This window comes from Macaca fascicularis, chromosome 19 (assembly GCF_037993035.2).
Source record: "Macaca fascicularis isolate 582-1 chromosome 19, T2T-MFA8v1.1".
Classification (NCBI taxonomy): Eukaryota; Metazoa; Chordata; class Mammalia; order Primates; family Cercopithecidae; genus Macaca; species Macaca fascicularis.
In genome coordinates, this window is record NC_088393.1 from 18,826,417 (window position 1) to 18,966,904 (window position 140,488).

The 140,488-nt window shown below is 54.6% G+C and overlaps 4 protein-coding genes across 21 annotated transcripts in view; 2 read left to right on the plus strand and 2 right to left on the minus strand.

Annotated features, from left to right (window-relative positions):
* Positions 1-3,947: 3,947 nt before the first annotated feature.
* Positions 3,948-91,488, minus strand: ELL (elongation factor for RNA polymerase II). Of its 6 annotated transcripts, none has more exons than XM_005588462.4 (12): positions 91,340-91,488; positions 41,426-41,473; positions 27,451-27,572; positions 27,066-27,229; positions 22,479-22,753; positions 18,797-18,921; positions 12,782-12,878; positions 11,708-12,206; positions 7,996-8,062; positions 7,556-7,727; positions 6,478-6,522; positions 3,948-6,120 (listed from the first exon to the last, which is right to left on the minus strand). In XM_005588462.4, exons 1-12 carry the CDS (start codon positions 91,472-91,474, stop codon positions 6,004-6,006), a joined length of 1,866 nt encoding a protein of 621 aa, XP_005588519.2. In that variant the 5' UTR covers positions 91,475-91,488; the 3' UTR covers positions 3,948-6,003. The 6 variants fall into 6 exon arrangements, with proteins under 6 accessions (XP_005588519.2, XP_045235172.2, XP_073882513.1 ...); XM_045379237.3 differs by having other exon boundaries at positions 12,782-12,911; XM_074026412.1 differs by lacking the exon at positions 41,426-41,473.
* A 9,347-nt stretch (positions 91,489-100,835) lies between these two features.
* Positions 100,836-111,795, minus strand: FKBP8 (FKBP prolyl isomerase 8). Of its 3 annotated transcripts, none has more exons than XM_015440319.3 (9): positions 111,708-111,795; positions 109,904-110,220; positions 106,764-106,933; positions 106,584-106,672; positions 105,749-105,966; positions 105,134-105,306; positions 102,343-102,420; positions 101,738-101,869; positions 100,836-101,329 (listed from the first exon to the last, which is right to left on the minus strand). In XM_015440319.3, the coding sequence occupies exons 2-9, from the start codon at positions 110,193-110,195 to the stop codon at positions 101,243-101,245; spliced, it is 1,239 nt and encodes a 412-aa protein (XP_015295805.2). In that variant the 5' UTR covers positions 110,196-110,220; positions 111,708-111,795; the 3' UTR covers positions 100,836-101,242. The 3 variants fall into 3 exon arrangements, with proteins under 3 accessions (XP_015295805.2, XP_005588522.3, XP_005588520.1); XM_005588465.4 differs by having other exon boundaries at positions 105,749-105,969; XM_005588463.4 differs by lacking the exon at positions 111,708-111,795 and adding an exon at positions 111,112-111,296 and having other exon boundaries at positions 105,749-105,969.
* Positions 111,796-126,359: 14,564 nt separating this feature from the next.
* KXD1 (KxDL motif containing 1) lies at positions 126,360-135,999 on the plus strand. 7 transcript variants are annotated; one of them, XR_010583252.2, is made up of 6 exons: positions 126,360-126,439; positions 130,127-130,248; positions 131,429-131,581; positions 133,840-133,886; positions 135,033-135,319; positions 135,459-135,999. XR_010583252.2 is itself a non-coding variant. In XM_074026421.1 (6 exons), exons 2-5 carry the CDS (start codon positions 130,148-130,150, stop codon positions 135,260-135,262), a joined length of 531 nt encoding a protein of 176 aa, XP_073882522.1. In that variant the 5' UTR covers positions 126,360-126,843; positions 130,127-130,147; the 3' UTR covers positions 135,263-135,309; positions 135,459-135,999. The 7 variants fall into 7 exon arrangements, 5 of the variants coding, with proteins under 5 accessions (XP_073882522.1, XP_045235176.1, XP_005588523.1 ...); XR_012428568.1 differs by having other exon boundaries at positions 126,360-126,404; XM_074026421.1 differs by having other exon boundaries at positions 126,360-126,843; positions 135,033-135,309.
* A 2,311-nt stretch (positions 136,000-138,310) lies between these two features.
* UBA52 (ubiquitin A-52 residue ribosomal protein fusion product 1) overlaps positions 138,311-140,488 on the plus strand; it is a 3,400-nt gene continuing 1,222 nt past the window's right edge. Inside the window, exons 1-3 of one of the 5 annotated variants that reach the window (XM_065535253.2) lie at positions 138,311-138,632; positions 139,739-139,852; positions 140,117-140,203. In XM_065535253.2, coding sequence (XP_065391325.1) covers positions 139,750-139,852; positions 140,117-140,203 — 190 coding nt within the window. In that variant the 5' untranslated portion in view covers positions 138,311-138,632; positions 139,739-139,749. The remainder of the gene's footprint in view (positions 138,633-139,738; positions 139,853-140,116; positions 140,204-140,488) is intronic. The other 4 variants (XM_045379243.3, XM_005588472.5, XM_065535251.2 and 1 more) reach the window with 4 other exon arrangements.

The following is a 140,488-nucleotide window of genomic DNA, read 5'->3' on the forward strand; positions in this document are numbered from 1 at the left end:
TTTGGCCCCTCCAGTCAGGCCTGGCTGTGCTGAAGTGGGTGGTGAGATGCACTGCCATCCCCCAGCAAACTGGGCTCCCTGAAGGCAGGGATGAGGCTCTCTCAGTCACTGCTGTGTTGCAGAGCCCAGGTGGAGCTTGGTACAGGAGGGGGCTGCAGGAACAGGGGTGCCAGTGGAAAGAGGACAATTGGGGCCCCTGGCAGGTGGCAGGAGAGGGGTTAGCAGGCCTGAGCCCCTCTCCACCATGATGCCCAGGTCATGAGGGTTGGAAGGCTCTCCTGGATACCCGGGGCACTAGACTGATGGCATCCATGGCTGAGGAAGATCAAGAGACTGACTGTGGCCTCTGTGGGCTGTGGGGGTGATGGCCAGAGTATTGCTGGGCTGTTGGCTCAGGGCTGGTGCTGAAGGGCCAGGGGAGGCAGGACCGTGGGCTGGAGGAGGTTGATGTTGGCCCTGGGATGTGGGGACAGAGATGTTATCCTGGGAGAACAGCATGGCCAGGCTATGCTGGGAGCAGGGTACATGCTGCCCCGCTGGGTTGCATGACTTCCCCTCCCGTGCCCCTCAGACTCCTGGGTGGCCTTAGAACATAGGCCAAGGCCGCGGACCGGCAGGGAGACCAGGCCCCACAGCTGCAGGCCCAGGACCTTTGCCCATGGTCCTATTCTTCCGTGTTATCTCTTTTTTTTTTTTTTTTTTTGAGACGGAGTCTCGCTCTGTCGCCCAGGCTGGAGTGCAGTGGCCGGATCTCAGCTCACAACAAGCTCCGCCTCCCGGGTTCACGCTATTCTCCCGCCTCAGCCTCCCGAGTAACTGGGACTACAGGCGCCCGCCACCTCGCCCGGCTAGTTTTTTGTATTTTTTAGTAGAGACGGGGTTTCACCGTGTTAGCCAGGATGGTCTCGATCTCCTGACCTCGTGATCCACCCGTCTCAGCCTCCCAAAGTGCTGGGATTACAGGCTTGAGCCACCGCGCCCGGCCTGTGTTATCTCTTATTAAATGCACCCCCTCTTGCCCTTGGCCGGCAGGATGAGCATTATGTTCTCCATGCACCGCCGCCGCTCCCACCAGGTCTTTTTTTTTTTTTTTGAGAGGGAGTCTCGCTCTGTAGCCCAGGCTGGAGTGCAGTGGCCGGATCTCAGCTCACTGCAAGCTCCGCCTCCTGGGTTCACGCCATTCTCCGGCCTCAGCCTCCCGAGTAGCTGGGACTACAGGCGCTGCCACCTCGCCCGGCTATTTTTTTTTGTATTTCTTAGTAGAGACGGGGTTTCACCGTGTTAGCCAGGATGGTCTCGATCTCCTGACCTCGTGATCCGCCCATCTCGGCCTCCCAAAGTGCTGGGATTACAGGCTTGAGCCACCGCGCCCGGCCCCCACCAGGTCTTATACCCATCCCCACTAGTGGCACAGGGGATGCCCCTGCCCCAGTGTGGAAAGAACAGGTAATAAAATATTACCGTTACCTGCTGCTGTTTTCATCAAAGGAAGACAGTCACATGTGGTTTCCCCCATCCCCAGCCCCTCTCCTGTAGCCTTTGATGCCACAGGGGGCCAAGGAATCCCAATGCTGGGTTAAGCCCACCCTACCAGAGGGTACTGCTCTGCTCATACACCCGCTATGGCTGCTCCCCCCCATCACCTACAGGGCCCTCTGATTTGGTCCTTTCTCGGGCAACGGCTCAGGTAGGCTGCAAACTTTGCCTTCTCATCTGGTCCCAGCCAGAGCCCCTGAACAACCCCTCCTCACTATGGCGGCTCCAGGCCACATCACCTCCCAATGCCAGCCCACCCCCAACCACTGGCCAGGGACAGCCACCACAGAAACCAGGCTGTGATGCAACCGCACACCACACACACACCCCAACACACACCACACCCCAACACACACCCCCAACACACACCACACCCTCACACCACACACACACCTACACACCCCAACACACACCACACCCTCACACCACACCCCCACACACACCCAACACACACCACATACCCAACACACACCACACACACCACACCCTCACACCACACCCTCACACCACACCCTCACACCACACCCACACACATCCAACACACACCACATACCCAACACATACCACACCCCGACACCACACCCCACCACACCCCCAACACATACCACACCCCCACACACTGCCAACACACACCACACCCACACCACACCCCCAACACACACCACACACCCAACACACCAACACCACACACCCAAAACACATGCCTTCACACCACGCACACACCTACACACCCCAACACACACCACACCCTCACACCACACACACACCCCAACACACCCAACACACACCACACACCCACACCAACACATACCACACCCACCAAACCCACACCAACACACACCACACACCCACACACACCACCACACACACCACCCCACACTGCACACCCCAACATCACACCCACTCTCACACCACACCCTCAACACACCACACCCACTCACAGCACACACCCACACCACACATCCCCAACACACACCACACATCCCCAACACACACCACACCCACATCCCAACACACACCCACCACACCCACACCATATACCACACCCCCACACCGCACACCCACACCCAATACACACACCCCACCTTCCACACACATCACACACCCACACACACCACACATCCCAATACACACCATACACCACCCCAACACACACCCCAACACACCACACACACATACCCCCACACCCAGATACACACCTATATCAACACGCCGCACACCCCAACACACACATCCCCACACCACACACATCCCTAGCACACACCACACACATCCCTAGCACACACCACACACCCACACGCACATACCAACATGCACACACCAACACGCACACCACACCCCTACACTCACCACACCCACAGCCCAACACACCACACACCGCCCCAACACACACCACACACCTACACACCTTACACACCTACACACCCCAACACACACCACATACCCAACACACACCACACACCGCACACCCCAACACACACCACACATCCACACCCTCATACCACACACTGATACATCACACCCATACACCAACACACCACACCCCCACCACACACCACATACACCACACACTCACACCCCAGCACACACCACACACTGCCCCAACACACACCACATACACCACACACTCACACCCCAGCACACACCACACACCGCCCCAACACACACATCCCCAACACACCACCCACACCACACCCCCACACCACAGCCTCATACCACACACACAGATACACCACACACCATACCCCAACACACCCACACCCCAACACACCACACCCTCACACACCACACACACATCCCCAACACACCCAACACCACACCCACACCATACACACCACATACCTCCACCACATACCACACTCCACACCACATCCAACACACACCACACACACCAACACCCTAGCACACACCACATACATCACACACCCACACCCTTACACCACACACCCACACCACACCCCAACACCCCCACACCCTCACACCCCACATACACGACACCCACACACCCACACCCTAACACACACGTCCAGATACACCACACCCTAACACCATGCACCCAGATACACTACACCCACACCCACACACCCACACAACACCCACAAACACCCACACCCTAACATCCCCAGATAAACCACACACACCAACACAGAACCCACACCCTAACACACCCACATACCCTCACAGATACCCCACAACCCAACACACCCACACAACACACACATCCAACACACACCCTAACCACACACTACACACCCACACATCACACCCAACACACACCGACACAGATATACTACACATCCACACACACCACACACACACACCATACACCACAAACACAGATACACCAGCACCCACACACCACACACACCACACACCACACACACACCAGCCAGGCAGAATGGGCTGCCGGGTTCAGTTCAGTGAAATTTATTGGAGAATGAAAAAAGTCAGCATTCACCTGTTTAGTGTACAAAAAGGACACTAGATCTTTTAAGAAAATATTAGGAAACTGAAGACGCAGATGCCTTTCAATTGTAACATTTTGGCAAAAGTGGAAAGTTCTTGTAAACACCAACCCCATGGCTCAAAATAGTTTTTCTCCACAGTACAACATTAAAAGAAAAAAAATAGTATCAATAAGTTAGACCATATTTAATCAGCTAGAACTTTGTCCACCAACCCCCAAAACACAAAACTTTTCTTAGCTTCATAATTCCTTAAAAGGAGAACAAATAAACAACAAAAACAACAACAACAAAAAGGCAAATTCAACTGACAGCCCCTTGGACTGGTTCCCAGGGCAGAGGGGCGGGCAGTCCCAGGCTGGGACCTCCTGAAATTATCCCACCTCACTCATGTCTGCAGGGCTGGCTGCGGGCAACACAGCGGGGTCCAGCTGACCCTGGAGGCCCCCTGGAGCCTGCTCGGCCCTTCCCTGGCCGGCGCAGAAGAGAAAAACAACAACAGCTATTGAAACATGAAGGATCAGTTTCCTCGGAGCTCTGGGAACCCGGGGATCCCAAAGGAGAGAGACTCTTGGGCAGGGGTGGGATGCACTGTGGGCCCTCCATGGTCAGCTTTTTGGAAGCTATCAGGAGGCACCCCTCCACCCCCCAGTTTAGAAAAATAGACACATCTGTATTTTTGCATTTCTGCTCTCCCTGCCTGACTGCTGATGGCAGCAGTGACCCCCATGTGATCCCTGGGCCCTGAGTCACAGCCACCCCCACCACCACCTTCCCAAGTCATGGCTTCATTCAGCCCTAAATGGGAACACACGCCTCAGACCCCACCATGCCCTGGGGGGTCCCCACACACGCACACACACGCACACTTGCGTGGCCCCCCGATGCTTTGGGGGACGCTAGAGTAGGCACAGCAACAAAGCAGCAATTGGGGTGTCTGCACAGCCTGCACCCCCAGAGCAGGCGGACCCATCCTCCTGGCTCCCCAGCTCTGCCCACGGGTCCCTGGGGCCTCCCTGACCCCAAGGCACCCAGCCCTCCATCAGCCCCTCCCTGAGTGCAAACCTTGGCGGTGGCTCTGCTAAAACGACCCCAGGACCCACAAGTGGACAGAGGGAGGCCAGCAGCATCGAGACTACAAGGTCTCAACAGTGTGGAATGAGCAGCAGCAGCAAATGGGAAACCGAGGACATCGCAAAGTAAAATCTGACACCGCTGCAGCCGAGTCTCAACTTGGAGCACAGAAACACAGTGGCCCCCGACAGCTGAGGGCCTCAAATAACAGGGCAGGCCTGGGGGCGCCAAAAGCCCTCTGCCCCCTTGGCTCTGAGCAGCTGCCTGGGGACACCAGCTGGAGTTCTCAAAATAGCCACCCAGGCCACCCCATTTGCTTGCTGGAGCAGAGACCCTGCCCGAGGAGGAGAGGCTGGGGACGGGGGTGCCTAAACATAGAGCCAGAGACTAGCAGAGGCCACGTGCCCAGTCCCCACGCCCTCAGAACGCGGCTGCACCTTTCGACGGCCTCTGTAATACTGCAGGCAGGACCCAGGGCAGCGGCTAGACCCTGGGTGTCCGAGGAGAGGGAGGCACAGGTTTAGAAAAAAGATTTTGCTTCTCTTTTGTACAAAAATAGACTCAAGTCTCATTAGCAGTAGCTAAAAGTGGCTGTCTTTGTATAAAACTAGAAAAGGCAGGCGCGCCGCCCTGAGGGCCTAGGAGTCTTCTGGCGAGAGAGGAGGCTGAACCCGGGGGCTGCAGCCAGGGAGGAGGCAGTGGGCTTCTGGGGAGCCCGTCATAGGCAGGGACTGCTCAGGAGGCGCAGGGAGGGCCGAGGTGGGCTTGCAGCCACCCGCCAGGGCGAGATGTCTGCAGGGGCTGCCCTGAAAGCCGGCGGTGCTGGCTCAGATGAGCATCTTCCTTGGGTTTATTTTTTTAAATAAATCCTCTCTCCCGGCTTTTTGCTCCCCCCACCCTCCCAGATCCCCGCCATCGGGGCGGGCAGCTAGGGCCAAGCCTGCAGCTGCCGCTGGTCGTACTCGGCGATGAGTCTCTTGATGTGGGCCAGCTTGCTGTGCAGGTACTCGCAGCGGTGCTTCTCCTGGCTGTAGTTGGTATTGGTCTGCGGGACAGCACAGTCATGCTCAGGACAGAGTCTCCCTGGGTGCTGCTCCCCGCTGTGAGCAGGCCAGTGCCCACCCCCCCCACCAAAAACCTGGGCTTGGTGCCCAGCAAGGAGGGTTGTGGTCCAAGGGCAGAGTGGGAGTTGGTTCCCCGCACCTCCTCAGCTTGTGTGGCTGGGCCGGGATGCCACGGCTAAAGACTTGGCTGGGGGAGGCGGGGCAACTTTGGCCTCAGACCCAAAGGCTCTTCCCCCACACCTTAGAAGTAGCAGGCAGGGAGGTTGCCCCGGGCCCACCCTCCTCCCTCCGGCTCCCACGGCTCACTTGGAGCCCATCCCAACACAAGAGACACTCACCTTTTTGATTTTTCTATATTCCTGCAAAATCTGCCCTCGAGTAGTCTAGAAGAAAAACAAAATTTTGAGATGACAGAATGCATCCCCGCTTGCAGGAAACTCAAATTGAGTGGTCCCAGGTGCTCTGAGAAGGGTGAGGGGTGGGAAGGTGGAGCAGCCTCAAGTACAGGGGCAAGTCACACCCCATGGGTCTGCAGCGGCTATAGCTCCAGAGTGGATGGGGCATGAGGGAAAGGCTGCCGGGTCCCTTGGAGGCAAGAGCAGGTGGCGCACCGCTGTCATGGGGGTGTGATACAAGGAAGTATCCATGTCGTGGCGGGGCTGGGATGGGGGCTGGGCAGGGCATGCAGCAAAGAGGGAGGGGAGGGAGAGATGCCCCAAGAAGCCGTGGCTTGCAGCCCCTAGAACCCTATCATGAGTCGTCTTCTTCGGAAGCCAAAGGGGCTTTGGCCGGGAGATACCCCGGCATCTGCTTAATCGGGGCCCAGCCCTGCAGTCAGGTCACCAGTTTCAAAAGGTGGCAGGTGGAGAGGCTGTGTCCAAGGCTGTGGCTGAGGGTGGAGACTCTGTCTACACAGGGCAGCTGAAGGAGCTGTGAGCTCAAGCCAGGGGACCACAAACACAGGGACCTGTCACCTCCCCCTGCTACAGTTGTGGCAGCATGGATGGGCTCCAGGGTGCTGGACAGGGCTCAGTTGCGGAGTCTCCCGAAGGTGTGGCACAGGTACCAAGAGCCCTGCGTCCTGGGCTGTGAGAGGACCCCCGGTGCTCAAACGTGTGGGGATCCATGTACCCTGGATTGCCCCCACCCAAGGAGGTGGGTCACAGCTGTCCCCACTGCAAAGGAGGCTGACAAGCTGGGCTGCCTTCAAGGACTCCCACAACAGGGCCCCAGGGCCAGGCCAGAACCATGGAATTGCCGCATGGAGTGCACCAGGGGGAGAAGTGCTGCCTGGGGAAGGGCCAGACTCTGGGGCCACCAAGCAGGCCAGTAGGCTCGTGGTGGCAATGGTACGCGCCCAAATGGGCCCTGGCTCCTGCCAGAGCCGGGGCACAGCAGACAGCAGGGAGGCTCTACCTCATACTCCTCGGAGCCCTGGGAGAGCTGCCGGAGCTGGGCGTCGAGCTGCGTGAACCGCCGCGTGATGCGCTCAATGCGGGCGTGCAGGTCGCGGTACTCGCTGTACTCGGCGTTGAAGTCATTCTTGTAGCTCTGGCGCTGCTCCGAAGAGGAGATGGCTGCGTACTTCCTGAGATAGGAGAGAGGGGCCACTAAGTGGAGGCTGGAAGGACCCAGCTCCACCCAGGCAGCGGCTATCCTGGCTCTGCCGGCGGCCTGGCCTCTCGGGTGATCACCTGGCTTATGAGGGGGCCTGGCCCAGAAAAGGCTGCTATGTTTGGAATTCACATACTCAGACTTGCAGTGGCTTTCTGCCTCTGATAACCTGCAGTGCTGGGGGAGGGGGTCTGAACCCAGAAAAGGGAGGACTGGCCTGCAGGGCCCGGACAAACACTCACAGCAAGTAGTCGGGCGTCTCCGACGTGGATGTGGGAACACTGGAAATGCTGCAGCTTCCATTTACACCTACGAGAACAAACACATACCTCCTGAGTCTGCACCCATGGCACCGGTCTGCAGGAAGCACGCCAGGATGGGGACATGCGTCAAAAGTGCACGCTTTGCTGCTGGAGGGACATGGAGGGACGGCAGAGGGGATGACTGTGTGGCAGGTGCAAGGGCTGAGCACCTGGCACCTGGCAACTGTGGGCTGCTGGACCTGGACATGCCCTCCAGGTGTCGAGCAGAGTTCAACGTGCACCTGCGTGTCCAGGGCAAAGCCCTGCAGGACACAGAGCGCCCAGGCATCACCACAGTCACATTCTTGGCAAACAGCAGACAGGTCAGGGAACTGCAGGGCCAAAGCCTGCACAACCGGTCAGAGCTTCCCCCAGGCCAGGTCTTTACTGCCTCTACTGACTGCATGTCAAAGGTCACTAAGCTGAAAACAAATGACCCCTGGCCTGACCTGAGTCTCTGGGGCATCCCAGTCTCTGGCCAGGCAGGACAAAGACAAGATGGCCAGCAGGGCCTGCATCTCTTGCTGCTGACAAAGTTCCAGGCCCTTGGTCTGCACCCCACCCAGATCGTCCCGTCCTTTCCACTAGACACTGAATTGCAGGCTCCACAAGGCAGCTCCAGGACAGGGCCAGCCAGAGGAGCCCATGGGCCACCCCAATCGGCCATCCGTGAGCAAAGCGTCCATGATGATGCTCAGCCCTTCAGCCCTTCAGGGGCCTGCCCAAAGCTGCACAGCTGATGGCTAGATGGGACCCCAGGCAGCTGTCCTGCTCCTCAGCCATGTGGTGGGGTGCCCTGGCCACATATGACAACACCCCTGAGGGTTTGGCAATCAGGGAGGAAGGGCAGGAGGACTGAAGTGCCCGTCACCTAGGACCACAGTCGCCTCATCCCCTCAGATCACAACTACAATTTAGTGCGTTTCCTAGGCCTTCTTGCAGTGACTTTCTTTCCAGTACAGAAATGATTTTACCAATTTCAGATGTATCCTCAGTACTTTTTTTTTTTTTTTTTTTTTAAGAGACAGGGTCTTGCTCTGCCACCCAGGTTGGAGTTGCAATGGTGCGATCATGGCTTACTACAACCTTGAACTCCTGGGCTCAAGTGATCCTCTTGCCTCAGCCTCCCAAATAGGTGGGACTATAGGCATATGCCACCATGCCCAGCTAATTAAAAACATTTTTTGTAGAGATGGGGTCCAACTGTGTTGCCCAGGCTGGTCTCAAACTCCTGACCTCAAGCAGTCCTCCTGAATTGGCCTTCCAAAGCACTGGGATTATAGGTGTGAACCACCACAGCTGGTGAATTTTTTTTTTTTTACTTTTTAGTAGAGATGAAGAGGCTCTCCTATATTGCCCAGGCTGGTCTTGAACTCCTGGACTTAAGTGATCCTCTTGACTTGGCCTCTCAACATGCTGGGATTACAGGCAGAGCCACTGTGCCTGGCCCTCGTGCACATTTTCAGGGGCCCTCTGCACTATCCCCTGAAAGAGCAGGAGTCTGCGATCTCCAGTTTGATGAGCCCTCTCTCTCAGTGTAACACCTGGGCTGACCACAGCAGCTTCTCTGCTGCCAAATTCCCAGAAGTGGACAAAGCTCACTCCCCACAAAGTTTTTAACAGTCCCAACTCTGGGTCAGGCACTGCCTTCAATATCGCCACCACCCCCACCTGGGTTGTCTTTAAAAGGCTGTGGCCTTCCCAGGGCTGCAACCCACTGGGCATGTATTGAATGAATCTGACCCTGGTCCAGGCCAGAAGGAAGTGACAGGCAAGGCACAGCTGGGAAAGCCAAGCCCATGCTCCCGTCAAGAGTGGCCTCTGTGGGTATTCTAGGACAGGTAACTGCCATGTGTCAGGCTGGTCAACATCACCGCATTTGACAGGCCCCAAGATCTTCACCAGCTAGGATGACAAATGGGGAAATCAAGGCTCAGGGTCAGCTCAACCTGGTACCAGTGGGCCCTTCAAAGTCCAGCCCTTGGCAAACCTCAGTGGCCCCCACTCCCGCTCAGCTCTGGCTGTGTGGGGCCAGCCAAGCTGGTCCCTGCTTTGGGGCCCCAGGGAACACCCCCACGGCAGCTCCTCTCCCTATCTGTCCCTTCACAGCCCACATCTCTCTACTTGCTTGTCCCGGGCAGGGGCACAGGCACATGTACCACCTTTGGGACCCTGGGTAACATGGACCACCAGCACCAGGCTCAGCTTCTGGTGACTCTACTGTCCTTTTCTTGGTGCTTGGGACATCTACCCCTGGTTTGCACTTTCTCACCTGTGGTAGAGATGACAGCACCTAGGCCAGGGATGAGCTGCCTAGGGGCCGACATGCACCAGGCCAGACAGGAAACCACCTTGAGTCCCCAGGCCTGTCTTGGCACCTAGGCACTGGGTATCCAAGGAAGGGACACAGCCCAGAGTGGTCTGTGGACCCTGGACCTGGGCCATTTGAGACAGATCCTGGCCCAGGTCTGGCTGTGGGGTGTGGGTGTGTCCTGGGAATCAGGAGTCCTGCCCTAAGCATGGCCCTGGTCAGAGAGCCTGCCCAGGGAGTGAGGCCACCTTCTCCCCTTCGGCCTCCACATGCAGTCCCATGGGAGGTGGGAAGCCCAGCACGAGGCAGGGCTGACCCAACCCCAAAAGTCGTCCTTCCTATCCAGTAAGACCCAGCCACAGTTGTGAGGACCTGCTCTCCAGCCACAGCGGGGGACGGGGCATGGCCCTCTGAGCAATGCAAAACTATAATGGAAGAAGGGCTCCCATCCTCATCCCAGGAATGCCCCTGACTCAGCCTCCTCCCCAGAGACACAACCCAAAAACACAACAGGTGACACCACCTGGGCTGCCCTGGGCCAGCCGGCGCTGAGAGTGAGGTGGCTATCTGCAACTGGCCGCCATCACCACATGGGACCACTGCAGCCCCCGCCACACATGGCGGTAGAACAGCCACTGCACGCTGGCCGCTGCTTCTGCTGGTTCCTGTAAACAAACAGCTGCACAGGCTCATGGCCATGGTGCTGGGCGGGTGCTACTGCTGCTCGGTTCAGGTGCCTGGGCTGTGGGCTCGGAGCTGCCCAGGTCTCCTGGCTCCCCAACTCCAGCCTGCCAGGCCCTGTCCCCACAGCAGAAACCTACACTCTACAACAGTCGTACGGGGGGGGCCTACGGAGGTCCAGGTGCTATCCCTCTCCCACCAGGATCTGCCTATACGCACCTGCACTGCTTCTCCCTGAATAGGGCTGGCTTGCCTGGGCCCCTACTGCCTTCCCTGAACCCCAGCAGACCTCAGCATGTCCCTGGTTCCTGGGGCTTCCCTGCAGTCAGAGCTGGGGCCTGGGCCCCATTCCTCTCCGCATGTTAGCCCCTTCCGTGGCCTCAGTTCCCCACAAGGCTCTGGGCCTCCGGCCCCCAGTGTTGGCCTGGCACAGTGACTGCAAGTGACACCGGGCACTCCAGATGGGCAGGGAGAGGACCAGATGCAGGAACATAGGGTGCCAGGTGCCGGGCACACAGGGCGAATCTGACAGGGCCTGGGGCAACAGGGCTCCCTCTCCCAGCTTCTACAGCGTGAGCCCCCTTGACACCCCATGAAGGTGAGGCAGGTGTGGGGCCAGTACTTGCAGTCCCAGCAGCGCCCTCCTGCCTGGGCACCTACCTGGGGCATCTGCTGGGGCTCCGAGGGTGGCATGGGTGGCAGGTGCACAGTCTGGAGGCTGGGCCCGGGGCCTGTCCTCAGACGCCCTCTCCTTGTCTTTGTGCTTCTTGGACTTCTTCTTGGGCTTGCTGCGCGAGGGGCTGCTGTGGGGCCTGCTGGGCTGGGCACAGTCCATCAGCAGGGGCAGGCCGAGGCGCACAGTAGGGGCTGGGGCAGCCACCTCTCCGTGCTCACAGTCCCGGCCGCTGTGGCCCAGGTCATTGCTGACATCGGCCAGGGGGTCATGGACCCTTGGGGGCTCCAGCTGCGGGGGCAGGTGAGTGCTGGAGCTGAGGGTGTCCGTGCTGGCTGGTGGGCCCGGGGTGGGCAGCAGGGCCTCACGGCCATCGGGCATGCCCAGCTTCCCATTGATGGCAGGTTGAGCTCTCTGAGTGAAGTGCGATATCCGGGGTTTCTTGTTGGCTAGGGGGTCGATGAAATCAGGAGGCTGTGGCCGTTTCTGGAGAGGAACAGAGACCATTTTAGAGGGGAGCACAGAGCGGCTGGGCAGCAACAGGCAATCCCCTGGCCCAGCCAGAAAACCCAGTGCCGCCTGCAAGGCCCACACTGGCCACACGGGGGCGCCCGGGCACCAAGTCAGGTCCCAGGTACTGCTCAGGGTGGCCTCAGCTGGGGCCCATCAGCCTGCTGGGATAGATGCAGGGGGAGGGCAGGGCCCAGCGTGTGAGTGGGCCACCCCTGGGGACTGGTCTAAAGCGTTGCTGTGCTCAGCATGCTTCCCCAGCGATAGCTGTGACACAGGAGCAGGAGGTCCAGGGGCAACCCCACATCAGGGAGCTGCCCCCGTCCCAGGTTCTGCACTGTGACACTGGGGTGCTGCAGCCACAATGGCAGGAATCTGCCCCCAACCCCAACCCGACAGCTTTCCCCTTGGTCCCTGGGCGGAGGGAGACGGCTCAACTCGGAGCAGCTCATGCTCCAAGGAGCTGGTGAGGAAGGTGACAAAGGTTACTGACACAACACAGGGTGCCCTGCAGGTGCTCGGGACAGCCACCCCAGGCCTGCCCCATTTACCTGTGGGGGTGAAGCCGAGCGCCCACGCTCGCCTGGGGGGCTGGAGGCAGCAGGGTCTCCAAGGAGGCTGCCGGTGCTCTGTGGCTGGCACAGCTTCCTGCGAAGGAGAGGCAGGACTCCAGGCCTGTATCTACATAGGGGCCCGGTGGAGATGCCTCAAGGAAGGGACCCCCCTGCTCCCAAATCCAGAGCAGAGCCAAGGGGTCACAGGAGCCTGGGCCTGAGCCCATCCTGCCCCCAGCTTCACCCAAAGGAGGACTTCCCCACTCTCCCCCTGAGCCCAGAGGAGGGTCACTTTGTGCAGGTGCCTGCTACCAGAGAGACCAGGGACACACACTAGGGTGCTGGACCCTGCTTTTAAAGATAGCTGTTCATCCTGTTCAGAACGCTCACTGCAGAAACTGTCCAAAATGCAGAAAAGAATGGAGGGCCCTGGCCTAGGATGAGACAGCCTTCCTGGAAGCCAGGTCACAGCAGGATCTGGAGGGCGGCAGAGCAGCCACCAGCATGACCAGGTGATGCAGCTGGGGAAGAAGGGAAGAAACACCCCGGTGCATGCTCCTTCTCCCACTCCATGTGATTTGGGCAAGTGGAACCCCCCACCCCCGCCAGCCACCCTGCAGCTTACGGGTATCCTCTCTGACCCAACTGTTCAACTCCCAGGGGTTGTGCATCTCAGGGGAGCCTAGTGCCGCTCCAGGCCCTGCAGGGAGACTGAAGTCCAGGGCCATGGCCATTCTGTCAGCCAGTGACACCTAGAGCCCATCTCCCTAACCAATGGGCTCAGCTGCAGACCACTGCAGGTGTCACTTCCCTGGTGGCCTGAGAGGAGAACCATGTGGATATAAACAGAACTGCCAGTTAAAGACAGAAAACTGAGGACAGGCATTTGCGTCCACTGAACAGGCAAGGCAGAGACAAAAGGAGGAGTGAAGACACCGGAAAGCATAGCAGAAGCATGAGTGGTGACTGTTGCAGGATCCAGAGAATCCAGGGCCCAGAGCAAGAGGTACCACGACCTCAGGGGACAACAGGTTGCTGCGGGGCCATCCCCCACAGCTCTACTCCAGGTCCTCATTATTGCTGGTGGGGCTGCAGGGCAGTGAGCCCAGGGCTGTCAGGCAGCAGAGGCTCGGGCCACTCCTCCAGGCAGTTGGGAAGCTACCTGGGCCACAGCTAGATAACAGGATGATGGCCAGATGTGTGGCCTCAGGAGAAGAAGAAACAGGGCCCAGGACTAGGGCACAACGGGATTCAGAGGCCCCAAGCTGTGCAGAGTGTCCCCAAGGGCTGTACTGCAGCTTCCAGGCAACAAATGTCAGACCTCAAAACAGAGGAACAGGAAAATACATTTGAAAAGAGACTCCTGGCCGGGCGCGGTGGCTCAAGCCTGTAATCCCAGCACTTTGGGAGGCCGAGACGGGCGGATCACGAGGTCAGGAGATCAAGACCATCCTGGCTAACACGGTGAAACCCCATCTCTACTAAAAAAATACAAAAAAACTAGCCGGGCGAGGTGGCCGGCGCCTGTAGTCCCAGCTACTCGGGAGGCTGAGGCAGGAGAATGGCGTGAACCCGGGAGGCGGAGCTTGCAGTGAGCTGAGATCCGGCCACTGCACTCCAGCCTGGGCGACAGAGCGAGACTCCGTCTCAAAAAAAAAAAAAAAAAAAAAAAAGAGACTCCACAGGGAGATGAAAACGTTAAAAAATAAATCAACAGGCTGGGCGCCATGGCTCACGCCTGTAATCCCAGCATTAGATCCGCCAAGGCGGGCGGATCACCTGAGTTTGGGACCAGTCTGGCCAACATGGTGAAACCCCGTCTCTCCTAAACATACAAAAAAATTAGCTGGGTGTGGTGGTGGGCACTTGTAACTTCAACTACTCAGGAGGCTGAGGCAGGAGAATCACTTGAACCCGGGAGGCGGAGGTTGCAGTGAGCAGAGATCATGCCATTGCACTCCAGCCTGGGCAATAAGACTGAGACTCCATCTCAAAAACAAAATAAATACATAAAACACAAAAAATAGGCCGGGCGCAGTGGCTCAAGCCTGTAATCCCAGCACTTTGGGAGGCTGAGACAGGCGGATCACGAGGTCAGGAGATCAAGACCATCCTGGCTAACACAGTGAAATCCCGTCTCTACTAAAAAAATACAAAAAAACTAGCCGGGTGACGTGGCGGACGCCTGCAGTCCCAGCTACTCAGGAGGCTGAGGCAGGAGAATGGCGTAAACCTGGGAGGCGGAGCTTGCAGCGATCGGAGATCGTGCCACTGCACTCCAGCCTGGGCGACAGAGCAAGACTCCATCTCAAAAAAAAAAAAAAAAAAAAATCCTTAGAGTAGGTTACAAATGACACCCTGGGCTGGGCACGGTGGCTCACGCCTGTAATCCCAGCACTTTGAGAGGCTGAGATGGGCAGATTACCTGAGGTTGGGAGTTCCAGACCAGCCTGGCTAGCATGGTGAGACCCTGTCTCTACTTAGAAATACAAAATTAGTGGTGGCAGGCGCCTGTAATCCCAGCTACTCGGGAAGCTGAGGCAGGCAAAACACTTGAACCTGGGAGGTGGATGTTGCAGTGAGCAAAGATTGCGCCATTGCACTCCAGCCTGGGCAACAGAGACTCAAAAAACAAAATAAAACAAAAAAGACATCCTGGCTGGGCACAGTAGCTCACGCCTGTAAACCCAGTACTTTGGAAGGCTGAGGCCCTTGAGGTCAGGAGTTCGAGACTAGCCTAGACGACATGGTGAAACCCCACCTCTACTAAAAATACAAAAAATTAGCCAGACATGGTGGCACGCGCTTGTAATCCCAGCTACTCAGGAGGCTGAGGCAGGAGAATTGCTTGAACTGGGGAGGCAGAGGTTGCAGTGAGCCAAGATTGGGCCATTGCACTCCAGGTTGCGATAGAGTGAGACTTCTAAAAAAAAAAAGGAGGGAGGGGAGGGGAGGGGAGAGGAGGGGAAAAGGGACATCCTTTCCATGAAATAAGAACATGATGAGTTAGGCCAGGCACGGTGGATCACACCTGTAATCCCAGCACTTTGGGAGGCCGAGGTGGGTGGATCATGAGGTCAGGAGTTCAAGACCAGCCTGGCCAAGATGGTGAAACCCCGTCTCTACTAAAAATACAAAAATTAGCCAGGCATGGCGGCGGGCACCTGTAATCCCAGCTACTCAGGAGGCTGAGGCACCAAGTTGTTTGAACCCAGGAGGCAGAGGTTGCAGTGAGCCGAGATCATGCCATTGTACTCCAGCCTGGGCAACAGAGCAAGACTCTGTCTCAGTTAAAAAAGGAAAAAAAAAGAACACGATGCTATGAAAACGCAGTAGGGAAGCCTCTCAGAAACTAGAAATAATAGGCCTTGCATGGTGGCTCATGCATGTAATCTCAGTGCTTTGGGAGGCTGAGGCAGGCGGATCACTTGAGGTCAGAAGTTCAAGACCAGCCTGGACAACATGGTAAAACCTCGTCTCTATGCCTAGGCAACAGAGCAACACTCTGTCTCAAGAAAAACAAAGAAAATAGAAATACTAGTAAATTAAGAGACGGGATGAGAAATGTCAAAGAAGTCTCCCAAAAGGAGAATAAAGCCAGGCGCGGTGGCTCACGCCTGTAATCCCAGCACTTTTTGGGAGGCCAAGGCAGGCGGATCACAAGGTCAGGATATCGAGACCATCCTGGCTAACACGGTGAAACCCCATCTCTACTAAAAATACAAAAAATCAGCCGGGCGTGGTGGCGGGCGCCTGTAGTCCCAGCTACTCTGGAGGCTGAGGCAGGAGAATGGCGTGAACCCGGGAGGCGGAGCTTGCAGTGAGCCGAGATCACACCACTGCACTCCAGCCTGGGCTACAGAGCAAGACTCCGTTTCAAAAAAAGGAAAAAAAAAAAGGAGAATAAAAAAGAGCAAGAGATGAAAACCAGGAAGAGGAGGGCAGACTCTAGCAGCCTGCCAAAGGCAGTTTGAGGTGGTGTGCAGTAGGATAGGCCTTTCCACTACCACACACAGGATAGAAGGACGGATGGACGGATAAGGCAAGTTTTCAGCCTGCAGGGGCAGTGGTGCCCACCATCCCAGAGTAGGTGCCTGGCCAGCCCCTGGCTGTGTGGACCAGCACAGGTTTGGGGTGGGAAGCCTCTGACCTTCAACATGGAGGGAAAGCACTTTGGACTCTACAAGTCTAGACGTGATCAACCGCCGGCTCAGCAGGACCATCGTCTGGGCATGAAGATGTGGTCAGCAGTCCTCCCAGAGCCCTGTCCTCAGAGAGGTGCTCCAGGAACTGTGCCCCCTTGGCACGAGGGAGGAGCACAAGCAGGAGTGTAGACTCTGGCATGGGGCTCACATAAGAGGGGAGTGGCTCAGGTTGGAGGTGAGGGCACCAGGCAGTGTGTGGCTTAGGCAGAGGAACCAGGAACTCTTGGGGGGACCTGTAGGACCCCTGACCCACGGACAGTGATGAGAGGAGATCTGGATGCCAGGGACAGCTCAGGGTTGGACGTGATGAACAAAGAGAACATGAGTGAAGAAACCACCCCCAGAGCCACATGTGGTGCCGGCTCAGCTGAGGATGCTCCTGCAGTGACTTGGACCCCCACATCCCATCTGTCTCATGGCCTGCACTGGGCTAACGGCCTGCCCTGGGCTAGGCCGGCTGGTAACAAATACCCCAAGGCCCTGCTTTGATATACATGAGGCTATGGTGTCAAAAACTGCTATAAATGGGGCTTTCTTGGGGGGGGGGTGCTAAATAGGAAAAAAATAAAAAAAAAGAAACAGTTGTGCAGGGGGCACTGCAGGTCACCTTCTATGTGGTTATGGCCCAGGGACATTAACCCTACCCCCTGCACGCTAGTGGAAGCTTGTGAAGGCAGTGCTGATCCCCATGCCGGCCCAGAGTAAAAGCGGAGTGCCAAGGGGCTGGCACGAGCCCAGCAGCTCACTCAGCACATGGAACATGAGCCTCGAATCACGCGAGCTGGAGGCAGCTCTGGAGCCTGCACCCTGGGGAAGCTCCCCAACGCCCTGGAGATGCAGCCCAGGCTTCTCCACCTCACTCCACTAGCTCTGGGCAGTTCTCCTTCCAGTGCCCTAAGGGTCTGAGGAACCCAGGGAGCCAAGGGAGAGGACACAGGGTGTGAGGATGGGGGGGGTCTTCTGCCAAGACTGTGCCCTCTGCCAGCCTGCCGCCAGCCAGGGCAGTGCCCCACAGGCCCCTGACCTGCACACCCAGGGTGGACAGGCAGGCACTACCCTCTCAGGGGAGCAGAGTGGACCCCCAACTTCACTCTGCTTTCCAGAGGCAATTACTGCTTTAAACAGCTGAACTTCCAAAAAACAACTACAAACTCATAAATACCTCCGAGTCCCTGAGAAATCACTTACGGACTAATTAGTAGATTGGCCTGCTTCACAGCCCAAGCTCCACAGAGGTCCCTAACTGGCAGCCGTGGAGAAGAAAATCATTAGCCGCCTGCCTCCGTAACCACTGTTCCCCTGCGCTGTTGCCACTCCTGACCCTGGGTCCCAATTAGCCTGAGGGGATGCATTTAATTAACTCTGCTTAATGACACCTGCCGGGAGTGTTGTTTGGCCTTATTTCTCTCTACTTCAGGTTCTTGAGAGGCTCTTTTCAAAAAGCCAGTGAACTTCTGAGGCCCTGTGGGGATGCCCAGGTTGTGGAGGGAAGCATGAGGGGAAGTTGGGGACAGCTGAGGAGGGTCCCGGCAGACTGAAGCCTTTTGTCTGAAGATTCCGAGGTTGGGGCCAGTGACTCACACCTCCATCCCACTCTGTGGGCGTGGCCTTCCCTCACCATGGGAGGCCCTGGAGCACCACGTGGGCAGTAGGGAGGATGGCCAGAGAGGCCTGTTTGGACCCTTCCATCCTGCTCCCAAGCCCTGCAGCCTTCAGGACCACACAAGACCACCCCAACATCCTCTGGGTAAGCTCTGGCTGCCTTCATGGGGGTAGGGACATGCTGGGGCACGGAAGGCGGCATTACCGGACGAGCACCCGCTTCAGCAGCTGCTGGTCTCCCTCCGAGTAGCCAGGCCAGTCCTTCTGCACGTCCTTGTACATGCAGTCCTGCAGCGTACACGTGCCATCCTTAGCACTCATGTTGGCCACCTGCAAGACAGAGCCAGCCATCACTTTGTGGGAAGCCTGAGAGAGTTGGGGGACTAGAGAAAAAAGATCTTATGGCGAGGTTGGGAGGGTGTGCAGAGACAGTAGGAGACAGACAGACGGAGACAGAGGAGAGGAAAGAGGATGGCCCACTACCGATCCGTGCTGCCTCCCACCCCTAGTTCCCCTGCACACAATCCTCAGGGTGCAGAAGGGACAATGAGGTTCATGAAGCCAGGTCCAGACTCAACTGTCTTACAGGTGCTGGGCCAGGCTGGCTCCAAAACGGGGAGGGCTACCACCTGCAGTCCGGAGACCCTGTCACCTGTCCCCTGGCCCCCCTAGCCTATTTCTCTTTTTCTTTTCTTTTTTTTTTGAGACGGAGTCTCGCTCTGTCGCCCAGGCTGGAGTGCAGTGGCCAGATCTCAGCTCACTGCAAGCTCCGCCTCCTGGGTTCACGCCATTCTCCTGCCCCAGCCTCCCGAGTAGCTGGGACTACAGACGCCCGCCACCTCGCCCGGCTAGTTTTTTTTGTATTTTTTAGTAGAGACGGGGTTTCACCGTGTTAGCCAGCATGGTCTCGATCTCCTGACCTCGTGATCCGCCCGTCTCGGCCTCCCAAAGTGCTGGGATTACAGGCTTGAGCCATCGCGCCCGGCTTTTGCTTTTTTTGATACAAGATCTTGGCTCACTACAGCCTAGACCTCCTGTGCTCAAGCGATCCTCCCACCTCAGCCTCCCAGGTAGGTGGGGCCACAGGTGTGCACCACTATACTCCAGCTAATTTTGTTGTTGTTGTTAGAGATGGGATCTCGCTATGTTGTCCAGGCTTGTTTTGAACCCCTGGGCTCAAGCGATCCTCTGACCTCAGCCTCCCAATGTGCTGGGATTCCAGCCACCACACCCAGCTCCTATTTCTTCCAGGCTGGAGTGCAGTGGTGTGATCAAGGCTCACTGTAGCTGCAACCTCCTGGGCTCAAGCAATCCTCTTGCCTCAGTCTCCCAAGCAGGTGGGCTACAAGCATGCACTATCATACCCAGCAAATTTTATTTTTTTGTAGAGATAGGGTCTCAGTATTTTGCCTAGGCTAGTCTTGAGCTCCTGGCCTCAAGGATCCTCCCACCTCAGCCTCCCAAAGTGCTGGAAACAGGCGTGAGCCACCATACTAGGCTCCACCCTGTTTCTGATCACAACTCCCAGGGCAGAGTCAGCCACAGCTGGGGATGCTGGGTGAGGGGTACCTCCGGGGCCAGGTGTGAGCCCACCTTCCCTACAACCAGCATGCCTTGCTGTTGCTGGCTGACAAAAGCTGAGTTCGTCCCCCAGACTGCTAACAAAGATGGATTCAGAACATCTGCCTTAGAGGGACGTGAGGAAGCTCCAGGTCACTGCCCTGAGTGGGCACTGTGTGCTGGCCTGCAGGGCGCTCTGGTCTCCATCTTGCTGCAGGCACAGTAGCCACTGTTTTCTGCTGCATCTGACATGGCTCTGCGTCACAGTGTATTCCATGGGGAGCATTTTTGTTTTTGTTTTTGTTTTTTGTTTTTTTAGGAGGGGGGACGGAGTCTCGCTCTGTTACCCAGGCTGGAGTGCAGAGGCGCAATCACGGCTCACTGCAAGCTCCGCCTCCTGGGTTCACGCCATTCTCCTGCCACAGCCTCCCGAGTAGCTGGGACTACTGGCGCCCGCCAGCACACTCGGCTAATTTTTTGTATTTTTAGTAGAGACGGGGTTTCACCGTGTTAGCCAGGGTGGTCTCGATCTTCTGACCTCGTGATCCTCCCGCCTCGGCCTCCCAAAGTGCTGGGATTACAGGCGTGAGCCACTGCGCCCGGCCCATGGGGAGCATTTTTAACAGCTGAGTAATATTCCACCCTCAAACTGCTGCCGGTTTCTCTGTAGCATAAACAGACATTACTGTGTGCAGTTTTTTTCAGGTTGGCAACAGTTTCCTTCAACAGGATTCCCAGAAGCCAGATTAGTAGGTCAAAGGCTGAATATTTTTATGGCTGTCAACGGGCTTTGCTAAACATTACTTAGCCGTCAACACCCCTCCCCTTGAAGGATAGGCCTGCGGGTTTCCCTGGGGCCTAGCCAGTCCTAGAGGTGGTCACCTTCCATCTCTACTCTAGATTTTTCCACAGGGAGGGCCAAGCACCTTTGAGGGGTGCAATTTTGTCGCTGCTGTTCCTCAGCGTGTCCGCGGGCCTTTGAGGGGCTGAAAATGACCAGTGTGGGTGAGGCACATCCCCCTCCTCTTCTGCAAGCCAACAGTGTTCTGCTGACCCCCATAGCTGCTTGGGGGGAAGCAGCTGCATAATGAATATAGAAGCAAGAAGAAGACAAGCTGTCCAGGGGAAGTCACAGTGGCACGGGAAGGGACACTCTGCCTGCAGACGCTGGCCGGGCCTGCTCCCAGGAGGTGCTGAACCAAAGTTACCTGGAGAAGCCAGGCCCCAGCACAGGCACCTCCTGGCCAGGTCAATGAAGGTTCCACACCTGGTAACTCCATCAAGCTCCCTTCAGCAACTCCTGCTGGCACCATGCCAGCCCTGCCTCAGGAGCAGGATGTGGGTGGATGAGGGCTGGGTTGACATCCTCCCAAGGAATGTGCAGCACAGTCCCACCAGGCGCGCACCCGAGCGGGACGCCTACGAGGAGCTCCATAAACATGGAAGAACGTCCTTTACACAGCTGCTATCCCAGCATGCCACAGTGTATGCTTTCTGCTGCAGGCATCACCTGTGTTCCTGAGGTGCTGGATGTGACCCCAAACATCCCACTTCCATCATCCTAAGAGGTGCAAGAGGCTCAGCAGTGCCTCCCCCTCAACCACAGCCGCAATCCGAGGAGACCCATCCTCAGCTCACCTCAGGGCTGTGTCTGCACAGCCTGGCTGATGTTCTGAAGCCAGTGTGAGTCACTCCCCTTCCCAGGGACCCCAGGAAGCCAGGGTGGAGCCTCAGGAACCTCCATGGGTGATGGGGCGGAAGGCACACCTGCTCCAATGCCCGGGGTGTTTCTCAACAGCAGGCTCCACTCGCCAGCACCACGTTCCAGATGGCCTAGCCTCCAACCCCAGGGAGGGGCACTGCAGGTCACAGACGGAAGCCTTATGGTCCGAGATGTGAAGCCCTCGCCTGGAGGTGCAGGTGGAGGGCAGCGGGCAGCTGATTCACACTGAGGCCCGCCAGGCTGTGCCAGGCACATGTAGGTTCCTTCCCCAGGCCTTGAGTCCACAAATCGTCTGCAGCCGAAGCCTGGATCCACTGTGCCAGGCCCCAGGGCCCGCGTGTCAGCAGACAGTGAAGGAGGGCCTGGGCTCCATGCTGAGCCCACCTCTCAACCCTGGACAGTCAGGACCATGCCCAGAGATGCACCCATGGCCCCCTAAGCTTATTCTAATCCAGGAGGTCCCAGCTCTCAGGCAGGTTCTGAACCCAGAAAGGGCTCTTCCCTGCCAGCCCCAATCCCAGTCTCCATGCTCTGGCCCATTCCACCCGCATAAGACCATCTGCGGAGACCACTGGTAAAGACATGACATCAGGGCGGCACGCACCTGCTGGAGGAGGCCATCTAGCGCGTCCTTATCCGCCTGTGTCAGGCCGTCCTTCTGCAGCCGCAACAGCAGCTCGGCCTTGCGGTAGGGCCTTAGCGCAAGGAGGTGTAGCACTCGGTCACGGAAGGGCCTCTGGGATACCCCGCTGCCCCCGCTCATGCCACTGGCACCGCTCTTCCTGATGGCACTCGCCAAGTTGATGGGGGTTGCCCGCTTGCGGGAGGGCACTGCGTCTGTCGCACCTGGGGCCGGTTTCCGAAACTGAACCTTCTTGCCTGCAACAAGAATCCAAGTGTTAGGGAACAGAGAGGGCACTGCCGTGTCCTAAGCCAGTGCTGCTGAGCGGGTGCCCAAAGGTTTGAGACTATAGAGAGTGCTGGAGGCAGGCACCACACCAACCACAGCAAAGGCCAGCTTGCTCCTTGGAGACCCTGGGTGGCCAAGAGCGCCACCTGCTGCCCACGGCTGGCACCTGCAGGGCACACAGCCTTAGAAGTGGGAGGTGCAGGCAGCAGAACTGTTAAGAGCCTTAACTGACTTTATCACAGGCGACCTAAATCCTGGACAGCAAAATCACCTGATAACTCTGGTAGGCAGTGTGTTTGTGCGGGAAGATCGGGGAGAGGTGGGGAGGATTGTTTCTTGAGACAGGATCGCGCTCTGTCACTCAGGCTGGAGTGTAGTAGCACAATCATGGCTCACTGTAGCTCCAAACTCCTGGGCTCAAGCAATCCTCCCACCTCAGCCTCTGGAGTAGCTGGGACCACAGCTACTGGGACCTCCGCACCACCATGCCTGGCTAATTTTTTTTTATTATTTGTAGACGTGGGGTCTCACTATGCTGCCCAGGCTGGTCTCAAACTCATGGGCCCAAAGGACCCTCCCACCTCAGCTTCCCAAAGTGCTGGGATTATAGGCCAGAGCCACCCTGCCCAGCCTGAGGTGGGGACTGTTTATAAACCCTTCTGATGTTAAACTGGGGGTCCCTGAACTGCAAGAGGCAGTCACTCCCAAGTCTGCTCTTCAGAGTCCTATGCTGGCCCCACGCGGGCTGCCATTTTTGTTTTTCTAAAGCCAATAAAGATGTCAGAGCCACTTTCGGCAGCTGCTGTGAAGACCCTGGTGCAAGTGGCACCCCAGCCTTAGGCCTGGTCAAGCTCTCCTCTGGCAGGCGTGGCTGTGCCCACAGCCCTGGGGAGAGCAGGCTCCCCTCTATTCCTGATGCAGAGATGTGGGCAGGGTCTAGCATGCTGCTCCCTGCATTGTCCTGAACAATGATGCCCTGGCATCCTTGGGAACACGGTCAGCCGAGCAAGCTCAACAGTGCCTCAAATCCTTCCCCCAAAAGTGCTTCATAACAACATCACTCTGATCTTCTCTCTCAAAATCTGATCTGTCAAATTAACCCAGAAAGCCGTGCTTTCAGAATACCCAGGGCCAGCACTCACACCTCTGGGGTCTGTTCAGTGGAGTCCTGACAGCAGGGCTGCACTCACCCGTATAGGGCCAGGTTGGTCAACAGGGAGGAGGAGCAGCCTATGGGGGGCACTGTGAGACAGAGGGACACGCACATTCACAACATTTTTTTTTTTTTGAGACAGTCTCGCTCTGTTGCCCAGGCTGGAGTGCAGTGGTGCAATCTCAACTCACTGCAACCTCCGCCTTCCAGGTTCAGGAGATTCTGCTGCCTCAGCCTCCCAAGTAGCTGGGACTACAGGCGCATGCCACCATACCCAGCTAATTTTTGTATTTTTAGTAGAGACAGGGGTTCACCATATTGGCCAGGCTGGTCTCGAACTACTGACCTTGTGATCTCTCCGCCTCGGCCTCTCAAAGTGCTGGGATTACAGGTGTGAGCCACCGCGTCCAGCCACAGTCACATCTTAACAGACAGTGTCCCCTACCAGAACATAAACTGTTTCAAAAACCCTCACTGGGCCGGGCACGGTGGCTCACGCCTGTAATCCCAGGACTTTGGGAGGCCAAGGCGGTGGATCACGAGGTCAGGAGATCGAGACCGTCCTGGATAACACAGTAAAACCCCGTCTCTACTAAAAATACAAAAAAAAAAAAAAGTCAGGCGTGGTGGTGGGCACCTGTACTCCCAGCTACTCTGGAGGCTGAGGCAAGAGTATGGCATGAACCCGGGAGGCGGAGGTTGCAGTGAGCCGAGATTGCGCCACTACACTCCAGCCTGGGCAACAGAGTGAGACTCTGTCTCAAAAAAAAAAAAAAAAAGGAGGGGGGAGGGGCCGGGCGCAGTGGCTCACGCATGTAATCCCAGCACTTTGGGAGGCCGAGGTGGGTGGATCACGAGGTCAGGAGATCCAGACCATCCTGGCCAACATGGTGAAACCCCGTCTCTACTAAAACTACAAAAAATTAGCCTGGCGTGGTGGCGGGTGCCTGTAGTCCCAGCTACTCGGGAGGCTGAGGCAGGAGAATGGTGTGAACCTGGGAGGCAGAGCTTGCAGTGAGCCGAGATAGTGCCACTGTACTCCAGCCTGGGCGACAGAGGGAGACTCCGTCTCAAAAAAAAAAAAAAAAAAAAAGGCTGGGCGCGGGTGGTTCAGGCCTGTAATCCCAGCGCTCTGGGAGGCCGAGGTGGGCGGATCATGAGGTCAGGAGATCGAGACCATCCTGGCTAACACGGTGAAACCCTGTCTCTACTAAAAAATAATAAAAAATTAGCCGGGCATAGTGGCGGGCGCCTATAGTCCCAGTTTCTCAGGAGGCTGAGGCAGGAGAATGGCATGAACCTGGGAGGCGGAGCTTGCAGTGAGCCAAGATCACGCCACTGTACTCCAGCCTGGGTGACAAAGCGAGACTCCGTCTCAAAAAAAAAAAAAAAGCCCTCACTGTACCCAAAGTGGTGTGCTAAGATACATTTCTGATCAAGTGTTTGGCTGAAGGACCCACAGATTTATTTATTTATTTTTTATTTATTTTTTTATTTTTTTTTTTGAGACGGAGTCTCGCTGTGTCTCCCAGGCTGGAGTGCAGTGGCGTGATCTCGGCTCACTGCAAGCTCCGCCTCCCGGGTTCACGCCATTCTCCCGCCTCAGCCTCCCAAGTAGCTGAGACTACAGGCGCCCGCCACCACGCCCGGCTAGTTTTTTGTATTTTTAGTAGAGACGGGGTTTCACCATGTTAGCCAGGATAGTCTCGATCTCCTGACCTCGTGATCCACCCGCCTCGGCCTCCCAAAGTGCTGGGATTACAGGCTTGAGCCACCGCGCCCGGCCCCACAGATTTATTAATATGTGTATGAGGCCATGTGCACTGACTCATGCCTGTAATCCCAGCACCGTGGGAGGCCCAGGCGAAAAGATCATTTGAGTCCAAGAGTCAGAGACCAACCTGAGCAACATAGCGAGGCTCTGTCTCTACAAAAAATCTAAAAGTTAGCCATGTGTGCTGGCACACACCTGTGGTCCCAGCTACTCTGGAGGCTGAGGTAGGATCACTTGAGCCCAGGAGTTTGAGGCTGCAGTGAGCTATGATTGTGCCACAGCACTCCAGCCTGAGTGACAGAGAAAGGTCCCGTCTTTAAAAAAACAAAAAACAAAAAACAAAACACGTGTACAGCTGTCTCTTCAACTGTTCTGCCCACAGCAGCCCTGTGCTTGGGGCTTACAGCCCAGGGCCTCAACATCATGGACAGCCCAGGCTCCCTAGCCATACAACACGTCCACCTGGGCTGTGTTGACCAGGAGGAGCAACCCCTGCACCCACATCTGGGGTTTCATTCAGAGGGAACCCGTCTGCTCAGCAAAGGGAAATCACGTACTTTCTTCAGAAGGAGGAGAGAGAGGAATTGAAATGCCCCCCACTTTTTTTAAAGAGAAAACTCAAAAAGCCATCAAGGCTGTCGTCTGCTCTGAGCCCTCTTGAAGCCCGGCACCCTACTCCCGCCATAATGAGTTCCCATGACTCCTGGCGCTCTGCCTGGACTAAGAGGCGGGGTGCTGCAGCTCTGTAAACAAACAGCACTTTCCTTCCCACTGTCAAGGCCTGTTGGCTTCTCAACTGCTGAAACCGTTTCCAAGTCGATGCTGAGTGGCTACAGTTTTCCCGCAGTGCTGGGTCGCTGGCAACAGGGCCTGTGAGGCTCATTTCCTGCCTGTTGCCGACTGTGGTGGCCTTGGGGAGGAGCTGGCTGGTCAGGTGAGGGTGGGGGCAGCCTCCAGAGACAGACATGGGCCTTGCCCTAGGCTGCATGCCCATCTTCGGGGGGCCTGTTGGCCTCCCTGACAGGTGAAGGTCCCCAAGGCTGCAGCCTGAAAGCAGGGACCACCAACTCACAGCTCCTGGAGTTCTCAGGCCGCTTTGTCCACCTTGGGCTTCACAAGGCAGCAGCTGCTGCAGCCCAACCCCCAACCCCTCATGTGGCCCCCAGGCCCATGTGGCCAGACTTCTCTTCCCAACCCAGACTCTGGTCCAGGCACATCCTGCTCAGGGACTCCTCAGTTGGCTCATCATTTCTGTGCAGGGCACAGCCAGTGCCCAGCCTGGACGGGCCCCAAATGCCTCCCGACACTGGCAGTTGCCTGGCCACCCTGCAGCCCTGCCAAACTCGCTGCTCACCCAGGTAGCGGCCTCCAGCCTTGATGACAATGGCACTGCGGCTCCGCGTCTCCTCCTCTGCCTGGGCCATGCTCTGCCGTGCCTTCTGGTAGGAGTCGTCGGTGGCGCACACCGTGATCTTGTCCTGTATGCTACCCAGGCAGTCCAGGTGGATGTCCCCATGACTGCAAGACAAGGCCAGGAGCTGGGGTCAGCAGCTGGGACAATGGAGGGAGTATCTGTTCAGGACCCAAGCCCCCAGTCCACCACCTGGTCTGGAAAACAGGCTCTGTCAGCACCGTCTCAGGCAACACGGTTTCAATGGGGCACATCTTAACCCTGGTCCAGAGGTGGCAGGGTGACCTTGAGAGTCAGTGGGGTGCTCTGGGTTGGGGCGGCGCCTCACCTGGAGACATACTGCTGGATGCAGTCAAAGCTGCCCTGGGGGTTGTCACGGCCGATGTTGGAGAGGTAGAAGGAGAACGTCCGCGCCTCCGCGGGGCAGTCGGGCTGGGGGATGGAGATGTGCTGCATGGAGGGGGAGGGGGTGTCACTGGGAGGTCCTCAGCAGGACGGGCCCCCAGCCTGCATCTCCTGCACGAGTCCCCACAATGCAACCCTCACAACAGGAATGTGCTGGCCCCTTTCCCTAAAACACACCCCTGCTCTTCTGCCAGTGACGGGACGGGTGGCCCATCCTCAGCAACACACACTGCATAGAGAGGGGACTCAGGCACCTACACGGGTGGGCATGGGGCCAAGGGCCGTTTTCAGCAGCAACAGCACTGCTGTCTGAGGACAGTGCTCAGCACCTGCCCAGACGCAGGGCCCCCACCCCAATCGTGTGACCCCTGGAAAGTGGCTTGTCTGGACCACGACTCACTTTCCCCACCACCAAACGGACAGACCTTGGCCTGGGACATCCTATGAGGTAAAATGCGACAAGAGGGGCTTGGGCAGTCACCTGCAACTCTGGCGCCCCTCCTTGGCAATCCCCTGTCAGCATCCCCCCACAAAGGACATTGACTCCATGTGAGTCTCCATTTGCTGCAGCTGTGAATGAGGTAGGCTTGTGTCCTGTGGGCTCACAGATCAGAATTACTGGCCCCCGACAAGCCTGTCACGGGTCACAGCAGCCTGACTTTGGCTGTGCCCCTGCAGCCCTGCCTGGAAGGACAGACAGTCAGGGACAGGCAGGCAGATGGATGGACTGTGCTGGTCCCGGCCAGGGTCAGTGCAGGGCAGCATCATATCTGAGGCCACTGCATTCCAGGCTGACCCCAGACCCTCTGTCAACAGAGGTGGCCCTTCCTAAATTAATGCCTGGGCTTTGGCACGAGCTCCTCACAGTTAGACTGACACATGAGGGGCGTTCAAACAGTCAACAAGGAGGGACAACATGGAGGGAGCCCTCGGGTCTTGTCCCCTGGCTGCAGCACCCCCTTGGCACCCAAGCCCCATCTCCTCCTCTGTGACACCATGAGCGCAGGAGAGACTGCAGCTGAATCTCCTGCCCCCTCGCCCCTGCCGAGCTGCCTCATACGCCCATGGGAGGCTTTGCCTGCCTGTGCCTCACCTGTGAGACAGAGGACGGGGCTTCTGCCACCAGGAACGTGGAAGAGCACCACTCCCCCGCCCTGCTGTGTGGCCTTGGCCGGGACTTGTCCCCTGGGGCAGTGTTTGGACACACAAGGGAAGCCATGGCTGCACCCAGCCCAGTGCCAGGCCCTGCTCCCAAGGTAAGAACAGTTCCTGGGTTCGGCCACTCTGGGCAGGAAGTCTGGTCTGGGCTTGCAGGCAGTCCCTGCACCAGCCACTCCCTGTGCCCAGCCTGCAGACCCTTCTCCAGAGGCCCATCCTGCCCCTCCTCGAGGCTGAACACTGCCCCAGGAGAAAAGCTGTCCCATCTGCTGGGGTCTGCCCAGCATCCCCTCTCAGCCTCAAACGTGTCCCCCTAGGGCAGGCGCCCTTGTCCCTGTCATGCTGATACAGAAATGCAAGCTGAGGGGTCAGGGCCCAACCAGTGTACTGGTGGAGAGTGAGGCCAAAGCCCATCGTGGGCCCACCATGCCAGGCCACACCTGAACACAAACACCCATCTCTATCAGGGTCAGAGAAGGCAGAAACAGCCTGCACCCAGCATCAGAGAAATCACACACACACAGCCTCTGATGATCCACCCTATGGCAGGGAAACCTTCCCCCACCACACACACACACACACACACACACACAAACACAACCCCTCCACACACAATCTCCCTAAACACAACCCCCACAACCACACAATCCCCCACACACAACCACACAAACACAACCCCTCCACACACAATCTCCCTAAACACAACCCCCACAACCACACAATCCCCCCCACACCACACACACAAACACAACCCCTCCACACACAATCTCCCTACATACAACCCCCACAACCACACAATCCCCCACACACAACCACACACATACACAAACACAATCCCTCCACACACAATCTCCCTAAACACAACCCCCACAACCACACAATCCCCCACACACAACCACACAAACACAACCCCTCCACACACAATCTCCCTACATACAACCCCCACAACCACACAATCACCCACACACAAACACAACCCCTCCACAACAATCTCCCTAAACACAACTCCCACAACCACACAATCCCCCACACACAACCACACACAAACAACCCCTCCACACACAATCTCCCTACATACAACCCCCACAACCACACAATCCCCCACACACAACCACACACATACACAAACACAATCCCTCCACAATCTCCCTAAACACAACCCCCACAACCACACAATCCCCCACACACAACCACACACACACAAACACAATCCCTCCACACACAATCTCCCTACATACAACCCCCACAACCACACAATCCCCCACACACAACCACACACACAAACACAATCCCTCCACACACAATCTCCCTAAACACAAACCCCACAACCAATCCCCCACACACAACCACACACACAAACACAACCCCTCCACAATCTCCCTACATACAACCCCAACAACACAATCCCCCCCACACAACCACACACAAACACAACCCCTCCACAATCTCTTTACACACAACCCCAACCACACAATTCCCCCACACACCACACAAACACAACCCCTCCACACACAATCTCCCTACACACAACCCGCACAACCACACAATCCCCCCCACACACACAAACAACCCCTCCACAAGCTCCTTACACACAATCCCAACCACACAATTCCCCCACACACCGCACACACACAAACACAACCCCTCCACATACAATCTCCCTACATACAACCCCAACACAATCCCCCCCACACACAAACAACCCCTCCACAAGCTCCCTACACACAACCCCAACCACACAATTCCCCCACACACCACACACACACACAAACACAACTCCTCCACACACAGTCTCCCTACATACAACCCCCACAACCACATAATCCCCCCCACACACAACCCCTCCACAATCTCTCTACACACAACCACAACCACACAACTCCCCCACACACCACACACACACACACAATCCCTCCACACACAATCTCCTTATATACAACCCCCACAACCACACAATCCCCCTACACACAACCACACACAAACACAACCCCTGCACACACAATCTCCCTATATACAACCCCCACAACCACACAACCCCCCCCACACAACCACACACAAACACAAACACAACCCCTCCACAATCTCCCTACACACAAGCCGCACAACCACACAATCCCCCACACACAACCACACACACAACCCCTCCACAAGCTCCCTACACACAACCCCAACCACACAATTCCCCCACACACCACACACCACACACACACAAACACAACCCCTCCACACACAATCTCCCTATATACAACCCCCACAACCACATAATCCCCCCCCCACACAACCACACACAAACACAACCCCTCCACACACAATCTCCCTAAACACAACCCCCACAACCACACAATCACCCACACACAACCACACACACACAAACACAACCCCTCCACAATCTCCCTACACACAAGCCACACAACCACACAATCCCCCACACACAACCACACACACAACCCCTCCACAAGCTCTCTACACACAACCCCAACCACACAATTCCCCCACACACCACACACACACAAACACAACCCCTCCACACACAATCTCCCTATATACAACCCCCACAACCACATAATCCCCCACACACAACCACACACATACACAAACACAATCCCTCCACACACAATCTCCCTAAACACAACCCCCACAACCACACAATCCCCCACACACAACCACACAAACACAACCCCTCCACACACAATCTCCCTACATACAACCCCCACAACCACACAATCACCCACACACAAACACAACCCCTCCACAACAATCTCCCTAAACACAACTCCCACAACCACACAATCCCCCACACACAACCACACACACAAACAACCCCTCCACACACAATCTCCCTACATACAACCCCCACAACCACACAATCCCCCACACACAACCACACACATACACAAACACAATCCCTCCACAATCTCCCTAAACACAACCCCCACAACCACACAATCCCCCACACACAACCACACACACACAAACACAATCCCTCCACACACAATCTCCCTACATACAACCCCCACAACCACACAATCCCCCACACACAACCACACACACAAACACAATCCCTCCACACACAATCTCCCTAAACACAAACCCCACAACCAATCCCCCACACACAACCACACACACAAACACAACCCCTCCACAATCTCCCTACATACAACCCCAACAACACAATCCCCCCCACACAACCACACACAAACACAACCCCTCCACAATCTCTTTACACACAACCCCAACCACACAATTCCCCCACACACCACACAAACACAACCCCTCCACACACAATCTCCCTACACACAACCCGCACAACCACACAATCCCCCCCACACACACAAACAACCCCTCCACAAGCTCCTTACACACAATCCCAACCACACAATTCCCCCACACACCGCACACACACAAACACAACCCCTCCACATACAATCTCCCTACATACAACCCCAACACAATCCCCCCCACACACAAACAACCCCTCCACAAGCTCCCTACACACAACCCCAACCACACAATTCCCCCACACACCACACACACACACAAACACAACTCCTCCACACACAGTCTCCCTACATACAACCCCCACAACCACATAATCCCCCCCACACACAACCCCTCCACAATCTCTCTACACACAACCACAACCACACAACTCCCCCACACACCACACACACACACACAATCCCTCCACACACAATCTCCTTATATACAACCCCCACAACCACACAATCCCCCTACACACAACCACACACAAACACAACCCCTGCACACACAATCTCCCTATATACAACCCCCACAACCACACAACCCCCCCCACACAACCACACACAAACACAAACACAACCCCTCCACAATCTCCCTACACACAAGCCGCACAACCACACAATCCCCCACACACAACCACACACACAACCCCTCCACAAGCTCCCTACACACAACCCCAACCACACAATTCCCCCACACACCACACACCACACACACACAAACACAACCCCTCCACACACAATCTCCCTATATACAACCCCCACAACCACATAATCCCCCCCACACACAACCACACACAAACACAACCCCTCCACACACAATCTCCCTAAACACAACCCCCACAACCACACAATCACCCACACACAACCACACACACACAAACACAACCCCTCCACAATCTCCCTACACACAAGCCACACAACCACACAATCCCCCACACACAACCACACACACAACCCCTCCACAAGCTCTCTACACACAACCCCAACCACACAATTCCCCCACACACCACACACACACAAACACAACCCCTCCACACACAATCTCCCTATATACAACCCCCACAACCACATAATCCCCCACACACAACCACACACACACAAACACAACCCCTCCACACACAATCTCCCTAAACACAACCCCCACAACCACACAATCACCCACACACAACCACACACACACAAATACAACCCCTCCACAATCTCCCTACACACAAGCCGCACAACCACACAATCCCCCACACACAACCCCTCCACAAGCTCCCTACACACAACCCAACCACACAATTCCCCCACACACCACACACACACAAACACAATCCCTCCACACACAATCTCCCTACATACAACCCCCACAACCACATAATCCCCCACACACAACCACACACACACAAACACAACCCCTCCACATACAATCTCCCTACATACAACCCCAACACCACAATCCCCCACACACACAACCACACACAAACACAACCCCTTCACAATCTCTCTACACACAACTCCAACACCACAATCCCCCCCACACAACCACACACAACCACAACGCCTCCACAATCTCTCTACACACAACCCCAACCACACAATTCCCCCACACAACACACACACACAAATACAACCCCTCCACACACAATCTCCCTACATACAACCCCCACAACCACATAATCCCCCCCACACACAACCACACACACAAACACAACCCCTCCACACAACCCCAACCACACAATTCCCACACACCACACAACCACAAACACAATCCCTCCACACACAATCTCCCTACATACAACCCCCACAACCACACAATCCCCCACACACAACCACACACAAATACAACCAACCCCTCCACACACAATCTCCCTACACACAATCCCAACCACACAATTCCCCCACACACCACACAAACACAACCACTCCAGTCTCCCTACACACCCCCACTACACAATTCCCCCACACACAACCACACACACAATCCCCCCAACCACACAATCATACATACAATACCCCCCACACAGCGCCACACACACAACCTCCCCCACACACAACCCCTCTGCACACAAACACAATCCCCCAAGCACAACCCCCCCACATACACCCCTCTACACACAAACCCCTCACACAACCACACAAACACAACGCACACACAACCACACACAACCCCCAGCCACATAAACACAACCTGCACACAACCACAACCCACACAACCACGAACCCCCTACACTAAACACAACCCCCCCGCCACACACACAAACACAACCACACACACCCTGAAGCCTCTGCCAGAGCCATGTGGGTGACCCTGGCCATCTAGACCTGTCCTGCTCCGATGCCACTGAGGGGTTTTTTCACCCAACACACACAGGTGCCACCCTGCCCTGCCTGCACTTCCCTTCCCAGATATGACTTTTATTCTCATTCATACAAGTAACTGGAAACACGCTGCTGGGATGAGGGAAGCTCAGGTTTCCGAGAGGCTCTGTGGTGGCCAGGTGCACAGGTGACGCAGTGACCCAGAATGAGCCAGCCAGGGAAGTCGGGGACTACACGTCCAGGAAAACCAAAAGGAGTGGCTGTGGGAACCTAAGCCCGGCCTGGGTGGCTCTCCCGCCCTCCTCTGTCGTCTCTTTAACCCCCACTGCCCCTGTGGTCCTGGCCTGAAGCCCAAGTCGCCAGTGGCTCCTGCCCCACAGTGACTGAGGGCTGGGCAGCCTCACGTGCAGTCCTTTCCCAAGAAAACCCCAGCTCCACCCAGGCTGGCAGGATTCATCCTGTCACCCTGGCTTCAGAGGAGATGCCATTCAGCAGAGCTGGCAATGAGACCAGGCCATAGCCAACTGGAGAGGTGAGGAGTCTGACACAGCAAAGCCCACCCCCTTTGCCACCACAGGAGGGTCTGGGCACCGACTGTGGCCGGGGGCAGCTGCACACCCAGTCAGCACTGACAGTGCCCCTCCTGGGCCTGCCCAGAGACCTTGCTTCTCCGTGGGCAGGGGCTTCACAGTGGCCCTTCACCCTGCTTGGCTCTTTTCCACACAGGCGTAGACGTCTGCCGCCCAAACTCCATCCTAGAAGCCGGGGTCAGGTGCAGAACCCAGGGCCAGGTGTGCAGCTGTGGCAGGGTGTAGGGGATGCATGAAGGGGGGTGACACAGGCCTCAAAGCTGATGCTTGGGAGAGTGTTGTGCCGCTGGTGACAAGGGGAAGACATATAGAGGGCACGGTGGTTGACGTCCTTCAGGATGTGGGGGTGAGGAGATGGGGAGAGTGTTCTCACAGCCCTGCCTCCCGTGGCACACGCAGCACCATGGAGCCCTCCAATTAACGGGCTGTTTTGCTGCGGGTTAATGGTCACCAGCCCGGAACAGTGGGGAAGCCAGCGGGATGGGAGCAGCCCAGGAATGCGGGCACTTTCTCTGCACTAGCCAAGAGCTTGCCCGGGTTCTGGGACAAGGTTTGAAACGCAGCCCCTGCTTGGCCTTCTGAACGGGGTCTTGGTTGCTCCTTGGGGGCTGCTCATGGGCCCAGTGACCCGTGTACCAGTGGGCTGCCACGGGGCCCTCAGATGGCCCACGCACAGCAGGTCTGGGTACGTATGAAATCAGCCCTGGTTCCAGGTTATGGGGGTTGGGGAGGAGTTGCCATAAACCTAAGCATTTGTCCATGCTCACAGACACAGAGTCCAGGCCACACACAGGCTCACCCCGGGTGCTTCCGTAGGTCCCTAAGGCCTGCTGCCTTTCCCGCTGACCTGACCATGGCCACCAGAGGGCGCTGCTTCCACCACCGCTCAAGTCCCTGCTAGAGTCCATTCATCTCTTCCCTTTGAAATCCATCCCAAACTGGGGCCTGCTGCACCCCGCTACCCGACCCCCTAAAATCTGCACAGCCTCTTTTACAGTACAGGTGGGGAGGTGGAGGGTTCTGAAGAAATATATTAAGTTGGGATAGGGGGTGCAGAGCAAAAATGGTTGAAAAAAACGAGGAAAAATGCTCGCTATTCTGGGCAGTTAAAAATAAAAAGATAAGGATGGGGGGCGCAGGGGTTCATGCCCGGAATCCCAACATTTTGGAAGGCCAAGGTAGGCAGACCACTTGGGCCCAGAAGTTCAAGACCAGCCTGGGCAACACAGTGAGACCCTGTCTCTACAAAAAATAAAAAAATTTAACCAGGCGTGGTGGCTCACGCCTGTAAACCCAGCTACTCAGGAGGCTTGAGCCCGGGAGGTCATGGCTGCAGTAAGCCGTGATTGTACCACAGCACTCCAGCCTGAGTGACAGAGGATCTCTAAAACAAAAACAGAAATAAGAACATGAGGTAGGTGGCCCCACGTGCTATCCATACAACACACACAGGAGCCCAAATAACGGACTGACCAGGTTCTCTCTGGCCTGGGAGGTTTTCAGGCCAGAAATGTTTTCTACATTTTTTTTTTATTTCCCACAGAACTCTCAGAATAAAATATGTTGTTATTTGTAAAGAGAGTCATGACCCAGTGGCTGAATACAACCTCTAGGAGGGAGGCAGCCCCTTTGGCCTAGTGGGAGCCTCACCTCCTCAGACCCAAGCCAAGGGCACTTTCTAAGTACCTGCTTCCACTCCAGGAGTCAGGCACACCATGGCCAGCCGGAGAAGAGCCATGTGCTGTGCCCAACTAGGATCCCTGACTGCTCAGCCTCAGCACATGGATGGCTCCCAATTTAGGTATTTTTAGATTGTTTCTAAATTGTCTGTGTCACAAACAACACAGCAACATGCACTCCGTGTGGCTAAATCTTTGCACGCATTACACTGATTACTCCTAAGGAATCGATTCCTAGCTGCCAAGACACTGCTGTGTCGCTGCTTGGCAGAGACAAACCCTGCCAAACCTCCTTCTAGAAACTGCCATACAGGTCCTGCCTCAGCGCACAGAAGTCTTGACACCTGGAACATCCCTGGACACCAATTGCTCCTTTCCTTTTTCTTTTTTTTTTAGATGGAGTCTCACTCTGTTGCCCAGGCTGGTGTGCAGTGGCACGATCTAAGCTCACAGCAACCTCTGCCTCCTCCCGGGTTCAAGCGATTCTCTTGCCTCAGGCTCCCAAGTAGCTGGGATTACAGGTGCGCGCCACCACGCCTGGCTAAATTTTTTGTATTTTTAGTAGAGATGGGAGTTCACCATGTTGGCCAGGTTGGTCTTGAACTCCTAACCTCAGGTGATTCACCCGCCTCGGCCTCCCAAAGTGCTAGGATTACAGGCTAGAGCCACCGTGCCCGGCCCTAATTTTTGTATTTTTAGTGGAGACAGGGTTTCACCATGTTATCCAGGCCGGTCTTGAACTCCTGTGACCTCAGATGATCTGCCCACCTCGGCCTCCCAAAGTACTGGGATCACAGTTGTGAGCCACCATGCCCAGCTCCCCTAGCCTTTTTTTTTTTGTTTTTTTTTTTTTTAATCACCTGGGACTTTGCTGGAGTTCACGGCTGGGGTCAACAAAGTGCAGGTTTCTTTTCCCCTCTGGAGTCTACTGGCCTGTCTAGGGTTAAATCCTAGGAGGAATCCCCAGACAGCTGAGATCCATGTCAGCCCCACTCGGGGTCTGGGAAAGGGCAGAGGCTCTAGACACAAGTGTGGACAAAGGAAATGCCATCGAGCCAAGCACGCTACCCGGGGGCAGGACACACCACAGCAGGCTCGGCTTTCCCGGTGAATCAGCAAATGCCATAAAGCGACTCTGACGAATCTCCCTGCGCAGGGGAAAGGAGAGGTGCACCTGGCCATCATGAGGGCACCTGTTGCACAGGCCGGGAGGTGGCTGGGCGAGATCAGACCTCCACCCCAGAAGCACGCAGGCCGAGCCCCTATGCTGGCCATGGTGCACCCACGTAAGAGGAGAGGCACATGAAAGGCTGAGCTTGTTCTGTGCTGCAGGAAGGACACTGGTTCTCCTGACCTCAAGTTCAACCTGCAGATGCCCTCGAGGTGGACAAGGAAGGTGATGAACAGAGGGAGAAGCATGGCCAAGGTCCCTAAGTCACAAAGTCTCCAGCTCGAGTCCAGTGGGCCCATGGGGAATGGGTCCCTGAATCCTACACAGGACCCTGAACATCAAATCAGCACGTATACCTGATGACAACCTAAGAGTAGTCCCTCCAGCCCCAAGACCCAGACAGTGAACCGCAGGAGCTTGGGTGATGCTGGCTGACTGGATCCACGAAGGAACACACCTCCAGGGGGTGCTCCGACAACAATGAGCCCAGTGCAGGCTCTGGTGGCAGGCTGCTGGCAGCATGGCCCAGGACCAAGAGACCCGAAGCTAACAGCTCACTAAAGTGAAGCTGCTGGCCACACGCGGTGGCTTCCACCTATAATCCCAGCACTTTGGGAGGCCAAGGTGGATGGGTCACCTGAGGTCAGGAGTTCGAGACCAACCTGACCAACGTGGCAAAACCCTGTCTCTAGAAGGAGGTTATCCCTGTAGCCACCCCAGGTCTCTCTCAGTGACATGAGCCCCCACTACACATGTGCTTAGGCTCCAGGTCAAGACACATGGCACGCTGCATGCAAGGGCACCACTGTGTGCTTCGGCCATGGCCAGGCTGCAGTGTATCATCTGACAGGCTCGCTGAGATGGGGGTTGGGGATGAGGGGTCCCTCACTGCCCAGGTTGGGGTGGAGGGGCATGGGTGCTCAGTGGCAGCAGAAGGCACAGAGTGACTGCTGTAAGACACCAGAGGGCACTGTGGGGCTGCTCTGGCAGCAAGCCCCGGCCAGCCCGCCCCTGCCCCCAACCTCTGACCCCTGAGAGAATGTCCTGGGGAAGGTAAAAAGGAGGTGGCCAAAGGGTGACCACAGACCCAACTGGGGCTGATGGAGGTGTGGGGTTGTGTCAACTGGCTAGGCTGCAGCCCCTGGGGATTCATTATTCCACGACATCCCACCTAGGGGTGCCCTGGAGGTACTCTGTGGACATAGTTACCATCCACAACCCAGATACTGTAAGCAAGTAAAGGAGATGATCCTTGATGGTCTGGGTGGCCCCACTGAATCAGCTCAAGGCCTTAAGAGGTAAATCGGGGTTTGGCAGGAGGAGGAAGAAACTGCCTGAGGACTGCTCCATCAGCTCCTACTGGGGTTGCCTGAGGACTGCTCCATCAGCTCCTACTGGGTGTCTGCAGTCAGCCCTGAGGGTTACAGACTCCCCAGCCCACAGTCGTCTGAGCCCACTGCTTGCAATGCATCTTTTTATTTTTTTTTTGAGACGGAGTCTCGCTCTGTAGCCCGGGCTGGAGTGCAATGCCTGGATCTCAGCTCACTGCAAGCTCCGCCTCCCGGGTTTACGCCATTCTCCTGCCTCAGCCTCCCGAGCAGCTGGGACTACAGGCACCCGCCACCTCGCCCGGCTAGTTTTTTGTGTTTTTAGTAGAGACGGGATTTCACTGTGTTAGCCAGGATGGTCTCGATCTCCTGACCTCATGATCCGCCCGTCTCGGCCTCCCAAAGTGCTGGGATTACAGGCTTGAGCCACCGTGCCCGGCCGCAATGCATCTTTTTATCAGCACACACAGACACGCGTCTCCTGGAGGCTCCATGTCTCTGCGGAACCCTGGGCTGCACCTGGAAGCCCACGGATCATCATGTCCACATCCCCACACCCAGCTGTGCAGAGCTCTCGGGCTGTAGATAGAAACTGATTTAGGTACAACATGGTAACTCTAAAAGAAAAAAAAAAAAGTTGGGTGCAGTGGCTCACACCTGTAATTCTAGCACTTTGGGAAGCCAAGGTGGGAGGATCATTTGAGCCCAGAAGTTCAAGGCCAGCCTGGGCAACATGAGACTCCGTCTACAGAAAAATAAAAATAAAATTTGTCTAGCATGATGGTGTACACCAGTAGTCCCAACTACTTGGGAGGTTGAGGTGGGAGGATCCCTTGAGCCCAAGAGCTCAAAGCTAAAGTAAGCTATGATCGTGCCACTACACTCCAGCCTCAGCAACAGAGACTTATCTCTTAAAAAACAAAACAAGGCCGGACATGGTGGCTCACCTATAATCCCAGCACTTTGGGAGGCTGCAGCAGGTGGATCACCTGAGGTCAGGAGTTTGAGACCAGCCTGGCCAACATGGTGAAACCCTGTTTCTACTAAAAGTACAAAAATTAGCCAGGCACGGTGGCAGGCGCCTATAATCTCAGCTACTTGGGAGGCTGAGGCACGAGAATTGCTTGAACTCGGGAGGCCGAGGTTGCAGTAAGCCGAGATTACGCCACTGCACTCCAGCCTGGATGACAGAGCAAGACTGTCTCGGGGGTGGGTAGTGGTGGAACCAGCAATAAAGGCTAGAAGAAAAATCAAACCATTCTAAGGCATATTGGGTGGGCTGGGGGAGATGCAGAGTCCTAAGACGGGGGGTCAAGGAAGGTAGACAACTCACCCTATCTCTCATTCCCTGATTTTTCCATAAGATGGTCATTTAGAAGGAAACATATTTCAAAAAAAATGAGGGTGCTGAGTTTCTATGAACCTCTCTCCCAACCAAAATCCAGACAAATGTCCGTGGTCCTTGTGTCCCCTAACGCAGCAGTCCCCTACCTTGTTGGCACCAGGGACTAGTTTCGTGGAAGACAATTTTTCTTTTTTCTTTTTTTTTTGAGACGGAGTTTCGCTCTTGTTTCCCAGGCTGTAGGGCAATGGCGCGATCTTGGCTCACTGCAACCTCCGCCTCCCAGGTTCAAGCAATTCTCCTGCCTCAGTCTCTTGAGTAACTAAGATTATAGGCACGAGCCACCACGCCCGGCTAATTTTGTATTTTTAGTAGAGACAGGGTTTCTCTATGTTGGTCAGGCTGGTCTCAAACTCCAGACCTCTCAAGTGATCCGCCCGCCTCGGCCTCCCAAAGTCCTGGAATTACAGGCGTGAGCCACCGTACCCGGCCAGAAGACAATTTTTCTATAGATGGTGGAAGGGGGACGGGGAGCCATAGGGGAGGATGGTTTCGGGCTGAAACTGATCCACCTCAGATCAGGCATTAGATTCTCATAAGGAGCACACAACCTAGATCCCTGGCATGCACAGTTCACAATAGGGTTCGCACTCCTGTAAGAATCTAATAACACGCTCAGATGACAGGAGGCAGAGCTCAGGTGGTCATGTTCGCTCACCCACAGCTCACCTCCTGCTGTGTGAGCAGTTCCTAACTGGTCCAGGGCTGGGGGCTGGGGCCCTTACCCTATCAGACTGGAAGCCAGGTGCACATCGCTGCACAAAGGGGGCCACTGGGAGAGGAGAGTTGCCCATCACCCAGGCAGCCTGTGACAGGCACCAGACACGTCCTGGTGTGGCCCCAGCCAAGCGGCTATCCTGGGGGTCTAGAACCCAGCCTTGCGTGGAGGCAGACAGGGCCCAAACACTGCCATGAGCTGCTGCTGTACCCAGTGAGCAAGGACAGAACTGAGACTATACCAGTCCCAAGATTCCAAATATGAATGATTAAAACAGAAACTCACCCCTTGGCTTCCTTGAAATCGGATAGACGGCCTCAGTGAAACAGAATCCTACAAAAAAAAAAAGCGTGAGGGGAACGTCAGTAAAGACACTGGGAAACCCAAAGACTCCCTCCCCAGGTACAGAAGGAGCAGGGTGAAGATGGTGTTCTCAAGAGAGGGGAAAGGAAATGCACACACTCTGAAAATTACAGGCAAAGCCACCGGAGCAGGGTTTTGGAAGGATCAGTAGGAGTTCCTCAGATGGACAGAGGGCTGGGGCCACATGACAGGTAAGAATGGGGCCTCCAGACACAGGCAACAGGCTGGCGGCAGGCCCAGGATGCAGGGGTGGGGAGTGTGCCATCCTTGGAATCCACCACCAGCCTGTGAATTCACCGGGAAAGAAGGGCAAGGCTCAAGGTGCTCACAGCCCTGCCAGGAAAAAGCAAGGTCAGGTCAAGGTTGACCCTGGATCGTGACTCTCCCAAGGTCCCATATAGGCAAAAGCAGCCCCCTCCACTCTCAGCCCCAGCTGATCCCCTGAAACCACCAACCAGGCTAGGTCCTGTCTCACAAACACTGGCTTTTAACAACCAGGTGGGTGAGCACTGTCTGTCAAAGCAGGTGCAGTGGGGCCACCTTGGAGCCTGGGGTGGGAGCCCAAGGCCTGCAGAGCTCCGCTGCATGGCCTTGGGGCAGCCACATGGCTTTAGGGCAGCTGGTCACTGAGCTTGGAGCAGTGGAATTTCCAAGGAAAAAATATACAAAAGAGCTCAAAATAAATACTGACGCTTCAGCTATTCAGAGACCAGCCTTCTGGCAGTGTCTGAGAAAGAACTGGGATCCAGAGGAGAACTGCACCTCTGTATCTTCTTCCCTCTTCCCAACCTGGGGCCCTAAGCATGGATCTCAGTGTCCCAGATGCTACCCCACAGCGTAGCCCTGGCTGGTCACCATGATCCTCGGTCTCCAAATCCACCCACCCCTGCACCACCTGGCCCCACTGTCCCACTCAGGTCCAGCTCACTGAGATGCCCTCCCACCCAGGCCTTGCTCCTGTCCTCATAGTACCCTGTTCTGGGCTCCGTCTCCACTGCTCAGGTCTCACTCCTTCCCACTCTGGTCTGCCCATAGCTCTCCCCAGAGGACAAAGCACTACTTGAGTCTGGAGAGACCTGTTGGAAGACCCGGGGTAAGCCGAGCAGTTCTACACCTGGGACAGTATCAGAGACAACACCTACCCCATGGGTCTGCCCAGGGTCCGCCCCCTGGAGCCACTCAGCGCCATTTCAGGACTCCAGCTTGAGGTGGCACAGGGCCCTGACCTTTGGAAGGGGTGGGCTCTCCAACTGCCCGCATCCAGTGCCCATCAGCTGGGCATGACAGGAGCTGCTAGGAGCAGGGCAAGCCGCCTGGGACGTGAGAGATGGTTGGCCTCTCAGCACCTGCTCCACGGTGACTCTGAGTCATGGGTCTGCTTGGCCAGTTTAGACCATGCAACTGTATACATATGACATGCATAGGGCCCAGAGTGGGAGGCACCGAGCGCCTCACTTTGGTCTACGAGGAGCCCCCTTCTTTGCCAAGGCTCTCCAAGGATTTTGCCAAGACTCCCCAAGGATTCTGCTGTTCAGGGGAGAACAGAGGGATGGTGTCCCTGCACGCTACCACCACCCAGGCTGTGATGCCCCAGAAACTGCCCCATGCTTCTCAAGCACGCAACCCCTCAACAGGCACACAGGCCCACTCCACAGTGAGCACGATTCACGGAGCAAGCAAGCCACCACTGTCCACGGTGCAACACATCCACGGCCCACTCCCTTGTCCTGCTCCAGGACCAGGAAACAGCTGCTACAGTCACAAGGGCCACTGTGCTGCAGCGACAAGGGGGTCTCGTCTAGCGCAGCTCAGGAAGGGCTGGCCCTGTACCCTAAAACACGACCCAACCACCAGCCTGTGCTGCTACTGCAGAGAACAGGGGACCTCGGCCTGGCTGGGACCTTGGGGAAGCAGCTCCTGAGTGACCTTTGCTTAGAATTTGGTTAAACAGGCCAGGCACGGTGGCTCAAGCCTGTAATCCCAGCATTTTGGGAGGCTGAGGTGGGCGGATAACTTGACATCAGGAGTTCGAGACCAGCCTGGCCAACATGGTGAAACCCCGTCTCTACTAAAAATACAAAAATTAGCTGGGCGTGGCAGCGGGTGCCTGTAACCCCAACTACTTGGGAGGCTGAGGCAGAAGAATCACTTCAACCCAGGAAGTGGAGCTTGCAGTGAGCTGAGATTGCACCACTGTACTCCAGCCTGGGCAACAGAGTGAGATCCTGTCTCAACAACAACGAAAAAGAATTTGGTTAAACACAGACATGAAAAAGAGACCTACAGGGACCAATGAAGGTGTGAAAGACACCGGATGCCATTACTCATCAAGGAAAGGCAAACTGTAACCACAGTGACCTAGATTGACAGCCATAAAAATAAAAAATAAAAAATAAAAAAACATAAAAAAAATAACCACAGAGATAGCACTGTACCCATCAGAGCAGCTAATCTAAAAGAGGCTGACAAGAACAAGTGTTGGCGAGGACCCAGAACCTCTGCCATCATGGGCAGGAATGGACAAGGCTCAGCCACTGTGGAAGCCGCCTGGCAGTTTTCTAAAAGGTTAAACAAAGGGTTAAACACACCCAGCAATTCCACTCCCGGGTATACACCCAGAAAAACACACTTCCGTACAAAAACTTACACCTGAACATTTATAGCAGAATTATTTAGAGTATCCAAAAAGCGGCAGTAACCCAAATGGCCGTCAACTGGCGGAGAGAGAATCAAATGACAGAATACGGAGAACCATGCCAAGTGAAAGAAGGCAGCACATCATGCCACAGGCTGTATGACTCCATTTCTATAAATCCCCAGGAAAGGCAAAACCAAAGACACAGAAAGCCAACTAGTGGGTATCCAGGGCTGGAGGTGGGAGTGGGGAGTGGCCACAGCCGGGTAAGGGTAGAGGGTCAAAACTCACTGACTATGCACAAGATGGGGACGTTTTATAGGATGTTCGCTACACCTTCCCAACTGCCCTCGAGCTCACAGGGGTCGTCTTTGTTGACTCGGGGCACAGGAGCAACATTCTCTGACACACACACGGAGAGTTCTGGAACAGGCAGAGGAGAGTCCTGTCCGTTAACCATTTTCAATGCATGAGTGAAAGGGAACTGGCATAAGACACAAGAACCACACAGAGCAAAGGAAGCACCAAGGCAGAATGGCCTGGCCCACCCCACTCAGGGAGCCCCCAAACTCACAGCATCAGTCCTCACAGGCCCAGGGAGCACACAACCAAGGCCAGGTGGGAAGGGTGTTCTGGAGCAGGGAGCAGCAGGGGACTGGAGCAGGGACTCAGTGCAGCGGCTGCAGAGAGCAGGTGGGGCCCGTCTCTCACAGTGCAAACCTCTGCAGAGGGGTCAGCCCGGGGCTAACACGAACACCCTGTCTACTATCCATGCAAGGCCTCTGCATGTGCAGCCGTGAGCCAGGGATGAGGGCTGAGAAAACAGTGATGATGTCGAAGCCCATTAGGGTGACAAGGGACGGGAACCAGTTAGGGTGCACAATCCCCCAAGAACTGTGCCAGGGCAGCCCCAGCTGTGCAAGGCTGAGGGTGACAGGCCTTGAACACACTGGCCCTCCCACCCACCCCGTGGCTCCACACTCCCTGTGGGCCACGCCATCCAGTGAGGCATTTAAACATGTTCTGGTAGCTGACTGTCAAGCGGGTCACCTGCAAGACTCCTTTCTTGCCAAGTTGCTTATCCCCCAAAGGTATGGAGAACAAGACTTCAAGCCTCAGAGGAGAAGGGTTGAGGGGCCACAGAGCCAGCCTTTCTCCATGATGCCAGGAGGGCTGACCTCAAGTGCCTGTCCCCACGAAAGTTGGCCGTCATGATGGCCAGGCTCCTAGCCACTCGGGCTCACACTGTATCCCCACCCTCCAGCAGGAGACCAGGCCCTTGTTAACAATAGAGCAATTCACTCCTAACATCACACACGCATGAGGATGACAGTCCACATAGGACGCATCAAGCCATTAACAGACATGGGCACCAAGGCTAACTCTCGTCTAAATCATGGCCAGCCCTGTGTGGAGCACCGGGCAGGGACCCACCTCATAAGAATGCCAGGCGGCATCTACAAGCAGAACCCTACAGACATGTGAAGCAGCGGGAAAACGAGACCCCTAAGCCAGGGGGAAAATGACTCAGCACAAAGAAGTGGGAAGCACAGAGATACCCACTGAACAGACAGGGGCTTCGGGACGGCTACTGTGAACTCGGAATGCTCCACACCTAAAGGAAAACAGCTGAAGAGGAAGACGTAAGGGTATCGTGAGAGAGCCACGAGGGGCTTCTGGAGCTGAAACATGGAGCATCAGAATGAAACAGCCACTAGGTGGAAGTCACAGCAGGCACCACAGAAGAAAAGGGCAGCGAACTTGAAGACAAAGCCACAGGAGCCACCTAGACGAATCCCAGAGAAAGAAGCCTACAGGAAACGAACACCACTTCAGTGACCTGCGGACGACAGCAGGGGATCCCACACACAAGTAACTGGAGTCCTGAGGGTGGGCAGGGGATCTGAGAAAAGAGTGGCCAGAGATCCCCAAATGTAACAAATGCTATAAATCCACAGACCCAAAAAGCCTTGTCAGCCCCCAGCGGGAAAACTACCAGGTTGTGGCGCCTCACGAGCAAATCAGCACAGTCACAACAGTCGCCCCAAGTGCCGAGGTGCCAACACTGCATGCCAGGAGCCATCCCCAAGACTGGAAGGGCATCTTCAAAGTGCTGAGGGAGAAACACCGCCAGACCACAATTCCATGCCCAGTGAAAAGAGAAAGGGAAATAAAGATTCGCTCAGACAAACGCTGAGAGAATCTTCTGTCAGCAGCTGGTCTGCACTGTGAGGAAGGTTCTAGAAGTTCTTCAGAAGGAGGGAGAGTGACCCTAGATGGATTTGCAGAGGATGACGCGGGCACAGTGAATGTGCATGAATGGAAAAGGCTTTTTTTCTCATGATGTTTCTGCAAAAGATCACTCAAGGCATAAATAACGGCCAGGCGTGGTGGCTCACGCCTGTAATTCCAGCACTTTGGGAGGCCAAGGCGGGCAGATCATGAGGTCAGGAGATCAAGACCATCCTTGCTAACATGGTGAAACCCCATCTCTACAGAAAATACAAAAAATTAGCCGGGCGTGGTGGTGGGTGCCTGTAGTCCCAGCTACTCGGGATGCTGAGGCAGGAGAATGGCGTGAACCTGGGAGGCAGAGCTTGCAGAGCGAGACTCCGTCTCAAAAAGAAAAAAAAAAGGCATAAATAACAGTAGCGAGGCTGGGGTTTTGAAAGAGGGGTGCTAAACAGATGGTGATGCGAACACAAGGACAGGGAGTGGGGGGATGAGAAAAAACACAGAAAGCAGCTGGGCTGCAGTGCCCTGACAAGCCAATCGAGGGCCCCAGGGAGGTGAGTGTCAGCTGCAGACAGGCAGAGCCAGCTAGGTCCCTTCATGGTGGGACCAGCTGTCGCCCTCTGTGCTCACCAGCCTGGCCCAGTGGGGACTCCTGACAGCGTGTGGCCCACCACACCCTCTTCTGGATGCTCCCTCCAGAGCCGACATACATGGTGTCATGGCCGAACCCTTGTCAGGGGGCCCAGCACCCCGTTACCTCATCTGTGCAGCAGGACAGAGGGGCAGGAACAGCCTGTGGCACAGGTGATTTCCCTGTTGCCTTAGAAGCTTTGGGGTTGGCCTCAGGCCACACTAATTAACAGGGTAACTCAGTAGCACATGACATCTGCAGGGTGTTGCCCATCTCACACCCAAGAACACCTGGCAGGGGAGAGCCATGCCTCAGGCCACCGCTTGCCCAGTCTCTGCAGAGTCTCTGTAGACCCTCTGAGGGGTCCTATCATCCCCACTGCAGGGTCAGAGGTGACAACCTTCCTTGGGCCCCACACTGGTAGACAAGTCCTCTCAGGCCCTCGAGTGGCAGAAATCCATCTTTCTTTTTTTTTTTTCTTTTTTTTTTTTTTGAGACGGAGTCTCGCTCTGTCACCCAGGCTGGAGTGCAGTGCCCGGATCTCAGCTCACTGCAAGCTCCGCCTCCCGGGTTCACGCCATTCTCCTGCCTCAGCCTCCCGAGTAGCTGGGACTACAGGCGCCCGCCTCCTCGCCCGGCTAGTTTTTTTGTATTTTTTAGTAGAGACGGGGTTTCACCGTGTTAGCCAGGATGGTCTCGATCTCCTGACCTCGTGATCCGCCCGTCTTGGCCAGAAATCCATCTTTCATTACCCAGCATGAGGTATGGAACTGGGAGCTCCTGTGAGAGAAAGTCACCCCTTCTGCTGTACTTCGGGCCAGGGCCCCAGGTGGGAGTTGGGGAGCCTGGTAGGGTTGCCACAGCTGGCCTGATAAAGTCAGCAGGTCAGCTGGGTCTTCAAGGCTGGGCAGGCAGGCACTGAGCTGTGCTGAGGCTGGCATTCCCCAGACCCAACTGGACTTCATACCCTGACTCGGAGAACAGACCTCAACACAGCAGGGCAGTGATGCCCGCGCCCTGCAGTCGCTTGGCCTGGGTGCTCACTGGGGCTGCTGAACACAGACTGGGAGACTCCTGCAGGCAGCTCTCCCTCAATGAGGACACTCCCGTAAAGACAGCGACGCCTTCGGGAGAAAGGTTGAGGGTGCAGGGCGTGGGAGGCAGCGAGAGCCCTCAATGCTGAGACAGGGGAAAGGGTGAGGAGGAACGTCTCCAGGGCCAGAATCCCCTGATCCTCTCCTCTCCGGCAAAGAACACTTCAAGGGATGAAGCAACAGGAAGTGGCTTACGAAATCCACCTCCAGGTCGAGTGACCAGTTTACAGGAAGTGTGGTGAGTGAATCTTCCCCAGGGCACGAGGCAACTTCTGGAGCCTTCTGGTCCTCACCACTGGGGGCTGAGACAGTCCCCAGCATCTGGCTCGGGGGAGGCCAGGGATGATGCTCAGCGAACACTGTAGGCAACACAGAACCTCCTGCCCCAAATGTCAAGCAGTGCAGGGGCCGAGAAGCCTTGGGCTGACCCTGCCACGGGAAGCGACCATCAGAGCAGAAAGCAGAAAAATCTATGGGAAAAAAGACCTGCTCCCTTCAACAAATACAAATGGCATGAGGGGGAAAGGACGGAGGGTATAAATTGCTAATGGCTGGAAAAGTTACGGGAATAAGAAGATCTCTAGGATTGCTGGCCGGGCACGGTGGCTCACGCCTGTAAACCCAGCATTTTGGGAGGCTGAGGCAGGTGGACTGCTTGAGGTCAGGAGTTCAAGACCAGCCTGGTCAACATGGTGAAACCTTGTCTCTACTAAAAATACAAAAATTAGCCGGGCATGGTGGCATATGCCTATAATCCCAGCTACTCGGGAGCCTGAAGCAGGAGAATTGCTTGAACCCGGGAGGCGGAGGTTGCAGTGAGCCGAGATCACACCACTGCACTCCAGCCTGGGCAACAGAGTGAGACTCTATTTCAAAAAAAAAAATCTAGGATTGTTTTAAAAACACTCTAGCAGTTGGCCGAGCACAGTGGCTCATGCCTGTAATCCCAGCATTTTGGGAGGCCGAGGCGGGCAAATCACGAGGTCAGGAGATCGAGACCATCCTGGCTAACATGGTGAAAACCCGTCTCTACCAAAAAAACAAAAAATTAGCCAGGCGTGGAGGCAGGTGCCTGTAGTGCCAGCTACTAGGGAGGCTGAGGCAGGAGAATGGCGTGAACCTGGGAGGCAGAACTTGCAGTGAGCCCAGACGGCACCACTGCACTCCAGCCTGGGCAACAGAGTGAGACTAAGTGGTAAAAATCAAACAACAAACAAACAAAAAAACAAAAAACGCTCCACAAAGACAAAAACTAGGGAGAAGGCACAACGAAGAGAAGAGACACACAGATGGATGGACGGGGCCCAATCTGGCCAAGTCCCAGGATACCTGCTACCGGCCTGGGGGACAATGAGGCCCAAGGCAGCGGGTGCCAAGGCTGCCCCAAGGACACACAATCCTTCCCACCACCCTCCAGAAGCACCCACTCAGAAGTGCCCACTCTCCCCAGGCAGCACGTTCTCCCTACTGTCTACTGGGCAAAGCCTGCTACCCCACCCCCGACGCAGGAAATGACAGAAAGGAAGGCATCTGTTTCTTCTTCACAAGTCCATCTTGCTGACTCTCCCAAGCACCAGCGTCAGCACACATGTCCTGATCTTACAGGCTGGGTCACCCTGCCAAGCCACGGCGTGTGGTCCAGCAAAGGGAAGGTGAAGTCCTGGGAGGAGCCCTGGCCGATGACCTCCCCACAACAGGCCCCCCCTTTCCAGTAAAGCACACATGATTGGGAAACACTATTCAGGAATCCTCCCTGAGACTTCCTGGCAGAACTGGAGCAGGACACTGAGGCCACAGAGAGTTTAGACAGTGACTGAGTGGGGCTGTCTCCATGAACTACAAAACAAAGGAAGACCTGCCCAATGGGCTTGGCTGGCTCAGGGACAGGCTTGGCTGGCTCACGAACAAGCTAGGGAACTTGGACAGACACACTGTGGACCTCACTGGTTCCAGCCGAAGCAGCCAGGCGGCCACGGTCAGGGCAGAGCAGCGGGCAGGACCCATGGCAGCTCCTCTGCCAGCCTGGGAGGACAGTGGTGTGTTCAGCAGGCTGGGTGGGACTGCAAGAGCAAGAAAGGGACTCCAACTGGCTACAAGCCAAGTGTAATTCAGTGGCTGGCACAGCAAGTATTTTTTTCTTTCTTTCTTTCTTTTTGGAGACAGGCTCTCACTCTGTCACCCAGGCTGGAGAGCAGTGGTGTGAATACAGCTTACTGAGGCCTCGACCTTCTAGGCTTAGGTGATCCTCCCGCCTCAGCTCCTGAGTAGCTGGGACCACAGGTGCACACCACCACACCTGGCTAATTTTTCTATTTTCTGTAGAGACAGGGTTTTGCCATGTTGCCCAGGCTGGACTTGAATGCCTAGGTTCAAGCAACTCAACAGACTCAGCCTCCCAAAGTGCCAGGATTACAGGTGCGAGCCACTGCACTCAGCCCACAGCAGATATTTCTATCTACATTCACAAAGGTGCACAGAAAGCTTATGGGAAACGTTTTTTCAGAAACCTTGTAGACAAAAATATGCAGATTGCCCAAAACTGTGGCCTCCACACACTCCACGCATCTTGCTTGCTTTTCCCAGGTGAGCGTGTTGAGCAGGCCACCTTCCTTTCTGCCCAGTTTCCCCACGTCCCCACTCGGAGCCTGACCCTTCCCGCCACACCCTCAGCAATCCTGGATCTGTTTTCTGTCCCTATGGTTTTGCCTTTCCAGAAAGTCTTATCGATGGAATCACACAAGATGAGTTTCCTGTGGTCCTTGCAACAATGAGCACAAACTTGCGGCTTAAAACAACCGAAATTGGTTTCTCTCATGGATTGCGGGTCAGAAGTCTGAAATCCAAGTGTCAGCAGGCTCCCTCCTTTTGAGGGCTCTAGGGGAGGACCTTTCCTGGCCTCTTCACCTGCTGCAGGCTCAGGCACTCCCTGGCTTGTGGCTGCATCACCCTAATCTCTGCCCCTGCAGTCATGCGGCCTTCAAGTCCTCTTCTGTGGGCATCAAATCTGTCCCTCTCTTACCAGGACACTTGTGATGACAAACAGTGCCCACCCAGATAATGCAGGGTAACCTCCCCATCTCAAGAGCCTTAACTTAATCTCATCTGCAAAGTCTCTTTTTCCACAGAGGGTTATACTCACAGGTTCCTGGAATCTGCTATGGCCATGATTCAGTCAACCACCTACTCAGCATGACGCTTTTGAGATCTATCTTGTGCACTGCCCCGCTGTATAAATATGCCACCTTCCCATGCATCCATTTGCTGGATGAAGGGCACAGGTTGTTTCCAGTCTGGAGAATTAATGAATCAAGCAGCTATAAATACTCACGGACAGGTTTTTCTGTGGACATGTTTTCATTTCACTTGGTGAACACCCAGGAGCCTGACTGCTGGGTTAGAGAGGTATATATTTAATTTAATATGAAACTGCCAGGCTGGCTCCCAAAGTGGCTGTTCCATTTTGTACTGCCGCTGGCAATGAATGAAGAGTTCCTGTTGCTCCCGTCCACATTAACATTTAGTGTTGTCGGCTTCTTTAAAATGTCAGTCATTCTGATAGGTGTGTGGTGCAGTGACAGCTCATGGAGGTTCATGTTTGGGTTTCCCTGTTGATTAAGCATGTTGCGCACCTTTTTACAGGCTAATGTACCATTCTTCTAGCTTCAGTGGTGAAGCTGTCCAAATCTTTATACCATTTTTAAAAACTGGGTCATTTTCTTACTGAGTTTTCAGGGATTTTTATATATGAGAGCTTTATCAGATAAATTTTACATTTTTCTCCTACTCCATGGCTTGTCTTTCCTTTTTTTTTTTTTTTGAGACGAAGTCTCGCTCTGTCACCTAGGCTGAAGTGCAGTGGTGTGATCTCAGCTCACTGCAACCTCTGCCTCCTGGCTAGAAGCGATTCTCCTGCCTCAGCCTTCCAAGTAGCTGGGACTACAGGTGCCTGCCACCATACTCAGCTAAATTTTTTGTATTTTTAGTAGAGACAGGTTTTCACCATGTTGGCCAGGCTGATCTCAAACTCCTGACCTCAAGTGATTTCAGCCTCCCAAAGTGCTGGGATTACAGGCGTGAGCCACTGCACCTTGCCTGTCTTTCCATTCTCTTAACAGTATCTCTCAAAATACAGAAGTTCTTAATTTTGATGAAGTAGAATTTTTCAATTTTTTTCTTTTATGGGTCGGTCTTGATTTTGTGTCTTAGTTCCTCCCATCTTTTTTGTTGCTGTTGTTTTGAGACAGGGCCTCACTCTGTTGCCCAGGCAGTGGGCAGTGGTACTATCACAGCTCACTGCAGTCACAGTCTCCTGGGCTCAAGCAATCCTCCAGCTTATCCCCAAGTAGCTGGGACTACAGGCATGTGCCACCATGCCCAGCTATATATATTTTTTAACTCTTTTGTAGAGATGGGGGTCTCCCTATGTTGCCCAGGGTGGTCTCAAAACTCCTGGGCTCAACTGATCCTCTCACCTCAACTTCTCATAGTGCTGGGATTACAAGTGTGAGCTTATAATCCACACTCCCATCTTTTTATAAATAGCTCTATTTTAGGAAAATCCTCCAAACTGCCATTCTTTACCAACTCCCCTCTCCCCTTCCAAACTAGCAGCTCTGGGTAACTCCTGCACACACCCGCGGCAGCCACAGCCCCCCGTGAAGGGTCTCCCAGATTCCTTCATCTGCATGTGCTCTGGGTCACGACCACAGATGCTCCCTGGATATTCCCTGGATGCCACCGCCCACCTGGCAGTTGCAGTGCAGGGTTTTCTTCCAGAAGGCACTCAGCAGGTGAGCAGAAAGCGGCCTCTGTAGTCATGGGAAGGCCCTCAGATCCATTCCTGCATCATGGCTGGGGGTGGGGGAGCTGCTTGAACTCCCTGTCCATAGAAATCACAGCCAAATCACATGCGAGGACTCGTGGTACCACAGATGGCCAGCCTCCATCACTAACCCACTCCCATCCTAAACTGCATGGGATCGGGTTCTGGTTGTTACAACTGAGGAAAATAAGGTACTAAGAGAGGACAGGGCTGCCCGAGGTCAAAGCAGACTTCATCCCAACCTCAAAACCGAGCCCTGGGGTCCCCATGAGGATTTCACAATTTATCCAAACTCACATGATCCCAGGGTAGCAGGATATGACAAACGTTTACTACACATTTCTTCAAGTTATAGTGCTTCTATGTCCCTGAGCCCCGCTTCATCAGACAGACAGAAGTCTCCCTCCAAGGGAGGGACAAGCACCCTGCCTACCCTGCCCACCCTGCCTGCACCTGCATGGGTCATGCTCCAGGCACAGCCCAGGCCTGCTGCCAAGAGAGTGCATCTCAGAGCCATGCAACCCACGCCTGGCACAAGCCCTCTTGCCAACACCTTAACTTTGCCTTTCCCCCTTATTATTCCACCTTTTGCATCTGCCTTTCTTCAAACAGGAAAAGAGGCTGTCGCATGTGGGCATGTGGGCACCTGCTGCACACCCCAGGGGCACCTGGACCACAGGGTCAGGCCCCTCGTCCCCTCTAGTGCGCTCCATAGAGTCTGAAACAGAGCGAACCTGCAAGTGCCAGTGTGACAGGCGCAGAATCCCCTTTGGCAGCCAGACGCTGTGGTGGCTCACACCTGTAATCCCAGCATTTTGGGAGGCCGAGGTGGGTGGATCACTTGAAGTCAGGAGTTCGAGACCAGCCTGGCCAACATGGTGAAACCCCTGTCTCTACTAAAAATACAAAGTTTGGCTGGGCGTGGTGGCAGGTGCCTGAAATTCCGGCTACCCGGGAGGATGAGGCGAGAAAATCGCTTGAACATGGGAGGGGGCGGTTGCAGTGAGCCAAGATCACACCAGTGCACTCCAGCCTGGGCAAGAGTGAGACTCAGTCTCAAGAAAAAAAAAATGTATTAAAAATTAGTGCGGTAATGTGCACCTGCAGTCCCAGCTACTCAGGTGCTGAGACAGAAGGATCACCTAAGCCCAGGCGATCAAGGCTGCAGTGAGCCACAGTTCCACCAATGCACTCTGGCAGGGGTGACAGAGAGAGATACTGTCCTTAAAACAAAACAAAACGGGCAAGGAAGCACAAGAGGCTTCACAACCAATGCTCTTTTGCCTCCACCTGTGCTCCTCAAGAGAAGTGCAAGCATTTGGAAGGGTTTTGTTTTTCTTTTTAATCATTCACTAAAACTCACCAACAACAGGTACTGGACCTAAGAATTTCTTTTTTTTTTTTTTTTTTTTTTTTTTTTTGAGACAGAGTCTTGCTCTGTCGCCCAGGCTGAGGTGCAGTGGCCGGATCTCAGCTCACTGCAAGCTCCGTCTCCCAGGTTTAGGCCATTCTCCTGCCTCAGCCTCCCGAGTAGCTGGGACTACAGGCGCCCGCCACCTCGCCCGGCTAGTTTTTTGTATTTTTTAGTAGAGACAGGGTTTCACCGTGTTAGCCAGGATGGTCTCGATCTCCTGACCTCGTGATCCACCCGTCTCGGCCTCCCAAAGTGCTGGGATTACAGGCTTGAGCCACCGCGCCCGGCCTGGACCTAGGAATTTCAAACGGAAGGCCCCCAAGAAGCAGCCCTCTCACCAAACCTGCCCTCTGCCCATGGTCTGCAGTGCCAGACAACAACTGCTTTCCCCCAGACAACAGTGACCATGATCTGATCACATCTGACAATGGAAGAAGCTAAGGGACTGACCTAGGTCACTGGGGTCCTCCAGGGCACAGTATGGGCCTCTCCTAGCCCTGGGTTCCTGACACTTCTGAGGTGAATGAGAACGATCTAGGGCCTGATATGGGCCATCCCCTCATCAGAGACCGGGCCAGGCCTCTGTGGGGGTTGGGTCCCTGAGAATGCAGCTCTGTCCTGCCACTGTGCTTCCTGCTCAGGCAGCTAGGAGGTCCCGCACCCCATTCACCTCCATGGGACTATTTGGAGCCCAGCAGACGCGGCCCATGGGCTCTCCTGTCCCCAGGAGGCCCCTCCAGGCCTCCATCTCAACTCCCCTGCAGACAAGGCCATGTGTGTGCCCTCGACCTGTCAGACTCTAGGGCCACCTCACTTTTGCACCTTCCAAGCTCAACTGCTGTTAGAGCGCCTCCTTTCTGCCACGCTCCCAAGGCTGCCCGTCCTCAGCCTCACCACAGAGCAGACCCGCCCCTTCTGATGAGCCTCAGCGTACCCAAGCGTTCCAGCTGCCTCCACCGCTCCCCTGAAAACAGCTAACACTCCACTATGGGAGCCCATCTCCTCCCAGGGCCAGGGAGACCAGGGAGACCAGTACTGGCCCCCAACCCAGGGAAGGCTCATCTTAGAGGCGAGATTCAGGCCCAGCCCAGGGTGCCCCATGAGGCCTGGTAGTTGAAGGAGGCAGAGGGTATCCCTTGCCCAAATTCATGCCACATTCACAGTCATTGGGAAAGCTACAGGGATGGGCCGGGCACGGTGGCTCATGCCTGTAATCCCAGCACTTTGAGAGCCGAGGCGGGTGGATCACGAGGTCAGGAGATTGAGACAATCCTGGTTAACATGGTAAAACCCCATCTCTACTAAAAATACAAAAAATTAGCCAGGCGTGGTAGCACACGCCTGTAGTCCCAGCTACTTGGGAGGCTGAGGCAGGAGAATCGCTTGAACCCAGGAGGCAGAGGTTGCAGTGAGCGAAGATCGCGCCACTGCACCCCAGCCTGGGCCACAAAGCGAGACTCCATCTCAAAAAAAAAAAAAAAAAAGGAAGAAAGCTACGGGGATGAAAACAGTAAGGCGCTCTCCTGGATGCACCACGAAGCCCCTCAGCCACTGTTTCTCCCTGAGAGACCGTGGCAGGAAGCAACAAGCCCCACAGCACAAACACCCCAAGGCTACCTCCTCTGCAGAGGGGGCTACCCCTCGGGTGGGAGCCCTGCAACCTGGGAAGGAATCTGGGGAGGGGCTTCTGTGTGAAGCTTAGCTAAGGGCCCCGAGGGCGGTCAGTGTCAGGCATTGGCTCAACAGGTGCAGGAAGAGAGGCTGCTGAGCCCCATTTCTAACAGTCTATGTACAACAGACCCACCCAAGATGTACGCTGTGACCCAGAGTGGGGGTGCGGTCCTGGGAGTGTCCACCGTGGATGAGACCCAGGTCAGAAGGAAATGGTAGCTTGCCAAGCTCCCGAGGCACACACTCAGGACCCAGGAGGATCGTCCTTCCTCCTCCGGTGGTCGGCCACACTCACCAAGGCTACCCCTGAGGCCCTTAGAGACCCAGGCGGTTCTGAGAAGGGACCGTCTCTGTAGCAGAAACCACGCCCTTCCACAGGGCCCCTGTGTCACGTCAGCCGCCTGGGTGATTCACAGCTCAGCACCAGACTCGGCTCTTAGTGCCTTGTCTCACTGTCTGCCCACCGTGCCCTCTACAAAGCACCCTCTGCAAAGCACCCAAACCCCTGTCCCAGAAGACAGGCACAGATCACAGAAAAATAAAAGAGGCTGCCGAGAGAATCTGGCACCCTTCAAGGCATGACCCGTGGCCCCCAGCCAGGACCCACTGCAAGGGTGCTCTTAGGTCCCCTTCCCAGTTTGAACCTGCAACCTGGGAACTGCTACATCAGGACCCCAGGGATGTGACCTTGCTAGCCACAAAGGTGGGCATCGGGTCCCGCCTGCCACCTCACCCACATGCGCCTCTGCAGTCCACCAAAGCCTCCCAAGATGCTGGCCTCCACCATCAGCTACAGGCCATGCTGACACCTCTGATGCTTCCACCACTGCACAGTGGGTAAATCCTAATCACTCAGGAACACGAAGAAGGCCCGGTGCGTATAGACCCTGCTGCTCAGACCCCGCTACCCACCGGAAGACCCCCTGAGAAAGGAGTAACTGCTTCTGAGCCAATGCCCATATGGGCTGGCATTCCCCATAAAAACCCATCGAGGGCTCCAGAGGCTTCTCGGAACATCTGGACAAGCCAACCACCCCAGAGAGCAAGGTCACCCCTCAAACGGGCAGGCCCAGTGAGGACAGAGCAAGCATAATAAACGTGTCCTGAGGTGGGCATCAAGGAGGTGCCATGACAGCCAGGCCTCAGTCTTCTTTGCACTTGAGGAGCAGCCGGGCTTGGGGTACAGCTGCCCTCAGCATGACCATGAGCTACCCTGAGCACTTAGGATGCGCTCAGATCCCAGAATGTGCTGTCTAAGGAAAATCCTCCACCTTGCTGGGTCTGACAGAGAGGCAGCTGCATGAAACCAGCGCACTTTTAACTTTTGAGACAGAACCTGATGTGGCCACCGCCAGGCTGCACTGGCCCCTCAAGGAGGCCCTAGGCCAGATAAGCACTGCCTGCGTTTTCCACTAAGGAACATCTCTGGGACGAGGACCGCTGCAGCTGCCTGATGCTCAGGTTCATCAACAACATCGCCAAGTTGTTCCTCTGGAGAGAATGAATCAGTCCCTTCAGATCCTCATCCTCCTGAAAGTTGAACACGTGGCTTCTAACAGGCCCAGGTGCTTACCTTCGGAACAACAGGATCTTCTATTACCCAGAAAAACAAAGTAGAGCCTTCCCAGTACAATCTGTACTTTCAGACTCTGAACACTCAGGAGCTGTGCTCAGAACCCAGCTGGCAGGGCCTGCTCTGCCCATCCAGCCGTGGTCCCAGCCACTAGACTCTAACCTACCCTGACAGGAGCCCTGTGCCTGCCGGCTCTGCCTCACTCTGGCCACAACCAGGCTGGCAAGTGTCCACCGTGGTCCCTGCCCAGTAATAACCTCAGCAGTGTGGTGTGGTGTGGGCATCCTCACCTGGTGGGCCCATCCTGACAAACATGCCTAAAGGCACCTGGCAGGTGAGCAGCGAGACAGGTGGGTCCCAGCCCGCCTCTCCACCTAGGTCTTATCTCACAAAAGGATCGGCTCTGTTATTGGGTTAGGTTGTGGGTAAGCATACACCAAGATCCGCCAACTGACTTCTTCCCAGAAAGATGCCTGTACTTCAGAGCAAACAGCCTGACAAGAAATGTCACCAAACTGGACTCCTCCCCACCAGCAGCACAGAACCCAGGGCACAGCTCCCACAGAGCCTGAAGGAGACCACAGAGCAGGAAGTGTGTGGCACTGCCAAGCTGGATAGGAGCTGCAGAGGCAGCCTGTGACCAGCGGGGCACCTGCTGGCCAGGGCTGGCACAGGGCAAGTCCCCAAACCTCAGCGTACCCAGGAGGCGCTGGGGCTCAGGATCCAGGGCTCTAGGGAGGGGGTGCATGCTCCCAGCATCCACAGGGCGGGGGCTAGAACAGAACATGCTCTGCCAGGTGCTCAGCACCCACACACCCTCAAAAGCCGGATCACAGGGACCTTCTATGGACCAGGCTGTGCATCTTGAGGGCCAACTTTAAGCAAAGGAAAGTCTGATCACAGGGACCTTCTATGGACAGGGCAGTGCATCTTGGGGGCCAACTTTAAGCAAAGGAGGAGACCGAGGCTCAGGGAAGCTAGGTGCCTTGCTTAAGGCCCCCAGCTCAGTAAGTGACAGACCTTGAGCTGAAACACAGGACTCTCCCAGAATGACGAGGCAGTGGCACCCTGCTATGTCAGGATGTGTCTTTTCTCCTTCCACACTTACAGATCAACTCTTCACAGGCACAGGTCATGCGTCCTGGACCGGCTGACCAGCGTCCTGAACTGAAGCGGTGCAGGCGCAGGTCCCTGCATGTGCAGACCCACTTTCGTCATCCCGCCTGCAGGGGGTGTGGAGGAGCCCTGCCTGACAGCCCAAAGGAGCCGGAGTCTGAAATCTCAGCTGCTCTTTTTACAGAACGTTTTGTCACCTGCCTTCAAATAAAAGCACCCGATTTTGGCTCAAAGTGACATGGACTGGGTATTTGCCTAGAAGCTGACACACACCAGAAAGCAGGAAGCAGCAGGAGCTCTGCCAAGCGTGCTGTGGATCTAGGTCAGAACACAGTGCAGGTGTGAGCGAGGGGGCGTCCTCCCAAGCACTCTAGCACAATTCCAGAAGTTTCAAGAGAATGCTGAAGTTCAGCCAGGTCAGATAACCACCCCACTGCGGACAGGTTTAGAGAAAGTCATGCAGGCCTAGGCAGACCTCGGGCTGGCCACCCCCGGCTGCTCCCATCCCCCTCATGTTAGCCCCTGGTTCCCCCAACCACCACTCACTCCCGCTGGGACCTCACGAGCCCCAGGTTCTTGGTTGCTGCTCCATTCAAGCCCTGAGCCTCTCAGGGCCAGCTCTGGCACCTTCTCTAGCTTCCTCACAGGGGAATCTTACCCAAGTATCCATTGGATCATGCCCTGCACCGCCCAGCTGCCTGATAAGGCCAGCAGGCTTAGCTCTGCAGCCCCCATGGTACTCACACTCAGTGCTGTGTGACCCCTTTGCCTACTGCGGTCTAGATCCTCCTGGGATCCAGCCAGCTGACACCTCCCCCAAGGCCTCATCAGAGAAGCCTTCCAACTGTGAGGGCTCACTGGGGCCCCAGCCCCTGGCTGTGAGCATCTCACCGATTGGGATGCTGGGATGCGAGGTTGGTCTCTTCCCATCTAAAAGGGAGTTCCAGGAGGAGACAGTCCCTCCTGTTTCTGCTAACCCCTGGGGCTGATGGCCTAGCACTAGGACAACAGAACAAGGGCTTAGATACGCACTTAGCAGAGATTCAGGGCCAGCCCTGACCACGCTGTGGGGCCCCTGCTGGTTCCTCGCGCCTCCAGCCACCAGCATGTGGGGCCAGCCGGGCCAGGTGAGACAGAGCCATGCTTACACGCTGGCTGCGTCTGAGAGCAGAGAGCCCTGCTGTGGCCTTCTCTCCTGGACGCAATCTAAAACAATCTCAACTTACAGAAAACCTGGAAGAACAATACAAAGAACAGCCATATTCTGTGACATTTCTCCCATCTGCTCCCCCCTACCCCTATTATCCACAAACTTAGGTGCAGCAATACACTTGCTTCCTGAACCATTTCAGGGCTGGCTGGAGTCATTGCCACACTGTGCCCCTAAACGCAGTGTGTTTCCTGAGAGTAAAAATACTCTTCTGGGCCGACATGGCAGGCACCAGCTTCACATTTATTATCAATATGACACTTCAAGCCACCGTCCGTCTCCCAGGTCATTGCCTGACTTGGTGGTGACCTCACATTATCTTCCCTACAGCGGGAGACTGTGGGCAGTGGTGCACGGCATTCAGCTGCCCTCATTGGCTGCCTCTAACCTGCAAGTTTCTTGGCCATTCTTCAACATTCAACGTTTTTGGGTAACACCGATCCCTCCTCACTTTCTTCATCAGAGTGTGCTGGATTTTGGGTCTGCCTGGTATCTCCTGAGATCAAATGCGTGTTATGTTCCCAGCCGAGGGCCACACAGTGACCACGGCCCTCGGAAGGCATCCCACCCTCATCAGCCATGAGCTCTGACTGCCCAGGCAGTGCTGCCCTGTGCTGCCACCCTCCTCCCCTCGCATCTCCCAGCAGGTACCCACTGCACACCCGCAGCCCCAGGTGCAGCGCCTGCCGTCTGCAGCTTGGCTACGGTGGCCATAAAACCCTGCTTCTGTCTCCGCTGGCCTGGGAAGGAGTCCTCTCTCTCCCTGGTCATTCTCACACATGCTCACCACCAGCAACAGGATGGCTAGCATCACGTGTCAATGTGGCTAGGCTACACTGCCCAGCTGTTTGGCCAAACAACAGTCTAGATGTTGCCATGAAGCTATTCTTCAGATCAGATTAACATTTAAATCAGTAGACTGTTTTGTTTTTTCCTTTGAGACAGGGTCTTGCTCTATTGCCCAGGCTGGAGTGCAGTGGTGTGATCACAATTTGCTGCAGCCTCGACCTCCTTGGCTCAAGCGATCCTCCCACCTCAGCCTCCCAAGTAGCTGGGACTACAGGTACTCACCACCACACCTGGCTAATTTTTTTTTTAAATTTTTAGTGGAGATGGAGTCTCACTATGTTGCCCAGGCTGGTCTTGAACTCCAGTGGGCTCTAGCAATCCTTTTGCCTCAGCCCCACAAAGCGCTGGGATTACAGGTGTGAGCCACTGTGCCCGGCCTAAATCAGCAGACTATGAGTAAAGCAGATCACCCTCCAAAGTGTGGGTGGGCCTCGTCCAATCAGTTAAAGGCCCAGAGAGAAGATGACTGAGGCCTCTGGCGGAAGGACTCTAGGCTTGAGCTGCAACATCCACTGCAACCTGGGTGTCCAGCCTGCTGTCCTGCCCTGCAGATTTTGGCCTTGTCCCCCCAACCCCATAAATGCTTAAGCCGATTCATTAAAATAAAGATGGGCCAGGCACAGGGGCTCACGTCTATAATCCCAGCACTTTGGGAAGCCAAAGCAGGAGGATCATTTGAGCCCAGGAGTTGGAGACCAGCCTGGGCAACATAGTGAGACTCTGTCTCTACAAAAAAAAAAAACCAAAAGATTAGCTGGGTATGATGGCACACATCTGTGGTCTCAGCTACGCAGGAGACTGAGGCAGGAGGATTGCTTGAGCCTGGGAGGTCGAGACTGCAGTGCAGCCTGGGTGAAACTGTGAGACCCAGTCTAAAAAAAAATAAAATAAATATGACTTTATATTTACCTACCTAGCTCTCTTCTCTCTAAATATACATACACACACACTCCCTTTAGATTCTGCTCTGAGAGCCCTGACCAACACAGACTCACAGACTGCCTTTTGCAAATGGCCTGGAGCATGACACTGCCCTTAAAATCTTCATGTTCAGATTGTCCCAGGCTGGCTCTTGGTACTGGCTCCTGGCTCTTCCCAAACCTCCTCTAAGCCCCCACTGAGACTGTGACACCGGGAGAAGATCCAGGCTCCACCTGGTCTGTTCTGACCACACCATGGGGTTACCCACCTCTGTGAGGAGGCCCGGTTCGGAGACCTGGAAGCTTCCTCATCCATCATGGCGACGCTGCTTACAGAGGTCTCCTGCACGGGACAGCTCCCCACGGCCCTATGTGCAAGGACAGCCATTCCTGCACGGCTCACCCTAGGGATGTCCTTGAATTTGAGTGGGATGAAGGAACACATCTGTTTTCCATAAACTAAAATGTAGCAATTCCTTCCGTTTGAAACATAAGCAATAAGCTACAGTGGTATCAGCACTATCTGTGCCTCTGACGTGCTGTTAGTGCATACAGTGATGGCTGTCTGGAAATGCCACTTCAGCTCACCACTAATTATGGCAGTGAGACTTGCCACTCAATCTCATTATTAACATGTTAAAAGAGTCAATCTGTTACTGTGTCACATATTTCTTTTGAACAACTGATAACTCTCCTGACACACAAGCGTGCCCTCTCCTCCTCTCTGCCAAAGGCATCCCCAGACCCCTCAACTACCAAGGAGGGGAGGTGACAGAAGCTGAAGCTGGCAGAGTGTAGCTCAAGTCAGAGAGCAGGGCTGGAGTCTAGCAGCCAGGCGCAGGCCCAGCTCCATTGCCCTCTAAGCTGCATGGCCTTAGGTGGATGAGTGAGCCTCTTTGAGCCTCAGTTTTCTCTTCTGGAAAATGGGGCCGTGAAGTCCCATTGGCCAGGCTGTGATGACACAAGGGAAGGCTAGGACAAGTTCATTCCCCCACTCCTCTCATGATTCCTCCCCAAGACCTGTTTCCCATCCTCCAAATAAAAACCATGACCTTGTCACCTGCTGCTCCTAATCCCAGGTGGCTTCTAAAGCCAACAGTGACAAGCGGAGGGAAGAGCATGCTGCCTGCATCATCCCCTCTGAGACCAGACCACAAGGGCAACCAAGAAGGAAAGATGGGGTTTATCCCACGGAGACAAGCCACTTCTACAAGTCCAGGGATTTGTCTGAGAGAATACAAGAACAGGGCTGGGGATCCCATGGGGCAATTCAGAAACCCTGGTGAAAAGAAGGGCTGCTGCCACCAGGGTGGCCCACCAGGCCAGTGGGGAAGCTCTGCCCACATCTTCCAGAAAAGACGAGCTCTGTGCTGTGGCCCTCAGGGGCTTGCCTTGGGCCCTGGGCAGCATAACAATGCCTCTGGCCCCTCTGAGGCCAGGGCTGCGCTGCCACTGCTGGCCAGGGCAGGGAGGGCTGGCTCCCCAAATGCAGGGCCTGGTGCTCCAACTTGGGTGGAAAACAGAGACCCTGAACTGGGAGTGAGCTGCCATACTTGGGAGGAGAGAATGACACGACCACAGTGTACTCTCAACCTCTGACCCACGCTGGCAACCCGACAGGCAGGGCACGCAGAGCGACGGCAGCCAGACGGCCCCACACTCCACAGACACCTGGAGGGGAGGTGTTGGTCTAGCTGCCTCCACCTGGACTCCCAAGGCTCAGTCAGCCCCACCTCAGGCCATGCCCCAGAAGTGCCCAGCTCCCTAACGGGGCCTAGGGAAGAAAGTGGCCTGCAGGCCCATCAGCCACCCCATCCCTTTCTCATGGCCTGGGAAAGGCCTGCTAGGTGAGTCACTGACCACTCCTCATAGCTCTTTGCTCTCTTGTCCCCATACACAGATGCTCCCTAGCGGGGACAATCCTGAAGACACTTGAAAGGTGATCTAACCTACGAGGGCACAGTAAAGTGAGTTCACGGCCTCTTGTCCCGAGCAGGTAGACAGAAACAATAATCAGTACCAGAAATCCATCCAAGGACAGGTAGGTTCACACAGACCAAAGGACCCCAAGATATCTCCAGGTCTTTCTCCCTTACTCCAACCTCACCCCTCCTCTCCACTGCCCAGAGTGAACGGCCACAAAAAAAAAGTTTCTATTTGGAGACTGAGGCAGGAGGATCGCTTGAGCCCAGGAGTTCAAGGTTATAGCGAGCTGTGATCAAGTCACTCACTGCACTCCAGCCTGGGCAACAGAGCAAGACTCTGCCTTGAAAAAAATTTTTAAAAGAGGGGAGGGGAGGGGAGGGGAGGGGAAGGTCACACAGAGAAAAAGGAGAGATTTGGATATAGACGGTGTCAGCCAGGACAGCATCAGCTCCCAGCCTATGTAGGAAGGAAGGGAAGGAAGTTAGTTTCTTTTGGTTTTTTTTTTTTGAGAGGGAGTCTTGCTCTGTCACCCAGATGAGAGTGCAGTGGCATGATCTCAACTCACTGCAGGCTCCGCCTCCCGGGTTCAAGCAATTCTCCTGCCTCAGCCTCCCAAGTAGCTGGGATTACAGGTGTCCGCCACCACACCTGACTAATTTTTGTACTTTTAGTAGAGACAGGGTTTCACCATGTTGGTCAGGCTGGTCTCGATCTCCTGACCTCAAGTGATCCACCCACCTTGGCGTCCCAAAGTGCTGGGACTGCAGGCATATGAGCCACTGCACCAGGCCAGAAGTTAATTTCTGATTTCCACTCTCTGCCCCCACTCCCCCTCCCACCTGTGCTGATGACAGCCCCCACTCTCCAGCCTTCTGGGCTCTGACCAGGTGAGGCATCTTCCTGTCTTTCCCTTCAGAGCTTGGGAGGCCCCACCCATACCTGAGCTGGAGCCTCACCTTCCTCCACTTCCCTATCCAGGTGGCATCTGGACAGCTCTACCCTGTACCTCTAGGCAAGTGTGATCTCAGAAGCACCATGTGCCCAGGATTTGAGAGTTGAAAAAGATAGCAAGGCAGAGGTCCGGAGCAGAAGGCTGGCACTAACTCAATCAAGGTGTGGGCTATAACGTGTTAGGCCCTGGGAACTCACCGGCTAATGAGACAGATGTGGCCCTGCCCATTCATAGCCCCTGGGCACAAATTTTGGAGTAGACAAAAACTAGAGTGACACAGGGGACCCCTTGCAGGGCTGTTCTAACTGCCAAGGGTTGGGGACCACTGAGCCGAGAGCAGAAGTGCAGCGGGTGAGCTGACCCCAGGAGACTGCAGGCCTTGTGGGGTGGTCTGTGGAGGAGAGGGGAGCATCAGTGTCTGGCATGACAAGGCTCGGGAGCATGTGGGGGAGGGCCTGGCCCCACCCATGTGCACATCACCAGCACCATGGGCTGCTGGGATGTAGAGGGGAACTGGCAACAGCAGCAAAAAGCCCCAGCGGGAGTTGGTGGGCCCCACCATTCCCTCACTCACTCACATCCCCATCAGAGAGGGCGCAGCACCCGCCTGGCTGCCCTGGGTAGTACAGCTTGCAACTTCCTTGCTTCAGATGTCAGGAGAGCACTAGAGGCTTCTTGGAAGCAGCGCCCTGCATAAGGGTACCCAGCTCCTGCTGTAGCTGAAGGAGGGCCGGGAGGCTGCGGAGATAGGGCTGGTGGGCAGAGTGACAGGCAGCAGTGGCTGCCCCACTAAGGAGAAAAGGAGGAGCCACAAGCCCCGGCTGAGTGAGCAGAAGTCAGTCCTCCCGCCTCCCCATAAGTGGCCACTCAGGGCAGTATGCACTGCAGTGGGGGGATGGGGAGGCGGGCACGTCCCACGCGCCTCAGCTTCCCAATACTGACCAAGACCTGGGCTGTGGGGGACATCTGGATGTGGACAGCACCAGCCAGGGTAGGCCCACTGAAGCCTCTTCTCATCTTTTTTTTTTTTTTTTTTTGAGACGGAGTCTCGCTCTGTCGCCCAGGCTGGAGTGCAGTGGCCGGATCTCAGCTCACTGCAAGCTCCGCCTCCCGGGTTCACGCCATTCTCCGGCCTCAGCCTCCCGAGTAGCTGGGACTACAGGCGCCCGCCACCTCGCCCGGCTAGTTTTTTGTATTTCTTAATAGAGACGGGGTTTCACCGTGTTAGCCAGGATGGTTTCGATCTCCTGACCTCGTGATCCGCCCGTCTCGGCCTCCCAAAGTGCTGGGATTACAGGCTTGAGCCACCGCGCCCGGCCGCCTCTTCTCATCTTACCTTGGACTATGAGGCTTAGGGTAGAGGACTGAGGAGCAGGCTCCTGCCACACGGGCCTGAAAGGGCCTGTCCTCCGTGAGCCCCTACCCTACCTGCTCCACACAGTGGGCATTTGGAGGTGATGTGAGAGGTTTATATGGGGACTGCAGAGGGCGTACAGATGCAGGCACAGTGCTACCAACACTCCACTTGGTCCCCACAACCTTCAGGACAGATGGGGTTACTCCCTCCTTATGGATGGGGAAACTGAGACTCAGGAGGGGCCATGGCTGCGCCCCACACAAGCACCTTTTAGTACTACTGGTCCAAACATCAGAACTTGATACCGGAGCTGTGATGGTCATGCCTGAGTGTATGGGTGTGGGTGTGAAGAGAACCACCCGTGAGCCCCGCAAGGTGGCCAGGCCACTGCCTCATCCAGAAAACTCCCCTGCATGCAGGAAGAGCTTGAGGGCTGCTGTGCAGCAACACTGGGTGAGGAAAGAGCTCAAAGTCTCCCCGAGGGATGACTCAGGAGACAGAGACTTGACCAGACTCAGCCTCACACTGCACCCAGAGCGCTTCCTCTACTTCCTGTGGTAACAGAGCCTGTCTTCCTGGGCTCGAGAATAAATAAAACCAGGTCAAGTGCAGGTAACAACTTTTTTTTTTGACATTATTAGAAACATAGTTTGGCAGGAGCTACAGAGATCATGAGTCGGAGGTGTGGAGTAGGGTTGGGGTTTGGCACAAGCCCAGGAACAGGCCCTTCTCCAGTGTCCCCTGCCAGCAGGTGAGGCCAGATCCAGGCTGCTGCTGTCCACTCAGGTGGTGGGGACTTGGGGAGGGAGGTCCTTGCCAAGGCCAGGCGGGCAGCACAGGAACCTGTGGTTGTGGCCTACGATACTAAGTTTTCCACTGCGGGCAGACATCACTTCAATAATATAAAAAATCCAGAAGGAAAAGTCTAGTCTGAAATGACAATGAGATACCACCACATGCCTGTTAGAATGCCCAAAACCCAGAACAGACAGCACCAAGTGCTGACGAGGACACAGGACAACAGGAACCTCATTCATTGCCGGTGGGCATGCAAAATGGTGCAGCCTCAACAGACTCCTGAAAAACTAAACTAACACACTCTTACCATCCAATGCAACAATTGCACATCTTAGTATTTGCCCAGAAGCACTGGAAACGTGCATCCACACAAAAACCTGCACATGAAAAATACGAATTACAGCAGCTTTATTTGTCATTGCCTAAACTCAGAAGCAAACAAGATGTCCTTCATTAGATGAATGGATAAATAAACCATGTCACATCCAGACAACAGGATATAAAAAGAAATGAGCTAGGAAACCATGCAAAGACATAAAGGGGACTTAAAAGCCTATGACTACAGCAGCCAGTCTAGAAAGGCTGCATACTGCATAGTTCCAACTACAGAACACGCTGGAAAAAAATAAAATTATGGGGACAGTGAGAGCATCAGTGAATGTCAGCGGGCAGAGGGGAAGAAGGGATGAGTAGGTAGAGTTGGGAGGATTTTTGGGGCAGTGACATGACTGTGTGGCACTACCATGGTGGACATGTCATTATGTATTTGTCTAAACCCATAGAATGTACAGCACAAAGAGTGTGTCCTGATGGAAACTCAGGGCTCCAGATGATAAAGATGTCAGGCTGGGCACAGTGGCTCACACCTGTAGTCCCAGCACTCTAGGAGGCCTGGGCGGGAGGATCACTTGAGCCCAGAGTTTCAGATCAGCGTGAGCAACACAGCAAGACTGTCTGAAAAAAAAAAAAAAAAAAAAAAAATTAAAAATTAGCTGGGCATGGTAGCACACACCTGTGGTCCCAGCTACATGGGAGGCTGGGATGGGAGGATCACCTAAGCCTAGGAGGTCAAGGCTACAGTGAGCTATGATTATGCTACTGCACTCCGGCCTAGGCAACAGAGTGAGCTCTTGTCTCAAAAAAAATATATATATATATGTCAGCCAGGCGCGGTGGCTCATGCCTATAATCCCAGCCCTTTGGGAGGCCGAGACAGGCCGATCACCTGAGGTCGGGAATTCAAGACCAGCCTGACCAACATGGAGAAACCCTGTCTCTACTAAAAATACAAAATTAGCCGGATATGGTGGCTCATGCCTGTAATCCCAGCCACTTGGGAGGCTGAGGCAGGAGAATCGCTTGAACCCAGGAGGCGGAGGTTGGGTGAGACGAGAGGGCACCATTGCACTCCAGCCTGGGCAACAATAGCACAACTTGGTCTCAAAAAAAAAAAAAAATTCATCCATTGGAAACAAATGTGCCACTCTGTGGGGTGGATGGGGCACTGAGAATGGGGGAGGCTGCGGGTGCGGGGAGGCGGGGAGAATTATATAGGAACTCTACCTTCCACTCAACTTTGCTCAGTATTGGCCAGAGCCAACCTGGATCACTAAAACTATTTCTTTCTGGCCTGAAATTAGATTTTGAGAAGGGCTTCATAGTAGCAGGACATGACGGGACCCTAGGGCAGCCGCCTCCGCTAGAAGACAATCCAGAGGTCTATTGAGTTAGGAAGGGAAAACAAAACTGTCTTTCTGATGCCAGGCAGCTGAACTCAACGGTGTGAGACTGCACAGTACCATCCAAACTCCTGGATTTCTACAATTCTGGGAAAATAGAATTGGCAGTGTCACGACCAGGACAGAAGGTCTAGTTTAGCTTCAGGGACCCTGTGAGACCCTCCCCAATGACCAGCAGCTGGGCCGGCCTCTCAGGATATTGCTGCCCCCGGATGGGTAGACAGGCTGGGTTAAGAAGAACACAGACAGCTGGGTGTGGTGGCTCACGCCTGTAATCCCAGCACTTGGGAGGCCGAGGCGCGCGGATCGCTTGACCTCAGCAGTTCGAGACCAGCCTGGACAACATGGTGAAACCCTGTCTCTATTAAAAATACAAAAATTAGCCAGGCGTGGTGGCACACGCCTGTAGTCCCAGTTACTCAGGAGGCTGAGGCAGGAGAATCGTTTGAACCTGGGAGGCAGAGGTTGCAGTGAGTTGAGATCATGCCACTGCACTCCAGCCTGGGCAACAGAGCGAGACTCCTCCAAACAACAACAAAACCCGCACAAACATATGCACTAGGGACAAAATTAAAGGCTGGCTCCCTCCTGCATGCCACCCTAGGCCACTCATACTCAAGCCCAGGATGCCAGGAAGGAAGGCTGGCCTTAAAGCTGAGGCAGCTCTTGAGGCAGTGTCATGGCCTCTCCTACCTGCAGAACCCAGCAGCACACTTCACCCATCCCAGCACGGATGGGAGGGCTCAACAGGAATGACACAAGGGCCACCAGCGGCTGCTGGGAATTGAAAGCAAAACTTCTGTCTTGGGGCCCAAGAACTGAGATCAGAAGATTCACTTCCAACTCATGATCTGCCATTTAAAAGCTGTGTGACCTCAGGAAGACACTTAACCTCTCCAGGCTTTGTCACACAGGGCTGATTTTCTAACTTGCAAGGCTGCTGAAACAATGTATTAACAGCACAAACTGGACTCTACCACACCTGTGACCTCCAGTATCTGCCTGTAAGCTTCTAAATGCTGGAAATAAAGCAGCGTTCTTTAAAACAAAACAACACAACACAAATACAAGTCCTGCCATGAGCAAGGGGGCAAGGCCTCGGGGCCCCTGCAGACTTCCCAGGGTTGGGGAAATGGTCCCTCAGCCCACCGTGTGGCTGTGAGTGATGGACCTGACACCTGACCTCATCAGTTTCCTCATCTGTAAAATAGGAATAACCCCATCCTCCCTTTCAGGAGCCATAGTCAGGGTATGAGTAGCCACAGTCACACCACCTCACGGCATCTGCTCCCGAGCCAGAGGAACAGACGGGGCACAGGGGACAAGGGCTGGGAGAAAGGACACTGGGGGGCTCTGGGCCCTCTAGGAGAACCCACCAGGGATGGCTGATGGGACAGGCCCCACAGTGGAGGAAGAGCAGGGCCGAGGGAGCCATCTGACCACAGAACATGCTCAGTGACCTTTCTCAAAACTGCATCAATGGCCGGGCGCGGTGGCTCAAGCCTGTAATCCCAGCACTTTGGGAGGCCGAGACGGGCGGATCACGAGGTCAGAAGATCGAGACCATCCTGGCTAACCCGGTGAAACCCCGTCTCTACTAAAAAATACAAAAAAACTAGCCGGGCGAGGTGGCGGGCGCCTGTAGTCCCAGCTGCTCGGGAGGCTGAGGCAGGAGAATGGCGTGAACCCGGGAGGCGGAGCTTGCAGTGAGCTGAGATCCGGCCACTGCACTACTCCAGCCTGGGCGACAGAGCAAGACTCCGTCTCAAAAAAAAAAAAAAAAAAACTGCATCAATGACCCCAAATAATATTCAGCAAAGTGAGAGCAAACCCATTAAGTGCTTAAGCAAAGCATGAGGCCAGGCATGGTGGCTCACACCTATAATCCCAACACCTTGGGAAGCCAAGGCAGGCAGATCACTTGAGGCCAGGAGTTAGAGACCAGCCTGGCAAAATCCCATCTCTACTAAAAATATAAAAATTACCTGGGCATGGTGGCGGGTGCCTGTAACCCCAGCTACTCGGGAGGCTGAGGCAAGAGAATTGCTTGAACCCAGGAGGGTTGCAGTGAACTGAGATCGTGCCATTGCACTCCAGCCTGGGCGACAGAGCAAGACTCCGTCTCAAAAAAAAAAAAAAAAAAAAAAAAAAAAAGTGAGACCACCAGCCATGTTCCTGTTCCCGCCTTCCTCACTCCTGAGACAGGTGTGACTATGAGGCTTCCTGAGCATATCGTGGGTTTGTAAATGAACCCCACTAGGCTGCACCAAGCGCTCTTCAAGAGGTCCACCTCTCCCGCCACTTTCACAGCTGCTCCATCAACAGGCTGCTTGCGACATTTGAAATCTTGCACACAGAATCCAGTTTTCTCCAGGCAGGACCTGGCGCAGCTTCATTCCCAGAGAGTCCATTCTCACAAAAGGAGAGACGGGAACTGAGAACTTCCTTCAAGGAAGCAGCTGTGTGTTGGCGCCGATGGAGGGGTCAACTGGTCCCCTGGGGAGGTCGGCACAACTCTGGTGCCCTGCGACCTCTTAGGGAGCCCTCCCTGTGCCATGCCTGGGGCAGCATGGCAGATGGTGGTCTCAGGCTGAAACACACCATGTGTGTAAAACAGCTTTGGGAACTGTCAGGGGCCTTACAAAGCTTACTATTTTTCAACTGAAAAACACTGCTTTAACTTTTTAATACATCACTGAGGTACACTGAAGCATACCCAAGACTCTCAAAAACAGCCTAAGATGGTTTGGGTGCTTCAAAACATACCAGCCAATGTGCACATAGATCACACTCAGGAAAGTGAACACATGGCAACTGCTCGCCAAATTCAACTCCACAGAGTTGACTCTGTGACTCCACAGAGCAGAACCTGCAGGGAAGGCAGGCCAACCTCCAACCACTGAACTTGGGCCAAAACTCACAGCGGGAGAGGCAATGCTGTCCCATCCCAAGCATGTGGGCGCACACCTGGGAGAAGAACGAGCAGGCCATGACACTGTTCTCGCCATCTGCATCAGCGGGCAGCAAGCGGCACACCTCCAGGGGCCATGCAGACAACCTGTGCCACAGCAAACCCCACTCCGCGCCAAACCACTCAATGGGAAACAGTGGTGAGCACAGCATGGACCACAGAGAGTAACACAAGTGGGCAAAACACACGAGAAGCCACCAGGCAGACCCAGATGACAGCGAGATACCATGTGTGCCCAGCACCAAATTAAGAGGAATCAAAAATTAAGAGGAATCAAATTAAGAGGAATCAAAAATCCTGCTGAGCAAGAGGATGTGGGAAAGGGCCTGGGATGGGCCCATTGTCGGCGAAGAGGGGCCCAAGCCTCTGACAATGAGGCGGACCCTCCAACCTGCCACACACCCTTCCAGGCCAGCCGGGGCCTTGGAGTGAGAGGCCACCGGGAGGAGGGAGCAAGACACTCGTTCATGGCACAGCCAGCTCAGAGCCGGGCAGATGAGACGGAGGCCAAGCCAGGGGCCGGCTACTCAGGGGAGCACACAAGGACAGCCAGAATTCACTGGGACAGGATCTGCCCAACCCCAGGCACTTCCTACTGGTCCATCGGACACACCTGGCTGGGGCCCAAGAGGTGGTAGCATAACATAAAAGCAAAAGAAAGTTGAAACCACTGATCCAGGCAAATTCGGACTCTCCCACAGATGGTCCATCCTTGGGGAGCATCTCCCCCACATCCTCGGCCTCCAGCTACATGTCTGAGGGTGGACAGGAAGGAGGGGAGGCAGCATGGGCACCAGTGATCAGGGCAGCCCTTTCCAAAGAAAGGCCCTGAGCAGAGTCAAGAGGAAGGGGAGGAAACACTGGAGCCTGGCGGGCAGGTCCTGGAGCCTCATGAGGGTGGTTTGGGCTCAGGAGACACACGATCAGGAACCAGGAGTCACCCCCACAGAGTCCCCAGAGGTTGCTAGAGTGCATCCCACAGAGGCATGAGCAGCACCTGGCATGGGGACAAGGAGCTTACAGCAAGTGGGAGATGCTCTGATGCTCCACACTCAGCTGCCCAGTGCCCCACAGCTCCACGGGGCCGGAACACCCAGGAGGCTCCCAACACCACAGCCGGATAGCCCATTGAGGATGCACACCCCCAGTCCAGCACCCAGAGGTGAATGAAGGATTCCAGGACAGCAAGAGAGAGACATGACCACCCTAGGGTGGGCTGTGGGAACAGCTGTGGATACAGAAAGGCCCCCTGGAGCCATCCTCCGCGGAGAGCACCACCTACATCTTCTGAGTTGTGGGCAGGCCAGGAGTAGACCAGGAAGGGAGGGAGGTGTCCCAGGTGAGGGCCAGGCCTGTGCTGACTGTGCCAGAACCCAGCAGTGAGCTCACCTTAGTCAATTCTGCCAACAGGCACCCCCACCGCCAGGGAAATCCTGCAACCAGCTGCATTAGGAGCAGACATTTACAACTAAAAGGTCAAATGTCCCCAACCACAAAAGTCCCAGTAATCCGCACACAGGGCTTCCCAAAATCCCATCTCTGAGGGAAGACAACTGAAGAAACCAAGGAGGAAGAGACAGTGTTTAAACAAGAGAGAGGGCCCAACGACAACGGACACCAGACACCTGCCACTTGTCATGCTGCAGATGCCAGGAGGAGGAGTGGGAACACGGGGTGGCAGCATGGGTTAGTGTTCTGCAAAGAAACCCAATGACCTTCCTGTTTTTGCTTCTGAGACAACTTAGGGAAGAAGTTTTGGGCCATCAATGCAGAATCCAAAAGCCCCTGTCTGGGGAAACCATGGGGCCACCTGGCTGGGTGTGCCAATGCCCAGCAGAGCTTCGGTTACTAACAGGGCAGGCCAACGCTCCAGGCAGGCAGCTCGGCACTTCCAGTGGCTGCACACCCACCACACACAGGCACAGGGCTGGGCGGCACTGCCCTGTAGAGCTCCCTGGTCACTGCCAGAGTGGCTCCCTATTACCCGCTTATTTTATAAAGAGGCACTTTACAGCTGGTTTAATGTGGTGAAACAGGAACCTGACTTAAAAAGAAAAGGGAACCCGCACTGTGCCAGGCTGGCACCTAGTGCAGGGACATCCCTGTGAGAATATATGGTCTGGAGAGTATCCCGTGGTGCCGCCCGCCCAGCAGTCAGGGCCATGGGTGTCTTTATGGCATCTGGGAGGGAGCACCCCCACCCTGGGGTGATAAGTGGGATAAAAAGGAGGTGACAGAGTTTTTCTGTCTTATTTTTGGAAAAAGCATCTGGCAAAGCTGGAGAACAGCAAGGGAGTGAAGCAGACCCATGCGAGTGAGGGAGCCCCAGCAAGGCAGGGGCACGCCTGGCTAGGCTCTGAGGAGCTGAGCTGCCCATACCGGGAATCTCAGGCAGGACGTGGGCTCTTGGAGGTGACAGAACAGACAGAACAGGCTGTTGCAGGACACACGTCCCTCCTCACCCGGCCCCACCACATGTTCATCTAGTAACAGTTCACCAAGTGAGCTGATGTGGCCCCAGACACCCAGAACTCAGGGGACACGCAGAGTCACGGCTGCTGAGAACTCAGGGGCTGTGAGGAGATGTCTGAGCAGTGGTGGGAAGGGACGGGAACCTGTCACTCTGGCTGCCTGGCACCAGCAGGAGTGGAGAGTGGGCTTTTCCAAAGCACCCACCCAGGGCTCAATAACACCACCCTTCCTTGGGTCCTGCCGAGTTTCTCTTCTCAGGGAGCCTTCCCAGCTGCAGGCTGGATGAGGGTCCACGGGAATGTCACTCTTCACTCCTGTTCAGAATGCACCTGGCTAACTGGAGTCACACCTGGGGGCCTGGCTGCTGCCCCGCCAAGGTTAAGGACACACACTCTGGCCAGACGCTAGGTCTGACCCCACCCGTATCCATGTGGACACCCTGCTCACCCACATCCCCCCGCCTGATCCGAGGGGCTCACTGAAGCACCGACTCCTCGGCATCCAGAGAGGCCTCACCTGGTGGCTACAGCATGCAGAGGATCTGCTGGCCGTCACAGTGGGTGCAGGGGTCACCTGTGCTGGCACCCCTGCCAAGCATGCATCATTTCATTTTGGCCTCCTCGGCCACTTGTGCCAAAAGGCCAGGGACAGCACAGAAAGGCTGGAGGGGTGAGGCTGAGGAGGTGGTGAGGTGGGCAAAGGGCATCTGTCAGCCATCTACCCAAGGGTGTGCTCACACACAGAGGCCACTCCTGCTCTGTTTTTTCAACGTAATCTGTGACTTTCAGGATTACCCACATCTCAAGGCACATCCTGATTGAAATCCATGACGCGTGACTTGCTTTGCTAAATTTCCCCTATATTTTCTACAGAGCTCAGCATTCTTCAACTCCCATCTGAAATTGCCATGTACGTCTGATCCCTGTCACGTTCATCTCTGCCTGGGAGGAAGGGGAAGTAGCTACGGGCTCCAGAACCTGCAGTCTGGGTCCGGTCATCAGAGCAGTGATGCTCTCTGTCATTGGTCAGCAGAGGTCAGGCCCACCTGTAAGGCCTCAGGAGAGCCTGGCACCGCCCACAGGGTGGATCAATGGATTAATAAGTCACAGCAGAAAAGTTGAGGCTCAACTTTAAATAAACAGAACTCTCCCAGCTGCATCCCTGCCAAGACTCGAGAGTGACACTGGCACATGAGCTGTGTCTCCCCCCACCAACACACCCCATGGGCTATCATGAGAAACACTGCGTATACTAGAACCTGTTTACTCTGGGACACTCTCCATGGAGCCCTGCCACCACCTGTCCAGTGGACAGTGCCTGAGGGACACACAGCCCCCGCAGCCCTGAGCACCCGAGGAGGCAGCTGGCCTGGGGATGTGTGATGCCTGCATACAGGAGCTCTCAGTCCACAGCTCCAGCAGAGGCAAAAACTCTTGCCTTGTGGAGACAACCCAGGCTTTAACTATTCTGGGCTGCCAGGGCTGTGGGAGCAGCAGGTCAAGGCTCAGGATATCTCACCCTCCTGCCATCATGGCCAAACCCCAGGGGACTGAGAACAATAGGCAACTTCTGTGTGCCAGAGGGCTGTGACATACCAGGACATCGGGGTAACACAAGCCACTGTCCTGCAGCCCCCACTCCTCTCCCATCCTCTCCTACCCTCCCTTCTCCTCCATGGTGTGCTTTCTTCCGCATCTGCCACACCTCGCCCAACGGCAAATGTAATCCCAACTAGTTAGGCTCTTGTTAGGACTGAAGATAGCTTTTGCTATTCTTCCCTACTCAATTCTTCATCCTAAGGATGCTGTGGCCAGTCACACCCTCCCACGGGTGAGGGCACCCGGCGGTAAGCCCCAGTTACTGCCATTACTCATCCCACTTCCCAGGCAGGCAGGAAGGCACGTGTGCAGAGCACTGGGCAGGGCCATAGCACCTGTGCCATGCACACACACATGCTCTTCACCTCATCCAGAGCTTCCTATGTTTTGGTGCTTCAACAGCCCTCAGGAATGCGGGCTCCTCACTATCAACTAGCCTGGGAGAGAGCTGGGGTTTCTGTAATGGGAAAGGGCTGAGCTGGGAAAGGAAACAGTGTGTGCCTGGCACCCTGCAAGCCACCCAGGGCACCAGGCACACACAGGGGAGGGGAGAAGAGGATGGGAGAGGAAAGGGGGCCATAGGACAGTGGCTTGTGTTCCTCTGATGTGCCAGGACACAGCTCCCTGAACCCTGAAACACCCCACGGACAGGAAAGCAAACTAAGGAGAGGTGAATGTGTATGGCAGGAGGGGCTGCAGGCACTGACCTGACCTCCCACCCACAGGATGACCCCGCACTGCAGAGGGAGAAACTGAGGCCCAGAGGGTGGCACCACTGTACAGTCAGGTACTCCTGCCCTGTGTCCTGCTCTGTACTTCACACACCACCCAGCACACGTGGTCAACACCAGTGAGGCAAAAGTGGCAGCCTGGGCCCCCCATGCTGGCCCTCAGCCATCCCTGGGACAACAGTTTAGACACCAAGAGCTCTGCCCCTAGGCCCACTGACCCAGCCTCCCTCCAAGAGCTGGGTGCCCATGTGTGCCCAGGATGCTGCCCCTGGGACTCAGGCCACACCGCACGCAGCAGCTGGGTCTGCAGCCTGGCTTGGAACCAGCCCCCCACAGTCAACGTGGAGACAGCCCTGCTGGCACCACCTCAGGCCTGGACCCTGTCTCCCACACCCTCCAGCGACCTGCCTGGGCCACCCTCCAGGAGCGCCTGCTCCTAAGTCGCCACCCACAGTGGAGGGACACCTATGCTGCTTCAGAGCAGACCGTGGCAAGTTACCCTCTCCCCCAGGGAGAAAGGGATCCAAAGCCCCTGTGCCTCTGGGGTGCAGCATCAGCCCAGACTTCTGCTCGGCTGGGTGCCGTGGCTCACACCTGTAAGCCCAGCACATTGGGAGGCCAAGACAGGAAGATCATTTGAGGCCAGGGGTTTGAGACCAGCCTGAGCAACACAGAGAGACTCTGTCTCCATATAAATAAAAAATTAGCCAGGTGTGGTGCCACACACCTGTAGTCCCAGCTATTTGGGAGGCTAAGGTAGAAGGATCACTTGAGCCCAGGGGCCAAGGCTGCAGTAAGCTATGATCACACCACTGCACCCCAGCCTGGGTGACAGAGCAAGACCCCATCTGAAAAAACAAAAGCGGGCTGGGCGCGGTGGCTCACGCCTGTAATCCCAGCACTTTGGGAGGCCGAGGCGGGCGGATCACAAGGTCAGGAGATCGAGACCACAATGAAACCCCGTCTCTACTAAAAATACAAAAAATTAGCCGGGCACGGTGGCAGGCGCCTGTAGTCCCAGCTACTCAGGAGGCTGAGGCAGGAGAATGGCGTGAACCCGGGAGGCGGAGCTTGCAGTGAGCCAAGATCGCGCCACTGCACTCCAACCTGGGGGACAGAGCGAGACTCCGTCTCAAAAGAAAAAAAAAAAAGAGGCTGGGCGCGGTGGCTCACGCCTGTAATCCCAGCACTTTGGGAGGCCGAGGCGGGCGGATCACAAGGTCAGGAGATCGAGACCACGGTGAAACCCCGTCTCTACTAAAAATACAAAAAATTAGCCGGGCGCGGTTGTGGGCGCCTGTAGTCCCAGCTACTCGGGAGGCTGAGGCAGGAGAATGGCGTGAACCTGGGAGGCGGAGCTTGCAGTGAGCCGAGATCGCGCCACTGCACTCCAGCCTGGGCGACAGAGCAAGACTCCGTCTCAAAAAAAAAAAAAAGAAAAAAGAAAAAACAAAAGCGGACTTCTATTCAACAGCATGTAAACCTCACCTTGCACACCTAGGAGTTTGTTACCCTCCTCAGCTCAGAGATTAGAGGGAACCCTCCCCACAGAGATGGTATGATCAGAGCGCCAGGGACCCTGTCTCACTGATCCTCCGCTCTAGGCCAGTCATCACCTCAGAATCCTTCTCAACGCGGCTCCACTTCCTATCTACAAGGAGCTGGCCTACAAGATGGAAGCGATTCCTACATCATGGGGTCATGTGGCTCCAGGCACATTGCCCTCGACCAGCAGGACCCTGTGCACAGGTAAGAGAGCCAGGGCAGCCTGGAGATGAGCTGGACACAGGCTGCCAGCACTGGCTGTCCCCTCCCACTTGCCAGATCCAGTGTGAGCTGAGCACATTTCACTGGAACAAGCAGGCGTCTGTGAGCATCCAACTCCAAAAATAGTGCCACCAGGAGAGGAAGGAACATGCTCTTCTAGCTGCACCCGGTCCCTGCCCTCAGACACCTCCCTGCACGGTCTGTGCCTGGCCTGTGGCAGTTCAAGGGTCACACCCAACTCTGAAAAGGGAGAGATAACATCCCCAGATAAGAAGAGTGAAAACAGGCCAAGTCCGCTGCCAGAGCCTGGCCACAGACCCACAGCCCCTTGGCAGAGAACTGCCCAAGAAGTCCTCCTCTGAGTCTTTCAGGCCACTGATATCTAACAAAGAATCTAATCTGCACACGGCACTTGCCCCAAGCTAAGAAAGTTCTGCAAGGGTCTCCTACGTCTCCCCAGCCCAGGGTAAGCTTGCTTCTGTGGAGGGAGATGCCTGCCTGCCCAAGTCCAACACCACTGCACACCGAGCCAGTCTGAAGCCACCATGATCTGGCTCTTCCTGGTTTATGGTGTACCTCCCTGCTGCGAAGCAGTGGGCCATGTGAGGGCAGGGGCTTCATCCCTCCAGCTTCCTACACGAGAAACACTTCCGGAGGCAGCTGAACCCCCACTGGGTACAATCCCTCTGTGTAGGAGATTGCACTGTGTAGGTTGTGCCCCACTGCACAGCCACGCAGCTGAAGCTCAGGGACTGCATTCAGAGCTCAACTAGAATCAGACACAGGTTCTGCAGGCCCCACTACCCATCTGGAGGCAGACGCCTGACCCCCAGCTCCATCCCCAGAGATGAGGATGCAACAGGCTGGTGCTGCCTCCATGCGGCAGCTGCTTCCAACTCCACGAGGGACACACAGCCAGCCCTTCCCATCCAGGCTGCGCATGACTGTGTTTTGTTTTCAATTCCAAAGGTCACATACAGGTCACAAATAAAGAGACCAGTTCCCACTGGAAGCTATGTCAGGATTGACGCAGTTGCTGAGAAAAACTCCTGGAAAACCCAGGGACTCCCATGCAGGCTGAGAAACATTTTGAGTTTGCATGAGATCAAAATAGGAGTCACAGCTGAGTGTGGTGGCTCACCCCTATAGCACTTAGGGAGGCCAAGGCGTGAGGATCACTTGAGGCCAGGAGTTAGAGACTGCAGTGAGCTATGATCACACCACTACACTCCAGCCTGGGCAGCACAGCAAGACCCTCTCTCTAAAAAATTAAAATTAAAATAAAGTAAAATAAAATAAAATAAAAATAATAAAATACAATACAGGAGTCAGCAGCCAGGACGGTAGCCTGTCCCAGAGTGGATGCCCTCAAGTTCAAGGTTTGACATCATATGCACTAACTGTGTGACCTCAAGTTAGCCATTATCTTCTAGATGTCCTATTAGTGAAATAAAGGGGCCAGAACAAAAGGATCCTCCAAAGTCTCAATGGGCTCTGGCCAACAGCAAGGCTTCACAGGGCTGCTTGGCACTGCACAGGGGCCTGGGAGCCCAAGGCCTGAGCCTGGCCCCAGGACAGTGGTTCCAGTACACATCAAGTCTTCCTACCACACACCCAGCTGGACAGCCTACACACCCAGCTGGACAGCCTAGACAAGCGGCCAGCAAGCTTCTTTTGTGAAGGGCCAAAGAGTCGGTATTTCAGGCTTTGTGAGCTAGACAGTTGCAGCCTTGGCTGCCGTCACAGGGCAAGAGCAGCTATAAATTACAGGTAAGCAAGTGGGCAGCTGTGTCCCAATTAACACTTTCTTTACAAAAACAAGTGGCAGGCCAGAGCTGGCCCTTTGGCCACAGTTTACCAACACGCTATAGTCTCCAGGGTTGCTGCTGAAAAAGATCACACCACAGCCCACTTTGTCCGTGTCCTAACAAGGCAGCAAACCTTGTTGTGGGGATAGGCAACTATGGCAGTGACCCTAGGCAGACCTTATAGGCTTCAGTTTCCTTGAGGACACAAAAAGAGACCCTGTGAGACACCTCTACCACTAATTCCATGGGGAAATGGAGCAAACATGAGGTGGACACAGCCCAAATTCCCCTCAAGATCTCGGGAAAAATATTTCAGAGAAGCTGTGAGCAGGAGCATCCACCAGGGCCCTTCCCCACAGCAGCCAGGTTGGAGGTCCTGTGAACCAGGCACCCTGATGCAATTAAGCAGGCATCCTCATCATCACAGTGCCTCACTGAGACCCTAAGGTCACTCCTTCCAGGTGGGGGGCTACAAGATCCATAGCAGGAAGCTGAATGTCCCCCAAAAAATCACTGTTTTAGGAAAGGAAAAGGGAACTTACCAATCCAGCTTATCCTCCTCAGGCCTGTGGGAGGAGAAGAGGCCACTCCAAGCCCTTTGGGTTCCTGGTGGGGAGTCACCCTTCTGAAGGAAGGACAATGTGATGGGGTGGCTACCCCAACTCGTCCCCTTGGCCCACAGGCGCCCTTCAATCAGCCTACTCTGGATAGAGGGGCCCGATCTCAGGTCTCCAGGGTAAGCACAGATGGAGACACAGGTCAATGCTTTCCCCTCTCCCCTCTCCCCGTCTCTGATGGCTCACACCTGTAATCTCAGCACTTTGGGAGGCCAAGGCAGATGGATCACTTGAGGCCAGGAGTTTGAGGTCAGCCTGGCCAGCATGGTGAAACTCTGTCTCTACTAAAAATACAAAAAACTGGCCGGGCGCGGTGGCTCAAGCCTGTAATCCCAGCACTTTGGGAGGTCGAGACGGGCGGATCACAAGGTCAGGAGATCGAGACCATCCTGGCTAACACGGTGAAACCCCGTCTCTACTAAAAAATACAAAAACTAGCCGGGCGAGGTGGCGGGGGCGCGGTGGCTCAAGCCTGTAATCCCAGCACTTTGGGAGGTCGAGACGGGCGGATCACAAGGTCAGGAGATCGAGACCATCCTGGCTAACACGGTGAAACCCCGTCTCTACTAAAAAATACAAAAACTAGCCGGGCGAGGTGGCGGATGCCTGTAGTCCCAGCTACTCGGGAGGCTGAGGCAGGAGAATGGCGTGAACCCGGGAGGCGGAGCTTGCAGTGAGCTGAGATCCGGCCACTGCACTCCAGTCTGGGCCACACAGGGAGACTCTGTCTCAACAACAACAAAAAAAAAAAAAGAAAAAAAAAAAAAAAACTTCACAGGTTGCTTTTAAAACAGGAGTTCAGGCCAGGCCCGGTGGTTCACGCCTGTAATCCCAGCACTTTGGGAGGCCAAGGTAGGCGGATCACAAGGTCAGGAAATCGAGACCATCCTGGCTAACACGGTGAAACCCCGTTTCTACTAAAAACACAAAAATTTAGCCGGGCATGGTGGTGTGTGCCTGTAGTCCCAGCTACGCAAGAGGCTGAGGCAGGAGAATGGCGTGAACCCAGGAGGCGAAGGTTCCAGTGAGCCGAGATCGCACCACTGCACTCCAGCCTGGGTGACAGAGCAAGACTCCGTCTCAAAAACAAAACAAAACAAAACAAAACAAAACAAAAAAACAGTTCAGTGATTCCACAAACTTGACCAGAACTCGAAGCCCCATCCCTTCAGAGGGTTGCAGGAGTCACAAACACATCTGCTGGCCTGGATGCCTCAGCCAGGAGCTGTGTCTCCACTTGGCCAGGAGGGTCCAGCCCTGGAAGATATAATTAGCATCAGACTCCGGGGCCCACTGCCAGGTCAGAAGGAGGCGGGAGGTCTCCAGGACGCTTTTATCTGGGGGAATAGTCTCCCTGCGGATGGTTTTTTTGGATACCAGCTTTTTTCATTAAAAAGCAAAGTGACGGCCGGGCACGGTGGCTCGCGCTTGTAATCCCAGCACTTTGGGAGGCCAAGATCAGCAGATCGCCTGAGGCCAGATCGCCTGAGGCCTGAGACCAGCCTGACCACATGGAGAAACACTGTCTCTATTAAAAATACAAAACGATTAGCCAGGCGTGTTGGTGCATGGCATGCCTGTAATCCCAGCTACTCGGGAGGCTGAGGCGGGAGAATCGCTTAAACCTGGGAGGCGGAGTTTGCAGTGAGCCGAGATCGCGCCATTGCACTCCAGCCTGGGCAACAAGAGTGAAACTCTGTCTCAAAAAATAAAATAAAATAAAATAAAATTTTAAAAAGAAATAAAAAGCGAAGAGACAAAATAACCACGTCATGGCCATCTCTGTCATTCACTGCATCTGCAGGTCACAGGCCATTTGGATGCATTGTTCTGCGTGTCCCTTTGGACTCCGTGGCTGACTACATAGGTGAGACTGAAGACAACCCTGTTCATGAGATTCAGAGACCAAGGAGAAAGTGTGACAACTTAATTCATCAAGGCAGAAAGCACAACGGGAAGCAAGGCCCTAAAACAAAGGACACAGAAGAGGCCAACCCCAAAAGGTTCAGTATCAATCACAAGTCTGTCCCTGCCAGGTGCCTTAAACAAGGCTGATGCCCCCTAAGAAGCAGACCTCTGAAAACTAGGGTCTCTTCCCTGGGCAGCTGCTTCGAGCCCAGGGCTACGTGGAACACAGAAGCAATCTTGTCAGGCTGGCGGGTTCCTCCCTAAGGTCTCCCGGGCGGGATGTCACAATCCGGGTGTGATGTCAAAACTGCTTCAAAGGTGACGAACTCTGGCCTTGGCCGTGAGTCAACAGAGGGGTGGGTTTCCGAGTGAGCGCTGCCTGCTGTTTACACACAATCACAGCCACGGCAACCAGCTGGAAGCACAGTCAAGGGTCACAGTGCCGAGGGCAGAGCTCGGTCCCTCACACACACTCTTGCCTGCCTCCTGCAGAAACCACCAGCTTGGGCCCACAGACTCAATCTGGCTTGTCCTCTTCTAGCACCTTCTGGAAGAACCCACCTAGAACCACCAAATGCTCACCTTGAAATACAGCGGCAAACCATACCCCGGTGCACCAGTGGGCCACTCCTGATGCCCCCTGGCAGCCCACCTGCTCCACCCCAGTCCATCCAGCGGCCATAGCCCTTAGAGGTGGAAGAGCCCAGGCCATGACACCTGGATTCTGGGTTCTCAGCTACTTCTCAGCTGGGAGATTCCGCCTGGTGATTCAGCCTCTTCCCAAATCTCCACCCATATCCTCACCTGAGAAACAGGAATTGCTCCCACCACAGGGAAGACGGGTGATGAAATACAGTACCGTGGGTGGCACAGCCAGCACTGGTGGGGTGGGGCACCCTCCACAGGTGTAGGTGTCCATCACCTTTCCACTTTCTTGGGGGAAGGGGTACAGCACAGCCAGCAACTGGAGGAATCTCCTCAGTCACTCATGTCACCAAGCTTCGAGCCTCTTGGGGACGCGGAATGTTGTATTTAAGCGGGGCTCAGGACCCCAGCGTGACTCCCCTTCAGAGCTGTGTCCCCTTCAGCTCAAGCCCCCTGCAACCTCACATGAGAGCTTGGCGTGGGCACTCAAGAGACGGTATGGGCCAGTGAGGACAGCCGAGTGCCCTCAGACAGGTGATGCCACCCCTCAGAGCCACATCTGTCCCTGTCATGAAAGGGGACCATAAAACTTGCTCTCCCGGCAAGTAGTCAAGATGATGTGCACCCATGGGAAGGGACGGGGGTCTAGCCCAGGGCCAAGAGGGGCAGCACTAGCACTAGGTCTCTAAAAAAGGCCTTCTCTGAAAAGCAGGCAGGGCTGGCAAGAAACTGCCCTGCTCAGAACCAAGGGGGGTGCCCACCAGGAAGGGAAGACAAGTTGGGCCTCTGGGGCCCTGCTGTGGGAATGGATCACAGGCTAAAGTAAGGCTCCTCCTGCCACCAGTGCCGAGGATGACATCCATGCAGCCCACCCACTTAGCAGCAGACAATAGCCCCCAGCACAGCTCCAGGGCCACCCAGAAGCGCCCAGTACTGGTGACAGGCCTGAGGCCCAGCACCTCTCTACCTCCACTCCCTTCATACCCTTCCCTGGGAGAGCATGCCAGCCATGCCTGGGACCCTTCCCCCAGCAGACTGCAGCTCCGTGTCACCTGCTGGAAGCACCCACTGACTGCCCCACCTGTACCCCTCACCATCACTAACGTTGAACAACAGCGAGTTCCTCTTGCTAATTTCTGTGCCATCCTTCCTGTTCATGAATTCTCTGTCTCCTGCCACTAGAATGTCAGCTCATGACATGAAGGGCCCATCTCAATCACTAGTGGGTATCCGGACCCCGAGCCATGTGCACTGACCAGAGGCTCAATCATATTGGGTTAGATTAGTGATCGAGAGTCTCCCACCGGCGCTGTATGAACCTTCAGGCAGGGACCAGCCCCCCAGGAGCCAGCTCTGGGTATGTTCACTAAGGGCTCAGAGGACAAGAGGGGTCAGGTTATTCTCCTCCCAAAAGGAAGAGAATCTGGAACTCAGAAAGGGTCAGGCACCAGGATCCTCACAGCCCTGAGAGAAGGATCTGGAACTTGAGGGAGCAGGTCAAATACTGCTGACCCCAGTTCTGAAAAGGATTCGGAGATGGGAGGGTCAGGCACTCACCCATGGCCTCAGGAAGCAGGTAGAGCTGAGATTCAAATAGAGAGAGGCTCTAATCCCTAGGCCTTATGAAGCCCTTCCTGGGCCCTCAATTTTTTTTGAACAGGGTGCTCCTCTCCACCAAGGATCCAGAAGAGGTCATTCAGCAACAGAGCCCATGCAAACCCCTAATGATGAACTACAACCCAAGTGCCCCTGGGAGGGTTACTTCCTCAGAGTGACCAGAGGTTACTTCCCCACGCAGGTGAGTGACACTGTATTGGAAGGAAGGGGTGTGTCCATGCTTCCACTCTCCCCTCTCCCGGAAATCACTCATCAGAGCAAACCGGGAGATCCACAAGAACAGCCACCTCACAACCATGAATGTTTCATTTTGTTTTCTTTTTTCTTTTTTTTTTTTTGAGACAGAGTCTCGCTCTGTCGCCCAGGCTGGAGTGCAGTGGTGCGATCTCGGCTCACTGCAAGCTCCGCCTCCCAGGTTCCTGTCATTCTGCCTTAGCCTCCCCAGTAGCTGGGACTACAGGCACCCACCACCACACCTGGCTAATTTTTTTTTTTTTTTTTTTTTTTTTTTTTTTTTTTTGAGACGGAGTCTCGCTCTGTCGCCCAGGCTGGAGTGCAGTGGCCGGATCTCAGCTCACTGCAAGCTCCGCCTCCCGGGTTCACGCCATTCTCCTGCCTCAGCCTCCCAAGTAGCTGGGACTACAGGCGCCCACCACCTCGCCCGGCTAGTTTTTTGTATTTTTTTAGTAGAGACGGGGTTTCACCGTGTTAGCCAGGATGGTCTTGATCTCCCGAACTCGTGATCTGCCCGTCTCGGCCTTCCAAAGTGCTGGGATTACAGGCTTGAGCCACCGCGCCCGGCCACACCTGGCTAATTTTTTATATTTTTTTAGTACAGACAGGGCTTCACTGTGTTAGCCAGGATGGTCTCAATCTCCTGACCTCGTGATCCGCCTGCCTCGGCCTCCCAAAGTGCTGGGATTACAGGCGTGAGCCACCGTGCCTGGCCGTCATTTTGTTTTCTGACACAGAGTCTCCCTCTGTCACCCAGGCTGGAGTGCAGTGGTGCGATCTCGGTTCACTGCAACCTCCATCTCCCAGATTCTCCTGCCTCAGCCTCCCAAGTAGTTGGGATTACAGGCACGCATCACCATGCCTGGCTAATTTTTTTGTATTTTTAGTAGAGACAGGTTTTCACCACATTGGCCAGGCTGGTCTCAAACTCCTGACCTCAAGGGATCCTCCCGCCTCAGCCTCCCAAAGTGCTGGGATTAAAAGAGAAAGAAAAAAACTGGGCCAGGCACAATGGTTCATGCCTGTAGTCCCAGCACTCTGGGCAGCTGAGGTGGGAAGATCACTTAAGCCTGGGAGTTGGAGGCTGCAGTGAGCTATGATCACACCACTGTATTCCAGCCTAGGTGACAGAGTAAGACCCTGTCTCAAAAAAAAAAAAGAAGAAGAAAAGAAAAGAAAGAGAAAAACTAGACCAGACACGATGGCTCACTCCTGTAATGCCAGCACTTTGGGAGGCCAAGGCAGGAGGATCACCTGAGGTGAGGAGTTTAAGACCAGACTGACCAACAAGATAAAACCCTGTCTCCACTAAAAATACAAAATTTGCAGACCACGGTGGCGCATGCCTGTGAGCTCAGCTACTTGGGAGGTTGAGGTTGCAGTGAGCCGAGATAACGCCATTACACTCCAGCCTGGCAACAAGAGTGAAACTCTGTCTCAAAAAACAACAACAACAACAAAACTAGGCCAGGCACGATGGCTCACTCTTGTAATTCCAGCACTTTGGGAGGCTGAGGCAGGCAGGGAAATCACTTAAGCCCCGGAGTTTGAAACAAGCCTTGGCAACATAGTGAGACCCTGTTTCTACAAAAAAATTTAAAACTTAGCCGGGGCAGTGGTACACACCTGTGGCCCCCAGCTACTCAGAAGACTGAGGCGGGCTTGAGCCTGGAAGTTCGAGGCTGCAGTGAGCTATGATCACGTCACTGCACTCCAGCCTGGGCAACAGAGCAAAACCCCGCCTCTAAAAAAAAAAAAAGAAACAAAAAAAAAAGGGCCCAGCGTAGCGACTCGGGCCTATAATCCCAGCACTTTGGGAGGCTGAGGCAGGTGGATCACTTGAGGGGTCAGGAGTTTGAGACCATCCAGACCAACATGGTAAAACCCCACCTCTACTAAAAATACAAAAATTAGCCAGGCATGGTGGTGTGTGCCTGTAGTCCCAGCTACTTGGGAGGCTGAGGCAGGAGAATCACTTGAACCTAGGAGGTGGAGGTTGCAGTGAGCTGAGATTACACCACTGCAATCCAGCTTGGGCAACAGGGCAAGATCCTGTCTCAAAAAAAAAAAAAAGGAAAGAAAAACTGCACGAAGTCCAAGGTAGAATGAGAAGGCCAGCAGCTACGGGTATTGCTGCGCCTTTACCTTCCACCATGCTGCTCCAGCTGGCTACCAAGTCAACAGCAAAGCCCTCTGGGGGGAGAAAACAGGAGGGCTTCTACCTGGGCTGTTCCCAGAGCTAGGATTACCTGCTCCTAGGAGCCAAAGAGAAAGTTCCACAACAAGTTCCCTTCTAGCCCCTGCCACACCTGAATTTGTAAAAGCCTCTTCGTAATTAAAAACAAAAATTGGCCGGGCATAGTGACTCACGCCTGTAATCCCAGCACTTTGGGAGGCCGAGGAGGGCATATTACAAGGTCAGGAGATCAAGACCATCCTGGCTAACACGGTGAAACCCGCCTCTACGAAAAATACAAAAAATTAGTCGGGGCTGGTGGTATGTGCCTGTAGTCCCAGCTGCTGGGGAGGCTGAGGCAGGAGAATGGTGTGAACCCGGGAGGCGGAGCTTGCAGTGAGCTGAGATCTTGCCACTACACTCCAGCCTGGGCGACAGAGCAAGACTCCGTCTCAAAAAAAAAAAAAAAAAAAAACTAAAAATAAAAGCCCTCTCCAGAAGTTGCAATTGGCAAACTATGTAACCACAGCATGGGGAATAGAAAACTCTTGGCCGGGCGCGGTGGCTCACGCCTGTAATCCCAGCACTTTGGGAGGCCGAGGCAGGCGGATCACAAGGTCAGGAGATCGAGACCACGGTGAAACCCCGTCTCTACTAAAAATACAAAAAACTAGCCGGGCGAGGTTGTGGGCGCCTGTAGTCCCAGCTACTCGGGAGGCTGAGCCAGGAGAATGGCGGGAACCCGGGAGGCAGAGCTTGCAGTGAGCTGAGATCGCGCCACTGCACTCCAGCCTGGGCGACAGAGCGAGACTCCGTCTCAAAAAAAAAAAAAAAAAAAAAAAAAGAAAACTCTGGCTGCTGGTTGATAGAGCAGTCCACATGAGAGTTTGTCCATAACCAATACACTTCTCTGGTTACACAATCAAGTTCTTCAAGCTGCCTTCCTCAAGCTCACTACCCAAAACTACAGAGAGCATGGAGGTGCCCTGTCCTTAGAGAAGTCCATCCACCGTACTGCCCCATGGGCAAGATTAAATTCGAAAGTAAGCCGGGCACGGTGGCTCAAGCCTGTAATCCCAGCACTTTGGGAGGCTGAGACGGGCGGATCACAAGGTCAGGAGATCGAGACCATCCTGGCTAACTAAAAATACAAAAAACTAGCCGGGCGAGGTGGCGGGCGCCTGTGGTCCCAGCTACTCCGGAGGCTGAGGCAGGAGAATGGCATAAACCCGGGAGGCGGAGCTTGCAGTGAGCTGAGATCCGGCCACTGCACTCCAGCCTGGGCGACAGAGCCAGACTCAGTCTCAAAAAAAATAAAATAAAATAAAATAAATAAATAAATAAATAAATAAATAAATTCGAAAGTAGCCGAGCTGGCTGGGAGCAGTGGCTCACACCTGCAGTTCCAGCACTTTTAGAGGCCGAGAAGGGCGGATCACTGGACGTCAGGAGTTCAAGACCAGCCCGGCCAACCTGGCAAAACCCTGTCTCTACTACAAATACAAAAATTAGCCAGGCGTGGTGGCATGTGCCTGTAGTCCCAGCTACTCAGGAGGCTGAGGCAGGAGAATCGCTGGAACCCAGGAGGCAGAGGCTGCAGTGAGCCGAGATCGCGCCACTGCATTCCAGCCTGGGCAGCAGAATGAAACTCCATCTCAAAAAAAAAAAAAAAAAAGGCCGGGCGCGGTGGCTCACGCCTGTAATCCCAGCACTTTGGGAGGCCGAGGCGGGCGGATCACAAGGTCAGGAGAGCGAGACCACGGTGAAACCCCGTCTCTACTAAAAATACAAAAAATTAGCCGGGCGCGGTGGCGGGCGCCTGTAGTCCCAGCTACTCAGGAGGCTGAGGCAGGAGAATGGCGTAAACCCAGGAGGCGGAGCTTGCAGTGCACCGAGATCACGCCACTGCACTCCAGCCTGGGCGACAGAGTGAGACTCCGTCTCAAAAAAAAAAACAAAAAACAAACAAACAAAAAAAAAGGCCAGGCGCGGTGGCTCAACCCTGTAATCCCAGAACTTTGGGAGGCCGAGACGGGCGGATCACAAGGTCAGAAGATCGAGACCATCCTGGCTAACACGGTGAAACCCGTCTCTACTAAAAAATACAAAAAAAAAACTAGCCGGGCGAGGTGGCGGGCGCCTGTAGTCCCAGCTACTCGGGAGGCTGAGGCAGGTGAATGGCGTAAACCCAGGAGGCGGAGCTTGCAGTGAGCTGAGATCTGGCCATTGCACTCCAGCCTGGGCGACAGAGCAAGACTCCATCTCAAAAAAAAAAAAAAGACAGAAAGTGGCCAAGCCACTTAAATTACCAGACAGCTTTTTGAGAAAAACCCGAGTTTGAATCACCCCAAAATATAATCCAGCCAGCCAAGTTGCTCTGGATGGCTTGGAGAAGTTCTTCTAGGGAGCCCCTCCTGGCTGGTCAACACACTGCCCTACACAGCTGGGCTCCGAGAGTAACAGTCCACAGTAACCTTCACCCTAACATGAGGAAGATCCAGCTTAGAGAGGGGATGTAACCAATACCCTAAAGTAAAAATAGCTGTGTGACAGCATGAGGTGGACACACAGGCAGACCTTCTGTACTGAAGCAAGCAAGAGCAGCATCAGAGAGAAGGCGGAGCTCCTGGCTCCCAAAGCGCAGAAGACAGTGGTGACCAGGTACCAAGTCCATGGTAGTTACATGACTCATGATCTCTCCCCCAGCTGTTTCTAGGAAAGCCTGCCTTCCTGCAGGACAAGTCAGAATCGCTCAGGGAAAAAGACCCAGGGCCAGAATTCTACCAGGAAGAGAGGCTCTGGCTGGTCACAGGCCAGCAGCTGCTGTCGCTGCCACCATCTCCTCCTCACCTGCAGGGGCGCCTTAGCCTCATCTTGGGGAGTCTTTTTGACAAGGTGCGAACTTGCTCTTCCGAAAAAAATGAAATCTTCATTCTATGAAGGGGAAAACTGAGACACCAGGACAGGGAGGAAATTACCCAAAGACATGGGAAAGAAGCACGGAAGGGGTGGGCACCGGGAGAGCAGTGGAAACCAAACAGGGGAAGAAATTCTCGGCTTAGCTAATGGAGCTGAACAAGTTCGGGGCAGGAAGAAAGCCACATTCCTTCCTAGTTAGTCTCCCTCCTCACCCGCCCGCGGCACCCCCCCCCACCACCACCATCACCAGTATACACAAACACACACATGCAGGGAGCAGGGCTCTCTGAGTCTCAGACTAGACCCACCCCCACTCCCTTTAGGGCTATGAAGCCCCCAATTTCCAGAAAAGGAGTTACAAGGTTCCTAAACCACTTCCCCTCGGGACGTGACCACTGGTCATCTGCAACTTCTGACCCAGCACAGACGCGGGGGTGGGGGGCCCATGACACAAACAGAAATGAAAAAGGCAGGTTTCTGACCACGGCCCCAGATGCGCCCCAAAGTCAGGCCCAAGAGAACATACACGGCAGCCTCCCCTCCCCACCACCAGCCAGGTGGCAGAACCGAAACGCCTCAAACTTCCCCCAGATGGGCCCAAATCTGCCTCTGAGAAGTTCCAGAGTCAGCGGCCAGATGTGGTAGCCAGAGTTTCCTCCCGGGTGGCAGGGATACCCCTACATGTGCCCTGAGGAAAACATCACAGCCGCCCCCAACACTTCCACTCTCCAACGGTGTACGGAGAGACAGGGTGTAAGGGGCGTAAGGGGAGCAGAAAGCTGGGACAAGCTGTCAGTTTCTGCCCAAACTCCCCGTCCCAAGAACCAAAGTGGCCCAGCCTGAGGGGCTTCATCGGAACGCGTCAAAGCCGGCCCCCAGCTGCAAACAGCCTCCCACCCAGACAGAACAGGCCCCCACAAGTGCCCCGCTAACCACCCCCTGCCAGGCACACAAACGATCGTTGCTTCCCATGAGGACAGACACAGTCACCCCCACCAACGGCCCTACCCGGGCCCCAGATGGAAAAGCCCCCACCTTCCCCCTATCACGGTGCCGAGACCGTGCGGCCCACCGCCTCCTGGCCCCGCCGCCAGGTGCGCAAACTGGATCCTGCTCAGGTGCGGGGCAGGCCAGAAAGGCCCCGTACGCCGCCAGGTGCCTACACCGACGCCCTCCCGGCCCGGCGCGCGAGTCTGGGCTCCTCAGCAGCCCCGGGCCGCCCGCCTGTATTGCCTCCTAGTGCTGAGAAGGAACGCGGTTCTCAGCGCTCCAGGCCGGACGGGCGCCCACTCCGCGCCCTGCCGGCCCAGGGACCCGCGAGCAGCACCACAGACCCAGCGTCTCCGAGCCCGGACTCCTCAGTGAGGGGCGCGCGAGGCCGGCCCGCGCCCCGACGTTCCCCACTGGCGCGCCGGGCGCCATGCCACTCACCTGTCTGGCGCGGTAGCTCTCGAAGGCCCTCAGGGCACTGTCGGTGAGCTTCACGTGGAACACCGACACCTTGCTGCCGTCGCTAACCCGCCCGCACGACAGCCCGTAGCTCCTAGCCTCCTTCAGCGCCGCCATCTTGCGACCATCTCTCCCCCGCGCCCCCTTCCCGGCTCCAGCGCCGCCGCGCCGGCCACGCCCCGCCCCGCCGCCCGCTGACGTGCTGCATTATTCATGAGACGCGGCTGGCCACGCCCCCCAGAGTCCCACGAAGCCAACAGTCGCCGGCGTACCGCCAGGCAGCGTACTGCATTATTCAGGAGACGCGCCTGGCCACGCCCCCTGCGGGCCCCACAAGGCCCACAGTCAACGCCCCAAGTTGTTGCAAATTCATAAGGCACTGATAGCCCCGCCTCTTCAGGCCCTAGAGGCGGCCACTTCCGTGAACGAACTCCGCCTCAACACGCGCACCCCTCCAGGCCCCACCTCCATAGTATTATACATAACCCTGACTCAGCCAGGCGCGTCAAAGCCCCGCCCCGACAGCCGCTGACGTGATGCATTATTTATGAGATCTCTACTGTCTTCCGTCTTTGGCTTCTGTGGAAAGCCGCAGAGAGGGCGTGGAGGGGCGGAGCCGGCGCGAAACACGTGGGTGGGTAGGCCCGGCCGCGGGCTGGGGAGGGTGGGCGTGGCTATGTAAACGAGGCGCGCGCGTTGGAAGCTGAGTTGGACCTATAGGGCATCCCTTAGGGTGGGATGATGGGACTTCCACCCAGGGAAGGTGCTGGACCGGTAGGTGGAGGAGGAGCTGGTAAACTTTTTCTTATGAGATGAATACTTTTAATAGGATAAAATCCTACATCCCCACAGGCCTTGAGCGATGGTGCAGTCCAGCTTCATTTTCCTATTTTTTTTTTTGAGGGGTCTTGCTGTGTTGTCCAGGCTGGAGTGCAATGGCGCCATCATGGCTCACTGCACCCTCGACCTCCTGAATTCAAACTGATCCTCCTTGTCTGGGCCTCCTGAAGTGCTAGGATTACAAGCGTGAGCCACCAAGCCCAGCCTTCCATTTTCTTTTCTTTTCTTTTTTTTTTTTTTGAGATGGAGTCCCACTCTGTCGCCCAGGCTGGGTGGCACAATCTCAGGCTCACTGCAGCCTCCGCCTCCTGGGTCCAAGAGATTCTCCTGCCTCAGCCTCCCAAGTAGCTGGGGTTACAGGCGCGTGCCACCACACCCGGCTAATTTTTTGTATTTTTTTTTTTTTTCTTTTTTGAGATGGAGTCTGGCTCTCTTGCCCAGGCTGGAGTGCAGTGGCCGGATCTCAGCTCACTGCAAGCTCCGCCTCCCAGGTTCACGCCATTTTCCTGCCTCAGCCTCCCGAGTAGCTGGGACTACAGGCGCCCGCCACTTCGCCCGGCTAGTTTTTTGTATTTTTTAGTAGAGACGGGGTTTCATTGTGTTAGCCAGGATGGTCTCGATCTGCTGACCTCGTGATCCACCCGTCTCGGCCTCCCAAAGTGCTGGGATTACAGGCTTGAGCCACCGCGCCCGGCCAATTTTTTGTATTTTTAATAGAGACGGGGTTTCACCGTGTTAGCCAGGATGGTCTCAATCTCCTGACCTCATGATCCGTCCGCCTTGGCCTCCCAAAGTGCTGGTTTTACAGGCGTAAGCCACTGCGCTTGGCTTTTCTTTTTTTTTTTTTTTTTTTTTGAGGCAAGGTCTCACTCTGTCACTTAGGCGGGAGTGCAGTGGCATGATCTTGGCTCACTGCAGCCTCGAACTCCTGGGCTCAACCCATCCTCCCACCTCAGCCTCCCAGGTAGCTGAAATTACAGGCCTGCTCCACCATACTAGGCCAATTTTTTGTATTTTTTGAAGAGATGGGATTTTTCCATGTTGCCCAGGCTGGTCTCAAACTCCTGGGTTCAAAAGAACCTCCTGCCTCAGCCTCTCAAAGTGCTAGGAAGTGCTAGGATTGTAGGCCATGAGCCACTGCGCCTGGCCATCTGCAGACATTTTTGTTTGTTTGTTTAGAGACAGAGTTTTACTCTTGTTGCCCAGGCTGGAGTGCAGTGGCATGATCTTGGCTCACTGCAACCTCTGCCTCCCGGTCAAGCAATTCTCCTGCCTCAGCCTCCTGAGTAGCTGGGATTACAGGCATGCACCACCACGCCCAGCTAATTTTGTATTTTTAGTAGAGACAGGTTTTCACCATGTTGGTCAGGCTGGTCTCGAACCCCCGACCTCAAGTGATCCACCTGCCTCGGCCTCCCAAAGTACTGGGATTACAGGCGTGAGCCACCGCTCCCGGCCATGGATGACCTAGTTCTTAAAAATTTCTGCGGACAAGGCCGGATATGGTGGCTCACACATGTAATCCCAGCACTTTGGGAGGCCGTGGCGGGTGGATCACAAGGTCAGGAGATCGAGACCATCCTGGCTACCACAGTGAAACCCCATGTCTACTAAAAATACAAAAAAATTAGCCAGGCATTGTGACAGGTGCCTGTAGTCCCAGTTACTCTCAGGAGGCTAAGGCAGGAGAATGGCATGAACCTGGGAGGCGGAGTTTGCAGTGAGCTGAGATCGCACCACTGCACTCCAGCCTGGGCGACACAGCGAGACTCTGTCTCAAGAAAAAAGAAAAAGAACTAGGTCACCCACAATATTGCAAGTGAGTTGATTACCCTAGAGTGCCCCCTGGACACGCAGTCCACCTGGTGAGCTCTCTGATGGAAGCAGTGACCCCACCCTGCCCCTTGCCCCATGTGTGGTCTTGGACATGTCTTGCCCTCTCTGTTCCTCAGTTTGCTCATCCAGGAGACAGGGAGTGTAACAGCATCTACCTGATTGTCCTCTGACGATGACATGAGACAAGGACACATGTAGCTCGCCCTGTTCAAATGCTCCAGAAATGTGAGGTCGTGTACACATGCAAAATTCCTTCTGCAATGCTCACTTCCAATTCACAGCCCATAGCAGGTCGGGTAAGGCCCGCCTGAGTCACTGCTCAAGGCCAGGTACATGGGAGGTGTTAGTAAATGTGTTGGTATGAAAGAAAAAGCCATCCCTGTCGTTCTCCAAAGGTATCACATGTGGTCCAGCTGGCATACCTTGCACAGCTATGCCATCCACGAGGGATACCCTTCGCCACCCATGAAAAAGCATTCCATGCCTTCAACACAACTGCAATATCACACCTACTGGATGCTCCAGTTCGCCACTCACATCCAGCTCAAACCTTTGAGGATGAAGTGGCCAAGTGAATGACCACATTCAATTTCACAATCCTAGTCCAGCCATTCGGGGCCTCTCTCCTCCCCATCCCCGGACCATGTCATAATTTGCATGTTCTGGGAAGCTCTAGGGCTATTTCTGTTTTCTTCTTTTTTTTTTTTTTTGAGACTGAGTCTTGCTCTGTCGCCCAGGCTGGAGTGCGGTGGCCGGATCTCGGCTCACTGCAAGCTCCGCCTCCCGGATTTACGCCATTCTCCTGCCTCAGCCTCCCGAGTAGCTGGGACTACAAGTGCCTGCCACCTCGCACGGCTAGTTTTTTTGTATTTTTTCTTTTTCTTTTTCTTTTTTTTTTTTTTTTGAGATGGAGTCTCGCTCTGTCGCCCAGGCTGGAGTGCAGTGGTGCAATCTCGGCTCACTGCAAGCTCTGCCTCCCGGGTTCACGCCATTCTCCTGCCTCAGCCTCCCGTGTAGCTGGGACTACAGGCGCCCGCCACCTCGCCCGGCTAGTTTTTTTTTTTTGTATTTTTAGTAGAGACGGGGTTTCACCGTGTTAGCCAGGATGGTCTCAATCTGACCTCATGATCCGCCCGTCTCGGCCTCCCAAAGTGCTGGGATTACAGGCTTGAGCCACGCGCCCGTCCTGCAGGGCTATTTCAACTCCAGACATTGGTTGGCACTGGCAGTTTGCTTGGCCAGGAAGGACATTTCCTTCCTTTAATAAAGCTTTTTAAAAAGTTTATCAAACAAGCGACCAGGCGTAGTGGCTCACACCTATAATCCCAGCACTAAGGGAGGCCGAGGTGGGCGGATCACTTGAAGTTGGGAGTTCAAGACCAGCCTGGTCAGCATGGTGAAACCCCGTCTCTAATAAAAACATAGAAATTAGCCGGGCGTGGTGGCACGCACCTACAGTCCCAGCTACTCGGGAGGCTGAGGCAGGAGAATTACTTGAACCCGTCAGACAGAGGTCTCAGTGAGCCAAGATCACCCCACTGCACTCCAACCTAGGTGACAGAGTGAGGCTCTATCTCAAAAAAAAAAAGTGGGCCGGGCGCGGTGGCTCAAGCCTGTAATCCCAGCACTTTGGGAGGCCGAGACGGGCGGATCACGAGGTCAGGAGATCGAGACCATCCTGGCTAATATGGTGAAACCCCGTCTCTACTAAAAATACAAAAAACTAGCCGGGCGAGGTGGTGGGCGCCTGTAGTCCCAGCTACTCGGGAGGCTGAGGCAGGAGAATGGCGTAAACCCGGGAGGCGGAGCTTGCAGTGAGCTGAGATCCGGCCACTGCACTCCAGCCTGGGCGGCAGAGCGAGACTCCATCTCAAAAAAAAAAAAAAAAAAAAAAAGTGCATCAAGCAAGTGAGTGAAATATTAACTATCAGTCTCACATTTAGCCAGGTCTAGGCTGCAATTCAACACTAAAATATTGGCTGAGAACAGTGGCAAATGCCTGTAGCCCCTGCTACTTGGGAGGCTGAGGTGGGAAGATCACCTGAGTGCAGGGGGGCGGGTCAGTGCTGCAGAGAGCTGCACCACTGCACTCCAGCCTGGGTGACACAGCGAGACCGTGTCTCTAAGAAAAAAACAAGACTTAGGAGCTCCTGGATTGAAGAAATTCTGTATCTTAAGATTTGTGTGCTGGGCTGGGCACAGTGGCTCATGCCTGTAATCCCAGCACTTTGGGAGGCCGAAGCGGGTGGATCATGAGGTCAGGAGATCGAGACCATCCTGGCTAACACGGTGAAACCCTGTCTCTACTAAAAAATACAAAAAATTAGCCAGGCATGGTGGCGGGCACCTGTAGTCCCAGCTACTTGGGAGGCTGAGGCAGGAGAATGGCGTGAACCCGGGAGGCAGAGGTTGCAGTGAGCTGAGATCGCATCACTGCACTCCAGCCTGGGTGACAGAGCGAGACTCTGTCTCAAAAAAAAAAAAAAAAAAGATTTGTGTGCTGGCTAGGCGTGGTGGCTCACGCCTGTAATCACAGCACTTCGGAATGCCGAGGCAGGTGGATTACGAGGCCAGGAGTTCGAGAGCAGCCTGTCCAACAAGATGAAACCTCACCTCTACCAAAAATACCAAAAAAATTGGCTGGACATAGTGGCACTCGCCTGTAATCCCAGCTACTTTGGAAGCTGAGGCAGGAGAATCACTGAACCCGGAAGGCAGAGGTTGCAATAAGCCGAGATCAGGCCACTGCACTCCAGCCTGGGCAACAGAGTAATACTCTGTTTCGGGGTAAAAAAAAAAAAAAAAAAAAAAAACGGATTTGTGCTCTACATGAACAGGAAACAAGTTGACTTTGCATTATGAAAAGTCAAGAGGTTGTATGTATACACACACACACACACACACACACACACACACATATTGGTGATGAGTTTCACTCTTGTTGCCTAGGCTGGAGTGCAATGGTGCAATTTTAGGTCACTGCAACCTCTGTCTCCTGGGTTCAAGCCAATTCTTCTGCTTCAGCCTCCTGAGCAGCTGGGATTACAGGCGCATGCCACCACACCTGGCTGATTTTTGCATTTTTAGTAGAGACCGGGTCTCACCATGTTGGCCAGGCTGGTCTTGAACTCCTGACCTCAGGTGATCCACCCTCCTTGGCCTCCCAAAGTGCTGGGATTACATGCTTGTTATAGGGATTCTGAGGCACAAGAATCCCTTGCACCCGGGAGGTGGAGGTTGCAGTGAGCTGAGATGGTGCCACTGCATTCCAGCCTGGGTAACAGAGAGAGAGAGAAAAAAAAAGAAAGTTAATCACAGATGTGGTGAAACCCTGTCTCTACTAAAAATACAAAATTATCTGGGCATGGTGGCACGCGCCTGTAATCCCAGCTACTCAGGAGGATGAGGCAGGCGAATCCCTTAAATCCTGGAGGCGGAGGTTGCAGTGAGCTGAGATGCACCACGGCACTCCTGCCTGGATGACAGAGCAAGACTCCATCTCAAAAAAAAAAAAAAAGGCCAGGTGCGGTCCTGTAATCCCAACACTTCGGGAGGCCGAGGCGGTGATCACGAGGTCAGGAGTTCAAGATCAGCCTGGCCAACATGGTGAAACCCCGTCTCTACTAAAAATACAAAAATTAGCTCGGCATGTTGGCGAGTGCCTGTAATCGCAGCTACTCAGGAGGCTGAGGCAGGAGAATCACTTGAATCAGGATCCGGGAGGCAGAGGTAGCAGTGAACAAGATCGTGCCACTGCACTCCAGCCTGGGCTACAGAGCGAGACTCTGTCTCAAAAAAAAAAAAAAAAAAAAAAAAAAAAATTAACCAAGCTTCGTGGCATGCCCCTGTAATCCCAACTACTTGAGAGACTGAGGTGGGAGAATTGCTTGAACCCAAGAGGCGGAGGCTGCAGTGAGCCAAGATTGGGCCACTGCACTTCCAGCCTGGGTGACAGAGCAAGACCCCATCTCAAAAATAGATAAATAGGCTGGGCGCAGTGGCTCACACCTGTAATCCCAGCACTTTGGGAGGCCGAGGCGGGTGGATCACGAGGTCAGGAGATCGAGACCATCCTGGCTAACACGGTGAAACCCCGTCTCTACTAAAAATACAAAAAATTAGCCGGGCGTGGTAGCAGGCACCTGTAGTTCCAGCTACTCAGGAGGCTGAGGCAGGAGAATGGTGTGAACCTGGGAGGCAGAGTTTGCAGTGAGCCGAGATCCCACCACTGCACTCCAGCCTGGGCGACAGAGTAAGACTCCATCTCAAAATAAATAAATAAATAAATAATAAAAAATTAGCCAGGTGTGGTGGTGTGCACCTGTAATCCCAGCTGCTTGGGAAGCTGAGACAGGAGAATCACTTGAACCTGGGAGTCAGAGGTCAGAGATTGCAGTGAGCCAAGATCATGCCACTGCACTCCAGTCTGGGTGACAGAGCTGGCGTGCAAAAAAAAAAAAAAAAAAAAAAAAAAAAATTAGCTGGGTGTGGTGGCACATGCCTATAATCCCAGCTAATTGGGAGGCTGAGGCAGGAGAATTGCCTGAACCTAGGGCTAGCCACTGGAAAGAGGGCACAGACTCAAGCCACACCCAGCCTCAAGTTATCCAGGTGACCCAGAGAACAAGGGCCTGGAAGTGGCGGGTGAGTGAGTGAGGTGGGGGTATAGATTGGAGTCCCAGGCCTTTGGGAGGGCCTCCAACCTCCCTTCTGCACCAGTTTCTGCCAGGTGGCTGTGGCAGGGAGCTTCCCCTCCTGGGCTATAAGGTGATAGATGCAGGTGAGATGAATGTAGTGGTCTATTTTCAGGGATGTCCTCATTCTTGGGGGCAAGATGGAACAGTAAGAAGAAGGTGCAGGTGCTGGGGTGACAGAGGCCCCAGTGCTGGCTCCGCCCATCCTAGCTGTACTGGTGAGCGGCATCATGGGAGAAGCTCCCAGAGTCCGGAGTTGGGAGAGCCAGATGGGATCAGGGAACCTGCCAGCATCAACCCTGGCCCTTTCTCATGGCCCCTGAAGCCCTGCAGGGTGGGGCTCTGCGGGCTACCTGGCCTCATCCATCTGGAATGCACCAGGCTAGATCTGGCCCCAGGGCCTTTGCACAGGGCGTGCTGTTGCCCAGACCTGGGGCTGTCAGTTCCCTGCATGGGCAGACCCTTGCCATCACTGAAATATCGGTGCACATATCCTCTGGGAGAGGTCTTCCTGGGCCTCCAGCTGTGCTTCCTCACAGGCCGCATCCAGACATTCACATCCTCTCCCCTGGACCCCATCTGTCTCTTGTTTTGAGATGGAGTCTCGCTGTGTTGCCCAGGCTGCAGTGCAGTCCCATGATCTTGGTTCACTGCAACCTCTGCCTCCCGAGTAGCTGGGATTACAGACATGCGCCGCTACACTCAGCTAATTTTTGTATTTTAAGTAGAGATGGGGTTTCACTATGTTGGGCAGGTTGGTCCGGAACTCCTGAGCTCAAGTGATCCACCCACCTGGGTCTCCCAAAGTGCTGGGATTACAGGTGGGAACCACAGTGCCTGGCGCACTCTTTTTAAAAAAAAAAAAAAAAAAAAATCAGGCCGGGCGCGGTGGCTCAAGCCTGTAATCCCAGCACTTTGGGAGGCCGAGACGGGTGGATCACGAGGTCAGGAGATCGAGACCATCCTAGCTAACACGGTGAAACCCCGTCTCTACTAAAAAAAATACAAAAAACTAGCCAGGCGAGGTGGCGGGTGCCTGTAGTCGCAGCTACGTGGGAGGCTGAGGCAGGAGAATGGCGTAAACCTGGGAGGCGGAGCTTACAGTGAGCTGAGATCTGGCCACTGCACTCCAGCCTGGGCAACAGAGCGAGACTCCATCTCAAAAAAAAAAAAAAAAAAAAAAAATCATAGATGGATTCTCACTATGTTGACCAAGCTGGGCTCAAGCGACCCTCCCACCTTGGCTTCCAAAGAGCTGAAATTACAGGCCATGACACTACACCCGCCTCTTTAAAAAAAAAACAAACAAAAAAAGAGCTGGGTGCGGTGACTCACACCTGTAATCCCAGCACTTTGGGAGGCCTAGGCGGGCGGATCACAAGGTCAAGAGATCAAGACCATCCTGACCAACATGGTGAAACCCTGTCTCTACTAAAAATACAAAAATTAGCTGCGCATAGCGGCGCACGCCTGTAGTCCCAGCTACTCGGGAAGCTGAGACAGGAGAATTGCTTGAACCCAAGAGGTGGAGGTTGCAGTAAGCAGAGATCGTGCCACTGTACTTCAGCCTGGTGACAGAGTAAGACTCTGTCTTAAAAATAAATAAATAAAAAATAAAAAGAGAGACCTCACTCTTGTGAGGTCTTCCAGCCTAGCCTGGAGTGCAGTGGCGCAATGATAGTTCACTAAAGCCTCAAATTCCTGTGCTCGTCATCCTCCTACCATCTGTCTATTGAATTCCGCACATCCACTAGGTAAAGCAATGATGCCACAGAACCCATGCGGCAGCCTCAAGTTAGGACCCATTGGGGTCCTGGATTTCAGGTAAAGACAGTGAATCCTGGGGTAATGGGTGGAGCTGGGCAGGAACACCCCCAGAGTCCACCTGAGTCAGACCTCTCAACCCACTTGTTCCCTGCTACATCACCCCACTTCTCTATGCCTCAGTTTCTCCTCTGTAGAGCTAGTGTGTTGTGCCCAGAGAGGAGACCCCCAGCTCCAGCTGGCTCAACCACATCCACCATGCTGTGTGACTCCAGATGCATCAAAGGCTTTCTCTGGCCCAGCCCCAGGTGGTGGTAGAAGAAAGCTCAGGAGTCTGTGGAAACTGCAGGATGGGAGGCTTTATTTCACTGTGGCGGGGAGGGAGCCTGGACAGGGGGCGGCAGGCGGGGCAGGGGGGCTGGCACTCAGGCAGGGACTAGGCAGGGGAAGGGCTGCCCCCAGGCCTGTTGAGGAGAAACTGAGGCCGGCCCTGGCGGAGACCTAGCCCAGCAGACTAAGGAGGGTGGGGGAAAACTGGGTCTGAAGGAATGAGGGCCCCCTCCCTCTGGGCTTTCCTCCTAGAGGGCCTTAGTCCCTCCTGCTGGCTGGGCTGCACGACCCCCAATCCCTGCTCCCCTAACCCGGAGGAGGGGGCTAGACCAGGGAGGGCAGTGGACAGGGAGCCTGGGGGAGTTAGGAAGCGCAGGGCAGGGTCCATGGTGTGCAGAGGGAGTGGCGGCCACCTGGGCGGTCAGTTCCTGGCAGCGATGACCACAGAGAGTGCCACACCCCCCAAGGCAACAGCAGTTGCCCCAAACAGCCACTTCCATGGGATGGACTGTAGATAAAAAGGAGGGGAGAGAAGGGTGGAGCGAGGTCAAGACTGGCCTCTGGGGCCTCAGCTGCCAGCATAGCCCAAACAGACCTCCCAACAAATCACTGCCTGACCATGTATTTCCCACTTTCTGGCAAACTCCTACTCACATAGCAAAACCCAAATCAAATGGTCCCTCCTCCAGGACACTGCCCCTCATGCCCTGGAAGAGGCTCCATTCCCCACCCGCAGCCCTCCAGCTTGAATTCCACCTTCAACTCCACTCATGATCACACAGAGCTGGGCCTTCTCCATGTCTCCTGCATCACCCAGGATGGCCCAGTCTCCAAGAACATTCATGTATGCAAAATAAAATCCCTCTGGTAGGCATGCCCTGCATGCAGCCCCTGCCCATTCTGTGCCCCAGCTTACCCAGGCACCCTTGCCAGGGCACTTGGCAGGCAGCCGGCTGGGGTTGCCCAGCATTTTCCGGTACAAGGCGGTCTCTGTGCTCCGCTGTGCTGCATGCTTCTTCACCAGCTTCGAGAGTTCTGCGTGGATCGTCTGTGAAAGGCAGGGAAGCTGAGAACACGCGGCGGCCAACCTGGCTTCACTGGCACTCTGCCCTTCTGGGACCCTAGGCTGTTTGGGTGCTGGGACCATTGGGACATGGGGGTCCCATTTGCCCCTTTCTGGGCTTAGCAAAGTCAGGGCTGCTGACCCCATCCCTCCTAGGGAGCCAGTCGATGGAGCAGAGCACAAAGTAGCCAGGAGACAGAAGGTTCTGGAAGGAAGGCCAAGGACGTTGGCATGGAGCAGGCTGGCAGTGCCCTCAGCCGCTGGAGGGGTGAGAGCCCAGACTGCCTATGTGGCCATCATGAGGGTCTTCACAAGCTGACCAGGATCCTTCAGATACCTACCCCGTGCCACTGCCCAGGTGGGAGCACAACAGAGAACCACAGCAAGAAAGACCTGAGGCAGACCACAGGAGGGACTTCCCAGCCGAGCAAGTCCCAGGGTGCCCCTGTCCTGCTCACCTTGTTGGAAGGTTCCAGCTTCAGGGCCGCCCTCAGGATGGGGATGGCCTCACTGTACTCCCCCTGCTGGGCCAGCACCTGTAAGGGGAAGGGGGTGGCGTCACTCTGGACCCATACCTCGGCCTCACTATCCTTCAAGAAACCCAGCCCAGGAGGTTGCAGTGAGCCAAGATGGTGTCATGCACTCCAGCCTGAGCAACAGAGCAAAACTCCATCTCAAAAAAATAAATAAATAAATAAAAACAGCCCGGCCAACATGGTGAAACCCCGTCTCTACTAAAAAAAATACAAAAATTAGCCAGGCACGGTGGCATGCACCTGTAGTCCCAGCTACTCAGGAGGATGAGGTGGGAGGATTGCTTGAACTTGGAGGCAGAAGTTGCAGTGAGCCGAGATCATGCCACTGCACCCCAGTCTGGGTGACAGAGTGTGACTCTGTCTAAAAATAAAAAAAAATAAAAAAATAAAAAATAAATTAAAAAAAAAACAGGCCAGGCGCGGTGGCTCACGCCCGTAATCCCAGTACTTTGGGAGGCTGAAGTGGGCAGATCACGAGGTCAGGAGATCGAGACCATCCTGGCTAACATGGTGGAATCCCATCTCTACTAAAAAATACAAAAAAATTAGCCAGGGCCGGGCGCGGTGGCTCACGCCTGTAATCCCAGCACTTTGGGAGGCCGAGGCGGGCGGATCACAAGGTCAGGAGATCGAGACCACGGTGAAACCCCGTCTCTACTAAAAATACAAAAAATTAGCCGGGCGCGGTGGTGGGCGCCTGTAGTCCCAGCTACTCAGGAGGCTGAGGCAGGAGAATGGCGTAAACCCAGGAGGCGGAGCTTGCAGTGAGCCGAGATCGCGCCGCCACTGCACTCCAGCCTGGGCGACAGAGCGAGACTCCGTCTCAAAAAACAAAAAAAAACAAAAAAACAACAAAAAAAAATTAGCCAGGCATGGTGGCAGGCGCCTGTAGTCCCAGCTACTCAGGAGGCTGAGGCAGGAGAATGGTGTGAACCCAGGAGGCAGAGGTTGCAGTGAGCTGAGATCACACCACTGCACTCCAGCCTGGGTGACAGAGCGAGACTCCGTCTCAAAAACAAACAAAACAAAAAAAACGGCCAGGTTCCTGGCTACTCATACAAGTCCCAAATGGAGCTCTGGTAATATCCTTGGGTTCCAGCCACCCCCAAACTGCTCCCCTAGCCCTCAAACTCCATCAGTGCACACTAAGCTTGGCATTGGCCCCCACAACATGCTCCTTCTTCCCCCGTGGATCTGTCTCAGCTGGAGATCTAGGCACCCACCTCACCACCTCCTCCCTCACCACCTCCACTGGCAAGAGGCTGAATGGATGTTTCCATAGGTTGTTTTTTTTTTTTATTTCTTTTAGATACAGGTTCTTGATCAATCGCCCAGGCTGGAGTGCAATGGCATGATCATAGCTCACTGCAGCCTCAAACTCCTAGGCTCAAACAATCCTCCAGTCTCAGCCTCCCGAGGAGCTGGGACTACAGGTGTGTACTACCATGTCCAACTAATTATTTATTTATGTATTTATTTATTAAATTATTATTATTTTTTGAGATGTAGTCTTGCTCTGTCTCCCAAGCCGGAATGGAGTAGCGCGATCTCGGCTCACTGCAACCTCCGCCTCCTGGGCTCAAGTAATTCTCCTGCCTCAGCTTCCCAAGTAACTGCAATTACAGGCGCCTGCCACCCCCAGCTAATTTTTGTATTTTTAGTAGAGACAGGGTTTTACCATGTTGGCCAGGCTGGTCTCGAACTCCTGACCTCAGGTGATCTACCTGCCTCAGCCTCCCAAAGTGCTGGTATTACAGGCGTGAGCCACCACGCCCGGCCTACTTATTTATTTTTTCTATTTTAGAGACAGGGTCTCACCATGTTCCCCAGGATGGTTTCGAACTCCTGGGCTCAACCAATCCACCTGCCTCCGTCTCCCAAGGTACTGGGATTATAGACGTGACTCACCACGCCCAGGGCTGTGACTAGGATTCCACCTTTACTCCGAGAAAAAACGGGATCCATGGAGGGTTCTATGTGAGGAGCTCTCAACACTGGGCCAAACCAGGCGCAGTGGCTTACGCCTGTAATCTCAGCACATGGGGAGGCTGAGGCGGGCAGATCACTTGAGGTCAGGAGTTCGAGACCAGCCTGGCCAATATGGCAAAACCACGTCTCTACTAAAAATACAAAAAAATAAGCTGGATGTGCTCGCTTGAACCTGGGAGGCAGAGGTTGCAGTGAGCTGAGATCGTGCCACTGCACTCCAGCCTGGGTGACAGAGCGAGACATGCGCATGGTCATGTCCGCCCTTATTTTTTTTGGAGACAGTCTTGCTTGCAAAACCACGTCTCTACTAAAAATACAAAAATTAACTGGGCATGGTGGCTCCCACCTGTAGTTCCAGCTACTTGGGAGGCTGAGGCAGGAGAATCACTTGAACCCAGGAGGAGGAGGCTGCAGTGGTGAGCTGAGATCACGCCACTGCACTCCAGCCTGGGTGACAGAGTGAGACACTGTCTCAAAAAAACAAACAAACAAAAAACACTGGGCCAAAAGTTGGGGACCCAAGACTTGAGGATCGAATCTGGCCTCAGCCAATAAATTGCTGTCACCAGGCCACACTCCTGCACCCGTCTGGGTCTCAGTTTCTCCACTTGCACCCCACAGAGCTCAGCTGGCTGATACCTATGCCTTTCTCAAATGCAGGGTTGGGGACCACCCCCTATACCCTGGGCTGAGTGACCTGGCCTGGCACGCGGGTGTGGCCCACCTTGCCCTTGCGGAAGAGAGCCTTGATGTTATCTGGCTGGTGCTCCAGCACAAGGCTGCAGGAGCGCAGGGCCGCGCGGTAGTGGTCGAGCTTCAGCTGCGAGGCCGCCAGGTTGTTCAGACACTTCACCTTCAACTGCAGGAGCTGTGCCTCCTCCTCGAACGTCATGTCCACTATTGGGAGACAATGCCCCCCACAGCGGCCGTCACCACACCAACAGACACCCCGACACCCACCCCTCTGCGGAGGCTGCCTCGCTGGCATCAGTTTCCCCAATTTTAACCCAGGACCAAGGGCTGCGCTTTCCTGGGGCTCTCCTGAGGAAGCTACAACATGGAGCCTTAAGCAAGCAAGGGCCTAGCCCATGGTGTATGTGAACTGGCCCTGTCTACTGTCACCCCGTCCCCATATCCACTTGCATTCTACAACACTCTACTGGTCTGGGATATACCACGAGTCTGCAACAGGCCCTAGGTTAGGGGCAGTTGGGGATCTACTCATATTCTGGGCTATTCTAGAATGTTCTGAGTCTGAGGCTCTCTGGGGCTGGAAGTTTCTGGCATGGAGTGGACACCTTTGCAGGGGAGGTGGTGGGGATCTGATCCAAGCGGTCACCTTTGGCGCTGGAGGTGATGGCCTTGATGGCGAGGTCGTAGGAGTTGGCGGCCAGGACGAAGTCCGCCCGCTGGTAGTGGGCGTTGCCGCACTCCCGCTTTCGGTTGGCCAGGGCCACGCGCTCCTGCCCCGTGAGCATCTCCAGGTCAGGCCCGTCCACGGCCGTCTTCAGGGTCACCTCCAGGCACAGGGCCGCATGCGGGGGGATGTATGGGCTCCTGCTAGTGGGGTGGGGGCAGGCAGGGGCAACACTCAGACCTGGTGACCCCTAAACCCGCTGGGCTGGCATAGAAGGAGCGAGCTTGGCTCAAGCCCCGGATCTGTCTACCCTCCGCCCTCTGTCATTCCCTCCTCAGTAAAGTGCAGGGGAAGTGACTTGCCGCCTTGGAGCTGTGGGACTTGACGAACAAGTTCCTCTCCCTAAGCCTCGGTTTTCCTCTTTTTTTTAGAGACATGTTCTCACTCTGTTGCCCAGGCTGGAGTGCCATGGTGCAATCTTGGTTCACTGCAGCCTCGAAAACCTGGGCTCAAGTGATCCTCCTGCCTGAGCCTCCTCAGCAGCTGGGACTACAGATGTGCACCACACCCAGCTATATATATTTTTGTATAGAGATAGGGTCTATATTACTTAGATTGGTCTGGAACTCCAGGCCTCAAGCAATCCTCCTACCTCAACCTCCCAAAGTGCTGGGATTTCAGGTGTGAGCCACCTCACCCAGCCTCAGTTTCGTCGTCTATAAAACAGGCAGGTAGATATGATGAGCCAAGGGGTACACCCACTCCACCCATCCCCCTCCTGAGATCTGCAGAGACCCTAAGGATGGCCGATTCTCACCTGCCTTGGGGGCCGTAGCAGTACTTGGAGTCAGCAGTGACCATGGCCGTCTCCCCAACGTCCATGAGTGGGACACTGAGATCCAAGGCCTGGGGTGCGTGGGGATAGCCGGCAGTCAGGCAGACTCAGACCCAGTGAGGCGCGCCCCTCGCCCCTGCCCTGTCCCACCCCGGTCCGCACCTGGATGACGTCACAGTCACCCAGAGTGAACACCAGCTCCGGCTCTTCCTGCACCCGTGTGCCGTTCTCCAGCGACGTCTGTAGATGTACGGTGACCACCTGGCCCTTGACTGGGCGGCTCGAACCTGGTGGCCCTGGGACCAGCGTCTTCTTCCTCAACAGCCCGTTCCCTGCCAGGGTCCAGGGACATGCAGCCTGTCACCTGGCGGCTTAAACAGGCAGCCGCTCCCCTGAGCCCCCACTCCTACCCTCAGCTATGCCCACTTGCTGTCCAGAGAGTGCTGGCCCAACACTGGGGCACAAGCCAAATTTCCAGTGGCCACGTGGCCACCACAGTGGGGGATCCCACATGCAGGACACTGGGCAGGACAGGACAGACTTCAGGGTGACAGTACTGGTGCTAGGGACCAGCTCAGTGAATAATGGTTGGTCTAGTTTTTTTTTTTTTTTTTTTTTTTGAGACAGAGTCTAGCTCTGTCGCCCAGGCTGAAGTGCAGTGGCCGGATTTCAGCTCACTGCAAGCTCCGCCTCCCGGGTTTACGCCATTCTCCTGCCTCAGCCTCCCGAGTAGCTGGGACTACAGGCACCTGCCACCACGCCCAGCTAATTTTTTGTATTTTTAGTAGAGACAGGGTTTCATCGTGTTAGCCAGGATGGTCTTGATCTCCTGACCTCGTGATCCACCCGCCTCGGCCTCCCAAAGTGCTGGGATTACAGGCGTGAGCCACTGCGCCCGGCTGGTTTTGTTTTTTTTTTTTAAGAAAACTAAGTCTGGCCGGGTTGCCAGCTATTTGAGAGGCCAGTGTGGGAGAATCACAAGCTTAGGCCAGCATCTGTTCAAAATGGCAAGAACCCAGTCTCGGCCGGGCTGGTGGCTCACGCCTGTAATTCCAGCACTTTGGGAGGCCGAGGCGGGCGGATCACGAGGTCAGGAGATCGAGACCATCCTGACTAACACAGTGAAACCCCACCTCTACTAAAAATACAAAAAATTTGCCGGGTGTAGTGGCAGGTGCCTGTAGTCCCAGCTACTCACTCGGAAGGCTGAGGCAGGAGAATGGCGTGAACCCAGGAGGCGGAGCTTGCAGTGAGCCCAGATGGCGCCACTGCACTCCAGCCTGGGCAACAGGGTGAGACTCCGTCTCAAAAAAAAAAAAAAGAACCCAGTCTCCCCACCCTCAGGCTGAAATCCTAGCCCTGAGATGTTTGGGCCTCAGTTTACCCAGCCATGAAATGAGGTACTCATGGGGCTCTTGGTTAGGAGAGCCCTTATGATACTGTGTCTCCACCACAGCACCAAGTGGGATGAATTTAGAAGTTAAGCAAAGGCCAGGCATGGTGGCTCATGCCTGTAATCCCAGCACTTTGGGAGGCCAAAGCGGGTAGATCACCTGAGGTCAGGAGTTCGAGATCAACCTGACCAACATGGCGAAACCCTGTCTCTACTAAAAATACAAAAATTAGCTGGGTGTGGTAGTGGCTGCCTGTAATCCCAGCTACTGGGGAGGCTGAGACATGAGAATAGCTTGAACCCAGGAGGTGGAGGTAGCAGTGAGCTGAGATCACACCATCACACCACTGCACTCCAGCCTGGGCGACAGAGCGAGACTGTGTCTCAAAAAAAAAAAAAAAAAGAAAAAAAGAAGTTAAGCAAAGGCCAGGTGCAATGACTCACATGTACCCAGCCATGAAATGAGGTGCTCATGGGGCTCTCGGTTAGCAGAGGCCCTGTGACACCATGTCTCCACCATAGCACCAAGTGGGATGAATTTAGAACTTAAGCAAAGGCCAGGCATGGTGGCTCATACCTGTAATCCCAGAACTTTGGGAGGCTGAGGTGAGAGGACTGTTTCAACCCAGGAGTTTGAGACCAGCCTGGGCAACATGGTGAGACCCCATCTCTACAAAAAGTAAAAAATGACCAGGCATGGTGGCTCACATTTGTAATCCCAGCACTTTGGAAGGCTGAGGCAGGAGGATCACATGAGGTCAGGAGTTTGAGACTAGCCTGGCCAACATGGTGAGACCCTGTCTCCACTAAAAATACAAAAATGAGAGGCCAGGCGTGGTGGCTCACACCTGTAATCCCAGTACTTTGGGAGGCCGAGGCAGGTGGATCACCTGAGGTCAGGAATTCGAGCCCAGCCTGGCCAATGTGGTGAAACCCTGTCTCTCCTAAAAATACAAAAATCAGCCGGGCATGGTGGCGGACACTTGTAATCCCAGCTACTCAGGAGGCTGAGGCAGGAGAATTGCTTGAATCTGGGAGGTGGAGGTTGCAGTGAACTGAGATCGCACCACTGCATTCCAGCCTAGGCGACAGAGTGAGACACTGTCTCAAAAAAAAAAAAAGTGGTAAGATTTTTATCAGTACTGGTGGTGACATTTAGTAATATTTCTGTTCCATCAGTATCAATATGATTACACACTATTACTATAGTATTGTTAGTACAATTGATAGTGGTAATGATATCTTATTATTTGCATGGGACCAGCATTATTTGGTATATTAGGTATCAGTACTATACTAGCAGCAAAACGTCTTCCACAGAATACTAACATTTCTCTTGTTTTCAGTTGCTGTGATAGAGTACATTGGGGGGAACATGTGTGGGCTCACCTAGTTTTCTTCTTTAGGATTTCTCTGAGCATTTACAATACTATGACTACTGTGAACCAACCAGAAGGTTGAACAAAATAACATTCCTCCGATCTACTTGACCCCAGGACACACTTTTGGTTCTGGAAGTGGGGTATCGCTGTGTTGCCCAGGCTGGCGTGCACTCAGGACACATTTTTCAGAGCCCAAGCATGTGTCAGACAAACGCCAAAAAAAGATGCAGTGATGGGGTTAGGAGCTGCCAGTGCCTGGCGTGCTGGTTGTGTGACTCTGGGCAGGGGACTCAGCCTCTCTGAGCCACTGTCACCAGATCTGGGAAACAGGGACACAGCACATTGTACATGTGTGTGAGTCAATGAATGGGGTACATCAACGTGAAGCATCTCCAGTAGTTGCCTCTGGCTGGTGATCATGGTGGTGACCATGTGACTTCCAACCCTCACAGCACAGATGGGGAAATGAGGCTCAGGGGACAAGAGGGCCAGGGCCAAGGTCACCCCGATCCACCCTTGCTCCTTACCCAGAATGTCCAGCCACTCTTCCGGGGCCGGGGCTGGGGCGGGCTCGGGTTCCATGGCAGCGAGGAACTCTCGGGCCAGGGCCCCAGGCTGCTCAGCCTCCTCCACGGGGGGTTGTCCCATGTCCTCCAGTGGTGGCAGCTCACTCAGGTCATCCTCCTCCTCCTCTTCCTCCTCCTCTTCCTCCTCACCCTCTGCATCCTCAACCCCATCCAGTACCTCGAAGTCCTCGAGTGGTGGGACCCCGGCGGGCAGCGGGGCAGAGGGCTCAGAGGGTTCAGCACACGATGCCATGCTGCTGGGGGGACGGGAATTGGCCCTGGAAGTGGGGGGCAGAGATGTGGGTCAGAATCCTACACAGCCCCTCAAAGACTCCACTGTACCTATCCCCCATACTGCTGATCACTTTCCGTGTAACTCAAGGGCTCCAGGCCTCAGTTTCCTCATCTATACAGTGGGTATAATAACAACCCCACCTTGTTGGGAGAAACTAACCCACGCATCAAGCCCTTGGCATCAGGCTCAAATAGTGTTAGCCATTCTTAAAGCTAATTATTATTTAATGTTTACAAACACTCAAGGAAGTAGGGAAGATTCCCCCCAACATTTTACAGAACAGGAAACAGGCCAGAGGGACAAAGCCATTTGCCCAAGGTCACAAAGAAAGCCAAAGGCCAAAGGAGGATTTGAACCTGAGGCTTCAGGCCCTGTGGCTTTGCCTGATTCTATGCTAAGCGAGGGGTGCTGGGATTTTTGTGGAGAGGACAGCCTCTGAGGCCTTAGGGAAGCCATTTTTAGAGCCTCTAGGGCCACTGGGGGAATTGAATCTTTTACCAGGGCCTCCCACCTCCAGCCTCTTCTCCAAAGGGGAGACCCTTCCCAAAAGCACCAACCGTAATCACCCAGAAACCCCAAGCGTTTTTTCCTTTCACACCCTGAATCTAACACTATCCCCCACAACCCCAACATCAGGGACCCTGGCCCAAACCCTTCTCTAGGAGACCATCCTCCTCTCATCAGGCCTCGGTCCCACCCCCTCAAAGAAGCCTCCTTTTCAGGAGTGGCCGAGGTCCCAACACAGTCCACAGCCTCTTCCTTGCCCCAGGCCTCCTGAACCAACAACCAATCCCTCCGTCCCCCAGGCCCCAAGCTCAGAAGAGTGTGGCACAGCCATCAAACCAGCCGGCCGCATCCCCTCCCCAGCCCTCACCTGCCTGCTACTCCCGGGCTCGGGGCCCCACTTTCTGAGACCCTCCCAGCCCCCACCCCCATAATTCCCCGCGCCCGCACAATTCGGCCTCCCCTCCCACCCCCCGCCCCAACCACCACCGCCCCCAGCACGGGCCGGCTCCCCCCACAGCGGCTCCGTCTCGCCGTAAACACTCCAGTGTCCCCAGACGCCCCCCCTTTCCGATCCCATAACACCCCACGCCCTTCTGACGCCCCACAGCCCCGGCCGGGCCCTCAGTCAAGCCGCGACCCAGGCCCCCAGCGCCCCACGCCTGTCTGACGCCACCAGTCTGGGGCACCCGACCCCCGCACGCCTCGGGCGCCCCTGGCCCTGCACGCCTCCATCGGGACACCCCCACTGGATCCCCTTCGCCCCCAGTGACCCCCATCCCCGACCACCCCCGCCCGGCCGCGCCCCCTCGGGCACCCCCGACCCCCGTGCCCCCCGGCTCGCCGCCCCCGCGGCCCCTCGCCCCGCCCATCGGCCGCAGCCCCCGGCGCGCTAGCCCTCGGACCAGTCTAGGCCAGGGCAGCGGCCTGGACAGCATGGCGCCCCCAGCACCCCAGGATACTTGCCTCTGGCTCCGGGACCCCCGCTTGGGGTCCTGCGCCCCCCTCCCCGCCCCCAGCCGCGGCCGCCGCGCCTCGGGAACCAGGTTCGGCCGCTTGGCCCCGCCCCTGCCGTGCCCATTGGCCGCCGCTGCCGCGACTGCCGCATCCATTGGCTGCTGCAGACGTCCGTCCCGGGCGTTGGCACCTCCCCCTTCCTGCTTGGCTCCGCGGGGCTTTCTTAAAGGGACCGAAGCCTCCCGGCTACTGGGGCGGAGGCGGGGGACCTTGGCCTGGACCCCGACGCGGGTCAGTATCGCGCAGCCTGTGCGACTCCTGCCTCTCCTCTGAGCTTCATCCTGATCATCTGCGAAATGGGGATAAACACCCCCATCTATGCACTCTCACCTTGGGGGCTTTTTGGGGGGACAGTCCGCTCTAAATGCTATTTCCTTAAAGACTTCAGGCTTGACGGGCAGGGCAGCTCTGGGGTTGCTGAATGACCCATCCTGAAGCCCTAGTTACAGAAGTGAACCTGAGGGCCTGAGGGGGAGTGACGTGCCCAAAGGCATACAGAAACCTGCCTCCCATCCCCCACCCAGTTTAATGTCCAGAAGGTTGCCTGGTGCATACCGGAGGCGCTCAATTACTGCTGGGCAGGCGACTGAGCCAGCAGGGCCACTGGGAGGAGTTCCTCCTCCATGCACTGTCTGCTGGAGGCTGATAAGGTCCCCATGACCCGGGGAGAAGGTGGCATCCTTGATTAGCTAAGCTTTTATGGATCTTGTTTTGAAACCGGGACACTTCTCCCTCCTTCACTCAGTTTTATTTCCTTCCTAGCAGTTACTCCCTTCCAGAATTATCTTGTCATTTAATTTGCTTGTGGTTGGAGGGACCATCCCCCACTCTGCTCCATCCTGGCAGGGATTTTTGCCTGATTTGTACCCAGCACCTCCTTGAACCATGCCTGGCATCTACAGAAGCTCAATAAATGGGTGGGTGGGTGGATGGATGGATGGATGGATTAGTCAGACATCAGCTTTCGGAGGTAGCTATGATGGAGGTGGTAACTGGCTTTTTGGAGATAACTAACTTCTAAGGTTGGAGTTCCCTGGTTGCCTCCTACAGGAAGCCCTCCCAGACCTCCCCAAGGCAAGACCAGGTGCCCCATTTGGCTGTCTTGGCACAATGAAGTTGATGAACATCCACTTCATAACTAGTTCACTTGGTTTTTTTTGACTGTTTGTTTTTGTTTTTTGAGAAGAAGTTTCACTCTTGTTGCCCAGGCTGGAGTGCAATGGCGCGATCTCAGCTCACCGCAACATCCGCCTCCCAGGTTCAAGCGATTCTCCTGCCTCAGCCTCCCGAGTAGCTCGGAGTACAGGCATGCGCCACCACGTCTGGCTAAGTTTGTATTTTTTTTTTTTTTTTTTTTGAGGCGGAGTCTCGCTCTGTCGCCCAGGCTGGGGTGCAGTGGTCAGATCTCAGCTCACTGCAAGCTCCGCCTCCCGGGTTCCCGCCATTCTCCTGCCTCAGCCTCCTGAGTAGCTGGGACTACAGGCACCTGCCACCTCGCCCGGCTAGGTTTTTGTACTTTTTAGTAGAGACGGGGTTTCACCGTGTTAGCCAGGATGGTCTTGATCTCCTGACCTCGTGATTCGCCCGTCTCGGCCTCCCAAAGTGCTGGGATTACAGGCTTGAGCCACCGCGCCCGGCCCCTAAGTTTGTATTTTTAGTGGACACGGGGTTTCTTCATGTTGGTCAGGCAGGTCTCAAACTCCCAACCTCACGTGATCCTCCCACCTCGACATACCAAAGTGCTGGGATTACAGACGTGAGCCACCATGCCTGTCCTTTTTTTTTTCTTTTTTTCTTTTTTTTTTTTTGAGACAGGGTCTTGCTCTGTCACCAGGCTGGAGGGCAGTGGTGTGATCTCAGCTCACTGCAACATCCACCTCCTGGGTTCAAACGATTCTCCTGCCCAACTAATTTTTATATTTTTAGTAGACACAGGGTTTCACCACGTTGGCCAGGATGGTCTGGAACTCCTGACCTCATGATCTGCCTGCCTCGGCTTCCCAAACTAGTTTACTTATATCTCTGCCTTTTTTTTTTTTTTTTGAGATAGGGTCTTACTTTGAAACCCAGGCTGGAGTGCAGTGGCACAATCTCAGATTCTCAGATCACTGCAACCACCTCTACCTCCTGGGCTCAAGCAGTCCTCCCACCTCAGCCTCCTGAATAGCTGGGACCACAGGTGCAGCATTATGTCCAGCTTTTTTTTTTTTTTTTTTTTTCTGAGACAGAGTCTTGCTCTGTTGCCCAGGCTGGAGTGCAGTGGTGCAATCTCGGCTTACTGCAAGCTCCGCCTCCCAGGTTCACGGCATTCTCCTGCCTCAGCCTCACGAGTAGCTGGGACTACAGGCGCCCGCCACCACACCTGGCTAATTTTTTATATTTTTAGTGAAGATGGGGCTTCACCGTGTTAGCCAGGATGGTCTTGATCTCCTGACCTCGTGATCTACCCGCCTCGGCCTCCCAAAGTGCTGGGATTACAGGCATGAGCCACCACGCCCAGCCCAATATTTATATTTTTTGTAGAGATGAGGTTTCCCCCATGTTGCCCAGGCTGGTCTTGAACTCCTGGACTCAAACAATACTTCCACTTTGGCCTCCCAAACTGTTGGGATTATAGGAGTGAGCCACTGCCTTGATTTACCTCTGCCTTGCCCTCTACACTGGAAGAGCCCCAAAGTCTGGGAAGCCTTTGTTGTTTCTCATTGTTATAGCTCGGAGACTTGCACAGTGCCTGTGGCACAAAAGGTAGTGGTGGGGTCTCATGAAAACCACTGAGGAAGGAAGGGAGGTTGGACAGCCAGAAAAGGTGGTAGCACAGCAGAGCTATGTAAGAAATCACCTTGGGGAGGTGTGGTGGCTTATGCCAGTAATCCCAGCACTTTGGCAGGCCAAGGTAGGTGGATCACTTGAAGTCAGGAAATCTAGACCAGCCTGGCCAACATGGTGAAACCCCGACTCTACTAAAAATACAAAAATTAGCCGAGTATGGTGGTGCACGCCTATAATCTCAGATACTGGGGTGGCTGAGGCATGAGGATTGCTTGAACCCCAGCAGTGGAAGTTGCAGTGAGCAAGACCCTGTCTAAAGAAGAGGAGAAAGGCCAGGTGCGGTGGCTCACACCTGTAATCCCAGCACTTTGGGAGGCTGAGGTGGGCGGATCAGGAGGTCAGAAGATCGAGACCATCCTGGCTAACACGGTGAAACCCCGTCTCCACTAAAAATACAAAAAATTATCCGGGCATGGTGGCGGGCGCCTGTAGTGCCAGCTACTTGGGAGGTTGAGGCAGGAGAATGGCGGGAACCCAGGAGGCGGAAGTTGCTGTGAGCCAAGATTGTGCCACTGCACTCCAGCCTGGGGGATAGAGCGTGAGACTCCATCTGAAAAAAAAAAGAAAACGAGAAAAAATCACCTGGGAAGGGGCATGAAATAATCCCTGGGCGACTCCAGGGTCTGAGGGACTTAAACTATTCCCCATCCATCACTGAACCCCAGTTTTTAATTGTTTTTATTTTATTTTATTTTTATTTATTTTATTTATTTTTTTTTTGAGACGGAGTCTCGCTCTGCCGCCCAGGCTGGAGTGCAGTGGCCGGATCTCAGCTCACTGCAAGCTCCGCCTCCCGGGTTCCCGCCATTCTCCTGCCTCAGCCTCCCGAGTAGTTGGGACTACAGGCGCCCGCCACCGCGCCCGGCTAGTTTTTTGTATTTTTTAGTAGAGACGGGGTTTCACCGTGTTAGCCAGGATGGTCTCGATCTCCTGACCTCGTGATCCGCCCGTCTCGGCCTCCCAAAGTGCTGGGATTACAGGCTTGAGCCACCGCGCCCGGCCGTTTTTATTTTTTTAACTTTTTTGTTTTTATAACCTACCTGAACCCCTATGTTTATATCTGCACAGTGGAGTTCATTGCCCATCCATCTGCATCTCTGTTACAGGGGCAGGAGGAATTCCACTAAACAACAATACTAATAAAAGAAACAAGTCTCAGCTGGGCACAGTGACTCACGCCTGTAATCCCAGCACTTTGAGAGGCTGAGGCAGGTGGATCACCTGAGGTCGAGAGTTCGAGACGAGCCTGGCCAATGTGGTGAAAATTGTCTCTACAAAAATTACAGAAATTAGCCGGGTGTAACCCCAGCTACTTGGGAAGCTAAGGCAGGAGAATCGCTTGAACCCGGGAGGCAGACGTTGCAGCGAGCCAAGATCACGCCACTGTATTCCAGCCTGGGCAACCTAAGCCTGGGTAACATAGTGAGAGCCTGCCTCTACAGAATATTTATTAATTTATTTATTTGGAGACACAGTCTCCCTCTGTCTCCCATGTAGAGTGCAGTGGAGCAATCTGGGCTCACTGCAATCTCTGAGTCCCAGGTTCAAGCGATTCTCCTGCCTCAGCCTTCCCAGTAGCTGGGATTACAGGCACCTGCCACTATACCTGGCTAATTTTTTGTATTTTTAGTAGAGATGGGGGTTCCACTATGTTGGCCAGGCTGGTCTCGAACTCCTGACTTCATGATCTGCCTGCCTCGGCCTCCCGAAGTGCTGGGATTACAGGAATGAGCCATCACGCCTGGCTTCTACAGAAAATTTAAAAATGTAGTCCCAGATAAATAGGAGGCTTAGGTGGGAGGGATCCCTTGAACCCAGGAGGTCAAGACTGCAGTGAGTTATAATCAAAGCTCTGTACTGCAGCCTGAGCAACAAGGCAAGACGCTGTTTCTAAAATAATAATAATTATTATTATGAATAAACAATAAGCTACTAAAATAAACTACAAAATAACACCACCACCAACAATAATAATGGCTGGCACTCATTGAACAGGTATTTGCAGGCAAACATTTTACTTATATTTACTTTTCCCTTTTTTTTTTTTTTTTTGAGACGGACTCTCGCTCTGTCACCCAGGCCGGGGTGCAGTGGCACGATCTTGGCTCACTGCCACCTCTGCCTCCCAGGTTCAAGTAATTCTCCTGTTTCAGCCTCCGGAGTAGCTGGGACTACAGGCGCTAGCCACCAAGCCTGGCTGATTTTTGTATTTTTAGTGGAGACGGGGTTTCACCATATTGATCAGGCTGGTCTCGAACTCCTGACCTCAGGTGATCCACCCGCCTCAGCCTCCCAAAGTTCTGGGATTACAGGCGTGAGCCACCGTGCCCGGCCTCCATCTTTGTTTTTTAACTGGGGCATTTGGTCTATGGGTATTTAATGTAATTATGGACATATCTAGACATAAATCTGTCTCCTTTAGGTGGTTTTTCTATCTCTCTCTCTCTTTTTTTTTTTTTTTGAGATAGAGTCGCTCTGTTGCTAGGCTGGAGCAGTGATCACGCCATTGCACTTCAGTGCAGGCAACAGAGTAAGACCCTATCACACACACACAAAGAGAAATGAAATGGAAAAAAGTGGCAGAGAAACCCTTCCAGTCCCCAAACCTGACCCCCCAATGTCCCCATCTCTGAGCAGACTGAATGTTCCCATAACTTTCTATCCTCTCCCCTGATCACACAAAAAAACATGTTTTTGTCTCAGGTCCAGTGTGTAGAAAACATCAGGGGAGCTGGGCGCAGTGGCTCAAGCCTGTAATCCCAGCACTTTGGGAGGCCGAGACGGGCGGATCACGAGGTCAGGAGATTGAGACCATCCTGGCTAACACCGTGAAACCCCATCTCTACTAAAAAATACAAAAAAACTGGCCGGGCAAGGTGGCAGGCGCCTGTAGTCCCAGCTACTCGGGAGGCTGAGGCAGGAGAATGGTGTAAACCTGGGAGGCGGAGCTTGCAGTGAGCCGAGATCCCGCCACTGCACTCCAGCCTGGGCGACAGAGCGAGACTCGGTCTCAAAAAAAAAAAAAAAAAGAAAACATCAGGGGCCAGCCAAGTCCCTTTTGGCATCAATCTATAGTCCCTACCCCTTCTAAGACCTTCGTAAATTATCCTTGGCTTCCAAAAGAGCCGTAGGGATCCACTGAAAAATTTGGTTCTGGCCTGGCATAGTGGCTCACGTCTGTAATCCCAGCATTTTGGGAGGCCAAGGCGGGTGGATCACTTGAGGTCAGGAGTTCAAGACCAGCCTGGACAACATGGCAAAACCCTGTCTTTACCAATACAAAAATTATCCAGGCACTAGGAGCAGTGGCTCACGCCTGTAATCCCAGTACTTTGGGAGGCTGAGGTGGGCGGATCACAGGGTCAGGAGATCGAGACCATCCTGGCTAATACGGTGAAACTCTGTCTCTACTAAAAATACAAAAAATTAGCCAGGCGCGGTGGCAGGCACCTGTAGTCCCAGCTACTTGGGAGGCTGAGCCAGGAGAATGGTGTGAACTTGGGAGGCGGAGCGTGCAGTGAGCTGAGATCGCGCCACTGCACTCCAGCCTGGGCAACAGAGTGAGACTCCATCTAAAAAAAAAAAAAAATTATCCGGGCATGGTGGTGCATGCCTGTAATCCCAGCTACTCAAGAGGGTGAGGCAGGAGAATTGCCTGAATCTGGGAGGGAGAAGTTGCAGTGAGCCAAGATTGCAATACTATACTCCAGCCTAAGTGACAAAAAAAAAAAAGGCTGGGCGCGGTGGCTCAGGCCTGTAATCCCAGCACTTTGGGAGGCCGAGACGGGTGGATCACTAGGTCAGGAGATCGAGACCATCCTGGCTAACACGGTGAAACCCCGTCTCTACTAAAGAATACAAAAAACTAGCCGGGTGAGGTGGCGGGCGCCTGTAGTCCCAGCTATTCAGGAGGCTGAGACAGGAGAATGGCCCGAACCCGGGAGGCGGAGCTTGCAGTGAGCTGAGATCCGGCCACTACACTCCAGCCTGGGCGACAGAGCGAGACTCCGTCTCAAAAAAAAAAAAAAAGGCCAGGCACGGTGGCTCATGCCTGTAATCCCAGCACTTTGGGAGGCCAAGGCAGCTGGATCACAAGGTCAGGAGATTGAGACCGTGCTGGTTTCACCAACATGGTGAAACCCCGTCTCTACTAAAAATACGAAAATTAGCTGGGTGTGGTGGCGGGCGCCTGTAATCCCAGCTACTTGGGAGCCTGAGGCAGGGGAATCGCTTGAACCAGGGAGGCAGAGGTTGCAATGAATGGGGATCGTGCCACTGCACTCTAGCCTGGCGACAAAGTGAGACTCTGTCTCAAAAGCTTGGTTTCTCCAGCCTGGGCATCTTCTGGTGCAGAGTGCAAACAGAGTCATGGTTCTTCTTTTCCCAGCAGCCTCCGTCCCAGCTGCCCTCTCAGAAGTGTCTCCTGCCTGGTGCACTGAGCTCCCTGCCAATTCCTACAAAGATCAAGTCTGCCCTAGGTGCTTTCCCATCATCCTTCCTTGGCTCCTGTAATTCCCTCAGCTCTGAATGATTGTCTGTTTCTAGAAAAATCCCATTTCTACCTCAAAACCCCATCCAGAGGTACCTGCCTCCTTGCAACCTTCCTTGCTTCTAATATTAGCCCTCACATCCTACTCTAGTTTTCTCCAGCTTTAAGTCCCTCCCCTTTCTTTCCAACCACTGACCCTAGTAGGGTAGAGGGGTCTATTTTTGACTCTGTTTCTCCTCCTCCTCCAGGGCTAGGTAAGAATGGAGAACTTCCTGGGTTCCCAGAATATGGGCCATATCCAGAGGGGAGTGAACAATTTATTATTATTACTATTTTTGAGATGGAGTCTTGCTCTGTCGAGCAGGCTAGTAGGCAGTGGTACAAACTCAGCTCATTGTAACCTCTGCCTCCCAGGTTCAGGCAATTCTCTACCTCAGCCTCCCAAATAGCTGGGATTATAGGTGTGCACCACCACACCCAGCTAATTTTTGTGTTTTTAGTAGAGACGAGGTTTCACCATGTTGGCCAGGCTGGTCTCGAACTCCTGACCTTGTGATCTGCCCACCTCGGCCTCCCAAAGTACTGGGATTACAGGTGTGCACCACCGCACCCAGTCGAAAAATTTTTTTTTTTTTTTTTTTTTTTTTGAGACGGAGTCTTGCTCTGTAGCCCGGGCTGGAGTGCAGTGGTGGGATCTCAGCTCACTGCAAGCTCCGCCTCCCAGGTTTAGGCCATTCTTCTGCCTCAGCCTCCGGAGTAGCTGGGACTACAGGCGCCCGCCACCTCGCCCGACTAGGTTTTTTTTTGTTTTTTAGTAGAGACGGGGTTTAACCGTGTTAGCCAGGATGGTCTCGATCTCCTGACCTCGTGATCCGCCCGTCTCGGCCTCCCAAAGTGCTGGGATTACAGGCTTGAGCCACAAAATTTTTTTTTTTTTTGAGACAGAGTCTCGCTCTGTCGCTCACACTGGAGTGCAGTGGCGCAATCTTGGCTCACTGCAACCTCCGCCTCCCAGATTCAAGCAATTCTCCTGCCTCAGCCTCCTGAGTAGCTGGGATTAAAGATGTGTGCCACCATGCCCAGCTAATTTTTGTATTTTTACTAGAGATGGGGTTTCACCATGTTGGTCAGGCTGGTCTCAAACTCCTGACCTCGTGATCCACCCGCTTTGGCCTCCCAAAGTGCTAGGATTACAGGTGTGAGCCACTACAACTGGTCTGAAAAATTTTTTAAATTGTTGGACTGGGGCCGGGCGCGGTGGCTCACGCCTGTAATCCCAGCATTTTGGGAGGCCGAGGCGGGCGGATCACAAGGTCAGGAGATCGAGACCACGGTGAAACCCCGTCTCTACTAAAAATACAAAAAATTAGCCGGGCGCGGTTGTGGGCGCCTGTAGTCCCAGCTACTCGGGAAGCTGAGGCAGGAGAATGGCGTGAACCCGGGAGGCGGAGCTTGCAGTGAGCCGAGATCGCGCCACTGCACTCCAGCCTGGGCTGGGCGACAGAGCGAGACTCCGTCTCAAAAAAAAAAAAAAAAAAAAAAAATTGTTGGACTGGCCAGCACAGTGGCTCACTCCTGTAATCCCAGCACTTTGGGAGGCCGAAGCGGGCAGATCACTTGAGGCCAGGAGTTCGAGACCAGCCTGGCCAACATAGTGAAACCCTGTCTCTACTAAAAATATAAAAATTAAACGGGTATGGTGGGGTATAGTGGTGTGTGCCTGTAATCTCAGCTCTTCAGGAGGCTGAGGCAGGAGAATTGCCTGAACCCGGGAGGCAGAGGTTGCAGTGAGCTGAGATCGTGCCATTGCACTCCAGCCTGGTGACAGAGTAAGACTCTGTTTCAAGAAACAAACAAACAAACAAACAAACAGTTGAACTAAACATACAAGAATTATAGCCAGGCGCAGTGGCTCATGCCTGTAATCCCAGCACTTTGGGAGGCCGAGGCAGGCGGATCACAAGATCAGGAGTTCAAGACCAGCCTGACCAACATGGTGAAACCTGATCTCTACTAAAAATACAAAAATTAGGCCGTGCACGGTGGCTCACGCCTGTAATCCCAGCACTTTGGGAGGCCGAGGCGGGCGGATCACAAGGTCAGGAGATCGAGACCACGGTGAAACCCCGTCTCTACAAAAAATACAAAAAAATTAGCCGGGCGCGGTGGCGGGTGCCTGTAGTCCCAGCTACTTGGGAGGCTGAGGCAGGAGAATGGCAGGAACCCGGGAGGCGGAGCTTGCAGTGAGCCGAGATCGCGCCACTGCACTCCAGCCGGGGGACAGAGCGAGACTCTGTCTCAAAAAAAAAAAAAAAAAAAAATACAAAAATTAGATGAGCGTGGTGACGGGCACCTGTAGTCCCAGCTACTCATGAGGCTGAGGCAGGAGAATCGCTTAAACCTGGGAGGCGGAGGTTGCAGTAAGCCTAGATCGCACCACTGCACTCAAGCCTGGGTGACAGAGTGAGACTGTGTCTCAAAAAGAAAAAAAAAAAAAAAAGAATTCTAGCCAGGTACAGTAGCTCACACCTGTAATCCCAGCACTTTGGGAGGCCAAGGCGAGTGGATCACCTGAGGTCAGGAGTTTGAGACCAGCCTGGCCAACATGGTGAAATCCTACGTCTAGTAAAAATACAAAAATGAGCCAGGTGTGGTGGTGGGCGCCTATAATCACAGCTTCTGGGGAGGCTGAGGCAGGAGAATCGCTTGAACCCAGAAGGAGGAGGTTGCAGTGTGCTGAGATCGCACCACTGCACTCCAGCATGGGTGACAAAGTGAGACTCTGTCTCAAATTAAAAAGCAACAGGCTGGGTGTGGTACCTCATGCCTGTAATCCCAGCACTTTGGGAGGCCAAGGCGGGTGGATCACAAGGTCAGGAATTCAAGACCAAGCTGGCTAACATGGTGACACCCTGTCTCTACTAAAAATACAAAAATTAGCTGGGCGTGGTGGTGTGCACCTGTAATCCTAGCTACTTGGGAGGCTGAGGCAGGAGAATGGCTTGAATCCGGGACGCAGAGGGTGCAGTGAGCCGAGATCATGCCACTGCACTCCAGCCTGGGCGACAAATCGAGACTCAGTCATCTCAAAAACAACAACAACAACAACAACAAAAACCAATTGTTGAATTAAATATATAAGAATTCCAGGCCGGGTGCAGTGGCTCACGCCTGTAATCCCAGCACTTTGGGAGGCCGAGGCGGGTGGCATCACGAGGTCAGGAAATCAAGACCATCCTGGGTAACGTGGTGAAACCCCGTCTCTACTAAAAAAAATACAAAAAAATTAGCCGGGGGTGGTGGCGGGCACCTGTAGTCCCAGCTACTCGGGAGGCTGAGGCAGGAGAATGGTGTGAATCCGGGAGGCAGAGCTTGCAGTGAGCCGAGATCGTGCCACTGCACTCCAGCCTGGGCGACAGGGCGAGTCTCCGTCTCAAAAAAAAAAAAAAAAGAATTCCAGTTCTCATTGACTTCTTTTTCTTCTTTCTTTCTTTCTTTCTTTTTTTTTTTTTTTGAGACTGGGTCTCCCTCTGTTACCCAGCCTGGAGTACAGTGGTGCAATCCTAGCTTACTGCAGCCTGGAACTCCTGGGATCAGGTAATTCTTCCGCTTCAGCCTCCCAAGCATATGGGACTACAGATGTGCACCACCATGCCCAGTTAATTTTTTTTAGAAACAAGTCCTCAATGTTTCCCAGGCTGGCCTTGAACTCTTGGGCTGAATGGATCTTCCACCCTCTGCCTCCCAGTCATTGACTTTCCCATGAATGATGGCAGCAGAACCTGGGAGCGATATTATCAACAGTGTACTGTGGGCTTACTGTGCTCTAACTCTTGTAAGGATTTTGCCTACGTGATTTCATAAAGTTAAGCCTCTTGCCCAAGGCCATTCAGTTAGGATGTGACAGAGCTGGATTTAAAACTCAGGTATGTGTAATTCCAGGGCTCTGAAACAGTCTTCATGTGCCCAAGAACTTGTGTGTTTATCTTCCAAGCTCTCAACAACCGTCAGAGATAGATGTTGTGATTACACAGACTTGCAATTAACAGAGACTCAGAGAAGTTACAAATATAATTCATAACATACACACCGTATGGAATCTCAATAACAATAATTACTTGTAAATATTAATTTTATTTATTTATTTATTTATTTATTTATTTATTTATATTTTTAGACAGAGTCTCACTCTGTTCCCAGGCTGGAGTACAGTGGCACGATCTCAGCTCACTGCAACCTCTGACTCTCTGGTTCAAGCGATTCTCCTGCCTCAGCCTCCCAAATAGCTAGGATTATGGCCATGCGCCACCACACCCAGCTAATTTTTGTAGTTTTTTTTAGTAGGGACAGGGTTTCACTATGTTGGCCAGGATGGACTTGATCTCCTGACCTCGTGATCCGTCCGCCTCGGCCTCCCAAAGTGCTGAGATTACAGGCGTGAGCCACCGCACCCGGCCTAATTTTATTTATTAAACCTAATGACACACTTCTCAAAAGCAAACATTTATGTAGCGATTACTATTCACCTTGTTTTGTTCAAACATTTAACTTGGATTATCTCACTTTAAAAAAGGCATCCTAGCGGCCAGGAGTGGTGGCTCACACCTGTAATCTCAGCACTTTGGGAGGCCGAGGCCGGTGGATCACCTGAGGTTGGGAGTTCGAGACCAGCCTGGCCAACATGGAGAAACCTCGTCTCTACTAAAAATACAAAATTAGCAGGGTGTGGTAGTGCATGCCTGTAATCCCAGCTACTTGTGAGGCTGAGGCAAGAGAATCCCTTGAACTGGGGGGGCGGAGGTTGTAGTAAGCCTAGAGTGCACCATTGCACTCCAGCCTGGGCAACAAGAGCGAAACGCCATCTCAAAAAAAAAGGCATCCTAGGTAGGGTGCAGTGGCTCATGCCTGTAATCCCAGCACTTTGGGAGGTCGAGGTGGCCAGATCACCTGAGGTCGGGAGTTTGAGACCAGCCTGACCAAATGGAGAAACCCCATCTCTACTAAAAATACAAAATTAGCTGGATGTGGTGGCACATGCCTGTAATCCCAGCTACTCAAGAGGCTGAGGGAGGAGAATCACTTGAACTGGGGGGGCAGAGGTTCCGATGAGCCAAGATCCTGCCATTGCACTCCAGCCAGGGCAACAAGAGCAAAACTCCATCTCAAAAAAAAAAGGCATCCTTGTCTGGGCGCGGTGGCTCACTCCTGTAATCCTAGCACTTTGGGAGCCCGAGGCAGGTGGATCACGATATCAGGAGTTCAAGGCCAGCCTGGCCAACAGTGTAACCCCGTCTCTACTAAAAACACAAAAAATTAGCTGCCCATGGTGGCACTAATGTCTCACTTTGTCACCCAGGCTGGAGTGCAATGGCACGATCTCGGCTCACTGCAACCTCCGCCCTCCGGGTTCAAGTGATTCTCCTGCCTCAGCCTCCTGAGTAGCTATGATTACAGGCACCTGCCACCACGCCAGGCTAAATTTTTTTTCTATTTTTAGTAGAGACAGGGTTTCACCATGTTGGCCTGTCTGGTCTCAAACGCCTGACCTCAGGTGATCCACCCGCCTCGGCCTCCCAAAGTGCTGGGGTTACAGGTGTGAGCCACTGCGCCCAGCCTGTTTGTTTTTTGAGACTGGGTCTCACTCTGTTGCCCAGGCTGGAGTGGGGTCTTGGCTCACTGCAACTTCTGCCTCCTGGCCTCAAAAGATCCTCCCACCTCAGCCTCTTGAGTAGCTGGGACCACAGGCTCGGGCCACTGGCCCAATTTTTTTTTTTTCCCCCAGTTGTAGCTGTGAGGCATTTTATTACAGAAATCTGGTACTCGTATACACAAATCAGTATGAACTTAAAATTCATCATACATTTTCTTCCTTTTTTTTTTTTTTTTTTTGAGACAAAGTCTCACTGTTGCCCAGGCTGGAGTGCAGTGGCACCATCTCGGCTCACTGCCACCTCCGCCTCCTGGGTTCACGCCATTCTCCTGCCTCAGCCTCCAGAGTAGCTGGGACTACAGGCGCCGGCCACCACGCCCGCCTAATTTTTTTGTATTTTTAGTGGAGACGGGGTTTCACCGTGTTAGCCAGGATGGTCTCCATCTCCTGACCTCATGATCTGCCCACCTCGGCCTCCCAAAGTGTTGGCATTACAGGTGTGAGCCACCGCGCCCGGCCCATTTTCTTCATTTTTTAGTTTGTCCTTCTTTTTTTTGAGACATGGTCTTGCTCTATCGCCCAAGCTGGAGTGCAGTGGTGCGATCTTGGCTCACTGCAACCTCTGCCTCCCGGGTTCAAGCGATTCTCCTGTCTCAGCCTCCTGAGTAGCTGGGATTACAGGCTCTCGCCACCACGCCCGACTTTTTTTTTATTTTATTTTTAGTACAGACGAGGTTTCACCATATTGGTCAGGTTGATCTCGAACTCCTGATCTCGTGATCCGCCCGCCTCGGCCTCCCAAACTGCTCGGGTTACAATTACGGGATGTGAGCCACTGCGCCCAGCCTGTAAACCCTTTTTAAAAAATTCCCCAGCGCATTCCTCCAAAACAACGTGGAAGTGTAAATGGAAACCAGGATTGGGCGCGGTGGCTCACGCCTGTAATTCCAGCACTTTGGGAGGCCGAGGCGGGCGTATCACCTGAAGTCGGGAGTTCAGGACTAGCCTGACCAACATGGAGAAACCCTGTCTCTACTAAAAACACAAAATTAGCCGGGCATGGTAGCGCATGCCTGTAATTCCAGCTGCTCGGGAAGGCTGAGGTAGGCGAATCGCTTGAACCTGGGAAGCGGAGGTTGCGGTGGGCCAAGATCGCGCCATTGTACTCCAGCCTCGGCAACAAGAGCTTAACTCTGCCTGGGGAAAAAAAGGAAATTTAAGACTAAAATCAGCAAAAGTGGAGCAGGTTTGTCTGAACACAGATGAGTCTGATTCCCTGCCTGGAAAGCAGGACACCTGAGTGTGGTTTGGTCGCTGACCACTGAAGCATTTACGACCTTGGGGAGGGTTACCGCTCTGGGACGCCAGTCAGTCACACCATCTATAAAAATGGGACACTTCTCAGCCTTCCTTCTTTCGGGCTGCTTTGAAGTCTGGGCTTCTGGAAATACGCAGGCGCGAGACGAACTGTTTGATTGGCTATTCATTGTGACGCGCCCGCGAGCTGCAGCTCCGTCTAAGCCCCGCCTAAGCCCCGCCTTTTCCTGTCGTGACTCCACGCACGCAAGCGGCTCCAGGGTACGCCGCCGCCACGCGCGCTCGCACGATCGGTGCGTGGTGACGTTGCGCCGGCGCGGGCGCCATCCCGGAAGCGCGAGCAAGGCCGCCAGATGTGCAGGTGCCGCCGCTACCGACGCCGGGGCCGAGTTTGGGGTGGGGCTGGGGACTCCAGGGCCTCGGGGAACCGGTCCGGGTCGGGCGCGGCCCCCGGGCTGCGGTGGGATGGGGTGCGCCGCTGGCCACATCTGGTCATTCCTGCTGCGCACAGGCATCAGTTTCCCCGTCTGCTCAATGGATACGCAGGCGGCGCCGCGGGCTGGATCTGGATCCGGATCAGGGGCATAGAAATTGGGCCCGCCTGTGTTCTGGGTGTGTCGTGTAACCTGGAGCTGGGCGTTGCCCGGTCTGTGCCTCAGTTTCCCCGTATTGTAGGGGACGGGGCGTGAGGGGGGTATTTGAGCCCCTCCCCACTTGGGGTTTTTCAGAGCTTGGATGGCTGAGTTAAATTCTGTTAAATAACCTGGATATAGAACCGTGGTGCTTCTCTGTCTCTCCATGTGAGTTTTGGCAACTGAGCCCGCCCCTGTGAGCCTCAGTTTCACTCGGAGATGATTGTGTTTGCCTCGTAACAGTGATTGAGGATTAACTGAAGTGCTCTACAAGTGTTTGCCCGTAATATGTTCTTAGAGACCCCTGGGATGCTGTCAAAATGCTGATTCCCGGACCCTGTCCCGGGACTTCTTCACACTCCTCTTGGAGAAACAGCCTGTCCTGAACTCCCCTCATTATCACCTTTGGTTTCAGTTGCCACAGACAGCACTGTGAGATCGTCATTCTACCTTATTCCCGTTTTATGGTTGAAAAAAACTGATTCAGAAGGGTGAAGTGGCTCTCCCATGGTCAAACAGCCTACCTCTCTGCGTTTCTTCAATAAATCTATATTTGGAGTTGGGATCAGAGCTTTTGCTGGGTCAATTTCACTGTGTATGTGGAGCAGACTAGCAGTAATCAGAGAAGGCTTCTTGTGAGAGGAAGTTGCTGGGGGACGGGAGGGAAGTGCCAGGAACCCCCCAGCCCTCACATCTGGGAGCCAGAGACAGAAAAGAGTCCTGTTTTGAAGCAGGAGTGTATCCTAGAAGGTCCCAATACTGTGCCTCTCTGGCACTAGCTATGGACCTCCCTCTCCAGGTGTCTTTCTTTCTATTTTATTTTATTTAGTTATTTATTTATTTTGAGACGGAGCCTCGCTATGTCGCCCAGGCTGGAGTGCAGTGGCCGGATCTCGGCTCACTGCAAGCTCCGCCTTTCGGGTTCACGCCATTCTCCTGCCTCAGCCTCCCGAGTAGCTGGGACTACAGGCGCCCGCCACCTCGCCTGGCTAGTTTTTTGTATTTTTTAATAGAGACGGGGTTTCACCATGTTAGCAAGGATGGTCTCGATCTCCTGACCTTGTGATCCGCCCGTCTCAGCCTCCCAAAGTGCTGGGATTACAGGCTTGAGCCACCGCGCCCGGCTTCTTTTTTTTTAAGTTGAGATGGAGTCTCCCTCTGTCGCCCACACTAGAATGCAGTGGCTTGATCTTGGCTCATTGCAACCTCTGCCACCTGGGTTCAAGCAATTCTGCCTCAGCCTCCTGAGTAGCTGGGACTACAGGTGCCCGCCATCATGCCTGGATAATTTTTGTATTTTTAGTAGAGATGGAGGTTTCACCATGTTGTCCAGGCTGGTCTTGAACTCCTGACCTCAAGTAGTCTGCCCACCTCGGCCTCCGAAAGTGCTGGGATTACAGACGTGAGCCACCACGCCCGGCCTCTGAAACCTTTTCTGATCCAGTAGAAGTAGGTTTCTCTGTTTCTTGGCTATTAAATGTGTGGGCCTCAGAGGCAAACTATATCAAGATCCTAGATTTTTCCTGAACTCCCTAGGAGGGTTAGTGCAGTAGCCCCTCCTCCCCTGGTTGCTTCTGGAAGTCCCTGCCTGCCATTACAGTCATCCGTGTGCCAGTAAAACTGGGAACCTCAGAACCATCTGGGTTACTGGGGCCCACGGATTGGCTGTGAGTGCCTGCAATTCTTGGCTTTAGTTTGCTAATAAAAGTGTCATGTCATGTAATCTCAGCACTTTGGGAGGCCGAGGCAGGCGGATCACGAGGTCAGCAGATCCAGACCATCCTGGCTAACATGGTGAAACCCTGTCTCTACTAAAAATACAAAAAATTAGCCAGGCGTGGTGGCGGGCACCTGTAGTCCCAGCTACTCGGGAGGCTGAGGCAGGAGAATGGCGTGAACCCGGGAGGCAGAGCTTGCAGTGAGCCGAGATCGCACCACTGCACTCCAGCCTGGGCGACAGAGCGAGACTCTGTCTCCAAAAAAAAAAAAATTAAATTTAAAAAAGCATCATGTCAGAGCTGAGTTTGAAAAGTTCTGTTGCCCTTCCCCACAACAACATTGTGACATTCTGGCAGTCCCTTGCTATGAACCAGGTTCCGGGTCAGGCTCTGGTGACAGACACGCCTCTTCCTTTTTTTTTTTTTTGAGACAGAATCTGTTGCCCAGGCTGGAGTGAAGTGGCGCAATTTTGGCTCACCACAACCTCTGCATTCCGGGTTCAAGCGATTCCCCTGCCTCAGGCTCCCGAGTAGCTGGGAGTACAGGTGCCTGCCACCATGCCTGGCTAATTTTTATATTTTCAGTAGAGACGGGGTTTCACTATGTTGGCCAGGCTGGTCTTGAACTCCTGACCTCACGTGATCCACCTGCCTCGGCCTCCCAGAGTGCTAGAATTACAGGCGAGAGCCACCGTACCCGGCCACCTCTGCTTTTTTGGAGCTGACATTGTTGTGGGGGTGACAGGCAAATGGGTTAGCTGATGACTAGGATAATTTCATGAAGATGTGAACCAGTGAAGCAATTAAATCAAGGTAAAGTGTGGCTGGATGCGGTGGCTCATGCCTGTAATCCTAGCACTTTGGGAGACCAAGGCAAGAGGGTTGTGTCAGCCTAGGAATTTAAGAGCTGCCTAGGCAGCATAGCGAGATCCTGTCTCTTAATGAACAAACAAAAACAAGGTAAAGTAGGCTGGGTGCGGTGGCTCATGCCTGTAATCCCAGCAGTCAGGGAGGCTGAGGCGGGTGTATCGCCTGAAGTCAGGAGTTCAAGACCAGCCTGGCCAACATGGTGAAATCTCGTCCCTACTAAAAACTACAAAAATTAGCCAGGTGTCATGGCAGGCACCTGTAATCCCAGCTACTCGGGAGGGTGAGGCAGGCGAATCGCTTGAACCCAGGAGGCGGAGGTTGCGGTGAGCTGAGATCGCGCCATTGCGCTCCAGCCTGGGCAACAGGAGTGGAACTCCGTATCAAAAAGAAATAAAAAAGCAAGGTCAAGTAGTAAGAGAAGCAGTACGAGTGACCGGAATAGCGGTCCCTGACCTCTTGGGAGAGGAGACATTGGAGGTGGTGATGATTTGCTGAGGCAGCCACACACGTTCAGCTTGTGAGGACAGCAGGTGTGTGATGGGGGATGAGGGAGGAAGCTGGCAGATCTGTGCAGATGAGAGGTGCCTGTGGCCTTGGGCTCATGGAAGTGGGAGGTGATGGGATTCTAATGTGCTTGGGTACAGTTTACAAATACAACCTCTCTTAGTTTGCCCAATACCTCCAAATTCCTGGGCTGGCACACCTGAGGTTCAGGTGGCATGACTGAACCACAGTCACACATCCCCACTGTAGGATACCACCACGGTTGGGTTAGATTCCAGCACATGGGGGTCCCAGCCTGGCCTCTTGGTCCCACCTCACCTGGTGACTGGTGCAGACCACTCTGTTCTTGCCTGTTTCAGGCAGCGGAGGAGGAGGAAGAGATGGACCTCCCGGACTCGGCCTCGAGGGTCTTCTGCGGCCGCATCCTGAGCATGGTGAACACAGATGATGTCAACGCCATCATCCTGGCCCAGAAGAACATGTGAGTGGCGGCTGGGGGATGTGAGTGTGGGAAGGAATCCACGGGCTGGCCAACATTCTTGTCTTGCCCGCCCCTACCCGGGGCCCACACTGGTGATAAAATGAAGGAAATGAGCAAATCTTTCGCTGGCTCCAAAGTAAATTCCTTCCCAGCCTGGAGGCGAGGCCTTGGCACGGGAAGCAGGGCTTTGGGGAGGTTTTGCAGCTGTGGACGGCTTGGCGGGGGCCGCAGGGGCTCCTGTCCCGAGGCCTGGGGTGGGGAGAGTTGAAGGACCAGAGGGGGCCATATGCAGGGTTTTTTGTTTATTTGTTTCTTGTTTTTGAGACAGAGTTTCGCTCTTGTTGCCCAGGCTGGAGTGCAATGGCGTGATCTCGGCTCACTGCAACCTCTGCCTCCTGGGTTCAAGTGATTTCTCCTGCCTCAGCCTTCCAAGTAGCTGGTATTACAGACATGTGCCACCATGCCCAGCTAATTTTTGTATTTTCAGTATAGGTGGGTTTCAAGTCAGATTCAGATGTGACTCTGGGGAACTTCCAGACTGAGGGGAGACAAAGCCAGACACAGACCCTCCTGGCCCTATGGTGTCAGGGCTGGGCCAGAGGAACAACCTGGGGCTAGTGAAGTTAAAAGAGTCTGATTGGGCCGGGCGCAGTGGCTCACGCCTGTAATCCCAACACTTTGGGGGGCCGAGGTGGGCAGATCACAAGGTCAGGAGATTGAGACCATCCTGGCTAACATGGTGAAACCCCGTCTCTACTAAAAATAAAAAAAAAATATTAGCCAGGCGTGGTGGCGGGCACCTGTAGTCCCAGCTACTCGGGAGGGTGAGACAGGAGAATGGCCTGAACCCAGGAGGCGGAGCTTCCAGTGGGCTGAGATCGCACCACTGTACTCCAGCCTGGGCAACAGAGCAAGACTCCATCTCAAAACAAAACAAAAAAAGAGTCTGATTGAATGAAGAGGTAGACAAGGCTACATGAGAAGGACACCCTTGAGTAGGGTTTTGAAGGTTGAATAGGAGTTTGCTAGGTGGCTCAAAGAGTAGGTAGAACTCTGCAGGACAAGGGAACAGCCCATGCAGAGGTTGTGAAGCAGGCAAGGGCTTGGCATGAACGGTCAGCTGTGGCAGGTTGGGCAGGGCCCCGAAGCTGGGCAGCTCATGCCCTCTCTCCACCATCAGGCTGGACCGCTTTGAGAAGACCAATGAGATGCTGCTCAACTTCAACAACCTGTCCAGCGCCCGCCTGCAGCAGATGAGCGAGCGCTTCCTGCACCACACAAGGACCCTGGTAGAGATGAAACGGGACCTGGACAGCATCTTCCGCCGGATCAGGTGGGTGCTCAGCCCCACCCCAGGGCCCCAGCTGACCTCTGCCTCCACCTCCCCATGTAAGCCTCAGTTTCCTTCACATACCAGTATAAAGGGGAGATTTCTGTTTGTTTTACAAGGCTTCGCTGTGCACTTAAGTGTCTGGGACAATTCCAACCTTGGGATAAAATCTTGACGTAAGTTTATTTACTGATTGATTAATTGAAGACAGAGTCTTGATCTGTGGCCCCGGCTGGAGTGCAGTGGCGTCATCTTGGCTTACTGCAACCTCTGCCTCCCGGATTCAAGCGATTCTTGTGCTTCAGCCTGCTGAGTAGCTGGGATTACGGGCATACTCTACCATGCCCAGCTAATTTTTGTTGTTGTTTTATTTTTGAGATAGAGTCTTGCTCTGCTGCCCAGGCTGGAGTGCAGTGGTGCACTGTCGGCTCACTGCAACCTCTGCCTCCCGGGTTCAAGCAATTCTCCTGCTTCAGCCTCCTGAGTAGCTGGGACTACAGGCGCATGCTGCCACGCCCAGCTGATTTTTTGTGTTTTAGTAAAGACGAGGTTTCACCATGTTGCCAAGGCTGGTCTCGATCTCCTGAGCTCCGGCAATCCACCTGCCCTGGCCTCCTAAAGTGGTGGGATTACAGGTGTGAGCCTAATTTTTGTATTTTGTGTACTTTTTGTATTTTTTTTAGTAGAGACAGGGTTTCCCCATGTTGGCCAGCCTCATCTCAAACTCCTGGCCTCAGGTGATCCATCCACGTCGACCTCCCAAATGCAGGGATTATAGGCATGAGCCATCACGCTCAGCCTTGCAGTTTATTTATTCTTTTTTTGTTTGTTTGTTTTTGTTTTTTTTTTGAGACAGAGTCTCGCTCTGTCGCCCGGGCTGGAGTGCAGTGGCGCAATCTCGGCTCACTGCAAGCTCCGCCTCCCAGGTTCACGCCATTCTCCTGCCTCAGCCTCCCGAGTAGCTGGGACTACAGGCGCCCACCACCGCGCCCGGCTAATTTTTTGTATTTTTTAGTAGAGACGGGGTTTCACCGTGTTAACCAGGATGGTCTCGATCTCCTGACCTCGTGATCCGCCCGTCTCAGCCTCCCAAAGTGCTGGGATTACAGGCTTGAGCCACTGCGCCCGGCCTATTTATTCTTAAAAAACGTAACATAGTGCAGCTGAGCGTGGTGGCTCACACCTGTAATCCCAGCACTTTGGGAGGCTGAGGCGGGCAGATCACAAGGTCAGGAGATCGAGACCATCCTGGCTAACATGGTGAAACCCCATCTCTACCAAAAATACAAAAAATTAACTGGGCGTGGTGGCGGGCGCCTGTAGTACCATCTACTTGGGAGGCTGAGGCAGGAGAATGGTGTGAACCCGGGAGGCGGCAGAGCTTGCAGTGAGCCGAGATCGTGCCACTGCCCTCCAGCCTGGGCGACAGAACGAGACTCCGTCTCAAAAAAAAAAAAAAAAAAAAAAAAAGGCCGGGCGCGGTGGCTCAAGCCTGTAATCCCAGCACTTTGGGAGGCCGAGGCAGGCGGATCACAAGGTCAGGAGATCGAGACCACAGTGAAACGCCGTCTCTACTAAAAATGCAAAAAATTAGCCGGGCGCGGTGGCGGGCGCCTGTAGTCCCAGCTACTCAGGAGGCTGAGGCAGGAGAATGGCGGGAACCCGGGAGGCGGAGCTTGCAGTGAGCCGAGATCGCGCCACTGCACTCCAGCCTGGGCAACAGCGTGAGACTCCGTCTCAAAAAAAAAAAAAAAAAAAATACAAAAAATCAGCTGAGCACGGTGGCACGTGCCTGTAATCCCAGGTACTCGGGAGGCTGAGGGAGGAGAATCATGTGAATCCAGAAGGTGGAGGTTGCAGTGAGCCAAGATGGCACCACTGCATTCCACCCTGGGTGACAGAGCGAGATTCTGTCTCAAAAAATAAAAAAAAGAGTTTATCAGAGTAGAGGAGGCCACATGTAAGAAGGGGCCTTGTAGGGGGAGCCCCCAGCCAGTGCCTAGGCTCAGAGCACCCAGAGTCTTAACTAGTTGGGGGTTGTTGCCTACCCTGGGGCTGGAGGCCGGCTGGTGAGTGACTGTCAGGGCCGTGGCTGTGGGGCCGAGCACCTGGAGAGAGTGAAGATGTGATGTGATGAACAGTGTGGGGTTCTCACTCCCGTCTCCCCTTGCCCTCAGCCGGCAGCAGGGGCCTGTGACTGGCACAAGGCCTGGCCTGCCTGCTCAGCAGGTTAAGCCCTGTGTGCCTTCTCTCCCCTGCAGGACGCTGAAAGGGAAACTGGCCAGGCAGCACCCAGAGGCCTTCAGCCGTAAGTGTCACACAGGGCTCCGGCTCCCGAGCATGTCAGCACTCTCCGCCCAGGGCAGGCTTCTGGAAGGCCACCTTGGGGCCTGATCCTGAGACCAGGCTGTAATGGGCAGTGGGTCTGGAGAAACCTGGGGCGGGGGCGGGGGCGGGGTGCTGGCCTGGTCTTCTCGGCAGCCTACAAGGCTGGCGCTAGGACGGGAGTCCGTGCCCTGTGGGGAGGCCGCACAGGGAATGTGGATAAGTGGCATGATGATCCTTATCCCCGTGTGCATCATGAGCCCCTGTGAACCAGGCTGTTACCCACAGTCACCCATGAGGTGGGGACTGTGAGTATCCCCGTTTCATGGAGAGGGAAACAGAGGCCCAGAGGGGTGGGACTTGAGTGCACATCCGTCTGGCTAAAGAGCCCGTCTGTTCTCTGGGGTACCACTCCATGTTGCCACCACCTTAAAGGGCTCTGCAGGCTGAGCCTGGGTTCATCCCATCTGTTGAAAAGGCCGACGGCTCTCCATCCTAGGGCCTCCAACAGCAGTTTACAGAGCAGAGAGCCGGGCTGAGGGGAGGTCATGTACCTAGGCCAGGTAGTGCAGTGAGCCAGGCTTGCCCTCACGGCTCCTGTAGGCCCAACCCCAGAGCTTGTGTCCCTTCCTCACCTCACCTTGAAGGGAGAGCTCTTCCCTGCCTGGACCTCAGTTTCCTCCTCTACAAAATAAAAATGGGCCAAGTGTGCCGGGCGCGGTGGCTCATGCCTATAATCCCAACACTGGGAGGCCGAGGCGGGTGGATCACCTGAGGTCGGGAGTTCGATACCAGCCCTACCAACATAGAGAAACCCCGTTTGTAGTAAAAATACAAAATTAGATGGGCGTGGTGACGGGCACCTGTAGTCCCAGCTACTCGGGAGGCTGAGGCAGGAGAATTGCTTGAACCCGGGAGGCGGAGGTTGCAGTGAGCTGAGATCACACCATTGCACTCTAGCTTGGGCAACAAGAGCGAAACTCCGTCTCAAAAAAAAAAAAAAAAAAAAGGGGGCCAAGTCATGCCCCCATGGGGTGAGGGCAGCCATTATGGGTCACATGGACAATAAATCCTACATCCCAGTGCTTCGCAAGGTGACACCACCAACTCTTGGGCCTCCTTCCTCCAGATATCCCGGAGGCGTCCTTCCTGGAGGAAGAGGATGAAGACCCCATCCCACCCAGCACCACGACCACCATCGCCACCTCAGAACAGAGCACGGGCTCATGTGACACCAGCCCTGACACCGTCTCGCCCTCCCTGAGCCCTGGCTTCGAGGACCTGTCCCATGTCCAGCCTGGCTCCCCAGCCATCAACGGCCGCAGCCAGACAGATGATGAGGAGACGACGGGCGAATAGACCTACTGCCCGGTGCCTTGAGGGGTCTCAGGGCAGCGGCATACAAGGTGGCAGCGGGTAACCCTGCCTTGTTCTGTCACCCAGGGCTCCTTTGCTGCCCCGTTCTGTCACTCAGGGCTCCTAGGGGAACAGGGCTGTCTCCCGAGGGGTGTGAAATTCCTGGGGGGTCTTTAATTCTGGCTCCTTCCTTCCTCAGAACGCCTCTCTTCTGCAAGATCCCTCTGCCATGCCAGGGCACGCCCATTCCGGCTGGAGTCGCAGGGCTGGGCACGGGAATTTTTCCAGAGCTGAGCCTGACGTCTGCTCTGAAGAATGCTTGAAAGGTTCCCAGAGACCAGAGCCAGATGTCCCCTACCCCCGGTCAGGACCTCCTTGAGGTGCACAAGCACGGTCTCCTCTGAGTTCACCCCAGCCCACCCCTGCACCCACTAATTCTGCTTTTCCTGCCCCTTGCTCCGTAAAAGTATCAAATACTGTCTCCTTGGTATCTCAAAGAGGTTTCTGAGATAGGTAGAAGTCTTGAGATGGAGGCTGGCCATCCATTCAGCCCTGAGCATGCTGAGGCCTGTGTTTCTCTGAATAGAGGTGTGGAACCTGAGGGGCCAGCAGGCCTCTCTGAGGGCCTCCATGGAGCAAACGGAGCCACCTTGGGAAAGAGTTTAATGGAATATTTTTGTACCCAATGTTTACAGATGGCTGTTGGGAAGTTATCAATAAAAAGACACCATTACTAAAAAGGGAAAAGTACACCTAGCCATGGCTTCTTCCATCCTTAGGCCAAGCAACCCAAAAGATGGGCAAGTGCTGGATGTGGGGCTGGGGGCCCTGCTGGAGGGAGGTGCAGACAGTCAGGCACCACAGAGCTAGAAAGAGACGTGGCCCTTTTTTGGAATTCCCCTGGTGGGAGCTAGAACTACCCAAGTTCCCATCACCTGCTAGGTCTTCCCTCATGCTGCTCTCACTGCTCACAATACTGCCGTTCCCATCCTCCTTTCATAATTCCTCCTCCAGATCTCAGTCTTCCTCCAGATCTGGGAGCCACACTAAATCCATTTCCCATCAGACACACTCCGAGGGTTACCTCATGTTCTGAGTACTTAGAAATTATGTTGTTACGACCGGGCTTGGTGGCTCATGCCTGTAATCCCAGTACTTTGGGAGGCTGAGGCGGGTGGATCACCTGAGGTCAGGAGTTCGAGACCAGCCTGGCTAACATGGTGAAACCCCGTCCCTACTAAAAATACAAAAATTAGCTGGGCATGGTGGTGCACACCTGTAAACCCAGCTATTTGGGAGGCTGAGGCAGAATTGCTTGAATCTAGGAGGCAGAGGTCGCAGTGAGCCAAGTTCGCATCACTGCACTCTAGCCTGGGCAACAAGAGCGAAACTCTTGTTCAAAAAAGAAAAAGAAATTATGTTCCTAAAGACATCTTCCCAGACATTAGAGTGTCTGCTTTTGCCTGGTATAGTAACGCCTGCAAATGTTCAAGGAAATAAACAGGTACCCCTGTTAAGCCTATAGGTGACTTCTCATTGCTCCCCATCTTCTCTGTACTCAGCACTTTTGTATTTTTTATTTATTTATTTTTTTGGAGACAGCATCTCTCTTTGTTGCCCAAGCTGGAGTGTAGTGGTCCAATCATGGGTCACTGCAACCTCAAAACCCTGGGCTCAAGCAATCCTCCAACCTCTTAAGTAGCTGGGACTACAGGTGCGCACCACCACACCTGGATAATTAAAAAAATTTTTTTGTTTTTTTGTAGATTCAGGGTCTTGCTATGTTTTCCAGGCTGGTCTTGAATTCCTGGTCTCAAGTAATCCTCCCTCTTTGACCTCCCAAAGTGCTGGGATTACAAGTGTGAACCACTGCACTCGCCCTGGCCCTTTTTTTGTTTGTTTGTTTGAGATAGACTCTCACTCTGTCGCCCAGGCTGCAGTGCTGTGGCATGAACTCAGCTCACTGCAACCTCCACCTCCCAGGTTCAAGTGATTCTCCTGCCTCAGCCTCCTGAGTAGCTGGGATTACAGGCATGCACCACCATGCCCAGCTAATTTTGTGTTTTTAGTAAAGATGGGGTTTCTCCATGTTGGTCAGGCTGGTCTCCAACTCCCCACCTAAGGTGATCCACCTGCCTCTGCCTCCCAAAATGCAGGCGTGAACTACCGGGCCCAGCCTGCCCTGGCACTTTTTAGCCACCCACAAATCTGGATCCTACATTGAAAAGAGACCCTGCCGGGTGCAGTGGCTCACGCCTGTAATCCCAGCACTTTGGGAGGCCGAGGCGGGCGGATCACCTGAGATCGCGAGTTCGAGACCCCCCCCCCCCCCCCCCCGGTCCCTACTAAAAATACAAAATTAGCTGGGCATGGTGGCGCACACCTGTAATCCCAGCTACTAGGAAGGCTGAGGCAGGAGAATTGCTTGAACTCGGGTAGCGGAGGTTGCGGTGAGTCAAGATCCCGCCACTGCACTCCAGCCTGGGCAACAAGAGCGAAACTCCGTCACAAAAACAAAAGACCTTGAGTCCCGCTTGGAACCTTTTGTCAGGCACCACCACCTTTCTGGTCGAATGCGGTAGTCCCGTCAGCTCTCCCTGCTGCTGTCCTGAAATCCATTCAGGCACAGCGGCCGAAAGCTTTATAACAACCGATTCCAGGTGTTAGGTGCTTTCCCAGCCCCGATTCGTGCGTCCTGGACCCGCAGTCCTCTGCTTAATACCTTTGCTTTATTAGAAAACGTTCTCCTCTACTCCGTTCAAGTATTCGCTGAGGACCCGCCAAGCGTCAGCGGTTGTCAGTGGCCCAGAGGCAGCGGGCGCAAACACCAGGAGAGGTGCAATCATCTCCTCTAGTGAGTCGGCGGGCGGGGCCCATACCCGGAAGCGGGTGGGCGACGCTCACCCACGTGCGCTGCGGCTTCGTTTGCCAGCATCCAAGATGGCGGCAGGACGGGGCCCAAGGCGCGGCGCGAATTGTGACGCAGGCGTCCGGCGTGCTCCGTGCGCAAGCGCCTTCGGCGGAGATTAGGTGGTTTCCGGTTCCGCCGTCCTCTTTTTCTTCAGCGAGGCGACTGAGCTGGTTGGTGGCGGCGGTCGAGCGGGTGCGCGCCGGTCAGGGGGCGGGTGGGGGCCTGCGGGAGGCCGCAGGGGCCTGGGCGGCAGAAGAGGTGGCCCTGAACCGGCTCATGCGGGCCAGTCTCGGCGGGGTGGCTGGGCAGGGCTCTCGAGGTCGCGGTTCCGAGCCCAGACCTGGGCCCAGGAGGCGAGCGCCGTTTTGGAGAGGAGCCTGCGTGCTCTGCCTGCCAGCGTGACCCCACGAGGCCTCGGGCGGGAAGGCGTCCTCTGGGCAGATCCGAGTTAATGAGAGAGTGGTATTGAGCATGTAGCGTTAACTCTGCCAGTCACTATGTGTAAATACTTTGGAAATACTAAATTCCTCGAGCTGAGTGTTCATACCTGGCTCCATTACTGTGTCTGTAAGGAGGGGCTGGTGGTAGCGTCTGCCTTTTAGACTCTTCTTTAGACTATTTGTATTTTTTTCAGAAGGAGTCTCGCTCTGTCGCCTAAGCTGGAGTTCTCGGCTCACTGCAACCTCCACCTCCCGGGCTCGAGCGATTTTCCTGCCTCAGCCTCCCGAGTAGCTGGGATTACAGGCGCCCGCCACCACGCCCAGCTGATTTTTTGTGTTTTTAGTAGAGACGGGGTTTCACCGTGTTGGCCAGGTTCATCTTGAACTCCTGACCTCAAATGATCCGTCTGCCTCGGCCTCCCAAAGTGCTGGGATTACAGGCTTGAGCCCCTGCACCCGGTCGATTCTTTTGCCTTTTTAAGTCAACTTTTATATGTAAACAATGCTTGGCAAGTGGTTGGTAGATACTAAGTGACGTTTGTGGTTTGGGGTCAAGGCAAGAAGTGGGGTCTGGAGAGTTTTGGCGTAATTGAGAAGGAAGCTAAGAGTGTTGGGTGCCCCAGCTTGGAGTTAGAGAGAGGAGAGAAGCTGCGACAGGAAGGCATGTGTGTTGTAGGGGATGGCTTCCCATCCAGGCTGGCAGCAGGAGCAACCTGTGGAGGAGATCAGGACGTGGCTGTGGTGGGAGAGGGTGGGACGGTTCTCAGGGAAGATGAATCTGACAAGATGATGCCAAAGGGTATTTATTCCATCAGGAGATATTGACGGGTCCTTCTGCTGCTAAGCCTAAGGAGAATAACCACAGTCTGTGTTCCTGAAGAGCGCCCATGCAGTCAGGAGGGTGGAGGACATGTGGTCCTTAGTTCCAGGACATGTGTAGACTCCAGGCCAGGGTGTGTGAGAAGCTTAGTAGGGCCAGGCTTGGAGGAGTGGAAGGAAGACAGGTACTGGGGCAGGACCAGTTGGGCTCGGTGCAGGCAAAGGGATAGCATCTGGGGTGTAGGCACGTGAGCTTGCGCCACTCAGGCACGCATTGCTCACCAGTCTCTCCTGCCTCTCTTCCTCCAGCAGACGCAAACATGCAGATCTTTGTGAAGACCCTCACGGGCAAAACCATCACCCTCGAGGTCGAGCCCAGTGACACCATTGAGAATGTCAAAGCCAAAATTCAAGACAAGGAGGGTGAGTCGGGACTGGGTGTGGGGGCTCTGGCTATGGACTGGGAATCCCTCTCTGCCCAGGGGAGTTTCAGTCCTGTGTGGGTTGGTGCTGGCTTTAGACAGACCTGTTTTGCCCTTGTTTCTCCATGTGATCTGAAGAACGTCTGTTATCTCTACCTCAGTTCACCATTTTGAGAGACTGGGGGTAGTGCTGGAACTCCTCTGCCGGGGACACTGCCAGTAGTATGCTCCACAGAGCCTCTAACTGAGCTTTCCTCCCCCTAAGGTATCCCACCTGACCAGCAGCGTCTGATATTTGCTGGCAAACAGCTGGAAGATGGCCGCACTCTCTCAGACTACAACATCCAGAAAGGTACTAGGGTTGGGGTTGCTGGGCAGGGACCCAAGATCCCCAGGTAGGAAAAGAGCATTGATGGCTTCAGTCAGGGGTTGGGGAGCAGTTCAAATGACTTGTGTTTTGTTTAAAATAATGGGACTGGGCACAGTGGCTCACGCCTGTAATCTCGGCACTTTGGGAGGGTGAGGCGGGTGGATCACCTGAGGTCAGGAGTTCCAGACCAGCCTGGCCAATGTGGTGAAATCCCGTTTCTATTAGAAACACAAAAATTAGCTGGGTACAGTGACTCAGGCCTGTAAT

Excerpts from the sequence above, each read along its gene's own strand:
- ELL (XM_045379237.3), bottom strand. The coding sequence starts at position 91,474 with ATGGCGGCGCTGAAGGAGGCTAGGAGCTACGGGCTGTCGTGCGGGCGG. Across the intron at positions 27,230-27,450 it reads ATCCAGCAGTATGTCTCCAG|TCATGGGGACATCCACCTGG; the intron begins GTGAGGCGCCGC and ends CTTGTCTTGCAG. Across the intron at positions 6,523-7,555 it reads AGGGCTCCGAGGAGTATGAG|ACTACTCGAGGGCAGATTTT; the intron begins GTAGAGCCTCCC and ends TTTTTCTTCTAG.
- FKBP8 (XM_005588463.4), bottom strand. The coding sequence starts at position 111,173 with ATGGGGGTGGGGGCTGGGAGGGTCTCAGAAAGTGGGGCCCCGAGCCCG. Across the intron at positions 101,870-102,342 it reads AGCTGGAACCTTCCAACAAG|ACGATCCACGCAGAACTCTC; the intron begins GTGAGCAGGACA and ends TGCCTTTCACAG. Across the intron at positions 101,330-101,737 it reads GCCCTGGCAAGGGTGCCTGG|TCCATCCCATGGAAGTGGCT; the intron begins GTAAGCTGGGGC and ends TTTTATCTACAG.
- KXD1 (XM_005588470.5), top strand. The coding sequence starts at position 130,148 with ATGGACCTCCCGGACTCGGCCTCGAGGGTCTTCTGCGGCCGCATCCTG. Across the intron at positions 131,582-133,839 it reads AGCATCTTCCGCCGGATCAG|GACGCTGAAAGGGAAACTGG; the intron begins GTGGGTGCTCAG and ends TCTCCCCTGCAG. Across the intron at positions 133,887-135,032 it reads GCACCCAGAGGCCTTCAGCC|ATATCCCGGAGGCGTCCTTC; the intron begins GTAAGTGTCACA and ends TCCTTCCTCCAG.